The sequence below is a fragment of the Anabrus simplex genome, chromosome 2 (genome assembly GCF_040414725.1).
Source record: "Anabrus simplex isolate iqAnaSimp1 chromosome 2, ASM4041472v1, whole genome shotgun sequence".
NCBI lineage: Eukaryota > Metazoa > Arthropoda > Insecta > Orthoptera > Tettigoniidae > Anabrus > Anabrus simplex.
Genome location: NC_090266.1, coordinates 1083322178 through 1083466356, shown reverse-complemented (window position 1 = coordinate 1083466356; position 144179 = coordinate 1083322178).

Below are 144179 nucleotides of genomic sequence, written 5' to 3'. Positions count from 1 at the left end.
TTACTTATCGATTTTGCAAGCATCGACTCTCGTACTAAACTTCTTCCTCTAGATTGTGCTGCTATCTTAGCATAACCTATGTGCATGAACTTAAAGTACAAAGAATAACCATGTTTCAAAGCGTGTACACATCACCCTGAACTTCTTCCGCTAGATTGTACTCCTATCTTAGCATAGCCTATACGCACGAACTTAAAGCACAAAAAATAACGATGTTTAACAGCGTGTACACATCACCTATTGATTTTGCATGCATCGACTATTTTTTACCGCCAGAGTGTACAACGATCGCATATGTGTATTGCTAACGTATGTGTATAAAGTTAAAGCACAAAGAATAGCTATACTCCAAAGCGTGTACACATCACCTATCGATTTTGCATGCATCGACTATCGTACGAAACTTCTACCGCTAGAGTGTACAACGTTCGCAATTGTGTGCTGCTACCTATGTGCGTGAACTTAAAGCACAAAGAATAGCGTGTACACCACACCTGTCAATTTTGCACGCATTAACTCTTGTACTAAACTTCTTCCACAACAGCGTGCGATCATCGCTTGTGTGTGCTGCAATCTTAACATAACCTATGTGCACGAAGTTAAAGCACAAAGAATACCAAAGTTCAAAGCGTGTACACATCACCTATCGATTTTTCATGCATCGTCTTTCTTATTAAACTTTTTCCACTAGAGCGTGCAACAACCTTATAAGTATGCTGCTAACTTAGTATAACTTATACGTATGAACTTAAAGCATAAAGAATACTGATGTATTAAAAATCTTGTGAACATAGCAGCAGCAGCAGTAAGAATAGCAATGTTTTAAAAGCGTGTACGCATTGCCTATCGATTATACATGCATCAACTAGAGTACAAAACCTCTCCCGCAAGAGTGTGCTGCTATCTTAGCATAACCTATGTGCACGGATTTAAAGCACGAAGAATAGTTAAGTTTCAAAGTGTGTACACAACACCCATCGATTTTGCATGCATCAACTATCGTACTAAACACATCCCGCTAGAATGTACAACGTTCGCATGTGTTTGCTCTGCTACTTTAGCATGACCTATGCGAACGAATTTAAAGCACAAAGAATAGCGATCTTTGAAAATCTTGCGAACTTGGCAGCGGTAAGGATAGCAAGGTTTAAAAGCGTGTACATATCACCTTTTGATAATGCATGCATCTTCTAATAGAATACGTGACCATCGCTTGTACGTGTGCTGCTATCTTAACATAACATATGTGCACGAACTTAAAGCATAAAAAATAGTTATGAGTAAAAATTTTGTGAACATAGCAGAGTGTTTACTACGTAGGTGTAGACATTGAACTTTGCATGCTGAAGCAGCATACTACGTGACCGTGACGTCACGACCACGTGCTCTTGTTTGGTAAACATAGCCACGTGCTTTTCTGACAGCTGTCTTCTTGACGAACCCTAACCTCACTTTGAAGGACAATAGAGCGTCGCTAACCTCACTGCTGCCATCTTTACGGCAGTAAACCTCAAGGCTGCCACCTTATGCATGTTATAGCGCGGAATTTAAAATCCAACAGCAGAATGTCGCTAACCTCACTCTTGCCATCTTGATGTGCTTAATCCTTACTGTTGCTACCTTGGTAGTTTACTGTTAATCGCTAAGCTGTTCGCATCATCGAAGTAGAGAGTAACAAATGTCGAGTAGATTTAAAGAAGAATCTGTTAGCAGAAGATAAAAGTCCGTCATGGAAAAACCTATTTCTAGGTATATTTGCGAAGAGTGTGGAAAAGCATTTTCCCGAAGCTATCACAGGAGACGTCATGAGATATCATGCAGGACAATTTTTCAATGCAAACATTGTAGAAGAGAGTTCAAGAACGCATACAACGCTCAACGTCATGAAGCCGCGTGTAATGCAGCTTCATCGGGAACAAAATACAAAGAGCTCAACCATATTCCAGCGAACACTGATTTACGTTTAAAAAGTACACCTCTGCGAGAGATTTTTAATTCTCCCTTGTTGTCTAGACCTGCTGCGAGTTCTGTTACTAAGCACAAACTTCAAGATAAAGAGAGGCAAGATCATGATTATGATAATAAGGATAATGATGTTCATCAAAACAGTAGTAAAGGGAAAGTAGAAGAAGAAAATCTGAATGTTTCATTGCCATTACAGCTTGATGATTTTACTTCATTTCCTAAGCCTACTACACGTTCTGTCGCAGTGCAAACATCTCAAGAAGAGATGCAAGGTAAAGAAGAAGGAAATTTCAACGCTTCATCGCTATCGAAACAACTTAAGTTTGTACCTAGAAACGCTACTGCTGAAGCACGTATTACATCAAAACAAGTCCCTACACATCAACTGTCTGCATATAGACTCAAAGTTCACAACGAGCCTCTGTTACCCTATGTAGATATAAGCTACTGTAAAGACCCCAACGTACTGGTAAAACGTTTACAACTGCTAAGAGCCTATCATGATGCTGGTTACACACAGTACAAAGAAGATATTTTTAAAAATAGAGCATGAATTACGTCGTGTTGGTATTATTAAGTAAGCGCTTACCCTCACCTAAGTCATCCATCAGTAGTATATAGTCGATCGAGTAGCTATATTCGTATAGATTATTTCCCAACATTCTCCCTTCCTTAGGGTGTTAACTCCGCCTCTAGTTGTAGAGCCGGTCTCAAGCCCGGATAAAGAGAGGAGAGGTACCTTTGCCCTTTAGCCCATTAGCCCTTTAGCCCTTTTGCCCTTTTGCCCTTTTGCCCATTAGCCCTTTAGCATATTAGCCCTACAAGGAATGTGCGGTAATCTAATCTTCTTAGAACAAAGGTATCCCCTGACATGTTGTATCGAGTACAGTGTTCTGTTTTAGTCTTGATCACTTATTTAGTGTTCTAAACACTTCAATCAATGTTCCGATCACATGATGAAGTTAACAGCATAGAGTGCAGTGTTCGATTCTAGTCTTGTTATGTTTCTTTAGTGATTTGCAAGTCTAAACATGCATAATGACGTCATCACTGCAACACGTGCTTACTCTAGCTATCCCGATGCAGGTTCGATAGAGCTATGCCTTGACATAAGAGGAGGCCTTAACAGCTTATGTATAGCCGCAATTGTTTAAAGATAGCTGCTGTTAAGAAAAAGCACGTAGAATTTTTCAAATTACCCGCCACCACATTTCAAAGGTATGAGGTTTAGTGCTGTAAAGAAACCTGCACGATGCAAAGCTAGCTTTCTTCATCAGAGCAGCCACCATCTTGTGTGAGCACCTCTAGACCGTATCATAAGGAGCTGTGTATAGTCACCGTCTTGTCGCTGCTACCTTGCGTGAGCACCCCTAGGGCGTCTCATAAGAGCAGCAGCCATCTTGTGCAAGCGCTCTTAAGCTGCCTCATAAGAAGTTATGTATAGCCCCCATCTTTTAGAATTAGATAGCTGCCAATGCCAAAGGGCCTAAGTAGGGATCGAACCGTCGATCTCATCATTAGACTATGTTTTTCTTATGCTATCATGTTCCTGATACTGCAAACCTAGGTATCAGGTTTTGCTCTACGATGCACCGTTTTCGAGATATTTAACATTTTGCATTTAAGCCCCAAATTTAATGAATCGAACCTGCACGGCACGTTATACTCTCTACCATAGCTAAACCTGATCATGTTACGAAGACTTGCTTCAATACAAGCTAAAACAGAGCGAATGACAAAGGGCCTAAGTAGGAACCGAACCGTTGATCTCATCATTAGAGTATGTTTTACTTGTTCCTCGTACTGCGAACCGAGGTACTGGGCAGAAAATTTTTTGTCCGTTTTGCTCTACGATGCACCGCTTTCGAGATATTTAACATTTTGCATTTAAGCCCCAAATTTAATGAATCGAACTAGCACGACGCGTTAGCCTCTAAGCTAGCTTTCTTCATAAGAGCAGCAGCCATCTTGCGCAAGCACCCTTAAGGCGTCTCCTAAGGAGACGTGTATAGCCGCCATCTTGTGTCCGCCATCTTGCGCAAGCATCCTTAAGGCGTCTCTAGCCATCTTGTGCAAGGACCCTTAAGCCGCCTCATAAGAGCAACCGCCATCTTGCGCAAGCATCCCTAGGGCATCTCATAAGGAGCCATGTATAACCGCCATCTTACGCAAGCATCCCAAGGGCGTCTCATAAGAACCTATGTATAGCGGCCATCTTGCACAAGCACCTTTAAGGAGTCATGTATAGCCACCATCTTGTGCAATTAGTGTCGAGAGATGGCTGCTGTAGAATTTTTCTTTTTAAATTATCCACCACCATATTTCAAAGGTATGTACCTAAAGAGTGTAGCACTGAGGTTTGCGATGTAAGATGGCGGATGACAGCTGACAAAAAAGCGCGTGAGTTTGTTTACTAAACAGGAGCACGTGGAATTTTTCAATTTGCCGCCACCAAATTTCAAAGGTATCTAGCTAAAGATGGCAGCACGGTGCGCTCTTGATTAAAGATGGCGGATGACAGCTAACAGAACTTTTCAAATTGCCCGCTACTACGTGTCATAAAGAGGGCAGCACGGTGTTCTGTGGATTAAAGATGGCGGATGACAGCTGACGAAATTGCCCGCATGATAGCAGCACAGTGCTCTATTGATTAAAGATGGTGGATGACAGCTGTCAAAAAAGCACGTGGCTTTGTTTCCAAACAAGAGCACATTGAATTTTTCAAATTGCCGCCACCACATTTCAAAGGTATCTAGCTAAAGAGTGCAGCACCGTGCTCTGTTGATTAAAGATGGCGGATGACGGCTGTCAAAAAAGCGCGTGAGTTTGTTTCCAAACTAGAGCATGTAGAATTTGCCGCCACCACATAGAGGGCAGCACGGTGTTCTCTTGATTAAAGATGGCTGCTGTCATGTGGAATTGCCTGCCACCACATTTCAAAGGTATCTAGCTAAGGAGGGCAGCACGGTGCTCTCTTAAAGATGGCTGCTGTCAAAAGCATTTTTCAAATTATCCGCCACCACATTTCAAAGGTAAGTAGCTAAAGAGGGCAGCACTGTGCTCTATAGATTAAAGATGGCGGATGACAGCTGTCAAAAAAGCACGTGGATTTGTTTATCTCACGCTAGTGAGGTTAAGTTGGTAGCACTAAGGTTTAGGCCCGCCAAGATGGCAGCACTGCCGATGACAGTTGACGAATTTACATCTACTACGATAAAGAGGGCAGCACTGTGCTCTGTGGTTTAAAGATGGCGGATGACAGCTGTCAAAATAGCACGTGGCTGTCAAAAAAACACCTGGCTTTGTTTACCACGCACTAGTTAGGTTAAGTTGGTACTACTGAAGTTTAGGCCCGTCAAGATGGCAGTACTGAGGTTAGCGATGCGTTGTTGTCTGTCAAAAAGCACGTGGCTGTCAAAAACACGTGGCTTTGTTTACCTCGCGCTAGTTAGGTTAAGTTGGTACCACTGAGGTTTAGGCCCGTCAAGATGGCAGCAGTGAGGTTAACGATGCGTTGTTGTCGATGACAGCTGTCAAAAAGCACGTGGCTTTGTTTACAAATTCAAATCTGCCGCCAAAATTCAAATTTCCCGCCAAAATTCAAATTTCCCGCCAGAATTCAAATTTCCCGCGGGAGGAGGCGGCCGAACTGTCCAATTATACTACTAACGTTAGAAACTAACCATTAGCGTTATATCTGTCTTTAAATGATTCAAAGTACATTTGAACTCAGTGACTGACTGTGTTGGGCATACAGTACTTTAAGCACTCTCAGGTGTAGTTGCATTTCAGCCCATTTCTGGTGACGGTCGGTTTCTAAATGTTAACACTGCCTACTATAACCATCCTTAGTCAGTCAGCTAGCCAGTCAGATAGTATCAGTCAGGGCAAGACCAGACAAAGAATGTTTCGACCGAACTCAGTAGCTGCAATCGCTTAAGTGTGGCCAGTAGCCAGTATTATGGACATTGTGGGGTAGCCCTGAACATGTTTTACCATGGTTTCCCAGTTTTACGCCAGGCAAATGCTGGGGCTGCATCTTAATAAAGGCCACGGCTGCTTCTTTCCTATTCCTATCCTTTTCCTCCACCAGCGTCGCCATAAGACCTATCTGTGTCGGTGCGACGTAAAGCAACTCGTAGAAAAAAAAGAAAAAAAAGAAAAAAACGAACTTACGCAAAACTTAAGGAATAATGTCGAAATAACAAATATGAAATTCGGAAGTGGCTAAGACAGTTCTTATTTCATCTTATTTACCTCCCGAAGAAACATTTGATGCCTTAGTTAACTCACGATATGGGGCCTACCTGCACTAACTAATGCAGCTTTACCGATTACATGTTGTCAAATTACATTGATACATCAATCATTCCTCCGATTTTATGGACCCTGACACCGGAAATTCGTGATCTGTGGTCTACTGAGGCTGCTGGCACGTACCACAGCAAACTGGATTAATAATTTTATATTATATACTTTCAATTTTCACCGTAATGTACGTCAATGAACGGAGAGAGTTGGCCGTGCGGTTAAGGGAGCGCAGCTATGAGCTTGCAGTCGGGAGATAGTGGGTTCTAACCCCATTGTTGGCAGCCCAGAAGATGGTTTTCCGTTCTTTCTCATTGTCACAGCAGGCAAATGCTGGGGCTGTACCTTAATTACGGCGACAGCCGTTTCCTTCTCACTCCTAGGCCTTTCCTATTCCATCGTCGCTATATGAACAATCTGTGTCGGTGCGACGTAAAGCAACTTAAAATAAAGTTTAATAACACCATAACGTTACGGTGCTGACTGTAGTCAAATGGTCGAGCTACAAAGCGTAGTACAGAAATGAAGAAGAAAATTTTCAAACTTCGTCATTCAGCAATACACTAGTGGAGAGCTGACGCGTACCCAGTAGCGCGTATGCTTAGGCAAGTAGAACTATATTCCCTTCTGCATTTTACAAAATGTGCGAGTATCTGTGTGCCCGTTTGACAGAAATATTAAAAGTGTACCTAAATGACTCGTAAGGTGGCGAAATGACCGGTAGTTGAACGATGAGCGTTCTGGTAGTCTGACTACAAAGTGACTGGTTCGGTACTCCGGTCGAATCTTGGTATTTAATCCCGTGTGGTTAATTATTTTGGGTGTTGGTTCCATCCCTAACATTCCTGCGACTCGCACACTAGGCCTACCTTGTCTCGAAGTTTACTTCCTATGACAGACGGCTCCCACCTTCATCGCAGGTTCCACCTTACAAGGATCGCACCTGAGTGTAATGGATATATTCTTCTTCTTCTTCTTCTCCTTCTTCTTATTATTTTTTTTTGCTAGGGGCTTTACGTCGCGCCGACACAGATAGGTCTTATGGCGACGATGGGATAGGAAAGGCCTAGGAGTTGGAAGGAAGCGGCCGTGGCCTTAATTAAGGTACAGCCCCAGCATTTGCCTGGTGTGAAAATGGGAAACCACGGAAAACCATTTTCAAGGCTGCCGATAGTGGGATTCGAACCTACTATCTCCCGGATGCAAGCTTACAGCCGAACGCCTCTACGCGCACGGCCAACTCGCCCGGTATTATTATTATTATTATTATTATTATTATTATTATTATTATTATTATTATTATTATTATTATCCTGTTCAACTCCAAAAAGGCTCCCTAATATTAACACAAATACACACTGGCGGAAAGAAATTTAAACAAGTCCACTATTGGTAAATGAATCACAGTGATGAGTGTTACTCCTCGGGACCCTTTCTTTAGCTCTGATCTAATCTGCAGACGCCGTTTAGATAACCCTCCGTTTAGATAACCCTTTCTTCATTTACAATGCGCCCTCTATGGCAGTCATTTAAATTACTACGCAGTCGTCCTGAGCATGGTGAACCGAGCGAAATGGCTGCGCGTTATAGTCCATGTAGCTGTAAGCTTGCATCCGAGAGGTGGCGGTTTCAGTCCCAAACATCGGCAGCCTGTAAGGTGGCTTCCCATGTTTCCCAATATTTACGCTGGACAAATGCTGGGGCTGCACCGGAAACTGATCTGAGCTAGTGAGGTTAATTTACTATAATAATAATAATAATAATAATAATAATAATAATAATAATAATAATAATAATAATAATAATAATAATAATAATAATAATAAATGGCGTATGGCTTTTATTGCCTGGAGTTTCCGAGGACAATTTCGGCTCGCAGGATGCAGGTCTTTTGATTTGACTCCCGTAGGCAACCTGCGCGTCGTGATGGGGATGAAATGATGGAGACGACTCATATCCCACTCCCCGTGTCAGCGAAATTGACCAATTATGGTTAAAATTCCCGACCCCGCCGGGAACCTAACCCTGGACTCCTGTGACCAACGGCCAGCACACTAACCATTTAGCCATGGAGCCGGAAATAATAATAATAATAATAATAATAATAATAATAATAATAATAATAATAATAATAATAATAATAATAATCCTGGTGTATGGTGATGTTCATTAGACTACTGCTTTCTATCATCGACACATCATTGACTTGTCTATTAGAATACCTGAATTTGTACTCCGATGATGTCGGTCCGATAGTGTCGGGGCGTGGGAACCGAGTGGCATCGTTGCAGGATTCGAACAAAAGGGACCCACTTTTAGAATCCCGAACTAAGCATGCGGGATTTTTTAATACGAAATTCCATCTCTGTGGTGCGGATGACATGTAAAACTGCAGGTTCTGTGGCCTTGATAACTAATTGTGAGCAGTCATGAAAGAATACTCCATTTCGTTATCCGACGGCGTCATCCAGCCCTAAAGAAGACCAGAGTGCGACACTCCTCAAACGGGTCTTTTGTCCCCTGGCACAACAGCCTCCAACGGCCTTGGCTTACCAAGCGACCGCTGCTCGGCCCGAAGGCCTACAGATTACGAGGTGTTTTGGCCATTATTCTAGGCTTTCTAGACCGGGGACATTGTCTCACCGTCAGGTACTGTAGCTTCTCAATCTTAAAATTAAGAGGGCCGCCTATTTGTATATTTTCATGGCGTGTGCTGGATGAGTGTGCTCTACCCACTGGTTCTGTCACTAGCTAAACCTAGCCAATCTACATCAATGGTTCTGCCAGTAGCCGGATCTAAACAATCTAGACCAATGGTGGTGTAACTCCCCGGACTTAACAATCCAGCCCTGTGGTCTTGTCACTCCCCGGATTTAACATTCCAGACATTGACAAGCATACTATGTGTTAAATGACGTCGTCTGAGCCGCGCAATGTTGGATTTGTAACCTAATTTTCACCCGCCAAGTACGGAAGTTTTACCCTGAGTAAAACATTGGCCGGGTCATCACCGTTGTACTTGTTGGCGATTTCTTGAATTGTGGCCCCGCAGTCCCTCTGAGAAATACCTGACACCCTCAGCTGGCCTCTGGCGTCAATGAGATTCTCTCGACACACGGCTGGATGACGCGTCGTTATTTGCCCATCGTTGCAGAACTTTCGATATATGCTCACAACAGCGGCACGTGAGTAGCCCACAAGCTTCGCCGTTCCAGAGATGCTTGTACCAAGGCGCCGTACCATCACAATTTGCCATCTATCAAATTCGAAGAGACTGGTCGCTTTTCCCATTCTGATGCCGGAGACACTAGTAGCGGCAAGGCTATAGACCGCCTCTATATATACACCATGCCCCTATCATGTCACGTATTACTATCCCCGCTCCAGGCGCATCTCTGTACATGCTTAATCTTTACCGAACTAACAATAATTTGGGATATACAAAAATATGTTGTAAGCTAATTATCTTAATTGTTCAGTTTACGAAGATTCTCATTATGTTCATAAAATCCCAAGCCATATTTAAAATGGCAGCTATAAATGCACTGCGAATTGCACAATTTGTCATTTCTCTTGCATTCGGTTGAACTGTAGTATCCTGTTCAAAAATGCCTCTGACCTTTCGAAATGGAAGTTTTATGATTTTTATACAATCCTTAAGCGGCGCTGATTCCTTTGGTACATCATTTAATGGAATGAAGTGGCCCTCTATCCCATTATCAGTTTTCGACATCTGGTGATTATTCATAATACCTAGTAAATACGATTAAATGTGATATTTTCAAATATATTATATTCTACCTATTATTATGAATAACATAGTAAATATGATTAAATATGATATTTTCAAATACATTCTATTCTACTTATAATTATGAATAACACCTGTTAAGCGTAATGTTCAGGAATCAATTGTACCGTAACACATTCTCCTCCATATCTCCATGTAAGAATAACAGGTTTAAGCTGTGAAGAGAATTCTTCAGCTCCAGATGTAACTTTATCAATATTACTCGTTGCATGGTTAACTTAAATTAGTTCTCACTTCTTTCCTCCCTGATGGAAAGACGAGAGAAAAAAGTGCATTAAAGTCGTTGCGAAACTCAATTTGACGGGAGCTTCATCGGGTATTTTAATCATAATTTCGCACACGTAACGACTAAAGTTGGTCGCTTGTTACGTAGACAATGTAGGTTAAGACAGCTAGGGTGGGACTGAGAGATAGATGAATGTTATTATCCGCTTTACCGAACAATAACTTGTGAACTGGCTGAAATAACGAATGCAAGAATTATAGCTTAACGAATATGTTAAAGAAAGGTTAAAGGGTTACATTAGAGTAAAGGTACTTGACCATTTTATCCCAATCTTGTCAAAGTGCACAAGACCTCTATTACCTCTACCGGGCTTCATTTATAATACAGTAGGTCGGTCATCGTAACTTAAAAAATTGCAGTGGGCGGTAATGTTTTCGGGTATACCTTTGTTATAGGCCCTAGTGCTATTTCCGTCATCATTTCCCTTGAATAATTTTAGAAGTAGTGAGATGAACAGTGTTAAGTGAGAACGTATGAAAATAAGAGTAAGAATCAGGATATCGTTATTACCTCATGGTTTAGTATCAGGGCTACAAATACCGGTGCCAAAATTCAATTCCATTTCTGAACGCCAGTAAAAGTAGAATCAGTCGGAAATTCCACGTCCCTATTTCTAGGGAATGGTGTCGTTGTTTCTATTTCCCGGCGAAAATTGTTCACTTTTCTGTCATTCATATGTGTGAATGTATTTGAGAAAATTCAAGAAGGCGGTTTATAAGTATGGCTGCCGTGTACTTCCGGTTCTTTCGTTGGCAATGTTTATTTATATTTTGAAATGAAACCTATGAAATTTGCGAAGTAATGACATGGCGATTTTCTGGATTAGCATACCAAGTTCTAGCTATAAGATCTTGATGGAGGTTAAACTATAAGTTTTTTCTCAGTTTCGGGAGAGTAGTGCGTGTATTATTGTACGACGTATAGAAAAAGGCTGTGCTTCCAGTTGGAAAGCAACTGCTTTGACATTGTGAACTTATAGTAGCATTACAGTTGATAACTACAAAGTCTTCAGTCGGATTTAGGCTAATAATTTTAAGATTCTGTCAAAAGTTATTTATTCTGCTTGTGCATATTCTAACTGTGGTGGTGTTTGTTCCGTTAACCCTTCGGGGCTGAAAAACACATAAAAATGGGGTGAAACGATATCTGAAGTACTGTAGTGTAGAGGAGAGATCCTACCTTTAATCTTACCAGGGACTCACCAACACGCTGCTATAGTTAGTCTTCCTTATATGAGGGTATTAACACGGAAACTGTGTAATTCTGAGATGTGCGACCATTTTACGCGTTGCTGTAGGCCGGTTTGGTTCAGCTGTAATTAAGACAAGCTTCCTATTGTCTACAATAGAGATCGTATCATGAGTTTCCGCAAGTCTGCCACCTTCGTTGAAAGTAAGAAAACAGCGCAGTTTGAAATTGTTATGGCCACCGAAGAATTTTCTCTTCAAATAGCCATTAATATTGCCCGAATTTTTGTGCATTCAATGTTATTAATTTCATTCAATAGCTCAGCAAAGACCAACGTTGTATATACCAGTATGGTACGGTACGGCACCTATTTCATTTCACTCTGTAAAATAAAGTGGAGGATGAAAGTAGTGCATTTGTACTCTGTATTATCTGTGTGGGTTTTAATGTCTACTCTATTTGCATTTTTAACTACCGTAATTAAGATCAGAATTGGTATTAGGCTTTCGTCTGGTGATAAAGGAATAAGTTCTAGCTGACGAACTGTATGTTTCGAACGTTTCTTTATCAATTGTGTGTAAATTTCTTGGCCTCGCAGTTATCTCAATTGTATGGCAGAGTGGGAAAATGAACGCAGAATAAATGGGTGGAAAACTGTAGTGCCACCAACAATGATAAATCATTAATACAATGTAGGAAACTTAAAATGAATTTTGTCTCTTGTTACCCACTAATTACATGAAGTTACTATAATGGTACACAAGTCCCGGCATATTGTCATCAAACTATTGTGCAACATCATTAATTTGAAACATGGGGATACCTCGGAAATACGGTTTGAGGAGCAAAGAAATTCATATTCTTCCTCCCTTTGAATGGTAATCAAGTCTATGATTAATGGAGGCAGAATCTTACCTTCAAAGGGAGATGCTAATTTTCGCGAAAGAGATATTAACGGAGTCAGATGAGCAGTAGATTTCTTTCATAATATATGCCTGCTGATATGTGACAAATTGTAGCTAAATCAACTCCCTTCAATTTGCCTATTGGAGGTTTATGACCTTCTAGAATCTTAAAAATATTTTGGTGTCAATACCTGTTTGTTGCATTATAAAGTGCAGTTGACTGGATGTGGCATGTTCACGTTGTCACTGTAAAAAAGTTATTGAAAAACAGTAGGCCTTTTTAACCCATTCATTGGATAGGAAAAGCACTTGTTGGCTTTAGGTTCAAATCTATCCTCCACAAATTCTGATGGCAAACCTGTGCTCCCCCATACTCACATTTACATCAAATAATAAATAAATAAATAAATAAATAAATAAATAAATAAATAAATAAATAAATAAATAAATAAATAAATAAATAAATAAATAAATAAATAAATAAATAAATAAATAAATAAATAAAAAATAATAATAAATAATGGCATATGGACTCCGGAGAGGCCTGGTGCAGGTCTTTTTCTAGTAGACGGCCTGTTAGGCGACCTGCATGTCTGTGAAGATGAGGGCCCTACCTAGGATGATTTCTAATGTTGAACACGCCACACACACCCAGCCCCCGAGTCATTGGAATTAACCAATTAAGGTTAAAATCCCCGACCCGTCCGGAAATCAAACCCAGGACCTTCTGAACCGAAGGCCAGTACGCTGACCATTCAGCCAACGAGTCGGACGGCTATATTATGAACCGTATTATATACGGTCAAATCGTCAGAACGTCAGGTCGTTCTACAGAAGTTCAAGTGATCTTTTCCTCCCTATCTTTCTCAACAGCAACTGTGATATTTTTATATATATAACAATAAGACATGACAGGTTTTAGAAGGCATAAACAATACAAATAAGTAAATAAAATATTGCACACATACTGGTCAGGCATATATTAATTTTACTGTTAATGTTATACAGAATAATATATTACCAATCATTGCAAACTAAGGATGAGTCGAGTATCTCAAGGAATCAATGATATTGAAATTAATACTTCCACTCCCTTTAGAAGCATGTACTGTAATTAAAGCCTCATAGCGACGTAAGGGAAGCTTTACATATCTAGTAGGCTAAATATATATTGAAAGAAGGAAAAAGAAATTGAAGAAATACTGTATGGCCTACTGCAAAGTTTGTCTCCTAAGGTGAGTTTCACCGGGTAATATATTCTCTGCATTGACATTTCACTACGGATAAAACATTGCCCATGTTCACAACTAATGTGGGTATACATAGACCTATTTCTTTGTAAAAAAAAAAATACAACATATATTAGCATAGAGAACGTTCAGATTTATAGACACTTTGGGAACCGACTGCGTGTAAAGACTGTACTGCAGAAACTAAACTTATTTACAGAATCGAGCAGTGAAGAATATGTTTCGAGAGCTAGTCTAAGTGATTTCCAAAAAATCAACGTAAATTTATCAAAATATTTTGAACTTATTTAATTATATGCAGATCTGATTCCTTGATTGACTGTTATCCGAGAAGTGTGTTTATAACGTCAACAAGGGCAGGAAAGGGGAAGAAGTAGCAGGGCCTAGGTGCATGGACAGAAGACCACATATAAATTTACATGTTGAAGATATTTCCTAAATAATATTTTTTCCTTGTTTACTTTTCAATAATATTTTCAAAATATCAACTACAACACAAAAAGCAATAACCAAAGTAACAGTTGGTATGGAATTTACAAAAGTAAGCTCAGAGTTTAATCGTTAACAAGGGAGTAGCAGCTCCCATACAGCAATACAAGACTTGCTAACCATACAAATACATATGGCTTAATTAGTTACTAAGAAGCTAGACCTTCCTATAATAAAATTTCCCTTGAGAGTGAAATCTAACCTGTAACTTTGATTTATAATGGCCGCACGGGCCTAGGATGCACATTCAGGTATTTTCTTACATTTATAAGCTTATTAGCTTTACCCAATTTGACACTCGCTGCCCTTACATCAAGGGGAAGCAACAACACAAGACTGAGATCCGAAAGATCTATAAACACAGGAACAAAAGCTCATACTACACGGCCTAAAAGCACAGTAAAGGAAGGTAAATTAGAAAAGGCCGGAAACAAAACAGGCTGGGATGCTGAACTCACGCAAACAGTCCGGTGACATAACATGCAATAACATATAATGGGGCAGAGAGCCGGGTGACACAAAAGGTAAGCCATACTAGGTTGGAGACCAATGCATGAAAAGAAAATAAGGCAGAACAGTTTAGAATTTAGAGAAGCTCAGTCAATAGAAAGCAAAGTGAACAAAAGGAAACGATGGTCCTCTCTCGTACGTTCTTCATACATGATACGATACCTATCAGGGTGGTTATACTCCACCCGCAGAAAATTACATATTACAAAACCAACAGAATTTAATAAAGCATGCATTTAAAATCAAGATAACGCGGCACACACTAACCGTTACATCCTAGAGGGGATCATTGGTAAATTCCAGTCGCTACAGGGGAATAATTTCATATAATGTCCTGCCGCCTATGTTAGATACGGCCCTAGCTCGTCCGTAGCCTCGTGTGAGGAGATTCTCACTTGCCGTTGCACTCAGTAAGATCCAGATAGCTCCATAAGGTCCAAGGTACATAGGGGTGAGCTAGGCGATGATTGGTAGGTTTACTTTGAACTAACAGTAGTGGTAACTTAGAAACAGATACAGGTACGAGTTCTTCGTACCTGTACTCGTGTACGTGGTTCATTCGAGGTACCCGTACTTGGCACTCACTATTCCTGATGTCTTTGGAGGATTAAGCCTACACCTTTAGCCAGGTGTAGGAAAGGGTAACCGGTTAGGTTAACGCCTGTTCAGCGTAAGGCTAAGCCTGCACAATTAGCTAGGGTGTAATGTTATGCTCGAGCTGGTGTAAGGAAGGGCAATCGGTTAGGTTAACCCCTGGTCAGCGTGAGCTTAAGCCTGCACCTTTAAGCTGTTAGCCTCGGCATCGAACTTAGGTCTGTAATGTTAACGCCCTTAAGCTTAGGGTCGAGTCTGAGGTCTGTAAGCTTAAGCCTGGACACGTAGCCAGCGTAAGGTCATGTAAGGTTAAGAGCACGTTTTTAGCCAAATAAGGTTGAGGATACGCTCTTAGCTGGCAGCTCGCACCGCGCTCTGACGTCACTCACCGGATCAGGCCTCGTCAAGGGGGCCACTGGCACCGGATGCGGCCGAACCACCCACTTATACTACTACCCCGGTTTAGGGAGAGGGACCGTTGTATTTCAGAATTATAGTAAAAGCGGTGAGATGCATAAAACTAGATAGCAAGGGGCTGGTGTATCACCTGGTATAGCGAGTGCTTGGTATAACTTTTGAAAAAGCAGGGTAAGAGATAGCACTTATGATTCGAGAACTTCTGTCTCAGTGGCGACAGCGATTATAATAAAGTTATTGGCGTCACATCCCAGTACACACTTTACGTTTCTCAACAAGCTGACTTCTTATAATGTTTTCCCATTGTAGTTCATCTACGTCCCGCTAAACCTACTGACTCGAAGCTGGTACGTTTGAGCGCATTAAAATACCACGGGACTGAGCTGGTACAGAACCCGTCAACTGACGGCCATGCGACTCTAGCGTCTGAGCCATTCATCCTTGTTGATAACCGAGAAGTCAATTGTCTCAGAGCTGTGCTCTGGAGATAAAATACACTACATGTAATTTTACAGAAGAGTTGATATGATGCTTTCCAGTGTCTGTTTCCTTGCGGCGTTAAGTAAATTCTTCGTAAACTTCTTTTACATAATTACACAAACAATTTTCGACTTTATTTTTACACACACCCACTACTCAAATGTTGATTATTTCTTTCATTTGTTTTGTAAATATTCTGGAGTGGGTGCGCTTTACCTCAAACCGGGTAGCTCGCTTACTATGGTGGGTAGGAGATAATGTTTTGCAACGCAGAAGTTACATAAATATATCAATCGACTTCGTAAAAAGATAGGCATAGCGCTATTCACCTCCGGTGCACAGGTACCAACAAAATATCAATCAAAATATTCGACTCTTAAATTTATAAAGGAGAGATTCTACCATTATTTTAACAACGTACGTGTGCGTTCTACACAGTTTAACATCACATATCGAATTTACGTAAAAGTATGTATTTACTTCGAATATAATAATGCTTCAGAAAGTTTTTTCTGTTGTATCCCACTTATACATCAGGCAAATACTAGGTCCGTACTTCAACGAAGACCACGGCTATATTCTTCCCAGTTCTAGTCGTTTTATGTGGAAAAGAATCTATGATTTTGAATATTAATAATAATAATAATAATTTTAAGTTGCACTAATTACTTCTGCGGTTTTCTGAGACGTCTAGGTGCAAGAATGTTCTCCCATAGGAGTAGTTGTACGTGCCAGTAAATCTAACGACATGACGCTGGCGTATTTAAGCACCTGAAGATATCACCGGTCTGAGCCGGGGTCGAACAGCCAACTTGAACTCAGAAGGCCAGTGCTCAGAACTCTATGGTGGAAAAAAATGAAATGTCGTATGGCTTTTAGTGCCGAGATATCCCAGGACGGGTTCGGCTCGCCAGGTGCAGGTCTTTCTATTTGACTCCTGTAGGCGACCTGCGCGTCGTGATGAGGATGGAATGGTGATGAAGACAACACATACACCCAGCCCCCGGGCCATTGGAATTAACCAATTAAGGTTAAAATCCCCGACCCGGCCGGGAATCGAACCCGGGCCCTCTGAACCGAAGGCCAGTACGCTGACCGTTCAGCCAACGAGTCGGATTATGGTGGATCAAATACATAAAACGATCTCCTACGTTCACAAAAAAATCCCTGTAGTGGAATTTTCTATAGATAAAGTGTCTTGATTCTTCCTTTATTGCGCATAGGGCTCTGTAATAAATGGACGGTTGGATGCAGCACATCATTCTCTCCACCTCTCTTCATGTTCTGCTCCAATTTTCCAGCTTACCATAATTAGTAGAATATGTATTTTCAATAATCTTCTCTTCATCCTGGAAACTTTGTGTATGTTGAGCTGTTTCTCTCTAAACTACTTGCGATGGTGTTAAAGGTAATTTGAAATGTAAGCATTAAAAGGAACAGTTTGTCACAATTTAGTAATGCCTGCGATTCACATGTTGCATATTGCACTGAAGTAGATATCATGGACGGTAGGAATGAAATCAGTAACTTGTACATCACCAAAACTCGTACATCGGAGTAAGAGCATAGGTCAGTAATAATAATCTCGTGTTGATTGCAGCCGAGAAGAGTGCTCTTTCCGCAGCCATCCAATTATACCACTCACAAGCCTGTAATTAATTTCCCTAATATACTTAAGTGTTGGATAACCTAGCGGAGTGGTCGCGCGTGTTAACGCGGTATGGCTATGGAGCCAAGTTCTGCATTCGTGAGACGCTAACCTGAGAATTATTTTCCTTGGTTTCCCATATTCACTTCCAGGCAAATACCGGGATAGTTCATGTGCATAGGCCGCAACTGATTCTTTCTACCTCCTAACTCAGTTTTCTTCGACCATCATTAATTTTATCTTCGCTAGCTCCTCAACTGAGCTTGGCGTCAGGAAGGGCATCCGGCCATAAACATGATATTCACATTCATCTCGCTCCATGTTCGATAACCACCTGTGGGTGGGCGATGCAGAAGAAAAATACACCTACGGTATCCCCTGCCTGTCCTAGTAGGCGACCAAAAGGGGCGACCAAGTAATAATCAAATTAAAACCACGTGACTACTTGTAATTAGTACCATCACGCAGGGAACACCATGGGTCGCTTTTACTTGCGCGTAGTTCCACTATGTTAAGTACAAAATAGGTTTGTGATTAGCAGCGACAGTGTGCGTTTTAGAGTACCTGTTGAACCCATAAATCTACGATGAAAAATAATTCCAGATATTTATTTCAGCTACAAATAATGTTTTTGAGAGTAGCCATGTTTTTATTTCAAGAGTCTCGCTCTCTCGTGGGAACAGAACTCACCGTGACAAGCGAGCCTCCCTCTCGTGAAATGCCGGAAAACTTCGGTTGACATCGAGTACTGACTAATTTATCAATTTCGGAAATTCTTCATGACGAGAGATTTTGGCGACTTGGTAAATCCAGGAATAAAGAATATAAATTATTAATAAACCTTACGTGAAGATAGAATCCCCAGGGTGAATTTAAATGCAATTAAGCCTGGAGGAATGTTGGCGTCCTACTCGCGGATGTGCGACACGTGTCGAGGTCATTTCTGAAGAAAGACCACGAAACTACATGTCAGAAATAAATTCATTACGGCCTTTGCAAATATGGCAAAAGTATAAAATTAACACCATAATGAATTATAAGTCTGTCTGAATTTGTGGAATAAATTTCAAGAAAGTTGGTCCATCGGATGTGGAATTTGCAGATTGCACCACCAAGCTTCATGGTGAGGGTGGCGTCCTCTCAGAGGGTATAAAAGAAATCCCCTCCACCTACTTTTATTCATTCTATCTGAAGGTCTGGATTGTGAAACCCACGTCGCTTGTCTGCAAGAAAGTGTGGAGTTTAGCTCTCAAAATAACTTGATATATATTCGTGTCAATGGTTCAAGTATGATATGAAAGGTGATAGCTATTTTTCTGAGCTTTCGAGAACAAAAACTGTGAAGGCATAGATATCTGTTTAAAATACGTAGCTGAGTGTCTCTCCATATTACAATTGTGTGTGTTTGATATTGTCAGAGGGAAGTCTGGAGGCTAGCCACTGAGGTAAGAAACAGCTGGCGAACTAAAGCAGGGTCCTGGGAAAACAGTGGCAGTCGCCAGTAGAGAAGGATGCTCGTCGCATGTTAAAACGCGAAGAAAGTGCTTCATTTGCGGTGTTAATTGATAACGAGTGTAAAATCTGTGTATTTTAAACGATATACCATATATACAAGAAGATTATGCCTTTTGTAGCCATGAACGGCTACATAAGAGGGCAGCTGGCTAAATGTGGCCGGAATCTCCAGGATGACTACTATTACAGGTCTGTGTCTATAATTTGTATTAATGTTGTAGCATAGAATTTGTTTGTCCCAATAAAATTTTCCACTGCGTGTTTCGAATTAATAATTAATAATGATCAGGCGAATGTGTTATATTTCTGGTCGTCGTGCGAAACTCTTCCGGGCAGTAAAATTCACGTCGAGAAACTGTAAAAATGCGAAGTTTAAATTATTTGTTAACTTTCTTTGAGATATTGTTGAAGCTGAAATATTAGGAATGTGATAACGATCATGTAGTCGTGGTGAATGCAATAATTTCGAATATCCTATGAGTTCAGAAATTTTATTTTTGTCGAAATAATAATAATAATAATAATAATAATAATAATAACAGCCGGATAAAATTTCGATGTTAAATGTGTATTTAAGAGATATGTTGAGTAAGATTAGCGTTCGTTTCGAAATCCAGTGAAGTCTGATAAAGTTCTATTTATTCGTGGGAAGGTAACTTTTGTGACACCGTGTATGTCGGTGATAAAGGAAATCACGGTGTGCTATTGTATTACTGAGGTCCGAAAGTTGTAGTAAAAATGAATGAATAAATCCTTATAAAATTGTTCGTCACGGGAGTATTGAGGTGTGAAAAAGGTTTTGAAACAGGAAGAAATGGATTGTGCCGGAATGATATGTTGAGAGAATAGTTGTGTAGATGTTGAAGACATAAGAAGCCTGTATTTCATGAGTAATGCAGCCGTGATAGGCGATGGAGATGAATTTTTGAGACAGGCTCTATTTGTCAATGGCGAAGAATTTTTGAGACAGGCTGTATATTAAATGTGATATATCTGATGCAGGCTGTATTGAGATTCCGGTAACAGTCCGGAACAGCTGACCGGGTGAAGGTTGGTTCGAAATGAGAGCTTTATGACGCACATTATGATTTCAAGTCAAGATCTCCCAGTGAAAAACAATTTCTGTTGAAGATTGTAGCTCTTGGCAGTTAATTCCAAATGACGATTTATGTAAAGTCAGATAGTGAATATTATATATGCGACCTCAAGGATAGAAGATCATTCTGAATACACGGTTGGTATTATTTGACTGTTATAACAAATTTCCATTCAGTAAATTTCATATATTACGAGACGATAAATTATCATTAATTCGGAAACATAGTGGGATTATTATTATTATTATTATTATTATTATTATTATTATTATTATTATTATTATTATTATTATTATTATTATTATTATTATTATTATTCTCGTGTCAGATACATAAAAAAAGAAAACAGTTACAATAATTTCAAGTAACATTTAAATAATCTTGGACCAATACAACGCTACTTCGAGTCCTCTCTTCGTAGCTCAATGCAGGTCATCTTGCGTGCACAAAGATGGACACAGCGGACACTGAAGCATATGCTGGATGGTTTGACCTTCTCCGCAGTCACACTTGGTGTTGTCGCCATTGATGAAGCCCCATCTTGCCAAATTAACTTTGGACCTTCCCACTCCTGATCTCAACCTATTGAGAGATTTCCAGATTGTCCAGCTCTCATTGCAACCGGGTGGCAAACGTTCCTCAACCGCCATCTGCTCAGAGCCTTGGGGGATCTTCGTCTTCCATAGCTGTATCCTTGCCTTCTCAGCTGATACTATAAGTTCCTGAGATGTTCGTAGGAAGCTCTTCATAGATTTCAGTCTCTGTACTGGAAGCTCATGTACATGCAGTAGATGAGTACTTTCGTGCTTAACCTTTGTCCTTTCCTTATTTGCAGCTACTTCTCTTCGCACACCAGGTGGTGCTATCCCTGCAAGACGATAGAGTTTTTCAGTTGGAGTAGACTTTAGACAACCTGTAACAAGTCTGCAGATCTCATTAAGTGCTATGTCTACCTGTCTGGCATGAGATGAATTGTACCAAACAGGGCAGGCATATTCCGCTGCAGAATAACATAGTGCCATGGCGGAAGCACGAATAGTTTTTGGTTGACTGCCCCATTCTGATCCAGATAATTTACGTAGAAGATGATTCCTGGTGGAAACTTTAAGTTTAGTGTTCATGCAGTGTTTCTTGAATGTAAGAGCTCTATCAAGCGTCACTCCTAGGTATTTTGGAGTTTCACAGTATTGTAACTCAACACCTGACCACACTATATGCAGCTTACGATGAGCTTCCCTATTTTTCAGATGAAAGACACAAACTTGTGTTTTCATAGGGTTAGTCCTTAACTGGTTTGCCTTGTAATAGGATGACAAACTTTCGAGGGCGATGGTTAGATTCCTTTCCACTGTCTCAAAGTCTGTACATTATGTTGCCAGAGCAAGATCATCAGCATACAAGAAGCTTCTGCTATTTGGAGCTACCGGCTGGTCATTCGTGTATATATTAAAGAGGATTGGTACCAGCACACTTCCTTGAGGTAAACCGTTTCTTTGTATCCTCCACCGACTGCGCTGTCCTTGGATGTCCACAAAAAACCTACGGTTCCGATGAAGGGTTGCGATAAATCTGGTTATCTTAATATCCTTGGTCAGATTGTAGACTTTAACTAACAGAAGTTGATGGTTGACGGTGTCATACGCTGCAGTCAAATCTACAAAGACTACACCTGTCACCTTGTGTCTTTCAAAGCCATCCTCAATGAATTGTGTAAGATTCAGTAGTTGTTCAGTGCAGCTCTTACCCGGACGAAATCCAGCTTGTTGTGGTATGAGGAGAGGGTCAATCATGGGTTGAATGCGATTTAGGATCATCCTTTTCAGTAATTTATATAGATGACACAAAAGGGTAACAGGTCTGAAGTCTTTAGGGTGATTTCCTTCCATGCCAGGTTTGAGCAAAGCAATTACTCTACTTTTTCGCCATATCTTTAGTATCTGACCTCTGCTCACACATCTATTGAAGAGTTGCAGAACCCAGTCTTTGGTTTTAGGCCCAAATTTCTTTATCTATTCTACTCGAATGTCATCTAGACCCGCTGATTTTCCATTTTTACATTCTTTGATGACTTTTCCAACTCCAACATGGTGAAGGGGACAGTGAGGTCACTTCTTTCTTCTTGAATCTTCCTCTGTATTTTTGGCCTTCGGATTTTATTGGATGCTTTCCCATTTAAGAGCAGTTGGTGTGCTATCTGATTTGCAGTGACATTGAAATGTTGGGTAGTCTTCGTTGGATCATTGTTAAGGTGTTTCAATAATCTCCAGGCTATATGGCTATCTCTCGTAAGATCTATACTTTCAATAGTTTTCATCCACTGATTCCGTTTTGATGTTGTCAATGATGACATGAGATTGTTCCCAACTTCCACTGTCTTTTCTCCTAGGGGATTTTCTTCAAACTAAGTTGCATATTCCGTAAGCTGGGCAACAAGGTCTGAGGTGAGGCCAGGGACATACCACGTCCGACAGCCTCTAGGTATGGACTTTCTGGAGCATTTCTTTACGGCATGAACAAAAGTATCGTAACACTCTGGTGTTGGCTGGATGATGGACACTTCAGCATCTAACATCTCTGCAAACTTTGACCAGTTTGCCTTTTTGAAGTTATACCTCCTTCGGAATGGAACACTCTGTGGTCTGACTGCAGCATAAATCTGGCACATTATTGGTCTATGCTGCGTATTAGGTATTGGGTTGCAGACATACTTTACACATTGTTGGCTAATATTATTTCTGCTGAAAATCAGATCAGGGTTATATCATCGTCTCCATCTGCCACTGTTAAATGAAGCTGGTAGTTTAGCGTCATGAATGAGAGTTAGGTAGTTTGCTTCTGCCCAGTCTTGCACTGCTATACCACTCTCATCTTCGTATTCATAACCCCACACATTACTATGACAATTGAAATCCCCAATTACTATTTTCGTGTGTTGATTCTGAAAATTTGAAGGATTACTAACAGTAAATTCAACTCCAGGTGGCTTATACAGAGAGGAGATGGTGCAGCTACCTACTTCTATAGTGAGGACTTCAATATCATTTTCCTCCGTGAAGGCTGTGGACTGAAGCTGAATATCAGGTCGGACAAATATGGCACTTCCGTACTTTTGGTGTGGCCGTTCAACAGCTAGACGCAATCCATTAATTTTTGGTCTACGCATTTCACTACTTCTGTGTGTCTGCTGTATGCACAGTATGTGGCAATTGTGTTGACTGCATAGATTTTGTAACAGTTCCTCTTTTGTTGAAGATATACCTTCAATGTAAATAATTGTTAACTGTGGTCCTGAAAAGGACCGTGAAGATGATGTTTCTGGTGTGAAAGGATCAGCCGTCAGCACATTTCGTAATAATGTCTGACGTTGCCCAGGGTACACCCGATTGCTATTTAAATCTCTTTTTGCCATAATTGCAGTCCTCGTGGAGGTTCCTTTCGTGGGATGATATATTGGACGTTATTATAGTGATGGTTTGGCTGTGTAGATTCATTGAATTTCGCTTCACTGGATAGTTTATGGATATGAATGTTTGGAATAGTGAGATGGTAGGCGATTTTGGGCCTCACCCTAGAATTATAGTGTGGACTTTTGTGATGGTGATGATTACTGTTTTGGCGATATTCACGTAAAGGTAGTCCTGTGCTGAAATTCATTATTATTTTTCCAAACTTCATTGCGTATGTCGAGATCGTGTTTGAGACGTGGATTGTTTGGCACGCGTTATTTATTTTCAATTTCACGTTTTATTGGCAAGATAGGGACTTAGTTGCACTTCCAGACTTGCGTTCATTCAGTGGCAAGATTTGTTTCATTTTGTGCTATAGTTTCGACAAGTTTTCCAGCTAAATATCAAAGAGTGTGTTGGAAGTTAGATTTCGCCTGACATTCTAGAGGATGCATAGACAACCCAGTTTCCGCTCAACGATAGATTTAGGACGTTACATGTTATCATAGGAGTATACTGAAGAGCAGACATCTCCATTTACGCTCAACGATAGGTTTGGGAAGGTGTGTGTGTACATACATGTTAACGTTAGAGTGTGTAGATATTATGTAATCTTGACGATAGGATTAGGGTGTCGTCTGTATATATTCAAGTCCTAGGTTAGGTGTTTTGCGAAGTGACTTGTACGATGGTAGTGTCTGCAGTAGTGTATGCAATGCGAAGAGCGTTAGCTAAGTAATATTGAGGCCATGTTTCGAGAAAACCCTTACAAGCTGGAAGGAGCTTACATAAGATTATGGAACCACTAGTGGCCTGAACGTGAGGGTTGTCCAACATTGGGTACATAGCTAATGGAGATTGAGTATTACTGCTGTTTGGCACGCGTGTTTGAGTTCAGTGAACTTCAGTATTTTTATATATTTACAGACTTAATTATTTTGTCGTTCAGACGCCCGATTGGTTTGTTAGTGTGCGTGTTGACACTTAGCTTATTTATGTGAGACTTGAGTTAGGAATGCGAGTTCGATTCTTCAGCTGGGAATAGATTTTATTTCCAATTTTTCGTTCTTTCATATTTATCATTATTGATTGTGGTCAACCTATAACTTTGTAGTTAGTTTGTTGGGACAAACAATAAGTGGATGGATCTGTAATGGTAGTCGCAGTTGTAAAGGAATGAATTCCCTAGATTGTTTTTGTCTTTTTGATTTATTTTACCATGTGGACTTGTAATTTTATTAAACTTAACGTAACCGTTTATAACCCGAAATTTAGTTTTATAAGAATATTTTTCAAGTGATTTGCCACTTTTTCTTTAACTTCAGTGTTTGGCATTTCTTCTAAATGATTGATGAATAAGTGTTTCCTGCATTTCGCAGTTTTGTTCCTTCAGAACGACGTAACGTAAGATCCTCTCGGATCGAGTTGTTGTTGGTTCCCTCTGAATAGCTGATTGGGTGATGCACGTTTTAGCATCGGGATTTTTCTGTAACTTAAGGGTGTCACGAGATGACAATACATGGTGGAATTTTATTTTTAATTATGACTGCTGCTGTTAACTTATAGTGAACACCATGCTTTCCAGTAGTATTTCGCAACCTATCCAAAGCAACTGATCGTCAATTTGGTTCGATTAAGGGTCCATTCGGCGGGTGTTCCCGTATCCGACAGGGTATTTGACTGGTGGATAACCTTAATTACAGGTAAATCTGGAACTCTACTTGTTCAAGGTCAGATTTTCCACGGATCGTGTGGATTAATTCTCAGTTATTGTTTGGATCAATAGGTGCCCGATTTTGTTTTTTTCATTTTTCTAGTTTTCGCTGCCCACTAATCTGTGATATTTCTACTTTTCTCCGAAGAAAGTTCTTCTATAAATGTAACTAATAAAATTCACGCAATGCAATGTGACTGGGTTTGAAACATTAAATAATTAATGTTTTTGATGAATGATTTTATAAAAATAAAATTTTGCATTTAATTAATTCAATAAAATTTAGTAAGCACATATTTGCTCCGAAATCTTCAGAAGCAGTTAGACGGACGTAAAATGCAATAACATAATTTTATAAATAATGATAACAGAATTCCAAGAATTCGCCTGGTAGGAGACCCAAAGATTCTGACAAATGGGAGGGAAATGCGTCGTTGCCAACACCTGTAACATTAATATATTGGATTCGGCAAGAAAATTCAAATAGCCTCTTCGCTCTAAATACAACATGTAACCTACAAGCAGTACCCCTGTTAAGTTGAGCAACCCAGTGGAAGATCGCGTAACCAAACCCAGCTGGAATATGAGTCGACGAACTGGTCAGTGCCGAGAGACTCCTAGGCTTTTGCAACCTTAGTAGAATAGAGAAGCCAGTAAATATATCGAGGCAATCTCTAGTTGTAATACGGTTGCGAGCGCGTCTAAAACAAATTCAGTCAAGAAACATGACAGCACAACCTTTTTAGAAATTTACCGTAGGATGTAAGTCCTGAGACGAATCCCTCCTCGTAAAATCCGCGGTGCATGTGTCTCATTTGGATTCTGGGAGAGACTCAGCGTCATACGACACTCAAAACGGAGCGTCTCGGTGTATCCCTAACAGTCAAAAACTCAGAGTTAAACCAAAATACTTTCTAGCTATATTCAGTATAAAATCTCTTACACAAACTGTCAAGCTGAAAACTCTCCCAAAGCCCTAAACGATAAATCAGACATCCATAATTGCCCTACAGGAAACACGGTACGTGGACGAGGAAAACCTTGAATCCGAAGGTTACCGTTTCTTCAAGAGGAGACCTCAAAGAACGATCATCAATGGATAAGTGATGCTTGGAATCGTAATTGCAGTGAGAACCAGATACCTAAAATCGGTCGTAAACTTCAAATAGTGAATAATATGTTATTCATATTAGCAATCAATTGTACCAACAAGACGTGCGTCCTAGTTAACGCACATCCCCTACAGATTATAAAATCAGGTCTGACACAGACAGACTACCCAATATTATCAAATACCATGTGACAATTCGTGTAGGTGACTTCAACTCTCAACGCGGTTTGAGAACAAAATTACAAGAGAATTATTTGAAATTATCCTGTACATAAAAGGACCAAACAAAATGGCAAGAAATGTGTGTCTATTTGCGAAAAGCACAACCTGCAAGTCATGCCGACCCACCTTCGACACCTACCCATAAAGTAGACGACATGGAAACTTCCCATCCATACCATAGGAGAGTTTCAAACAGATCATGCCACGATCTCGGTGAAAAACCACCCTGAGATTATGAACGTAAAAGCAAATAAAAAGGCAAAATGTGGCCTTAGACCACTATGTGTCTACAACCAAATTCAAACCCGATCCCTGCGAACACCAGGAAGATCCCCAACAGGTCATACGCTGTGACAACGATAAACTTCGCCAACGGGTAATGGAGTTACAAGCGATTGTGATTTCAGCAACAGCAAAATTCTCCTGATTGAAGCCGCCAAAGAAGTTGCAGAAATCAAAAGAAGCAAAACACATGCTTTGGAGAATAATTCCTGCGATTGCGCCTTCAAGGAAAGGCTTGATGCTTGAAAACATCATTACTCGACGAAATCTGAAACCGAACAGGAATTCTACAAAATCCAAGGGGCCCAAAGAGTGAACAGGACTAAGAAACGCCAAGTACCTAAAATCATTTAATGAAAATATAGACCAAAACATTTAGAGGAACGGAACCGGAGATTACTATAGCACACTCACATGGAAACTAACGGACTATAAACCACCGTCGCCAAGCTTTCAGCGGAAGGACGGTACATTGGTGAATTCAAATGAAGATAACTAACATTTTAGCAGACTACCTGAAGATGCTACTAAAATGCGATAAAACCCAAAGCCCCATCAAGACCAAGCAGCCCTTACTCAGGTGCCCAGAATCCAGACCACCCGATAAAGTTGAAATCAAACAGCACACTGCCTGTCTCAGAAACAAAGTGCCTGGAGAATACTCAGTAGTTTCACAATTGTGGAAATATGACACATGAATCAGTAGAAATTTTGCAAAAGTTAGTAGAAAAAAATGGATTTAAATACTCCTACCCGAAGAACTACTGAGGAATATTCCTGTGAACGGTATCCTACAAAATTTTCTCACTTGCCATCCTGAAGCGCTTATAAGCCCAAGTCGAGCATCACATAGGTGAATATCAAGGAAAAGTCACTCAACAGCCAAACAGATCCATAACCTCTAAACGATTACCAGGTAGTGTACTCTAAGATCCAAACCGTACGTGTCAGTCATTGTGGACTTCAAGGCAGCGTGCGACTGGAGAGACTGGGAGGTCTTGATTAAACATCCTTAATGAATTCAGAGTTGAACAGAAACATTAATTAGAGCCAACCTGACGGATATAAAATTGAAGAAAAATTTCCAAGGATGTCTCTTAGATTCCTTCAAAACAGGAGTCAGACTAGGCGATGAGCCTTCTCTGATGCTTTTCAACTACGTTCTTGAGAAGTTCATCAGCACCTGCTGAACGAGATTGATGGAAACCTGAGAATGGGAACCAATTCCAAGGGAATCCGAAAGGGATCATTGTAGACTGTCCAGCTTTTGATGGTGGTTTCGCCGCTCTGTCGGACGACGTAGCAACCGCTAGGATTTAGATCGAACTGTTAAAGGAAATCGCCGGACAAACTGGCCTGAGATATTGTTTGAAAAACAGAAGTAGTGACTAACACCAAAGAAGCTGCACCAAAACTCCGGATGAAATACAGGGACATCAGCCAAGTACAGAAATGTAAGAACCCGGCTGAGATTATCATGAAAAATTCACTGGACGAGGAAGCACTTAGGGCTCGAATACACAAACTTGAATTAGCCTACCAAACGTCGCTCACGATCTACAAAATAAGTGACTTTCATGAAACACTAAGATACGTCACCATAAAAACTTACTGAAGCGAGTATTTATGCATACAGCCCAAACCTTATCCCTAAATGCCAATGAAGCACTCCTCGAGGAAATGGAGGAAAATGAGTGCAGAATCATTAGAGAAATCATGGGATCCAATTATAAGAATGGCATTCACCAAAAGGGAAGGTCTAATAGGGAATTCTATAGCAAAATAGAGAAAATTTCCGACACAATCAACCATTTTACCATTTTAGGGACGGAAACAGTTTGATTAAAAGGATCTTTCACTTTTCTATTCAAAACCTAAAATTACGAAGGCCAGCGCTCTTCCATCTGAGCTACTGAGCCTGGTAGCAAAAGAGAACTGTGCTTGAAAATGTTATTCGATCTCTAATCCTTGTTGGACTGAAATGTTTGAGATGGGTTTCCTTTGTGAGCTGCAGGTATCCACTTCTGTTAATGATAGAGGTTTACCATTCCAGCAACACAATTGGACTTTTATACTGTTGTTGTATTTTTATGTTCCAGTGGATTACGTTTCTTTTACTTAAAATCGTATGTGTAATATCGTTAATTTATTAGAAGATTGACGAATAACTTTCAAGAATGGAAGATTTTTTAAAAATAAAGTTAACAGCACAAGGCTAAACATTAGTTCCAGTGATAGGAGAAGCAACGCTATGCAAGATATAAGCATTTAGGAAAACGGCCAGCACTCGGTCCTCGCCTTTAAGTACTGTTAATTAATACTCACGACAATAATGCGGTATTTGATCCTTATAAGAATAAAAAATGTGAATGGTCACGGAATCGTCATTTGTAAACTAAAGGTCATGAACATGAAAACAGCAAGATTGTTGAATGTACAAGGTAGCTTAAAAACATGCGGTAGCAAGAGCTCGCAAGGATAAACCTTATTTTTTAGGCAGATGTCTGTAGGCACAGTAACAGGGCATTGATACGCAGTACCATACAACATAGTCACGATTCCTGTCCATGTACTTGTCCGTGCGGTGCACTAAGGCGTCGATGCAGGCGTGGTAGAAATCTACGTCCAGTCCATGAAGTCACGGCTGGTTCAACCCTATCGTCGGTAAATCGCTTACCACACAGGCGCTTCCTTAGCGGTCTGAAGAGATGGAAATCAGTGGGTGCAATGTCGGAGCTGTACCTTACATTTCGAAGCAGTACAATCATAATTTCTATGTAACTTTGAACAAGTTCATCAACAATGAATGCACTTGACGGTACAGCTGGTTAGTTACTGTCGGAAAATCAAGTCATCCTACTCCCATGTAATCCAACCCAGAACAAACGACGCTCTTATGAGAATATATACGGATATTTATAACATATGTAATAAGAGCAACTTTGAAACGTCATCCCACTATGAAGTGTATTCCAGTTTCGATACACAAGAATCAATCCACAAACTGCGAATTCATCTTCTTCTTCTTATCTATTTACCTTCCAGGGTCAGTTTTCCCTCGGAATCAGCGAGGGATCCACCGTCTACCGCCTCAAGGGCAGTGTCCTGGAGCTTCAGACTCTGGGTCGGGGGATACAATTGGGGAGAGTGACCAGTACCTCGCTCAGGCGGCCTCACCTGCTATGCTGAACAGAGGGTATGGAGAGAGTTAAAGAGATAGGCAAGGAAGGGGGAAGGAAGCGGCCGTGGCATTAAGTTAGGTACCATTCCAGCATTTGTCTGGAGCAGAAGTGGGAAAACCATGGAAAACCACTTCCAAGATGGCTGAGGTGGAAATCGAACCCACCTCTACTAAGTTGACCTCCCGAGGCTGAGTGGACCCCGTTCTAGCCCTCATACCACTTTTCAAATTTCGTGGCACAGCCGGGAATCGAACCCCGGCCTCCGGGGTGACAGCTAATCACACTAACCACTACACCACAGAGGCCGACACTGCGAATTCATTCGGAACGTTAACCAGAAATCTGATGATCACTAAAGATCGATGATTGTAGAAGGTAAGAAGTTTTGAGACTATGTCCACTATGCACACGAGTTGTAAGGTTTTCGCTGCGGCATATATAAGGACTGCCAGAACTCCATAAGATGCCGAACTGGATATTCTAGACGCTGCTAGTACAGATCAACTGACAGCAATATCCATATATGTCTAATATTCCACTGCCGTTTCCGAAACGTAGGGGTAGCATGCCTGCATCTCACTCAAAGGCGCAGTGTTCGATTCCCGGCCAAGCCAAGAAATTTTACCTGCGTAGTTCCAGGTCCACTCAGCCTGCACGATTACAATTGAGGTGCTATCTGACGGTGAGATGGCGACTGCGGCCTAGAACTCCAAGGATAACGTCCGAGAGGATTCGTCGCTTTCACCATGGGTCACCCCGTCATTTATGTTGGCCTTCGGGTTGAGGAGCTGTCGCTTGGTAGTTCAAAGCCAATAGGGGCTGTAGCGCTATGGGGTTTGTTTGACTAATATCCCACTAAATATCCTACATTGAACTCCCATATGACTCCAGAAATCGAAGCTGATTTTTACGTACAACTTCAACAAATGCCTTCATATCGAATTTTTTTTTTCATCAGTTCATTTTGAAACAATCCTGCTGCTGTTTTCATCTGAGGATGTCAGCAGCCATTCACGAAACTTTCATGTCTGTGGACTGTACTTTACGAATTATGATCCTCCCGTAAATGGACAAAGTCAAGGCCTGCAGTTCATAGGATTCTGGGTACGATTTCCAGCGGTGTCCGGGTTTTCAACCACGTCCTGTTAGCGTCTCTGGCTCGCGGACTGGGTGTTTATGTTTATCTCAACACACAACACACTACCAACCACCACATTAATACAGAATAATGAGTACGTTTCTCCAAATATGATTCGAGTATGCAAGAGTATTCGGCAGTAAAACCGGGCTACGGTTCGCACCCCGCTAGGATGTGGGACAAAGCGACATAAGGATAACAACTTAAGAAATCCCGATAAAAGAAGGATAATTTTTCACCTAAAATCACCTCCTTCTTAAAATACAATTGATTGTAACTGCAACTCGCAGCATAAACTTCGCTAAAATTTAAATTAATTTCTCTCAAAAAATGAAAGTAGCAAGAATGATTGCTGGTACAAACAGGTGGGAACAATGGCAGGAGGAAACCCGGAATTAGGAGATAAAGGATAATTTAGGAATGGACTCGATGGATGAAGCTGTACACATAAACCGGCTTCGGTGGTGGGGTCATGTGAGGCGAATGGAGGAGGATAGGTTACCTAGGAGGATAATGGACTCTGCTATGGAGGGTGAGAGAAGTAGAGGTAGACCAAGACGGCGATGGTTAGACTCGGTTTCTAACGATTTAAATATAAGAGGTATAAAACTAAACGAGGCCACAACACTAGTTACAAATAGAGGATTGTGGCGACCTTTAGTAAATTCACAGAGGCTTGCAGACTGAATGCTGAAAGGCATAACAGTCTATAATGATGATGTATGTATGTATGTATATTACAATCCTGAGGGAGTATAAGTGCAAAGTACTTTAAAATGGTTCACTTGCTCCGCGAAGAATTCTAGATTTCTTTCAGAAAGTCTACGAAAAATTCGAAAATGTTATGGAGTCTCCTGAAGTGCTCGTTTGATAAAATATTACAAGCCAATTCATCGATTCCTCCGGATATTTTACACAAACTACCGTTCATGAATTTTGAAATTCTACTGTTACTTTAGTCTGAATTGTATACCATTACAAACGGAATATATTGAAGTTACTAATAGAAGTCATTGTAATTTAGAGAATAACATTTAAGTATTATAAACCAAAACTGAAGTATGTTTTTCCTGGCCTTCCTGCTACTTCATTGGGTTCCGCACTTGACGAAGATTTCTCCCAATCTTATGACTGGATGCTCTTCCTAACGCCAACCCTATGTGGAGGGGTGTAATAATAATAATAATAATAATAATAATAATAATAATAATAATAATAATAATAATAATAATAATATGGATTTCACATCCCTCTAACTACTGTTGACTGTTTTTGGAGACACCGAGATGCCGGAAGTTTGCCCCGCAGGAGTTCATTAACGTGTCAGTAAATCTACCGACACGAGGCTGACGTATTTGAGCGCCTTCGTATACTGCCGGACTGAGCCAGGTTTGAACCTGCCAAGTTGGGATCAGAAGGCCAGCGCCTCAACCGTCTGAGCCACTCAGCTGGCGTAGAGGGATGTATTCACTAATGCGTGCTTGAATGGTGGTTAGTAGTGTGACAAGTTGTATGTAGATGAAGAGACGTGTGTTACGACGAACACAAACACCCAGTCCTACGACAGAGAAATGAACTACTCGCAGTTAAAATTCCCGACGCTTTCAGGGATCGAACACGGGACACTGTGACCCGAAGGGCGTTACGCTGACCATTCAACCAAAGAAGGCCTGACGTTATCCAACAGTAAAGTGTATATCTACCCCTTGGCCCCGTGTATTGATACAGTGTCGAAGTTAATGATGATGATGATGATGATGATGATGATGATGATGATGATGATGATGCTTGTTGCTTAAAGGGGCCTAACATCTTGGTCTTCGGCCCCTAATGGTGCGAAATGAGACGAAATGTTATGACATTTTAAAAATCCATAATCCTCCACTGACCAGAATTCGAAAACGTGAGGAAGGAGAATGAATGGATGGATATGAAGTTAAAACAGTGGATCCGACCCGCTATGCCTCAAATTCCCAGAGACTAGCGTTAAACAATAGTATTACTGACCAAGGGACTGCCTCTAAAGCACAATACTGAATCGATGATATTGTAGTCGAAACGGGTCCAAAATCCAGGTCATCGGAACCTCATAATGGTACTTATCGCTAGGAAAAAAGAACCATGCCATTTGTCATGTTGCGGTACTAATCAAAAGTAGCGTAGACTCGCGGTATTCCACATATCATAGTACTACTCACAGGTAATGAAATTCGCACATGTAACACACACCTAGGGTGTTTCGCACACTGCGGCGCTATTGACAGGCAACAAAAACCTATACAGACAAAGCAAACCTATGGCGTTCCCCACATACGTGGACTAACCACAGGGACCCGCACTGTCCTGTGGTCTTCTTCACATAGTGGGTACTAAGCACAGGGAAGGCAAGGCAGAACCATGGTGTCGCTCATCCCATGCTGTTGCTCATATAGGGGTATGAATCACAGTGAACCCTTGAACATACCATTCCATCGTTGGTCAGCCACAGCTGCTGCAGTAGAGCAATATCGAACTCTTCAATCTTGGGGTCGTAGCGGGAATATTTCGGTCACATTGTTTTTCCTATTTGCTTTACGTCGCACCGACACAGATAAGTTTTATGGCGACGATGGGATAACAAAGGCCTAGGAATGGGAAGGAAGCGGCCGTGGCCTTTTATTAAGGTACAGCCCCAGCATTTGCCTGGTGTGAAAATGGGAAACCACGGAAAACCATCTTCAGGGCTGCCAACAGTTGGGTTCGAATCCACTATCTCCCGATTACTGGATACTGGCTGCACTTAAGCGACTGCAGCTATCGTGCTCGGTCATTTACAATTAAAAACCCCTGACCCGGCCGGTAATCGAACCCGGGGCCGCCGGGTGACAATCGGACACGTCGCCCCCTACACCACGGGGCCGAACTTTTGTGGGCATAAAAGCAATTATTGGCAACCATGGTGAAATTTCGATATCAGATGGCACTCTGGTTGACTATCACTTACGTTTAGAAATGACCTTTCCCTACGTGACCCAAGTGTATTCTTAATAATGTGTATGTTATTGGTTTTACGTCCCATTAACTAATAAATTTATTCTTATTTCGAGTGTAATCCATGCGTCACGAAAACAGGTTCAGAGACATAGAAAATGGACCACTTTCTAAATAAGTTGCATCAAATTCACCGCGACATTGCACATTTCAACATACCTAATGTTCTTGCAATGTGTAGTATTTATTCCTCGTGCCTTAGCGTAGACATAGCATCTGGTGTTTGCTCGCTTTATGTGTAGCTTATCAAGTTATCGGGTTTCGCTTTTTCTATACGCATACTTCCTTATCGTAGCAAATAATCCGGCGTACGATTTTGTAGTTTTCGTGACAAGCCCTCTCCTGTGCAGGTATCGAACGCTCACTCTGCGTAATACACTACATGGAATTATTAAAATGCCACCGGTTTTGAGTTAAAATAAGCACCTAGTGGAGCCAGAAAACTGGTTTAAAACTTCACATCAAGTGGTAAAAGTGCATTTAACGTCCTACATTGAATATTAGAAGCTTTATTCGACAGATATAGCGATAAAATAACTGATATATAAAATTCATGTTCCCGGCGTGGATATTTATGAAGAATGTTCACTGTACAAAATAAATTATTGACACATAAATAGTAAGGGCAACGCAGAACGGTCAACACACGCACGGAAATTAACAGACTCAGTGTGCTCAGCAGAGAACCACGTTAGCCAAAGCCCGTCTGTGTACAATACATCCAAATGAAAGGAGTATATTTGTCTATCTACACAATGAAACAGGAGACTGATTTCACCGGATTGAACTATTTTACTGACAAGGAAAAATCTATAAACTCATTGTTTTGATGGTAGCTAAAACTGATCCATGCACCTACTTCGATTCTTTGCGTGACCTTAGATATTAATGAACATTGGATGAAACACAGCTTCCACAAGCACTGTCTTACCCATCGTATACCTCTACGGGCCTATATCATTTCCATTAGTGGCTGCTGACCGAGTTCGATAGCTGCAGTCGCTTAAGTGCGGCCAGTATCCAGTAATCGGGAGATAGTGGGTTCGAGTCCCACTGTCGGCAGCCTTGAAGATGATTTTCCGTTGTTTCCCATTTTCACACCAGACAACTGCCGGGGCTGTACCATAATTAAGGCCACGGCCGCTTCCTCCCAACTCCTAGGCCTTTCCTATCCCATCGTCGCCATAAAACCTATCTGTGTCAGTGCGACGTAAAGCAAATAGCAAAAGTGGCTGCTGAGGGGCACTATTTTTCACAAATTTGCTATCTTACTAAACACACACAAGTAAACATATGTATACCTTATTTTTAATAACCCGATCTTTGTTTGTTAATGGATTGGCGATAAGCAGAATCGAGATGAGACACTATATTGCATGCATGAATCAATATGTTACGAAGAAAGTTTCATGTCTTCAAAGTTCTTCGTTCAAGTGTTTGAGATGTTCTTAAAGCATATCTGTCTCGGTGCGACGAAAAGCAACTTGTAAAAAGATAAAGAAAAACGACACCATACTAAATATTCTATAATAGGATATTGACTAATTTCATAAGCCGGCACAACAATGTCTCAGGCGACAGACTAACAGCACTTGGATTCGAAACTGACGTTGGACATGGCGCGATAACCCTTCACGTATTTCTGTTCGCAACGGGCTGGCTTAGCCAATGACCAAATCTCCCGTTCTGTGCTTGTTACAAAATAGTAGGTTCTAAGCAGGCGTGAACGAAACTTCACCAAGGAAGAGTCAGCAAAGAAGGGCAGGGGCCCAGATTGACCGTCCAGCAACCCAGAGGAAGCTAATTACACATCACACGAAAACATTGCCCCATTAGCTGGATGCTGCGCTTAGTACCAAAACTAACTGCATCACCATTAGAAGTGTTAGTACTTTTAAAACCATACAGTAATTATTAATTACCTGGTGGGAACGTGCCCCTTTGTCCGTTAGAGCCAGCCACTATTGATCGTTTCTCCGATATGCTGATTTATGGAAACCTTTTTCCATTCCAAATGCCTCTTCCTGAGTCAATAATTATTATTTCTTATTTACGAATTTTCTAAATTACAATAGTTTTCCTTCAACTCCTATATTTACATTAATTCTTCTTATACAATTCTCTATCTTGTGCATCCTCCTCACTTAAACCTCTTCTTTCCGTGCTCCTCCGGACACCATTCATCCGCTTTTCCTTTCGTTTTCGCGTTTCCTGTTTCGCTCAGCTTCTCACTTGAATAATAATAATAATAATAATAATAATAATAATAATAATAATAATAATAATAATAATGGGATTAATCCTAAGTTAGGAATGATAGCGATGGAATAAGCCGTCCATATGAACCGCTTGTCGAGGTGGACATGTGAGGTGAATTACCGAAAAGAATCATAGAGGATAAGAAAATCACGAGGGGATGCAGGTGTCAGAGGTTGGGTTCAGTTTTCAATGATTTTATGTAATGAGGTCTAGAATTAGACGAGGCCATAGTACTCGTTGCGAATAAAAGCACCTCCTTCATTCAGAGAGGCGTTCAGACTGAAAATCCATGACCACGTAATTCCCTTCCCCATTCCACCTTATCGGAAAGCTAACGAGTGAGTTGCTCAGATAGTAGAACACTGGCCTTCTGAGGTCAAGTTCAAAGTGCTAAAATATATCACCCTCGTGTAAGTAGATTTAGTGGCACGTGAAGGTACTCTTGGAGGACAAAATTCTGGCCCATCGTTTCCGAAAAACCGTAAATGTACTTTGCGTCACGTAGTATTAAATAGCACCATTATTATTTTAAACAAGAAAAAGCAAAAATCATCTAAGTACATGCCACGAAGTCCCTTGGAGTGGCGGAAAGTAAAGGCTTCCACTATCTTTACCGTTGGCACTTGGAGTAGATTGGTTAGCTATATGTCCGGCTACCTTTGCTCCCAAGAATTAACCAGGTGCTTATTTTCGGTGTAGGGTGAGTGAACCTCAGGACCAAGTGCGCTTCCGGAAGTGGAAATACTATCGCAGACTCTCAGACAGATTACACGCCCAAAAGGGTTTTCATTCTCTTGTTGTCTGTTTGACGTCTAACCAATGCACGTAGAATGTTTGTGACCCAGCGAAATGAAAAGGGTTTGGTTAAAATACGATTTTATCTAGTGTGAAAAATGAAAAATCGCAGAAAACCATCTTTTGACTGGTGGCACTAGGGCTCGAACCCACAATTTTCCGAATGCACGTTTACTGCTACAGGAGCTGTAGTACGATGCAATTTGCTTGGTAGTCAAAGTGTACACTCAGGATTGATGAAGTCAACATCCAAGAAAAACAACAGCTAGACTATTATATTTCTGAGTTCCCCATTGCTTCACATGGAGAGCATTGCACTAGAATTACACCTTGCTCACACACACACACACACACACACACACACACACACACACACACACACACACACACACACACACCCCTCACATAGAGAAGGATAATATTGTTTTATATATCATTGAACATCTACACTGCTATATAAGCTCGCTACATGTGTGAATATAGACGATGCATACCGCACAGATGTTATTCAGTATTGAAACCGGATTGAAACAGGAAAGACTGGATATGTGTGTCAAGGATGTTGGGGAAGGTTTAGTGCAGTTCCTAGTAAAGAGGTATACAATTTTATTCTTTCAAAACATGTTGTTTAAAGTACAGTAAATAAATAGTTTACGCACGTCACTTCGTGGAATATTTCCTTCTTTTAAAACCAACATTTGCAAATAATTTCCAATATGGGCTGGACTGAGTAGCTCGGATGGTAGAACGCTGGCCTTCTGAGCTCAAGATGGCCGGTTCGATCCCGGGTCAGTCCGGTGGTATTTGAAGGTGCTCAAATACGTCAGTCTCCTTTCAGTAGATATAATGCTACGTATAAAAATTTCTGCGGGACAAAATTCCGGTACCTCGGCGTCTCTAAAAGCCGTAGAAGTGGTTATTATGACGTAAAATCAATTAAACTATAATTTAGTGGATTAGTGGTGAAAATTAATACAGGGGAAATTTGCCAGCTAGCGGGAATAACATTACGGAGAATGCGCGGAGTTTTCTTTGACGGCAGTGCAGACATGACCTTCAAGTAAGGTTGTTGCCTGCTTTTCCTTGGCATGCTTGCTTTCCGAGGGATGTTGTGAATTATGATTTAAAATACGTAAGAAGATTACGAACTGAATTTGCCTCAAGCAATACCAAATAGCGTAAAGGGAAAAAATAAACCTGTTCGCAGTTTTGACTAACTGAAGTTAATGTTAACCGATAATATAAGAAATAATGTACCCTTGCCGGGAACTTTTTTTCTTCTTGTTAACCGGATGTTCACATTAGGCGAGTTCATACTATTGAGATTTACTTTATTTCTGTAGAGAAATTAAGTATCATTTTAAATTGTAAGGAACAGAATTGTCTTTTTGCTAGATCTGTGTTTCTGCTTATTTCTAATGGAAGAAAATTTACTGAATGGAAGATAGTCAGGGACCCATAGCGGAGTTACGTGATAACCAGGATAGGAACCACTGACTTACATGTCTATCAATATTTTGTGAACATCGAAAGACAAGTGCTGCCATTACCCAATATTTATGTGAAAAGAAGGCCATAAAAATTGGGTATCTGTCTAGAAAGCCACTGTTGGCAAACGAAACGATAAGTTATTGGTAAAGCGATCTGTGCGCTGCCGAGCGCCATAATAAAACTATCGATTGCCCCTGCTGTCAACTGTGGGTAGGGAAAATTGGTGGTGAATGTAATGGAAAATTAACATCAGCCTCAAACCTAAACCAAACTCAGGCGGCCTTTTGTCCACTAATGTTCCACCGTGAGGTCGTAATCTCGGTGCCTGCTGCGGTGCATTATGTTCACCTCGGAAACAAGTTTGTTTCGTGTTTAAGCCCTGAATTTAAACTAAATGCTCCATTCTAACCACAAACCAGTGTTGGTAGAGTTTATTGATTATCCAGGGTTTACTGGTGAAGTGTGCGTTGTCATATTCACTGTTCTCCCGTTCCTATTCCCAAATAAACACAACGTTTCATTAAGGGGCCGCAATGCTATTACAAAATATACCAAATAATAACATCAATTTTATATCGCAATAGGATGACAGTGTTTCCATTGTGAATTTAAAATAACTGTTACGAATCTTAATTGTCAACAGTCGGGTACTCCCGTGTTTGAAAAACAATATTTATTTTGTACTGGTTACAACTGATTTAGTAACACGTAAATTGCCAGTTAATGTTAGTGTCTTTGTGTTGAAATTCTCAAGTTCTTCACTCTAAATAAACAAACTCTTAATTGCTACTTTGGTGTCTGAGAAGGCTGATTACCCTGAATCGAGTGGGAATATTTCAGCCACCTTGATAATGAATCGTACTATGTATTTGTAGTTTCGGCAATTCGTACGTGACCTACTATATATAAAACTTCGGAAAGGTCCAAATCGGATGTAGAGAGCGTATTTTGAACATAATTATTCAATTTCTTACACATGTGGTGATTCGAAAATAGCATCCTTCTCCAACCATCTAAAAAGATTCGCATGATTCCTTAAGGAATTTTTCCTTCGGTGGACATCCGGAATAGGACGTGTGTGAGAACAAGGAAGCTCTTGATGATGTTAATGATATTGACATCGACAAGTAACTGACATTAATGACTCTGTGAATTTCCACAATGTTCCCGGTAATGTTTTGTCTTTCAGAGATTTGATGGTCCAGAGGTAGTCATTTCGTAAAATTCATTCTATATTTCGATCACCATTAATAACGTTTCCCCTTCTTTTGGATAGGATACATCGAAAATTTAGTGAATACATATGCAACAAATTCCAGGATTATATATCTTAATCCACCTCTTTCCTCGCTTCCTTTACCTGGGATTGTTACTATGATGGTCATGAACTTCTGCAAGCTGTTAGGTGTATTGTATATGATTTCTATAAATGTACTTTCGTTGATAAGAGAAGACGAATCATGGAATAATTGAACTCGTCGCTAGCTGGTAAAACTTTCTTCAGGCAAACACCCAATGGACGTGAGATGCATGTACTTATTTAACCACATACCAGCCCTCCTACCAAACTTAAATTTCTGGCAGTACCTGTTCCCCCGAAACCGGTTGCTGACCCATTACTGCTGTGGTGAGACATGAAAGACTGATCAGATTTCTATCGTGATGGCAAGCTATAGCCTGTGATATTGATTTAGTAGCTATAGAGATAACCTATTTCTTTAAAAATAATTATTCACACAACTTTCAGAAGAATTTTACCTTAATTGTTCGAAATTCAGCAGTTCTTACTGCTGATTGTGTAAGAAAAATATCTGAAATCCATATATACTCGTAGGTTAATCTCACATATTTTGTTTCCGTCATTAATAAATGCACTTCATTTACTAAGGAAATGGCGCAACATGAATGAATCACGAGGGTACTACTTTTTTTGTCAACATAGGTTGACGTGTATCCCATGTACGTTTAATGATTATCGATTGCGTGGAAGTGCTAATAGGAGGCATACATATCCCTCCTTCATAGACGCAAGGCAACAAATAACGCCGTACCAGCAGCAATGTGAGTCGTGTGTGCTGCGGAGCTAAGTTTGGTGAAGACGCACAATCCCCGACGGCACATTCGACGAGCCTTTGACTATCTAGACGTGTCTGAGACAGAACGCATCGTCGGATAAGATAGACAGGATGGACGTTTCAGCCCGTTGCTCGCTACTTGAACCGTTCTGACTCCACTGTGCGCTGGTGTTGGACGCGGAGTGTTCGTGAGGCTACACACACAAGCGTCGAAAAGGCTCGGGACAACCACGGTGCCCCACTAGCAGGGAGGATAGTCATATTAAAGTTTCGTCGTGTAAAAGGCGTGTGACGGGCGTCGTTGTACACTATCCAGTACCATACCACGGCAGCTGGGGATAGGCCGTGTCTATCAGTACCATATCCGGGCGGCTAGCAGAGCAGGATCTGTCGTCGCGGAGTCCCTTACGAATAGAACTGGGAGGTAATCGAGTAAAAGCAATAACATTACTTGCAACGAGTACTTTCAGTAACCTTTAATTGTAACATTTACCTTTTACATTTTTTAAAATTTTAGTGTACTTCCTGAAATATAATTTTAATCGATACATTCTAGTAATCATTACATTCTAGTAATGTGCATAGCATGGAACCAGGAAAGATAAAAATAAAATAAAATGAAGTGACGATTATGATGACCTTTTCGGTTCTACTACAGCAAAGCCAGTAGCTTCATCAATGCTGGATGAGGTACTGTCTTACCTCTCCAGTACTAACAAAGACACCAAACTTATCCTACTATATCCAACTTTGCTTAGAATGTTATTCAAACGAAATATAGGTTTTGTTCCACTATAGAGTGTCTTTCCAGCACTTGCAAAGATGTATGTTGATTTAGCGATGAAACTTCTAGGCTAAGAATCAATTATTTCGTAAAACAAATAGCAAATTAATTATCTGAAGTGGGAGAAGCCGTTGACTAAAACAAAACTGTTGGGAATAAAATGTTTTGAAAATTGCAAGGTGTAATGCTTACTCTCATTTAATGATGAAAGCAACTTACTATCCCTCATGTACCGAGCATGCGGCGGTGCAGTTGCTGTAGCGCAGCTGTGAGCTTGCATTCGGGAGATAGTGGATTCGAACCCTACTGTCAGCAACCCTGAAGATGGTTTCCGTGTCTTCCCATTGTCACACCAGGCAAATGCTCTGGCTGTGCCTTAATTAAGGCCACGGCCGCTTCCTTCCCACTTCTAGCTCTTCCCTATCAAATCGTCGCCATAAGATCTATCTGTGTCGGTGCGACGTAAAGCAAATTGTATAATAAAATATCTCTTATGCTATAAGATAAACCCACAACGAATGAAATACCATTTATTTTGCAGGCTTTGGTATCATTCTTGCCTATGCGGAAAAAAGCTGTGATTAAGGTACTATTGGCATTCTGCGAAGTAAATTTGAAGTTTAGTGATTACTTGTTGAAAAAGTAATTTTTTTACTGTTTAGATTTTGCTTTACGTCGCACCGACACAGATAGATATCACTGCGACGCGGATGATGGGATAGGGAAAGGATAAGAGTGAGAAGGAAATGACCGTGGGCTTAATCAAGGTACAGCCCCAGCACTTGCCTGTGTGAAAATAGGAAATAACGGAGAACCGTATCCAGGGCTGCCGACAATTGGATTCGAACTCGCTACGTCACGAAAGCAAGCTGATAGGTAGGTGACATAAACCGCGCGACTATTTGCTCGGCATTTGTAATTGCAACCCATTCAAATATTTCTCAGGCAATTGTCAGTAATTTAGCCCCTTTTTGTATTCTTCCCATCACTGCTAACGACGTCCATCATTAGACCCGAACGTCGCAGAGTACGTTTGAAATTCTTTCAGGACTGCTAGTTTGCGGTTTGGTTTAGTAGTGTTCAGCGACGAAACACGCCTGGATACAGATGACCGCCGCAGTCAAGTCTGGAGGCGTCCTGGCCAGTGCAGTGATCCCTGAGCTGCACACCGCCCCAGGTAGTGGTGTCATGGTGGTCTGTGCCATTTCCTAAAGATCCCACTTGCCACTAGCAGTGATTGAGGGAACCCTGACGACGCGGCGATACGTCCAAGAAATTCTGTTTCCCTTCCTGGTGCAGTTCGACAACTCTATTTTTCTGCAGAGTAATGCTCGGTCTCGCACTGAGCGGGCATTGCTAATCTGCCTTCTTAATATCAACATGTTTCCTTAGACAGCAATATTATTGAGAACATTATGGACGATACTGGACGGTAACTTCGGCCAGCGCCAACTACGACAAATTTAAGTCAATTGCGCCAGCTGTGTCAGGATCTTCCTCAGAAGAAGGCAAGACGCCTGTATGTCTCATCGTCACCGGTAACTGTGTTACATGTGGCCGAATACCGTATAAATTGAATCCTGCAATTTTTCTTTTTCACCCTGCAATAAATGCTTGGTGTGGTTTTGATGTTTTCTTTATACTACCACCTCTTGTGCCTGCACCCCCTTAAGTGCCCTTCCGGTGGCTCGTTCATAGCGCACGCTTTATTTGAGTGAGTGCATTTCAACAATGGTAGTTTAATAATTAATTACGCATGATGATGATGATGACGATGATGATGATGATGATGATGATGATGATGATGAAAGTGATGGAATTGATGATGATCGTTGTTGCTACAGGGACGAATACTGAGGCATAATGTATGTGCTCGTAAAAGAAACGCATACAACTATTCATACAAAATTACATTAGGAAAATAGCACATGCAAAGCAGTACAGATCCAAGTATTTTAATTGTTTTGAAATGTAAAGCGACAATAAACGGTATTCCAAATGTCCGAGTTAACGGAGATTGAGAACTGAATTCGATTCATATTATATCTATTAATTAATACCAGATAGTATATTACGAATTCAAAACAGGCTTACCTTGTGAGATGTGAAGTAAATGTCAAATTATCGCGGGTCAGTTGTCCCCTGCGTTTCATAGTACACATGTATTATGTAGTTATGAAGGAGTGACTAAAATTATTTGCAAAATAAATCAAAAGGTGAGATTTCACCCTCATTTGCAAAATCTGGGTATTCATCTGATTGTATTTTCTTCTTCGTGGTTTAACATCGCACTAACATATCGAAGGCCTTCGGTGACACCAAGAAGAGGAAGGGATAGGATTGGCAGGTTGTTGCAGTGGCTTACATCAATGTGCAGCCTCAGCATAACAACAGATTAGCCAAACTTTGAATTCGCAATGTGCACAAGGTCCAACCCTTTAAAAGATCAACACACGAAAATATTTTGCGTGGAAGAAACGATCTAGTTTGCACATGAGGGCATGTATTTTTAAAGTCAGGAAAATTTGTAATTAAAATTGGAATGAATAGAAACATTCACAACAAACTGAAGAGAAGGTGTAATTAGATTAGTTTAGGTGCAGTCATAATTGGTGGTGAAATTAGTGCTCTAGGCCCTCTCATACACTTTACCAGTTATTACAATAACAAGACTAAAATCCTGTAAACATTTAACAATGCAAAACTGAAATAATCCAGTAATAATAATATCAATAAAAATAATAATTATAAAACTAACCCCTATACGTAATTATTGTCCAGCAGCAAAGATATTTGGCCATTCAGTCATACATTCATTTCTCGGATATCTCGCAAATCAGTTTAATGAATCAAGCAAGTACTTTTGACAATTAACCTTTAATTTTTTAAGGGAGGTCATTTCCCAGATGTTGGCAGGGAGGGACTTCCACCACCTTGCAGCAGAGATCGCGAAAGAGTGGTCGTAGCTGTAGTAAGAAGTACGGAGTAAAGGCATAATGACAGAAGAACTGGATCCCATACTGTGATGATGATTTGATGAGAGGAATTTCAAACGATAAGAAAGGCAATTCGGTTTATCTAAATTGAGTATTCTGTGGGGAAGAAATGGTGGTAATAATAAGAGCAATTTATGATGGTCTTGTACTCGGAGCCAGTACAGTTTCCCACAATATGGTGTTATATGACTCATGACGTAGATTAAAATTAAATTTAATGCAGCTATTTGAAGGAGGGCCTAGTTTCATATTACCGTCCAGAGTCATGTTCATTAATACTACATCACAGTAGCTAAGGCAAGGTAAGATGAGGTAGCGAACGAGCTGCAATACAAGGCGTATTGGGAAACTAGTTGAGTAGTGTTTCAATGGAGAGAGGAATTTGTGAATTTTATTATAGATACTTGTTACATGTTCAATCTAATTTAATGCGTCGTCCTTTACAACGCCTATGTTAGTCACCGAAGTGTTGTACTGTATGACGTCATTAATTAGCGTAATTTGAGGCACATAATTACGTTTCCGAAAATTCAAATTTATTTTGATACCAATAATTCTAGCTCGAGATTTATTAGGATTGATTAATAGCTTGTTTTAATCGCACAGTTATTGAGTTCCTAAAGGTCAGATTTAATATGTATATTGTTCGTGATTCAGGTACATTGTTGGCCATCAGCTGCATATAGTTCTGGGTGTGGAAACCGTCTAACCACCAATGATATTGTGAAACCAATTAAAGTGTGCATTGCTATCAATATTTTGGCCAAAGCAAAGCAAGATCATCTCCGTTCAGACCATGAAGGCCCTTGGAGGGGTGAAATGTTAAGACTTCCACTATCCGTAACCTCGGCACTTGGTAGCATTGTGATTAGTTCTCAGTCCGGCTACCTTTGCCCACAGAAATTTAACAGGTACTCGTATTTTTGGCTTTAGCTGAGTGAACTCGAGGAAAATTTGAACATCCTGAAGTGGAAATATCGTTTAGTAAATGTTTCGACTTTCTGAGGGGGAACAGAACCCACGTTATTCCGGGTGAACCGAGCGCACCTTTACTGCCTCGGTGAGGCAGCCCCTAATATTGTTGCCAATGATTATTAGCCTATATGTGCTTAAGTATCTCAATTAAATATCATTCTAATACTTACCTAGAATTAACGCGATAACAATAAATTCAAAACTTGAATTCAACTAGAGCGGCGACGAATGCAGAACGATTCAACAGAATTATAAATGATTTATAAAAGTGAGTTGGTGCGTGGTTATGACCGTGTAGCTCTTAGCTTGCATTTGAGCGCTGGTGGATTCAGATCTCGCAACCGGCTGTCTTGATTAACGCTACGGTCGTTTCCTTCTCAATCATAGCTCTTCCATATCCCATTTTCACAAAAAAAGGGTCCAAGTTGGTGTCATGTTAAACCACTATCCAGAAAAACATGTTTTTTTTTTGCTAGGGGCTTTACGTCGCGCCGACACAAATAGGTCTTACGGCGACGATGGGATAGGAAAGGCCTAGGAGTTGGAAGGAAACGGCCGTGGCCTTAAGTAAGGTACAGCCCCAGCATTTGCCTGGTGTGAAAATGGGAAACCACGGAAAACCATTTTCAGGGCACCGATAGTGGGATTCGAACCTACTATCTCCCGGATGCAAGCTCACAACCGCGCGCCTCTACGCGCACGGCCAACTCGCCCGGTAAAACATGGTTTTGGGGAAAATGACGTATGAAGAGAATTCCCTATTGAACATAACTTAGGGGCAAGTTATCTCATGAAGATGTTTGAGACACCACAGTATATTAAATATTCCTTTCGCAAAAACAACTTACCGTTTAAATTAAACAAATCCCGACGGATATTACCTATTTATTTATTTATTTATTTATTTATTTATTTATTTATTTATTTATTTATTTATTTATTTATTTATTTATTTATTTATTTATTTATTTATTTATTTATTTATTTGCCAGTGGTTTAACGTCGAATTAACTCAGGTAGGTTTTCGGCTACGATGTTTCAGGAAAGAGTAGTACTGCAAAGAAATGACCATGATATTAACTAAGGTAGATGAAAACCCTAGCCAAGTGTGAAAATGGAAATCATGGACAGCGATCTTCAGGGCTGTTGTTGTCGAGGTTAGAAAAAACATGTTCCGAATGGAAGCTTACCTCTGCATAACCAACTCGTTTGGCAAGTATTTGTTAAGGATTGATATTTATGTAAATTTTGTATTGTTATATTCATGCCTAATAAAAAGGATTTTCAGCCAATCTTCGGTATTCCTTTTTTCCTTTGAGCCACCTCTCCTATGGTGGGTTTATGTCCGTATGCCCAATCTGGCATCACATAAAATTTTTCGGTAAATATTCCACCTCACAGTTTCCTGGGTACAAAGCTTATCTGTCTTGTTTAGAGCAAGTAGGTAAGCTACTGTACTGATCATGTACCCACATCATTCTATTTCCAATAATGGTAGTAAAGTTATTCCATGAATAATACATTTAAAGAAGCATAATTCACATTAAGATAGCCATTATTAAGTTTCCCTGTGTTAAACGAAGTATTTCTGACAGGTATGAGAGATCTTGAGATATTAAATACACTATAATTGGCCGTATAGGAGAACTGATAGAGGATTTGTACAGAACTAACCAGAGATAACATTTGAATGGCTCATGGGTAATTTTCTTGAGTTGTCAGCTAAATGCACGCGCTTGGAAGCTGAAACATAATTTCGTACAAGTTTTCAGATGGCTTATCAAAATAACATAGTCATAATTGTACTTATGAAAGCCTTTTGTTAAATCTGGTTCAGATATTCATAAAGATAGGCTCCAGTAACAAGAGAGGGTTGAATTAACGTTTCTAAAATTACATATCTGCTTTCATTTTTTTTTGTGGAGCTTGTGTGTGCGAAGTCAATTACTCTAGTGAATGTGTAACTGGTATCTATGAAAGTAAAAGTAAGTGCGCACACTCCTGGAACTAATTCGCTTGTGCGATGCTAAACAGTATGATTAGGGAATAACAATTATTCGTCTGCCGTACAATGCTTCAGCTAAAATGTGTCTTGTGGTAAGATCTAAATAATACGAGGGTAATTCAGAAATTACGAGTCCCTGTTTTATTGTTCAGAAACAGAGAAACGGACTTACGTAACAGATAGTTTGTAGTTATGTCGATAGACTGCACACAAGTGTAAAAGCCGCTAAACCGGAACTATGACAAAACGGCATTCGCAGAATGGCGAAGTGGTTACAGGTGAAATTCCGTATACTGATCCGTTTAATGCAATCAAGAACATGGATCCTGTGATCATTCAAAGGAGGATTATGTCTACATTCAAACAGAAATGATGGACGTCTAACAACTGCAGAAGCGGTGTCGTGAATTTGCAGAGGATCAAACCACTTTGAAACACGTGAGTTGAGCTTCATCGATTAACATCAGACGAATTTGTTAATGCGGTTGATGAAATGGTGCATGAGAACAGACAGATATATAACACCGAATCACTTAGAGGTGTTCGAGGTAGAGGATGCCATTTTCTATCGTTAAGGAAAAGAGACACCTAATTTCAGCGCTAACTTTGAAGATTATATAGAAGTAAAGTCGTGTTCTTTAGCCTATCATGAAATGTTAACCTACAAACATTAGGGAAACGGACTTTTTGACTGGCCATGTGCACTATATCGTACTAAATTATTTGAAGGAACTTCTATAAATTAGGTTCTGGAGACGATTATTACCAATAATATCTCATTTCGACTGAAAAAAATTACGTTGATGTGAACGATTTCCAGATAAACTCACGATTAATACTTCGGTTCATTATAAATAAATAAATAAATATATTTATAACCATTTATATTCACGTCCTCAGTATAGGCGTTTATGGTAAACGATATAATCGTTTGGAGCAGTTTCAATTGATTTTATCCCCCTATCTTCAGCAAATGACTTCCAGAACAAGACGCTTCATATGGTATACCCATTACAAGTAGTACAGTGACAAATATAGTTTTGCATGTTTGTGGTCATGCAATGGTGTGATTTCCTTTCTGGATTCATCCTAAAAGCACCAGGGAACGCTCAGATTCGAGGATTTATACTGCCTCGAATTCTGTATCTGTTGCTATGGAGATTTTAAAGCGAAAATCTAACGATGTTATCTTTAATCTGCTTCAAAATCTCTCACGATTTTCACATGACTCCAATAACCTCCTAGGGGAAGTCAATTCGACTGCATTCGCATCTATCTTCCCAGCTATAACGCAAGATGTGTTTGCGTAGATGTCAGGTCCTTGAGCATGTTACAGAAGCCGGCCAATATATTTAATTTTACGTTGAGTAAAGTATAAATTATTAAATACTTCATAATGCTTGGGTCTGCAGAACTGTACATTTGTGGGATGATTCGATTAGAAACGAAATGCCGATATCACTTAGCTAAAAATCATTTTAAATATGACACTACAAAGAGGTCACTAATTGGCAACTGTACCTTAGAGAAAAGCAAGCAAATATTTCTTCTATTATGTGAGAAAGACATAACGACTGAAACTTCAAAACTGTTTCTGATACAAGTGATCTATGTTCCTCATTACATAATAATAATAATAATAATAGAAACAATAATGACGTATGCCCTCCGGAAAGGCTTAGTGCATGTTTTTCAACTGACTCCTATAGGCGACCTGCATGTCTGTGAGAATGGGACCCCACCGTTGATGAATTTTAATGCTGAAGACTGCACACACACACACACACACACACACACACACACACACACACACAGTCCATGGAGCCATAGGAATTAACCAATTAAGGTTAAAATCCTCGACCCGGCCGGGAATCTAACTCGGGATCCCATGAACCAAATGCCAGCACGCTAACAATCTAGCCGTGGAGCCGGACCTTCATTATTTAACAAATATCCACTTATATGATATAGTCCCATAAATAATTTTATGAGAATAATTTCAGTTAGCACTACACCTGTATGTGTACTGTGTTGTGTGTTTTGAAGCACTCCTATGCAATAGTGTCGTACACTTCTGTTCTCTAAAATCAGAATAGCTAACTGAACCTATAGTAAGATGTTTATTTACCCTGCATGTGTTTGTGTAGATGTGTGAGTAGCACTGAATACATCATTAACATTGAAGTGATCTTCACTTCCTAGTGCATTGTGATTATCCGTCGTGTGACCGTATTTGGCATATTTTACCTGCTGCCCGCGCCAAGGCATTCAATTCAGCAATGTTCGATTGGTGGCCTTGTGATACAACCAGCCAACCTACCTACCAACCAAACTCTGTTCACCCTGGCATTTTCCTGTCGGGAATAAATTGGACGACCTTAAACCCTGCAAGTAGTGGCACTTCACTTTAACGGAAAAAGGCGCAAGTTGGCACAGCAGTCTGCGATCTGGTGATATCCTGCTGAATGCCTTGAAGGTACCGAAGGATTGTTGGTTTCATAATGGTGTTGAAAAAAGTGCTGACTCACAAAATAGGTGATAAAATGTCGTATCTGATGACACACGAGACCAGAACTCCATGTATCAGTGCAGTATGCCAGATGCGAATACACACACCTTAGAGCCCCTCCTCCTATCATCCATGGACACAGAACCTACTATCACATTTATGTGAACAGAAACACGATTTTTACTGCAAAGGTGAAATTTGTGTCATTCCCCACGCCACATAAATCGTACTTTGCACCGCTGTAGCCTATTAGCCATGTGCTCGTGTGTCAGTGGTAGCCTGCGGAGTGACCGACTTGCACGTAGTCCAGACTATAATAAATGTTTATGCACTGCAATAGCTGGCATGGAGGAAATGTGTAGCAGTATGCCTCTGCTACGCTAACGTAGTTCATGGAGTTGTTCAATCGACCAAAGTTCATCCTCCTCACACGATCTATCCGCGTGATCTTCTACTGAGGAACAGATGCTTTTCTACGTGTGTTACCTCATTCCTTGTGCCACTGTCTACATATTCTGGCTAAAGTGGACGTTTTCACCCCTGTACATCGGACAATGTGTTAGTAGGGCACGCTCTCGTCTCCTCTGGCGATAACGCGACCTCTGTCAAAATTGCTGATGTGACTGTCCGGCTGCCTTCCACGAATGCGTGGCATTCTCATTATCTGTAGACCATCAACTGACCTTAATGAACCAAGTGGCCGTTTCCCATAATGATAGCGGTGTCTAATCGACTTCGACTCGATACACACCCTATGAAAGGATACATAGCGCAATTTCTGTTCAGTGATCTGCTGTCAGTAAAGAGTAGTATACACTGAGTGGCCAAAAGTTATGTGAAGACATTTAATGTAATGTTAATAACGAGGTGCTCCTCCGCGAGGCCCCAAAACGACACCAATGTGGCGAGGCATCGACTCTATAAGGTGATGGAATCGTTCTGGAGGGTTCTGGACCCAGGCATCTTGCACTGCTACCAACAATTGGCCTGTGTAGTTGGTGCGGCGTTCATGGAGGGTACACCAGCCTAGGTAGAATCCCAGAAATGCTCGATTTGATTAAGATCGGGGATCTAGAGTGCCAATCCATGGTCGTAACTTCACTGGAGTGCTCCTCCAGTCACCTGTGTGCCACCACAGAGCGCTGACATGCCGCATTGTCCTGTTGAAACACGGTATCTCCATCAGGGTACTCTACCACCAGAAAGGGATGCAGATGGTCTGAAGCAACGTCCACATAACGTGCACCTGTCAGCGGTCCTTGCAGCCGGACAATGGGGCCTAGTTGCAACCCTGAGAACGCCGCCCTGACCAGAACTCAGCCACCTTCCGCCTGTACACAACTTGGTTGTATCGCATTATCCATAACTTCATGGGGCATTCGCCACACTCTCACACGCCCATCAGCTCGATACAACTGGAACCGGGATTCACAGGACCTTGCCACACGCCGCCACTGTTCCATGGTCCATTGCCGATGTTCGCTGACCAATGCACGTCATTGAGCTCTGTGTCCAGGTGTCAGCAAAGGGACACGAGTTGGTCATCAACTGGTGAAGCCTATGCGGTGCAGTTGCCTCCTTATAGTCCTGGTAGAAAAGGGTTCCTGAATCCCAATATTCAAGTGGGCGGTGATCTGACTCACAGTAGCCCATCGGGTGCCCACTATGGTTCTGCGAAGGTGACGTGATATCCGTTCGTCAAATACCTGTGGTCTTCCCGTGCGGCGGTGTACGTGGGTGGTAACATTCTCTCTGCGATGTTGAAGATCCACCCTCAACACTGTTGACCTCGGAAATCGGAATTCATGTGTAATCTCTGCAATGCCATGCCACATGAGCCGATGATCATCCTACGTTCAAAGACGGTTGACTTGCGACGTGTTGCCTTCTTCACGACACTGGAGTCTGTGGCAGACTGCTCAGCTACGCTGCAGCTAGCCGCTACGCCCCGGAGTCATACACGGCACATTTTCTAATGGGACACCCCTTCCCGTGACTTTTGGCCACTCAGTGTATAATGCGTTTGGAAATTATAGCACAATGCTATGTGTTTCACGTACTCTTCAATGATACCGGTTTTTTTTCATGAAGACGGAATGCCAGAATTCCACGCATAAAGAAGGGCACCCATCATGTGAGTCAATTGTCTTGGCAAACGTCTGTCACGAGTAAACACTTGTAAACCCCGACAGATTGTGTCAAGATTGAATTTTGAATTACTAAGCATCGAAAGTAATTCTATACATATGCGAAACCCAGCCGGCCCTTCATGGCGTCACTGCAAGACTATATTGTTCTATCACTCTAGTTCACATTATTCATTGAAATTTGGGTACCTACCTCCCTCGCTCAGTGGAGCGGGGATAACACGAGGGGACCCGTCGCGGCTTCAGACCGGCGGGCAGGTTTTAAATGAAGGCAACGCCCATGCTCCCTCTTTTCAAAGAAATTCCATTGTGTGTTCTGTGATCGCATTCTTGAAGCAAATTTCGAAATTGTATTCTGTGCATCCTGTTTACTCCGAACTCAATTAATTTAATTGTTTAAATAAATAAGTTCACTGTTCATTAATTTGTACAGTTTACATGTTTCAAATTCTGTAGAAGTATTTAGCTGACATCAAAGGCGTGTGAAAAGTTATACCGATATAAACAGCCTTTTCTTCGATTTTTCATAGAATACAATCCAGGCAGTCAGACAGCCAATTAATTAAGAGTGGCCCTGCATATTGAGAGGGGATTCACCGTATTTCCTTTGACTGATTTAAGAAATTTAAATTTAATGCTCCGTAACTTAGTGCAACCGGTCACACGGGGATTGGATTGTACCACACATTACACATTACAATGTCCAATAACGGACCATTTATATTGGCATTACAATTACTCCAATGACTGCATCAAACAGAACTGATGTCATATTAATAGACTTCCTGATTGACGTTGACATGTTGTACACTTACCTTATGGACAAGTACACAGCGTTTGCCTATTGGTCTGCGTTCAGGAAGCAATTAATCGTTGTGTTGAGGTATTTTGACATACGTGACAATTTACGCTTACCGCTGATATCTGTCCATTGTGAAAGTGTAACCGTCCCGAGATAGAACACTGCAGTTTCATTTCTCAGTTAAAAGAAAATATAGGAAAATATAATTAGATTTTGATCACTGTGAACGTTGATCATTTCGTATGACCGGCTTGATTTTAGACACATTTATCTCAGGAAATACAACTGAATAATTTTTACCCTATGCACATCGTAGGCCATACATTTTGCCTTCCAGCTAGAAACATCAGTCACATCTTATATATTGTACGTGAAAAAATTATCGTACAAATTGTGTTATTATAATGAATATAGTTCGTGTATTGATATAATTATCCAGTGCGTAATGGATGACACCATAGTGACAGTTTCTTTGAATGAACGTACCAGACTCCACGGAAAACTTCAGTTTAGTGTGATTGATGTCAACGCGGAACTTTCGGCTCTGATCTTCACAACTACTACAGATAATGGTATCTCACGCTTTCGCCATCACAGTGAGTGGCTTAGATGGTTGAGGTGCTGGCCTTCTGACCCTAAAGTGGCAGTTTCAATCCTGGCGCAGTCTCGTGGTATTCCAAGGTGCTCAAAAATGTCAGCCTAGTGTCGGTAGATTTACTGGAACTTAAAAGAACTCCTGCAGGACTAAATTTAAGCAGTTCGGTGTCCCCGAAAACCGCAACAGTAGTTAGTGGGACGTAAAGCCATTATTATTATTATTATTATTATTATTATTATTATTATTATTATTATTATGTCCGACTCGTTGGTTGAACGGTTAGCGTACTGGCCTTCGGTTCAGAGGGTCCCGGGTTCGATTCCCGGCCGGGTCGGGGATTTTAACCTTAATTGGTTAATTCCAATGGCACGGGGGCTGGGTGTATGTATTGTCTTCATCATCATTTCATCCTCATCACGACGCGTAGGTCACCTACGGGTGTCAAATAGAAAGACCTGCACCTGGCGAGCCGAACCCGTCCTGGGATATCCCGGCACTAAAAGCCATACGACATTTCATTTCATTATTATTATTATTATTATTATTATTATTATTATTATTATTATTATTATTATTATTATTATAGATTTGCACCATCACGAGCACTACATTTTCAACATTCTAAGGCAGGGATTCCCAACACGTTTACTTTTGTGGACAACGTCCATAAAATAATATGTATGCGAGTACCATGAAATTGAACAGCTTTAAAAATTACATTTCAAGACACTTGCCAGGTTAATGGGAACCCTGAGCTTGGAAGTAGCTCTGTATATCAGCGATGTTGTAACTACATGTAAACAGACCTGCGCCACTTCATTAGTGAGAAAGTTTTCCCGCAAACGTAGGTCATACCAAACATTGCCAAGTATGTGAGTGAAACACTCCGCAGTATTTGAAACCTCTCGGCATCTTCTGCTCCCTAAAATTTTCGCTTTCCGCCGAACAAATATTTCAGTACTAAGGTGTGCTGTATACCATCAGTTCTAAGTCCGGCTCGATGAGTCTCATAGTCTCAAATCTCAAATATTTCAAACTGTAGAGAGGTGGTAAAGATCAGACCGCTGTTACCATAAGCAACTTTGCACCGTTTGAGACCCAAACTATTAGGAATTTTATAACGGATGGTTCGTTCAGCAAAGTTTGAATTTAAAACGCGACCTCTTGCACGTTTGCCTTTCTCATGACCTTCGTTACTTACATGTGCCAAATATAATCTTAAGAGCACCAAATTGAGAACGCTTCTGCTAAAACCAAGAATACAAGTGGAATTACTGAATATTCCAGTGTTACCGTTTCATGTGAATTGTACAAGTTATGATAATATAAGTGTGCGACGCATCTAGTTTTGTAAAATGGTTAACGCGCGCGATTACTAATAAAAGGTCTACGATTCTAGTTCAGTATTGGGGTTTATTTGTACTTTCGCTAATATAATTACATTTGAAATCAAGTATTGTATTTACTGTAATTTTGTTATTTGTGTGGCGCCATATCTCTAGTGTATATATATATATATATTAACAAGGTGACCGTATACGCTTCTAGGTGAGGTCCGCACAGCATTCTGTAGGTGTCTGGTTAACTTATTCCTGCGCCGTATTTCACAAATGTCAGATTATTCGAGACTACATTATTGCACATCTGGAAAAGGAACCTTTGACGAATTCATAGACAAGGATATATTTTGCAAGTTGCTTTACGTCGCACCGACACATACAGGTCTTTTGGCGACGATGGGACAGGAAACGGCTAGGAGGGGGAAGGAAGCGGCTGTGGCCTTAATTTGCCTGGTGTGAAAATGGGAAACCACGGAAAACCATCTTCCGGGCTGCCGACAGTGGGGTTCGAACCTATTATTTCCCGAATACTGGATACTGGTCGGACTTAAGCGACTGCAGCTATCGAGCTCGGTGATATGATTTGGAGTTTACTAGCTCCCTGCTTATCGCTAGATCAAACGGTATCAAGGAACGGGGGAACCCAGTAGGAGTTTGTGACCTCGACTTTCGCGTGTCTGACACCAGCCTTGGAGAATGCAGTGCTGAATACATCGCAGTAAAACCATTACTAAAAGCTGTATAGATTTATTTTTAAGTGTGTACTATTTGAAGACATCTGCGCGACACTGGACTATGCAGAAATGCTGCCATGTGGGAGAAGCTTGTGATGAACGTCATGGTCACTATCGATGTAAAATGGAATAGTTACAGATTCCCCGAAACATCGGTGCTTTTCATCGGCAGTTGATGGTTGAGTACGAATGTGGAGGTCAGCGGGTGTCAGTTTGGGCTGATGACGGGACTCGAGAAACTGAATACTCGGGTAACCCTGTAGTCATCCGAAGTGGAAGTTCCCAACTCTCGGTGAGATCCAAGCACAATTGCGTAGGCTCGGTACCCATTATGGCGGTCATCCGAAGCTGAAATACTCGGGTACCCTTTACATCGGGCACGGATCCGAAAATCCACAGAACCCGTTATACATAGAATCAGTGCTTGCGAATTTTGGTGGTTAAATATTCGATTCCAGTACACACCCCATTCCCCCTCGCCCTGCAAGAGAGCTTTTGTGACCATTGAGTCCAAATTGGTGGGTTCGATTTTGACTCAGTTTGGGGGTATATCCTACTCCTCCTTCTTCTTCTTCTTCTTTTTCCTGACTCCTTTCTACAGTTTCCTGGGATCGGCATAACTATGGATTCAATCCGGTCTCTCACCTTTATCTCGCTGAGCGTAGCTCCCTCTGTCGAGAAAACATTAATGTATGTGTTTTTTAACAAAGAAATCAGTATTTTCTAAAAGCCTAAATTGAGTGTTTTCTTCTTTCCCGTTTGTTTCTTAAAGATGTTTTTCTCAACAAATTCCACTGGTTGTAATGTATAAGATTTTGGTTAGTATGCCTAACATTTGTCATTAACAATATTAACACCGGGCGAGTTGGCCGTGCGGTTAGGAGCGCGCAGCTGTGAGCTTGCATCCGGGAGATAGTGGGTTTGAATCCCACTGTCGGCAGCCCTGAAGTTGGTATTCCGTGGTTTCCCATTTTCACACCAGGCAAATGCTGGGGCTGTACCTGAATTAAGGCCACAGCCGCTTCCTTCCCATTCCTAGGCTTTTCCTATCCCATCGTCGCCATAAGACCTATCTGTGTCAGTGTGACGTAAAGCCAGTAGCAAAATATATATATATATATATATATGTGTGTGTGTGTGTGTGTGTGTGTGTGTGTGTGTGTGTGTGTGTGTGTCTAAAATCAAGCCAGTCATATATATATATTCGATGGTGTACAGGCCAACAGGTGTAAGCCAGAGAAAGCACATTTTTCAGGAGAGAAAAAACCAGTTTGCACCTCACTACAGGCATTGATCTTTCTTAATTGTTGTTTATTTGTATTGTATAATGTATCAAAAGTTGTAATATAGTGGAATATGTTGTGTGGGATCATACAATTTCTTGAAATTAAACATCTTTAAGGTGAAATTTTGGGGTTACGCCATTTGACTGAGACTAATACATCTTCAATATTGGTTACAAAAATGTATATTTTAGGCCACACTGATTGGAATACATAATAATAACAGCTGTAATTTTTTATTACGTAAAGGAATTATAATCAATAGTAAGTAAACTACTATAAAACAAATTTTCTATCCTGACTTCTATCAGTATCAATGACATAGCTGAGACATTAACATCTAACAAGTACAGTATCACCTTTATGCAGATTTCTTTTCCAAGTGACATATACAACCGTCGACCAAATTAATTCTCACCTCCAAGAACTCGGTGACTACGCTACAAAAGACTGCTTATTAATCAATCATAATAAATTTGATCTATAATGATGGGTACCAGAAGACATTTGAATTTTCTAAAATGTGGTTATGTGCCACCAGTTATGCTAAATAACGACCTTATACCTTACTGCACGACAGTGAATAAGTCAGGTGTTCCAATGAACGAGAATTTAAATTGGACTAGGCATATAACAAGTACCTGCAAAAATCTGCACAAATTCCCCTATCCATTGAAACGTTCAACTATTATTTTCCCAATATGTCTTAAGATACAACTTGTGTCAATAGATATAACTCAAAACAGTAATAAGACTAGACTTTAAATATATGCATTTGTCTTATTTTTAATCTGGGTTATGATAGTCATATAATATCTTATTTTAGAAAACTGTCATTGCTTCGAGTGCAAGACCGTCGTAAACTGCAATCCTACTCCACAGAACACTCAATTCTGACAAATGAAATTAGTGTTATCCACGGTGCCGTCTCAATTGCGATAATTTCCAATTCGTGATCGGTCCCATTTGAGAACAATCAAGTAGAATGCAGGACTAATTTTTTTGACGTGTAAAGCATTATTCCACTTGCGATCACTCTTATTAGTGTGATGACTGTGAGAATATAATGACTGACCAACACTCAGGTTACTGTGAGGGAATTTATCTGTTTATATCTGAAGTTACTGGTACAGGCAGACATCCCTCAAATAACTAGCGATAGGATTGTGATGTCGAAACTCATTGTGAATTCTGTTTACCGTTTGTGTCTGATGTGCTAATATCGGCACAGGCAAAGAGAAACTTAATAGGACCCATGTGTGCCTTTCATTCAGGGATGCTGGATGGTCATGGGTGTAAAAGCGGAAAAATGAGTTTTAAAAAGCGCGTCAAAGTAGGACATATAAAAACCGCTGAATTTTACACTTTTTAAAATTTTAAACAAGGATTTGTACTGTAACGCTCTGCGTTGTACGTCAGTGCGACCCATTCTGAAGCATTTGTATTTCATCTCCAACGGAAGTAATAAACAAACACATTCATTTCCTCATTATTGTGATAGGAAAACCTACTTTAATCTATATAATAATACTGTTATTGGCTTTACGTCCCACTAACTACTTTTACGGTTTTCGGGTACGCCGAGGTGCTGGAATTTAGTCCCGCAGGAGTTCTTTGATGTGCCAGTAAATCTACCGACACGAGTCCCACGTATTTGAGCACCTTAAAATACCACCGGACTGAGCCAGGATCAAACCTGCCAAGTTGGGATCAGAAGGCCAGCGCCTCAACCGTCTGATCCACTCAGCCCGGCTGACTTTCATCTATTTAAGTAAAATTGTAATTCTATCTGTACTCTAGGATTATATGTTAAAATAATCGAAAGCTGTCAAGAACATCTTTAGAATTGAAATACATTTACGACATAATAGTTTCATAATGATGCGGAAAGGTCAATTGTTAGCGTCAGCCGGAACTGCGAGCCTCTTTATAAACAAACACCTAAACTGTGAGCCTGTCTTGTCGCCTCGCTTCCGCTGCAAAGTAAGAACTAGGTCTTCAGTTGAAGACAGAGTACGGTTGCCCGTGCAGGTCCATGGCGTCCGTAGGTTACTGCATATTTTCCGTACTTCATCCTTATTTTCTTATTACACGTTTTTGACGTTTAATCATTAGTCAAGTTACAAAACATACATCGTCGTAAGGAGCTTCACAACATCAGAATATTCTTATTACAAGTAATGACCCTCAATGTTTTGTTTTAAATTGTCTCAGTTATCAATACTTCATTCATGATTTTTCTCTCAAATGTGTTTATGTGCCATTAATCATGTTTTTTTTGTTAGTTGTTTTACGTCGCACCGACACAGATAGGTCTTATGGCGACGATGGGACAGGGAAGGGCTAGGAGTGGGACGGAAGCGGCCGTGGCCTTAATTAAGGTACAGTCCCAGCATTTGCCTGGTGTGAAAATGGGAAACCACGGAAAACCATTTTCAGGGCTGCCGACAGTGGGGTTCGAAACTACTATCTCCCGAATACCGGACACTGGCCGCACTTAAGCGACTGCAGCTATCGAGCTCAGTCCATTAATCATTAGTCAAGTTACAAAACATAGGAGCTTCCCAACATCAGAATATTCTTGTGTGCTGGTGATGGATCCAAGAGACTAAACATGTCCACTATTTTTGATAAATAGTCCTTTTAGATTATTATATTTTATATCGATGAGGTTGTTGATCTTTATTTATGTATGTATATATATTCTCAAATCAGAATGTTCTTCGTGCATGCTAGTAATCCTTGCCGTTCCTCTATCCAACTTCTTATCGTCTTTCTTTCTCTACTTCTAAATTCATGTCCGTCCTCAGAATTGTATGATTAGACTTCTCACAGGGAAGGGTACCCAAATGTTTTCGCGCACATTTTGAATTATGTAGTGTGTGTTGAATAGACAGTATCAAAGTATGCATACCATGCAAATTACAGCTGCTATAGGCAAGAAACGTAACATCTGCGAGCTACCAAATGTAGACTCTGAGTACACATATAAAGACAGGAATCCTCGTGCAGATTAGTCCACACGCGGCTGAATATTGTAGTTGGGCGAGCAAATGCATTCAGTAACGTTTATATACTGGAAATAAAATACATTACGTGCTCATGGCAGTTCAAGTGCAGTAGACAGGAAGGTCGATTAGTAATCCGTTGTCTAGTCGTGAAAATCCTTCACAGTGACCACATCGAATATGATGATCGTGCATAATTCCATGTTGTTTTCGCATTGCAGTGAACTGAACGCAGTCATCTTTGAAACATTCTTCTTCCAAACCACTCCCGGAGCAGTATTCGGAAGGTGTCTGAAATGATTCTGAATATTCACCGGTGTAACCACATTTGAAGAAAGCAAATCGGATCAGCTGTTCGAATCTTTTTGCCAAAAATTGGAAGTGCACAAACTATTGAATGCGAAGAAATTTTTCTCTTTGCCACACTAACTGTGGACAATAACACTACCGCATATGTGATGAACCGTACCATCCTCTTGAATGGACAGGAAAAGAAGACGTCCGCTGGTTGTACCAATCCCGTGCATTTTGCAGGGATCAGCTTATTATGAAATTCGACATCTTGTGGAACTGTCTCGTTATATAAAGCATCATCCTTATTTGTTGTCCAAGAATCAACCAAAATAAAAATTATATCTCTGCCATGCAATTCCGACCATTGCACCTGTTCAAGGAACACTTTCAAATCCCGTATTGTCATATTTGGTGATTTTCTAGCATATGCTTTCACATTGGGTAATTTAAGTGTCATGCTTGCTGGAAATTTTCCACTGAGTTCCGACACAAGAACATACATGTGTGGAAGAAGGGTGCAATCCATTACAATAACAGGCATTATCGTGTATGAATGGGTGGTTGTTGCAACTGAACCCACGGTACCATAAATCGTCTTTGCTCGCTTAATGGCAAGTGTTCTCCCAGAACGTAACTCTTTACAAAATCTTCACTGATTTGCATTAATTATCTGCTCTGATATAAAATTATACACTTCAATGAAACGCATCACAAACTTATCAGCTTTTTCTTCTATATCAGTGACATCACCAACAAATCTTCTGTCAACTTAATGCGTAATCCTGCGAGAAACGATCTTGCTTTTTCTCTTGAACCGCTGCAGCCTTGATTTGGAAGCTTTGAATGTTAGGTGTTGTTTGGATCAATTTGTGCTTCAAAATACATCGCCCGGATTCGTGGCATTCGATCGTGCATAATTCCATGTTGTTTTCGCATTGCAATGAACTGATCACGTACCTAGTTATTTATTCTTTCTTGTGAGCGTTTTCCTGTTACAGCCATGTCGTTTCAGCATCTTTTCGAAGTTTTGCAACAGTGTCCTTTTTGTCTTTTGTTTGCCATTACGGCAGTGAATGTGACTGTAGGGGACATGTCCAGGGCTACTCCAGGTGGGCAATATTATGGAGGAAAATTTCTTCTTGGCCGTTTCGTACAGAGTTTGTAAGCATCAGCCAAGTAATCTTCAGGATTTTTTTTTCATTTCTTCTTTGGTGGTGATGGATAATGCGAGGAACCACTGCTCTTGTCACTGCCATATAATGCTGGATAGCTTTCTGAAGTCATCTCAGTTTCTAGCTGCATCGCTGGATCACTTTCAGTATCATATTCATCGGTGACTTCTTCATCTACCATAAGAGTTCTATACCATTCAATAAGAATGTCATCATCAAATAGCTGTTTCCTCATCTGCTCGAAAAGTATGTGATCTACCCTAGTTGGCTTTTTCTCCAAAATACCGAAGAAATCCACTAACAACTTAACGACCACAGCTGGTTTCATTTCGTAACAGTCTATGCATACAACAGGTCACATTCACCTCTATTACGTAACTAGAACTCCGGTTACGCGTCTACTCCTTCCTTTGCGCTTTATACTCCCCTCCCTCTCCTTCCAATTCCAGCGGTCCATAGCATGTCAGGTTGCACAAAATGTCGTTTCTGATGTTCTGAAACATAAATAAACTGGTCTAATTCAAAAGTCAAAGACAACAGTAGGGTACCCTTCCTTATCAGCTTCAGATTGTGAGCACTTGATGAGGTTATTAACTCTGGAGTGTGGTTTTCACTCTCACTGTTCAGTTTATGATTCCATCCGTCTATCGAACTACTCATCCTATAACATCAGCGATAGCAGTTCAATAATTCAGGTAGCACTTGGCCACTGGCCCTCGAAGTAGTCAAGGAATTCGACGAGCTTTTCTTCACCTAGTTCTCGCTTGTTGATATTTAGCCAGCCTTCTTCGATATTTTCAGGCTTGGAAATAGCAAGTGCAGCACACATTGTCCCAATGAGACTTTTTTATAATTTTCTCACGAAGGATAGTCTCCTTTGCTCATTTTTGTATTCCGTAGCTACGGTTTCTGTTTCAGTACAGAGAAATATTTAAGTTGTAGAACTACTGCGTCCTTGTAAGAAATGGATTCGTAAAATATCTGACGAATTGTCGCACTGTGTCCCCGTGGGCTCACCCCTTCATTGTAAATATAACTTCCGGGCGAGTTGGCAGTGCGGTTACGAGCGCGCAGCTGTGAGCTCGCATCTGGGAGATAGTGGGTTCGAACCCCACTGTCGGCAGCACTGAAGATGGTTTTCCGTGGTTTCCCATATTCACACCAGGCAAATGCTGGGGCTGTACCTTAAATTAAGGCCACTGCCGCTTCCTTCCTAATCCTATGCCTCTCCCATCGTCGCCACAAGACTTATCTGTGTCGGTGCGACGTAAAGCAACTAGCAAAAAAAATATATTTAAATATAGCTTTCTGTATGCCCAAGTTCACCTTCTCAGATCGCATTGATGATCGATCATTCGCACCACTATATTATTCTGACACACTATTCTTCTTTTTCACTGCGATTTCCTCGGTCTTAAACACTCCCATATCACCAAACATCCTTAACATTCCCGTAGATTTCTGTATGAGCATCCATGATATAGAGCACAAGGCTTGCGTTTATTTGTCTCAGTAAACTCCGTGCTGTAAGCAAGAATGCAGATAACAACAAAAGCTACATCAGCGATGATGTCTACAGCGGGAATGATCATGTTCAAACCTATTGGTTATTACCTCAATAATAGTTAAAATGAGAGGGGACTGGTTAGGAAACAACCACAATTAGTGTGTGCCCTAAGTAGCATTACCCTGATGCATGCAAAGTAGAAAACCCAGATAGGCTACTGATAATTTTACAGTAGTGGCAAGTAGGACACACAGTAGTCTTTCCTCTCATTTCTTATTCTTCTTTTATGGGACTGTTCGCAAGTAAGACAAATTTTGCTGTGATCGTAAATGGGACACAACCCTACCTACAATCGCTGAATCAATGCCACAATTCTGGATCGATCAAGCTGGGAAAAACATACTGCACATGATATGTACATACTAGATGAAGCTCGTACTGCATTATATACACTACTACCAGTCTTAGCATGAAACGGCGTTGTTCACCCTAGGCCCAGCACAGACTGTAGACAGCGACACCTGCTATATTGTGAACAAGTAATTGAATGACTTGTGTATAAAGAGTATTCTCCACCACGTACAATGGGACTACACATGCCCTACCACATAACATGCCTAATCATACAATATTTCAAATATTAACCTATATAGATCGATAGACGGATATACAGATTGATTGATTGATTGATTGATTGATTGATTGATTGATTGATTGATTGATTGATTGATTGATTGATTGATTGATTGATTGATTGATTGATTGATTTATCCACGCAGTCAGATGTTTCTAGAAGGAGGTGCATGGGGTAAAGAGTAGCAGGCCCTTCAGGGACCGAGCGAGTTTGCTGCAAGATACGGGCCGTTTTGCTATAAGCTTACCTTCAGGAGATGGTAGTTTCGAACATCGCCATCAGCAGACCTTTTCGTGATAACCCATTTGCGCAACTTTAAGGCCGCGACCGCTTCCTTCGCAGGTGTAGGGCTGATAACCCAAATAATAACACATTAAATTGTGGAATTCTATTGAAGGATAAGGGACGTCGTTGCTGCTAACTTCAGGTGGAAGTAAACGTCCACACCTAACTACTTCTAACTACCATAACAATAAACATATTTCAACATATTTTTTTGCAAGTTGCTTTATGTAGCGCCGACACAGATAAGTCTTTCGGTGCGACGTACAATCAGTTTCAAATAAATAAATAAATATATCTGGACCATGAAAATGAAATGGCATATGGCTTTTAGTGCCGGGAGTGTCCAAGGACATGTTCGGCTCGCTAGGTGCAGGTCTTTTTGATTCGACTCCCGTAGGCGACCTGCGCGTCGTGATGAAGATGAAATGATGATGAAGACGACACATACACCCAGTCCTCGTGCCAGCGAAATTAACCAATGATGGTTAAAATTCCTGACCCCACCGGGAATCGAACCCGGGACCCCTGCGACCAAAGGCCAGCACGCTAACCATTTAGCCATGGAGCCGGACATCTGGACCATTATTCATCGCAATATAAAAACCATATCCGACACAATTTCGAAAAATATGTTATACATAAATTTTGTTATGTGTAGGTACAGTGTTGCGATGCAGATAATATTAAGGGAGAAATTCTGCATTATCCTCATTTTACTAGGCCACTGCATACTAATCTAATATTATACAGCTCAGTGAGCAAAAAATTATCCTTAAAATTAAATAACGTGTTCCTATAAATTCTTTTTAACCGTGATATCATAACAAACACACACACACACACAAACAAAAAAAAGACAGACAGAAAGAACTGAACTAAACCTCCTCTCTTTAATTTTGTTTACCTAATTCAAGATAAAACTAAGTTTGAGGAAAAAATTGATGTATAGAGATAAAATTAGAGTTTAATAATGTTTACATTTTCCTTAATATAATAATAACTTTCACATTTAATTAGAAGCGATCACGGTCATTGAAGCTGTTCTTTATTGTCACTTCTAATATTCTGGAACAATACTATCTTGCACGACAGTATTTCTTCCAGGCTGTCAGGGCAACCCGTAAGACCTTCAGTAAAATATATGCATGGTGGATAAGTTACGAGAGCACAGTTGCTTGTGGCACTCAACGGATAGTATTAAGATTGATTGTTGTATATGACGGGTGTAAACAGCGTGAAGACTGAGATAAAATGAAAAATGATCTAGTGTTTAAAGAAAGAATAAGAGGATTAATTTGAACGCAAGAAGGTCTTTTAGGAATAAAGTGTGTTTGGAAGTATCTCTTGCATATCTTCAGAATATTTAATTCATAGCCTGTACATTTGCAACACTTTAAACCCAATGAAAATGTACATGTAAACTGTTTAACTATCTTATTAACGTTATGGGTATTTACGACGTGAAGAAACAGACATTTTCCAGTTTTACGTGGCTCTCAGCATGACATTGTGGTTGTAGTCATATGAGCTCCAGTTTTACGGAGAATCCAGTAATCATGTCCTTACTTGGTTGTTGAAAGCAGTTCGCTGAAAACGATCCTCAACTTGTATCATACGTTTGAGGGACGGCTCCCGAACTTTCCCACGGAATTGCCTCTCCTTCCGGGGGTCCTAAAGGTTTTTAGTTATTTACATGAAAATGTAGTATTGTATCCCGTGTTAAGGAAATGTGTGCATTCTAAACGACATTGACATTGGACATCAGAATTTAAAATTATGTTTTGAGTTTTCTAGTATTATTTACCAATTCCAGGTTCTTCATAATGGACTTGGATATGATCTTCCTTTTCTAGATTCTTGAAAGATTTCGTAGGGTCAGATTTTTTAAAGCTTGATTTTACTACTTTTCTCGGTTTGTATGTTTAAGTTTTGTTGTGAAGTGAGTGAAAGTATTCTTCGGTGATCCTGTGCATGAATCGAAAAGATTTAGTCAATCAACTACTTAAAGGAGAACGCAGGCTACTATGGAAGATCGTAGACAACAGATTGGTTGACGGGCAGGTTCTACTGATATTCAATAAGGATATATACAGGAAGGTAGAACTGATAACAACAGCAATTAGAAAGAGAAGATTGCTGTTGTTTGGTCACATCTTCAATATGAATATTGACCGGGTCACAAAGAAAACCTGGAATTTTCTACACCAAAGGCATCTAACGTGAGATGGTTCCAAGAGCGTTGGAATGATCTGAGAGAGGTGGGCATTACGGAGGATGAACTAAATGAAGGCTTTTATCAGAAGGATGGTGAAAAACTATCAGAGTTTTGTGGTTGAGACAAGACCTGGAAGACGGAGAGGCCCTTTACTACAGGAGCAGAAGAAGGCACTGATCGACGGGCTCAAGAAATACTGGCAGGATATCAAAGCCGGCAGACGAACAAGACACAGATACTGAATATGATATTGGTTCTTAACACGCAGTTCACAGAGGATCAATTTGAAAAACAAAATAAAAATATTTGAAGAGTAATTAAGTTAAATAAACAAGCGACTATTAAAGTATTGTTTAATTTAAAAGCAAATAACTGGAGTACGACAGAAACCATGATTACCGTAACGTTACAAGGCTTAAGGACTTTCGCAATGTAACAGCGCCCTTAAATGATACAGAGGGCCAATTACATTTATTGAGATAAACATTTTCAGACAAAGATGATTATTCTTTTAAAGGGCCGAATGTTGAGGCCGTCGGCCTCTTTTAAAGTAGGCCTATCTTGGACGACACAACACTTTCGTTAAATGTAGAACGTACATCAGTAAGTACATCCCGTTATCATTTTTAAAAATCTCATACGATCATTGTCATGAAGTGGTAGAAATTATCATCTTTATTTAAGGTATTTCAAGTGCCCCACGTCATGCACAAAACAACATTCTTCCCATGATTATGATAACTGCGAATAGTTTATATGGGGAATTTTACCAGTAAAATATTTGAGTCTCTTCTGCTATACTGCAGCCAATTTATCTTCCACCGGACACTAATTATAAAGTATAAATTATAATTATAAAGTATCAATATATAAAATTCGTTTAAATTGGAAATAGAGTACACATTTGAGAATAATATCTCTGCGCTGTCATCGTTAGCAACGGTGTGATTCAATGTCTGATAATTTAAACATGAAGTGGTGATCCTTCTATTCAGTTTCCACTTATAACTGTAAGTATAAGGGTCCATAATCAAACAAAAATTACACGCTTACTTTTCAAAGGTTAAAGTCGATATTGAGGGTATTGTATGTAGTTTAACTTCCCTTTCATTGCTACATATGTTAAGGGACACAGGTTTGTAGGAATTGTACCGGGGCGAAGTTAATGACATCGAATTTTCACATTTAAACGTCATCAAAAACCACCGACCTCAGTCGTGATCGGGTCCATTATCATTGAAATAGGACAACGACGATGCGACTGTACAACAGACGTCGCCGGCTATAGATAAAATCACCTAGCACTAACGTTGGAGTTACAGTTATACTAAACATTCTAAAGACACTGACTTACTCTATTAGAAAAGATACTACAACCCAAAGTCCCATGGCGCAACAGCACATGGCCAAGGGGCCATGGCTTACCATGTGCCCGCTGCTCAGCCCGAAGGCCTGCAGATTACGAGTGTAGTGTGATCATCGGCACGACGAATAATCTCGGCCGTTATACTTGGCCACTCTCTCACAGTCAGATAGCTCATCAATTGTAATCATGTAGACTGAGAGGACCTCGAACCAGCCCTCGATCCAGTTAAAATCCCTGATGTGGCCAGGTATCGAACCCTCGGCCTCCGGGTAAGTGGCAGGCATGCTACCTATACACCGCAGGACCGATCAGCAAATATGCTAACTACGCATTTTCAGAGAAGAAATTTCTGCACGGGTGATATCATACTTTCCACTGAAACGTATGCATTATAATTATAAAGTTGTCTGATGGATTGAAATATTAATCTTCGCAGCATCTACCTTGAATTAATACTCATTCGCAGAAAGCCACGGCAAAATTAGCGAAATATGGCATTTAAAGTTCCTGAAAAATAGACAGTGTGTCCATCACAAATATGCTACGTCTTTTCTGGCAGATTAAGAAAATGCTTTTACAATCCGATATGTAATTTTTTTAAGGGTGAGGAATCGTAGGGCCTATGCCTAGGTGCAAAACATTTCCTTATTTAAAGACTCCGTTCGATCCTCATTGTCGGTAGCCCTGCAGAAGATTTTCCGTGGTTCCCACGTTCACACCATGTAAATGCCGAGGCTGTACCTTAATTGAGGCCACGGCCGCTTCCTTCAAACCACTAGCCTTTTCCTATCCCATCGTCGCCAAGACCTACCTGTGTCAGGGCGACGTAAATCAGATTGTAAAAAAGAAATATTTAAAGAAATCTTCCTGAAGGAGCCATATTACATCCTGCTACAGAAGACGCGATGAGTTTGAAACCTTGCCTCATGTATTAGATTTCAGTCGTAAGGGATAGTTGATGAGAATCATTTGGCACAATACAATTCGCTCATTGATTGCTGGAAGCCTCCGTAAACAACACCACTTGATATAGAGGTCTATGAAGAAGTTGGATGTCTTTCCACAAGGCGAGCTGACATTATTATTATTATTATTATTATTATTATTATTATTATTATTATTATTATTATTATTATTATTATTATTATTATTATTATTTTCATCGACCGGGCAAATTATACGGGTGCCGTGACTAATCCCATAACAAATTTCGGGGAAAGTGAACAGCAGCCCTGACTAGTGTGGGAGAAGGCAATATATGAAACTTTCGCTGATGAAATCCGAAAAATGAATGTGATTAGAAAGTAGAAAGTCATTAGCATTGTGACTGACGTTAGGGGGGGCAAGTCCTTTTATTACAATTGGTTATACGTCGTACCGTCACAGATCTTATGGCGACGATGGGACAGGAAAGGGCTGGGAGTGGAAAAGAAGCGGCCGTGGTCTTAATTGCTGTACAAACCCAGCATTTGTCTGGTGTGAAAATGGGAAACCACGGAAAACCATCTTCAGGGCTGCCGACGGTGGGGGTCGAATCCACTATCTCCCGGATACAAGCTCGCAGCTGCGCGCCCCTAACCATACGGCCAGCTCGCCCGGTAGGGTTAAGTCTTAAGTAGACGCTGGACTTCTCTAAGAGTAAAAGAGACGGACATCATTATCGAGACCAAAGCGGTCTCTGTGCTAGAAATTTCGCTAGGGATCGATAGACACCATTTGTACTCCCAGACCTGAAATGCCATGCATTGGAATTTCTTTTTCAATAAGATCAGAAGGAGAAAATCCACGTGGTGCTTGGCAATTTAAGTTTAAATTAGTTACTGAAACCCCGCTTGCATTTCATTAAAATAACGGATAAAAGTAATTAAATATTGTTCATATGGACTGATTAGGAGCCCGATCATTTCAATTCGCAAAAAGGTGTGGCTATCAGATGATAATCTCTCTTAAAAAGTAATCGTTACGAAACAAATCACATTAATGTGTCAAATTACACCCACCACTTTGAGGAAATAGTAAAAGAAAATGAGATCAGCGTCATGGGTGGCGCCAATTATAGCGCACCGTAAGTAATTTTTGCAACCCGTCAGGAGAGTTTCTATTAACGAATGACATTTCTGAGGTGTAACTTTACAAATTAGCCTACCAGTGTTCCATAAATACGTGGTAACTTTCAATGCAAGTCCATTCTAACATTCCAGAGACATTGTTTCCTCCAGCAACTTCAAAATTTTGGTGTGTGTGGTTAATGCCCAACCAAAGGCTGAATGCCGTTCATGTTACAACTTGCCTAGTTCTAGAGAAAATGCCACGTGAATTCCTCGGGTTCGTATCCAACACACTGTAGTTGAGAGTTGATAAGTTAACCTTTCCCCACCCGCTCTTCATGCTTATTTTTAAACAAAACAATATTTCGAAAAATTATCCTGTGTCTTTAATATCCCATCCTCATGGTGAAATTTGCTGTGTAGTTGTCCGGGGTGAAGTAGTTTCAGCCGAGAGAAGTGGGAAATCCGCCTGGCTGTAGTGTGCGTTTCTCATCATTAGCGTGCTTGTAATCTGATCCGTGTTAACAACCTCAGCGACGATGACTTCCGATTCCTGGCGCTAGGGATTTTACCCAACTCAACACCATTATAAAACGTTTAAGTCTTGAGGCTTGCCGATATCCCACGCTCCATTACAAACTAGATAATCGAATAGTGTGTCCATCATTTCTGGCATAGCTCGAACGACAAGCAGTTAAGAACCTTTAACTGAAGTCATCATACAGGATGACGTAAATTTTGAATTTATATTTCAGTATACTCACCACACGAATGCTTGGATATTGCCTTTACTCTACTATACAAGTAATATTCAGGCGTACATATTAAAATAAAGGTATTCACAAAAGTGTCACAGGCTATCAAATTCACTAAAATAATACACAAACCAAGAGCGTTTGCCACGCGATTAGGGTCACGCAGCTGTGAGCTTGCATTCAGGAGATAGTGGGTTCAAACCCCACTGAAGATGGTTTTCAATAGTTTCCTATTTGCACACTATGCAAATGCTGGGGGCTGTACATTAATTACGGCCATGGATACTTCCTGCACACTCCCAGCCCTGGCCAATCCCATCGTCGCCAGAAGACCTATCTATGTCGATGCGACGTAAAGCAACTTGTAAAAGAAACTAAATAATAATAATAATAATAATAATAATAATAATAATAATAATAATATATGCAATCAGAAAAATATCACGTAGGCCCTACAGTTTAATGTATAGATTCGAAAGCCTTGTTGTGTGCAGTCCGTATATAAGCTACAACAACGACATCATAATCATTATCATCAACACATGGGATTTCCTTAACGTGCCAGTAAATTTACCGACACGAGACTGATGTATTTATGCGCCTTCAAATATCACCCTGTGAGCTTGCATACGGGAGATAGTGGGTTCGAATCCTACTGTCGGCAGCCGTAAAGATGGTTTTCCGTGGTTTCCCATTTTCACACCAGGCAAATACTGGAGCTGTACCTTATTTAAGGCCACGGCCGCTTTTCCAACTCCTAGGCCTTTCCTATCCCATCGTCGCCATAAGACCTATCTGTGTCGTTGCGACGTAAAGCCGCTACCAAAAAAAATATCACCGGACTAAGCCAGGATCGAACACACCAACTTCAGCTCAGAAAGCCAGCGCTATCTCCTCTAAGATACTCATTCAGGCAGCGACAGAACATTCTAAGTAACTTCTTTTGAAATAATGAATCTCTATGAACATATACAATGGCCAGGGTTCTTTTCCAAGCTAGTCCAATAAATTTCATATTGCAGTGTGGACTGATGTGGCATTCACTCAACATTAGGAGACAAACTTGGGTAAGGAGAAGACATGCAATTCTGCTTATTGTGTCGTTACTCTGACCATATGGTACTCTAGTATCTTCTGGTCATTTGGCGGTGTAGCAGTCGTTTTTTGCAGCCCTAATTTAGCATTAATTGCCGCTGGTTTGGTTTGATGTTTCATGTATATTTCAACAAAGCTCCTTATATTCGTTATTCATCGCCCTAACTCGCACTCCAGGATAGATCTCAGAAGTTGATGAGGAAAGTTGGAATGCTGGTGTCGACAGCGGCTATTTTCAGTATGCTCTTTCCCCAAAGTTTTCATATTGCAGGGATAATATCTCATTTCACGTAACGAGATGCCTGTTTGAATCCCTGGGCTAAAATACTAGATGTGCGTAAATGCTATCTAATGCCTCCAAAACAGCACAATTTAATAGATCCTTACTCTCACAGGTGCAGTGTACACGTTATAAATGACCAATGTCATTTTACAATAACTTACTTCAGTTCATGCTGAGGAGCAAAGAGAATATTTCTATGCCCTTTATGATCAATGAAACTTAAACTTGAAGTCGTCGTACTCCAAGAAGTATGTCTACTGCTTTTTATCGTTGTTCTTGTTGTTTTTCTGCCATTTTTCCCAAGTCCTGATGGGTTCACGGATACAAACTGCGTCCAGCTTGTTGACTGGTCCAGTTCTACAGCCGCAAGCCCTTCCTGACACCAACCTTACGTAGTGGGGATGTATTCGAGTACTGCGCGTTTCTGTGCTCTTGGGCACTGTTGTGTGTAATTGAAGGGCTGTATATAAAACTATCACAAACAACTAACCTTTTATTCCGAATAATTGACCAGTCATGGCTAAAATCCTACGAGTGGCTGAAAATTGAAATTGAATTGGACCCTCTGAACCGTAAGTTGACAATTGACCGAAGGAGCTAGACAACTTGATACGAGAATATTCATATGGGGTGTTCAGAGCACAAGGGATTTAAGTCTATATTTGGTCAATTTGGAGATACAATATGTCTAATTACTATATATGAATCTGTTTGTAGAGCATAAAAGATTCATGTCCAGATAATATAAATAACTCTTATAGGATTGACAATACTGTTAAGCAATGAAGGAAACAGTGTTTTGTTCAGAGCACAACGGGAACAAGTCCGATGTTACAATTGCATGGTTCGTCTTGTCGGTATGTCAGCTTTAAGTAAAAAGGATGGGTGATTGTGAGTGACTCATCTGATTATATTGGTGATAGCTCATCGGAATATCAGCCTTCTAGCTGAGGTAATCTAATAATTAATTTGGTCTAGTGGAGAAAGTCAGTAGAAAAATATCATACATTTACACACAAAATGATTGGATCGATATCGTTAGACAAGCAAAGAAAACATCTACGATATTTGAAGTCATTGAAATGAAATTCCCAAATTTATTATCCACCGTAAGCTTGGAGAATTCAGTAACGGACAGAAAGAAACCACTTGATGGTTATGACTTCAACTGGCTAGTTATAAGATGGTTATATAATGCAAGAGAATCTCTTTTTACCCTGATGTTTCAGCAGACTCTGAACTCTGATGTGCAATTTGGTGAAGTTGACTTAAGGAAGAAATCGCCCAGCCATCCTATGACACACTTTCATAACATCCTACAGGACCCTATTTATACCCAACGTAAACCAGAAAAAAAAGCGAAGGAAAAGGACATGGAGGGTTCACTGCCATACATTCCACCTGAGCATCACCATTTCTTCAAGATCTACCGTGCGACTCTCCCACAAGAGCTTCCTCGAAATAAAAACAGAACTTATTTTCTTTGGATCCGATGTATGAGAAGTTTCCTCTTTGGAAATATTTGTTATAAGCAGAGATCATCATCATCATCATCTGTTTACCCTCCAGGTTCGGTTTTTCCCTCGGACTTAGCGAGGGATCCCACCTCTACCGCCTCAAGGGCAGTGTCCTGGAGCTTCAGACTCTTGGTCGGGGGATACAACTGGGGAATATGACCAGTACCTCGCCCAGGCGGCCTCACCTGCTATGCTGAACAGGGGCCTTGGGGAGGGATGGGAAGATTGGATGGGATAGGCAAGGAAGAGGGAAGGAAGCGGCCGTGGCCTTAAGTTAGGTACCATCCCGGCATTCGCCTGGAGGAGAAGTGGGAAACCACGGAAAACCACTTCCAGGATGGCTGAGGTGGGAATCGAACCTACCTCTACTCAGTTGACCTCCCGAGGCTGAGTGGACCCCGTTCCAGCCCTCGTACCACTTTTCAAATTTCGTGGCAGAGCCGGGAATCGAACCCGGACCTCCGGGGGTGGCAGCTAATCACGCTAACCACTACACCACAGAGGCGGCCTATAAGCAGAGATACGGAACAAAATTATGATTATATATTCAGGAAAGATGTTTTCTTTACCTTTTCTTTATTAAAACCAAGAAAACAAGAATAAATAGAAAAATTAAGTAGGATGTATTCAGAACACAAAAGAATCAGGACCATAATTTTACAATTCCGCTCGATGTGCAATGTAAAAAGCACTGAAATTTACCCTTCCTTAATATGAGAATATATTGCATAATGTACTTACTATTTTTCGCCCTGTAATTAACTATTTGGAAAAATGTTTGTCTCTTTTCCTCTGAACTGTATTATTGTGAGTTGATTCCCTGGTAATCTGAACACCCCATGTAAATATAATTATACTGCGATTTTGATCACAACTCCTGTTTTTTCAAGGAGATAATCATAAAGACAATCATTACATTGTCTTCATGGAGAATACGGCCAGCCTTGAAGAGCTCGCTCTTTATATAAAGAAGAATAAAATACCAGTGCCGAATACCCCTTCATTTAATGCTCAAGAATTATTACTCAAGGATGTCAAGCAGATTGGCGACCGTACACTAGCACTCCCTTTGTCCTGTCTAAATAGATGATGTTTTAAAGGAGGGACTAGAAATGAATTAATGCTCAAACTACCAGATCTCCAATTCCTAAACACTGAATTTCATTTTTGTATGGTTAATATTTTGGTGAAATTTTAGTGTTAAAGGAAGTTGTGTTTCTCCTATGCCAACCATTATTTGGTGAAATATTTATTTTCACTGAGGCACGTCCGAGTTCCTATAGTACACGTGATAACATGTCTCTTAGAGCCTGTCTAGTGGAGCGGCGAGTGCATGAACACTGGTTAACGCGGATTACATCATAAGGATCTCCCCTTGCCTGGAACGCATACAGTTCACCATTCCATACCTGCAGATTCTACTTGTGTATTCTCTCTCTATTCAACTTGGTTTACTTCCATTCTGTTTTAGAATGAGAGATGTTTTATTAAGTAAAGATGGGAGAGACTCCTTGTTGAAATTAACATTCTGCAGGTTAATTGGGTATACTCTTCATGTACGGCAGCTGACAAGGCGAACGAGTTAATAGGCGTTCTTTAGGTCATCCTGTAAGTGTTCCTCTGCGACTTCATCCTTAAACTGTAGTAATATGCTGAGATGGTACCTAGCACACTAGTATACTGGTGTAGTAGATTCCTTCTTAATACTGTCCGTTGCTTTTTTGCTACTCCTCAATCCTGTTCCTTGATGTGAGGTGTGAAGAATTTATATGGCATGTTTATACGGCTGGATGCTCTTTCTGGCGCCAACCAGAGTTGAAGAGCTAATGCAGATAAAATTAATGATTGTGAATGAAATTTTGCAAGGAGGCGGAAGGAATCGACTGAGGGCTATGGAATAGAACTGTCCCGGCATTTGTCTGGAAGTGAAAGTGGGAAACCTCTGAAAACAATTCTCAAAACAGCCGATGGTTGGGTTCCAATCCACGCCTCTGCCGAATGCTGAACTTCCAGCTACATAGACGTAGCACCTAACACGCGCGGCCACTACTAGATTCCTTCTTATTCTTAATCCTAATTAATCCTTACAAATTTATGGAAACCGAAGTATAATCAGTTATCAGTTTTTTCTTCTATATCAGTGGCATCAACAACAAATCATTCACAGGACAGCCGACGGTAGGGACTTAGCCCTCAGCCTCTCGAATGCAAAGCTACAAGTATAGCAAAACCATCCGCTGTTGAGCCGAAGACCACACTGCTCGGTCATGTATGCTGTTTTTTGTTCTTGTTTTTCAAGTTTCCATTCCGCCATGATGGGAACAGCGGGCGTATAGGACGATGACGCCCTCTCTCAGTCCAGGGAGATTTGAATCGGTGATGTGATTTGCGAAGTTGAGCTGGATGTGGTCGTAACCTACTAATACGAACTGTCCTGGCATTCGCCTTAGTGGAGAAGAAAGGGAAGCCACGGAAAACCGTTCTCAGGACAGCCGATGGTGGGAACCTGTCTCTCCGCTTCCTGGATGTAGAGCTGTAAGGCTAGCCAAGACTACTAGGTCATATGTTCATAATAAAAGAATAAAGCCGTATTTCTCTTAGCACTGTTTGACTAGAAGAGCGAACAAGCTTGGCAAAATTTTCCACTGTGTTTTAGGCAGACTCAGTTAACTTATTTAACCATCATTGACGCTTAGTTTTCATACGATAATACCTAAATAGTACATCCCATCGTCCTTTATCCTTGAAATTGCTCTCTATGGTTACGTATTTGAAATAGAGGCAAATGGTTTTCTGGTGTAATCTTTCAACGCCACGACCACCTTGCTTACATTATGAATCTCGGTTTCTCACGATTACAAACTCTATTATTGATTGTTTATCACACACTATATCGATTGAGGTTTTTGTTCCGACAACATGGCTGTGAAATCCGTTTTTCATATTTGTCAGTGAGCTTCACCTGACAGTTATAAACACCACTGTCAAGAATATCGTTCACATAATCAATCAAGCCCACCTTTGCATTAATCATTGTTCAAATATACTCTTGTAGCGTAAGAGTAGCTAGCAACTCCCTTGCTGTTATTCACTAGAGTCCAGAAATTGATCAGTTCGTACTTTCTTTCTTGCAGGGATAAAACCGTCATTTGTACCTATTCACATACTCCATGAATACGAGCGAGTTGGCCGTGTGGTTATGGTCGCGCAGCATTTGGGAGATAGTGCGGTCGAACCCCAACATCGGCAACCCTAAAGATGGTTTTCCTTGGTTTCCCATTTTTACACCAGGCAAATGCTGGGGTTGTGCTGTAATTATGGCCACGGTCACTTCCTACTCTTAGCCCTTTCCTATCCCATCCTCGTCATAAGACCTATCTGTGTAGGTGCGACGTTAGAACAACTGTGGAGCTGTCTGATATGAGAGGCATAGGATCCGGTCAAGAAAGCCAATTAATAGCCTGGCAGCCCAAAGGCCTAGAGGACTCTTCCGCCACGAGTGTTTTGTTACTACCATAACCCTTTTCTGTACTTGAAGACTGATATTTTAGTTTACATAACTACCGGTAGTGTATGAGGTGTCGTTAAAATCTTAAGATAAATTAAGAGACAGAAAGCTCTTCAGAACCTTATAGCAAAGTTCATTCTATAAACTATGTTAAATGCTCGTTCGAAGCGAGAAATTACGGGGGTCATCTTATGTTATATACAAAACATGGAATGTCAGCGTACATAGCCTGGGATAACAGGACAGACTGGTCAATTCTGCACTGCAAAATAGTGCTTACTTTTAGTTTAACATTACAGTAAATTATTTTCTTTTTGTCTGATTTTAACTTGCATTTCTTTCTCTCGCGTCTTCGCGTATGATCACGTGTTTGTGGTGTTAACAGTGCAATCAATGATATTGTCATATCTCATTAGTACACAGTCATGTTTTCGCAATGAGCGTTCTTCTGTGTAATGAGGAATTATAAATTGTATCTACAATGAGTTTCGTATAAACTCACGAACGAAAATCCGCAATTTTCAATGACTGCTCACTCATTTCGACCTGAATCACAATTTTCCGAACAGTGAAGCTCCCCAGTCTATCATGTGCAATAGAAAATTGTTATCCCGATAAATTTAAGAAGATGCTTTCGCTATTCTGGGAGGTCATCCGTAGCCAACAGTATATTTATAATACGTTAATATCCGACATCCATGACTATTTTTCGTGTTATCTCGTGGTATATTCAGCATCGTAGGAGACTTGCCTCGCCGGGACTACTGTACTATCAGCCAGATGGCCAGTGGATATTTGAAATCCACATGGTCAGCTTTATAACGTCCGGCTACATGGCTAAATGGATAGCTTGCAGGCCTTTGGTCCAAAGGGTCCCGGGTTCGATTCCTGGACGATTTGGAAATTTCGAAGGCTCGGTGTCCATTTTACAACTTGCTTTTACGTCCCATCGACACAGATAAGTATTATGGCGACGATGGGGCAGGAAAGGACTAGGATTGGGAAGCAATCGACCGTGGCCTTGATTAAGGTACACTCCAAGCATTTGCCTAGTGTAAAAATGGGAAACCACGTAAAAATATCTTCAGGACTGCCGACAGTGGGGTTCGAACCCACTATCTCCCGAATTCAAGCTGACAACTACGTGACCCCAACCGGTCTGATTGATAGTGCCGCATTGAGCATTAGAAAACATCATAAGTAGGGCCCCATCCTCACAGACGTGCAGGTCACCTATAAGACGTAAACTCGAAAAACTTGCACTTAGCCTCTCCGGAGGTCACACGCCAAATAAAAGTACTATACAGGGTGTACCGTGATAATGTTAGGAACTTTCAGGGATGATGGAGGACGGCAAATGGGTTCATTTAAGATAAGGAACCGTAGTCCGGAAACGTTCGAGTCAAAGATATTAATAATCCAAGTTGTTTAACGCCCGCCCGTTCTTAACAGACGCCGGGATGTCAGAATTTCGTCCCACAGTAGTTCCTTAACGTGCCAGAATCCAACGACATAGGATTGTGTATGAGACACCTGTCGAGACAGAAGTGAATCTCCTGACAAGAATTCTCGCTCTTACGACGCTGTTCAAACGACACCGGTTATATTCGAACGGGAATGACAGAACGTTGTGCGACGACGCCATGCCTGCATTGATGCCATTTGAAACATTTGTAGTAAATGGAACAGCTTGTGAAACTTGTGCAGATAAACGGACTTAAATGAGTAGAGTTTTGCTTAAAATCTTAGAGAAATATGGTTCAAATACATCTCATTCACTGTGGTGAATTATATCTACAAAAAGTGACACGTAACAACCACGAATGGCCGTGGCCTACCAAGCGACCACTGCTCAGCCTGAGGATCTACAGATTACGAGGTGTCGTGCGATCGGCACGACGAATTCTCTCAGATATTACTGTTGGCTTCCTTACCCTCAGGTAGCTCCTCAATTGTTATCACGTGGGCTGAGTGAACCTCGAACCAGCTTAGGTAAATTCTCTGACCTGGCAGGTAAAAATCTCTGACCTGGCCGGAAATTGAATACGGAGCCTCCGGATAAGAGGCGAGCACAACAGGTCCGGCGAAATATGTACACAGAACTTCCAAATATTCTACGTATGGAATTAGTGCAGTTTCATTTGCACAAGTGGGAGCTAATTTAGTAGTAGCACATTACAAACTATATCATTTTATAAGAACATTTTTTTTATGAAATGTGTGCTGGCTAGGTTCATGCGCCGTGGTGATATTGCGTTATTAGTTGTTCAGTCGTCTATCACTGCGAGCGTCCATACAGCAGTATTATTGTATGAGATGAACGAAACCGCGAGGTAGTTCCGAAGTTTCAATAGCCAGCCATTCTATTCAGTGCTGGATTTTGACGAACAGATCTGTCTTTTCCGGCTTTTCTTGCGTTTCCTTTTGTCATTTATCCCCGGGTTCGCGCGATTGTGATTGCAGGCATCATTCATCTTGTAGACCATATCTTGTGGCGCTGTAGCTGTGCTTCCTGTCCCTCATTCCCTACGCAGAGAGTTTGAAACAACAGGCTTGCTCTTTACTCATCCCCTGCAATTTAAACACTGATAATGGTTTCAGAATTACAAAGCAGAACATCTATTAGTTGATATGATATATTTTTCGGTTCATATAACATGAAACGAGATAAAATTCTCTAAAAAATATGACGTCTCTTTAAAAGTTCCTTTCTAGCGTCGGTCTCGAAGATCTTTTCTTTCATCCCCACCTAGTTATACCTGCTCCCTTCAAAAAGTTACAAGTCCTCCTTATTGGGTCTTCTCGGCAATCCCAGGCAATCCCAGTGTGGAGATTCTAATTCTTCTCAGCGCCTCACATTCAGAGAGTATGTGTTCAGCTGATTCTTCCGCATCTTTGCATTTCCTACATACATTCTATCTTACTACTCCAATTCTATGCAGGTGCTTTTTAAGATGGCAGTGTCCAGACAGCAGTCCTACTACCCATATTATATTTTCTCTGCTGAGTTCCAGCAGTTCCTCAGTATGCTTCTTGTTTGGGCTTCTCTTGATTCGTGTCATCGTTGACAAGGAAAACTTACCTCTCTCCCTTACGCCGATTTCTGGACGTTCAGCATGGATATTCCATCCCTCCTCTCCCGTTCCTCCCTGCCATGGCAAACAGACGTTCAGGGTGAGGAACGCACCATAACGATGGCCTAGATTGAATACCTCGTATCTCAAAAAGTTCTTCTTATCCAATATTTCCCTTAAGACTGGTCACGCCTCCCAACCACATTTGGATATGCAGTCCATCAGAACAATGATCGTTGGGTTTATTTTCCTATGCTAACGCGTAAAGGAAAATGAACCTTATAAAAATTATACTCTAGGAGTTAGTAAATACTTCACGTAAACATACTTTCCTATAGCACGGTACGGTAAGGTTCATTTTCCTTCACACGCCCGCATAGGAAAAAAGAACACAACGAACATTGTTCTGATGGACTGCATATCCATGTGTGGCTGGGAGGCGTAACCAGTCTTAAGGGAAGTAATAGATAGGATGAACATTGTGAGATACGAGGTTTTCATTCTAGGCCATCGATAAGCTTCAAGCGAGGCCATAATGCTAATATTTTGTCCACATTTTACAGATATTTTATTATAAGTGAAACACGTATTTCGGCTCTGATCACTGCCATATGCTAATCTAAAGTCGGAGATATTTAATAAATAAATAAAACTTCATATGAGCGAATAAAATATTTCGGCAGGGATGATTGTCATTTACTAATCAAATGCAGGCGATTTTTCTTTTCACTTGTGAACAGAAGGTTGTATGAGAGAAAATTTCATTTTGACAATTACCGTTATCTCATGATTTTTTCATAAAGCGATGAAAAGTTCTTAATTGTCAGTATAAAACTGCATGTTTTCATGTCTTCGTGGAATGTGCTATTTTTATCTGGAAAAAAACATTTATTCGTAAGGAATTATCATTATGTTATTTTACAACTTGCATTACGTCGCACCGACACACAAAAGTCTTACGGTGACAATGGGACAGGAAAGGGCTAGGAGTGGGTAGGAAGCGGCCGTGGCGTTAATTAAAGTACAGCCCCTACATTTGCCTGGTGTGAAAATGGGAAACCACGGAGAACCATCTTCAGGGCTGGATACTGGCCACACTTAAGTGACTGCAGCTGTGGAGATCAGTCATAAGGAATTAATACTCTTGTCTGTTTCGTTTCCTTTTCTTACACAACTAGCATTTGTACCCGATCTTCTCACGGGAATTTGCAGTCGATTGCATGTTACCTTCAGGAATTTATGCGAAGTAGCATAGCTCTGTTTACACGTTTTATGCGACATGTTAAAATTATATTTTCGTACGAAAGCGCGTGGCAGTAACGTGAAATATATTGAAGCTGAACAAAGTCGAGAGGGAATGATGAGAGTTTCCAAACTTATTGTACGGTACAGTTCCTGGTCCGAAATTGTGGGAAATTCTCCATGGTCTCAGGTTGAACATTGGATCACTGACTAATGGCGTGGCGCTCTGACACTGATGATACCTCTCTTAATGTCTGCCTTATGGAACAGAGTAAAATGGTCCTTTTAGTTTTCCCATTGCCCACCTTGAAGAGACATGCACGACACGTCTTACGGGACTTGGACTAAAAATCCAAATTTTCGTAATTATCTGCATTATTATCCGCCGTACGATAAATACATTCATGGCATAAAGGAACGGAAATAACATATTCTTAAATGTTTGTTGTAAACAGTCTTTTGATAGACTTATTGTTAACGAAAATATTAGAGAATAATCTTCCTATAAATACCTACTCCATGTGATTACCATGCCATGATATGCACCTGATAACACAATCATGAGTGAACAGAATCCATATACGTAGTTTGGTTGAAATAAGTCCAGCATTTTTCCACTCTGAGTAATATTCAAACAGATAGACACATAGACAAACTGACACCGAAGGGGAAAGTTTTACCTTATGTTACCTCAGTGTTCAGATACAGTAGGTGGCGGTAATTTTGAAGCCGGGAGAAATGTGATCCATCCTCTGATTTTATCCTGTTATGGATACTGCAAATAACTGTAGGTCTGCGAGGGTGTCCGTAACTGGCTGCAAAGCATAAAAGCCGAAAAAAATAAAAGTAATTGTCTCCGTCATTTGAAGGATAAGCGAAATTATGTACATAGCAGATAATATTTAAAATGAAGAAGCGTTTCACATGTAGTCTACAGATTGTACATATAACGAATAGTGGAAGAGAAAATTGAAGAAACACTTAATATCTTCGTATAAACTCCCAGTCTGTTCAGTGGTTTTTAAATGATTTGCATATAATAAACCTGCGCTTGGATCAGTACTCTAAAAATGAAATTTGGCCGATATATAACCAACAGTGTAAGAAAAAAACTTAAAATACTCTTCTAGTCTCCGTGCAAGCCCGCAGTCTTTTAAGTGACTTTATATGCACACAGGAACTCGTACCTGGATAAGTAGACTCTAAATATGAAGTTTGGTCGAGATATAATCAATAGTGTAAGAAAAAATTGAAAAAAAGGTCTTCTAATCTTCCTACAAACCCCCAGTCTATTCTGTGATTTTAAATTAAATGCATATCAAAATCTTCTCCTGGATGAGAAGACTGTAAATATGAAGTTTGGCCGAGGTATATTCAATAGTGTAAGAGAAAATTGAGAAAAACTCTTTTGGTCTTCCTATAAACCCCCAGTCCATTCAAAGATTTTTAAATGGTATGCGTAGTGAAACCGGCTCCTGGATGGAGATCTATTTAGCCGTTTACCCGTGACAGTGGTTCAGACAAACAAACAAGCAAGCAAACAAACAAATAAAACAAACAGACACGAAAGCTATGAACTATTGATAGGATCTTCTATTGACCTGAAACGGATAAATATAACAAAATTTGGCAAAATAAGTGGCATTACAGACAACGGACTGCCTAGAATTTCATTTATAAGATAAAAGAAATGGTGAAGGATATGCATACAGATAATATAAACGCAAGATACGCAAACATATGATTTCGGAACAACTGTTAATATTTTCCATACAGTACATGTCCCAATCCTACTCTTGATGTGTAACAGTGCGTGTGCCTGTCTGGGTGAAATCCACATGGGATGCCTACCAGAGTCACATTTACACGAGGAAAGATGGAAATATTATCTCTTTTCTTGACTGTACATCACTGTAAAATGCATAAAATGACCGACGTTATATCAAGCATTTCATGTAATAGACAAAAGTCTAGCACGATGATTGGAAATGTTCGTTTACAAAAATGTTTAACATAGAGGCCTAAACGATAATTTGTTTGGAAAAGTCTACTCACTTACTTACGCCTCTTACATATTGAGAGGCTGATAGAACAGGACCAGGCAAATTGTTTGGTCAACACGGCCCCTTCACAGTTGGGGAGGTAAGTGGGCAAGGGAGTTCTGAAGCGTGAGTTTGCGTGCCGAGTCAGCGCTCTCATTTAGTGCCGCCTCCCAGCGTCTAGTTTCTAGGAGGCTCGCCGCGTGTATTGTTAGCTTGAACTCCCTTAAGTGGGATTACCTCACCATTCAGTGACATCTGGTTTTCTGTCTACCTATCTATCTATCCATCTCTCGAGTGAGCGAGTTGGTGGCGTAGTTCGCATCAGGCTCCTGTTAGTTTGCATTCCGAAGATGATGGGTTCGACCTCCACTATTCGCAGCACTGACGATTGTTTTTCAGTGGATCCCATCTTCAGACCCTGCAACTGCTGGGGTCACACCTTCATTACGCCCACGGGTCCCTCGTTCCCAGCCTTGTCCTATTACATTGGCAACAAAAAACCTTGCTTAGTTGGTGCGACCTTAAATAACCCAGCAAAAAGATATATCTACTTACCTATTTATTTGTCTGTCTGTTGCCAGCTGGTGAGGAATACTATTCGTAGTGTTCTACCCCTTCACGATTCGTCAGCACAAACTGAGTTCTATATTTGATTTGTTAATCTGCTTGACATTAGGGGAGGTGGGATTCGCTCAGTGGTTTACCTCCTGGCTTCCCGACCGAAGGTTGCGGTCCGAATCCCGGTCTATCCGGGGTTGAGATTTTCATCTCAAAAATCACGTGGCGTCAGGAAGGGCATCCAGTATGAAATCCCTGGCCAGCGAACCTGGAAAATAACTGAGACAAGCAGAAGAACACACAATCTCCTTGACATTACAGGTGACTACAAGGACTAGAATACTACAAAAAAGTAATAAATTAATAGTTCACAACAGTTTATGAACAAAGGAAATCAATAATAAAAATATCAAAATGACAGACCTGTGATTTGCGGCGTATTGAGTGCTTTCAGGTGAGGACGAATGTACAATAAAATGACGGATCCTTTCAATACTGAGAGATTAATGGCACTGATGACAGCTTCGCTCATTCTGAGTCATTGCAGAAGTAGACATAGGAAGACGTAATCGTGCTTCTGGCTCGAACCGGAAGTCCCACAACTTTAAATGTTCTTGAGCTTATATTTATTAAGATAATGGGAGGTACATGGGTTCAGTACCTCTTCATTTTCGCTTTGTCGACTTATACTGGCTGTATCCAATCAATTTCGAATCTGACGCTTGGAACTGAATCGATTATGTACCCGTTTTCTTTACTATTTCTTATCAGTTTATCCCTGAACTCAAAAGGTCGGTCTGCTATAGTACTTAGTACTGTCTTCTCCTCTCAGTTATCCGCGTCTTGATCTTTCATCTGATAATTTAATCTGTCATTCTGATCTCAAAGCTGTATAGCATTGCTGGAGGCATTTGTGGTTTTTAAACGCTAGGCTTAACAATCTCACAGACAGCAGTGCCGTATTGCGTAGTATTTTATCGATGATAACATTTCTGTAGGTATGTTTTAAGTTTAACTTCTCTTAGCTCATTGGTATTCACTAAACTGGACACTTATTGAAAATTCTCCTCGCAGTTTTGCCAATACTATGAGAACAACCGATACCGATTTTCGTGCCAGATTGGACGATTAGTTGGAGGAAAACAACGGTAACGTAGCTTCAGGTTTGCGAATCTTCATACTTTCTAGATGTCCGAGATCCAGGGTATATCATCCCTAATAAAATCAAATGTGTGATACCTGATTCAAACACATGTAACGAGTTGACATAATGATTCCATTTTTAGCCACTCACGAGAACGAGAGAGAAACAACAGTAGCCTCACGGAATTCAAATTTTTGTAAATCGAGTGTTTACTGATTAAACAATACTGTTATACACTCAACGTGGATTAATTAGGCGTGTAGACAATAGTAAAATAAACCTAGCCTTTGTGGCCGATATTACTCTAAGCGTAATTTGTAGTGGTCTTACTAGTTCAGGATTGATATAGGCATATTAAACTATGTCAGAAAAGGAATATAAAGTTCACTGCTAGAAGTTAGCAGATGAATACACGCCAAACAACTTATTTTGGTACAGTACAAACAAGTGAGTCCGCCTCTGTGGTGTAGTGGTTAGCGTGATTAGCTGCCACCCCCGGAGGTCCAGGTTCGATTCCCGGCTCTGCCACGAAATATTTTGAAAAGTGGTACGAGGGCTGGGACGGGGTCCACTCAGCCTCGGGAGGTCAATTGAGTAGAGGTGGGTTCGATTCCCACCTCAGCCATCCTGGAAGTGGTTTTCCGTGGTTTCCCACTTCTCCTCCAGGCAAATGCCGAGATGGTACCTAACTTAAGGCCACGGCCGCTTCCTTCCCTCTTCCTTGTCTATCCCTTCCAATCTTCCCCATCCCCCGCAAGGCCCCTGTTCAGCATAGCAGGTGAGGCCGCCTGGGCGAGGTACTGGTCATTCTCCCCAGTTGTATCCCCCGACCAAGAGTCTGAAGCTCCAGGACACTGCCCTTGAGGCGGTAGAGGTGGTATCCCTCGCTGAGTCCGAGGGAAAAACCGAACCTGGAGGGTAAACAGATGATGATGATGATGATGATGACAAACAAGTGAACCTAAGCTATAAAATTATTCAATCTGTAATTGAAGAGTTGCGCCCAACAAATGTTTAGAAAGTGAGTTTCTGGTGGAATGAGAATGTATCAGAACTATGTTGCGAAAAGCTTCAGTCCGTAGAACAAGGACATAACGTCGGTCAAGATGGCGGACTACGATTCTGTGTGATGGGTGTGAGATAATGCTAAATAAATAAAGAGGTGAGCATTAGAATATTGTGAAAAAGGAATATTTGACAGGAAAAGGACGGGCATAGCTAAGCCAACAAAGCAACCTCCAAATGAGGTAAGTAGATTAAGGATAAAATCTTCAGTATGAGTTAATTTGTAGTTCATAACATAAGTTCTTCGTGAATAGTGCCTCAAATTAATGATAATGTATCGATACTAATTGTGCTTGTGTATTTACTGTACAAACGAAACTTTCGTTTGCTTAAAAAACTGTAATTTCTGCTACTGGACTTACTTTGAAATGAAAATATGATGATAAATCCTTAGTCCCCTGACCCATTTAAAAAGGTGCGATGCTCCTAAATTAGGAACTTGTTGTTTGGGTCGTCAGTCCATAGAATGGTTTGCTGCAGTTCTCCATGCCGCTCTATCCTGCAGTAGCCGTTTCATTTTTACTTAACCACTACATTCTACATCTACGCTAATCTGCTTGTGCCGTTTTCACCGCCTACACTTCCCTCAAAACTAACTGAACGAGACCTGGTTGTGCTCTGTCTTTCTGTCTCGTCTTCTTCGCCAAATCGTACTCCTCTTACAAATTCGATTCATTGTCCCTTAATTTGTAATTCGATATTCTTACCTCATCTTCAGTATTCTGCTGTAATACCAGGTTCCAAAACCTTCTATCCTCTTTCTTTCTGAGCTAGTTATCGTCCACGTTTCACTTCCATACAATGCCACGCTCTAGGCGAAAGTCTTCGAAAACTTCTTTCTAATTACTATATCAATATCCGAAGGGAGCAAATTTCATTTCTTAAGATAGGCCTTCCTTGCTTGTGCTAGTCTGCATTTTATACCCTCCTTACTTCTGCAATCATTACTTGCCCTCAAAACTTAATTTCGTAATCTATCACCTGACTTCATTCGAGTGCACGCCATCACCTTTGTTTTGGATTTATTTATTTTCCTATTACACATTTTCTCCAAGACTGTGTCTATACCATTCTGCAGTTTCTCCATATCTTCTGCATACTCAGACAGAGTAACAATATAATCATCAAATCTCAGAGTTTTGATTTCCTCTCCTTGGATTTTTATTCCTTACACAAATTTATCTTTGATTTCCTTTATCGCCAGTTGTACGTAAACACTGAAAAGGAGACGGGTCAAACTGCAGCCTTGCCTCATTTCTTTCTGGATAGCTATTGCTTTCCATAGCCTTCGATTCTTATCACTGCAGACTAATTTCTATATAGATTATAGATAATTCTTCCTCAATATCTCATCACGATCACCTTCAGAATCTCAAATTACTTGGTCCAATCATCATTATCGAATGCCTTTTCTATATCTACGAATGCCATGTACATAGGCTCATTTGTCTTAATTCGATCCTGTAAGATCAGATGTAAAGTCAGGATAATTTCACGAGCTCCTATACCTTTCCTGAAGCCAAACTGGTCTTCTCCCAACGCAACATCAATTTGTCCTTTTTTCTTTTGTAAATAATATATGTTAAATTTTGCAAGCTTGAAATACTAAAGTAACGGTGCGGTAGTCTTCACACTTGTCAGCAGCTAATTTCTTGGGAATAGGTATAATAACATTTTTCCGAAAATCGGATGGCACTTCTCTTGCATCATAAATCTTACACACCAAATGGAATAACCTCTCCACGCTGGTTTCTCTTAAGGCAGTCAGAAATAATGAGGGGATGTCATCAATTTTAGGTGCCTTGCTCCTATTTATGTCTCTCAAGGTTCCGTCGAATTCTGACCTAAAATAGGGTCTCCCATTTCATCAGCGTTAATAGTTCCTTCTTGTTCCAGAATCCTATCATCTACTTATTTTCCTGGATACAATTGTTTATATGTTCCTGCCACCTTTGACAAGAAAGCAGTGTTTTGCTCTGAAACCACGTATAATTCAACTTCAGCCAAAAGTGCTCTTAGTGACTTTTACCTCTAAACCAACGATTTATTGAATCAAAACATTTGGAAAAAGACATGTTTTGCATTCGGACATAGCCAACGTTAACCGTGCCTTCTGCCTGCTTTCTCCCTACTCCCAGAACCTGGCGTTGTTGCGTCGTCTTCCTTGAACTTTTACGCTTGTACTCTGTGCATTCTGGAGGTGGACCGATTCCCTTAGATGTTAGGTCCCTAAGAAATGCATCAACAAGCATCATTCTGGAGGCATTTGAGCTTGATATAACTGCTCTATATATCAATATTCACCAAAATCTGTAGATTACACGTTGGAACTTTTCCCTATAAACTGAACACTGCTCAACCCGACACTCCCTTCCTCATAGCACAAGTTCTTAACCTCAGTGGCACAAGCTGCATATGACTGTATTTAGTTCTTTTATGAACTACATTGTCTGTTATCCTTGCCATTAGTTACGTAAAATCAAGGTCGAGAGTAAATTAGGAGCATTTAACAAAGGCGTTTGGGATTAAAAAGGATGTAACAAAATTACGTATAAAGGTACTGACACATCCTCTAGGTTCTCTTGCAGATAGAAATCTCATTTGGCGATGAATTCACAGTGTTGACTCAGGCGACAAGGAACAACTGTTAGCATTGCCTCAGAGAGACAAACTGACTGGAGGCAATACACACTGTCACGGGTTAAACCAATAAAAGAGGAGTACAAATGTCAGTAGTGGGATCTTTCATCAGCATCAAAAGCTCATATAAACCTTTATAAAGCATTCCCTTGCATTCTATACTCACACTAATGACCACCCAGAGGGAAAATTCGCATCTCCTACACTCACAATGAATTCGAACGCTTCCTGAAGCGTACGTAACTTGTACAGTGACGTAGTCATCGTTGTGTGGATCAGTGGTAGAGTGTTTGCCTCTGGATCCGAGGAACGCGTTTCCAAACCCGGCAGGGCTATTCGTGCTTTTGAAGGGCGTAAATGAGCCCATTCGTCACTCCATGTCGCACCATACCGGCATGAAAACTACCGGTATCTCTGATGACACAGTTTGTGTTTACCCAACTCAATGAATTAAAATTTGCTATAGATCGTCCGACAGAGTCCTGGTTTCTCTGCCATCTGGTAGAGCAGAACGGAACGTTGAAATTGACATGAAGGCACCCTAAATGGCGTTAAATTAAAATGTCTGCAGCATGATAGTTGAGTAAATGTGATTAAACTGGTCTATAAAACAACTTTTGTCCAAAAGACAAAGCACGCTGTATCTGGAAGGTATTCGCCCCTGAATCCATATCTAATTTCAGAATTTCCGTATCGGCCTGAATTTGCAAGTTATGCCCGGCTCCATGGCTAAATGGTTAGCGTGCTGGCCTTTGGTCACAGGGGTCCCTGGTTCGATTCCCGGCAGGGTCGGGAATTTTAACCATCATTGGTTTATTTCGCTGGCACGGGGGCTGGGGGTATGTTCTGTCTTCATCATCATTTCATCCTCATCACGACGCGCAGGTCGCCTACGGGTGTCAAATCGAAAGACCTGCACCTGGCGAGCCAAACATGTCCTCGGACACTCCCGGCACTAGAAGCCATACGCCATCTAATTTTACAAGTGATAATCGTCTTTATAAATGCTTACGCTAGTCTATGTTTATATTTATCTGGCAAAATGACGCCCACTTCCAACAAGGATTCCAAATGTAAAGACCAAAAAAGTCAAACATAAGGGTAAGGAAAAGTGAGCTAACCTAACTAAGAATATTTCCTTCCCGTTTCCTGCGATTCTGTGCCTCAGTAACGTCTCTTCATAAGGTCTAGCTGTAGTCTGACAACGTTGTGGCACTCCAGAAGCCTTGATAATACTTTTCCATTTGAGAAATATCCTGGTGGAACCGTTCGCCATGTTCGTCACTAACGGCGCCTAGGCCACCCGGGAAGAACTCCAAATGATCGTTCAAGAAATGTAGTTTGTGTCATGTATCCCATACAGTGGTATGTTTTCAGTAGTTCATGTACAATGTCACGATAGTTCTCTGCCCTGTGGTTGCCTAAAGAGTTCTTGCAAACACTTTTGAAGTACAGCTGTGCCATTTTCTCAACATCTCTCAATTTCTTTGCCTTATTATTATTATTATTATTATTATTGTTATTATTATTATTATTATACCACTTCTTTTCCCACACCTGTGAGGTCGTGGGTGTGAACTGTATCGCAAGTGTATTTGTCCCTGTTTTACGGCAGGATGCCATTCCTGATGCCAGCCGTATGTGGAGAGATGTAATCACTGCATTGTGTTTTTTGTGGTGGTTGCTAATGTGGTGTGTTGTCTCACCATGAAGAGGAGAGTGTTATGACAATCACAACAGCCAGTCCCGTAGCCAGAGGAATTAATCAGATTGGAATAAAATCCCCGACACGGCCGCGAATCGAAGACGGAACCCTCAGAAACAAGGGCTTCAATGCTGACCATTCAGCCAAGGAGTGGGATTTTTAACGTTATTTAACAAATCAGAGAAATGTTCATCAGCTATCACTTCCCTAATTTCCGGTCCTACAAATATTCGTTTCTTAATTTTTCCGTCACTTATACCTGGGAACTTCTCTCGCAAGTACATAAATCCATGTGATGTTTTGACCATGGCTTTCACAAAGTTTTGGCACGACACATTAAGTTCTGCTGCGGAGGTAGATACACATTTTTGGGGTCAAAAAGAGGAGTGGTCACCACATTCATCTCTCTATCTCTCTCTCTCTCATCCCTCCAGGCCATCATTTTTTCCACAATGGTGGTTTAATTTTTCTGTCCCTGCTGTCCAACTCTCATAGAAAACAACAGTCCTTAGTGTATCCGAGCTGCATACGGAGCAGAATAGTAATTACCAGAGATCTCCATATATACGCCATTTGTATTTCTCATATTGGATGGACAAGTTTACTGTAAGTATCAGTTTAAAGTTCCCAGACATCTTCTTTAGGTGAATTTCGTGAACAATCACTACAGACGGAATTGTGTTTCCAATGCGGAGGGGTACTGCTTTACGATTAACTTTGCTAGGATCTATGAACACCACACAATTATATACTGACATCATGACCCAGAGTCTCCTTACAGGATTCGGTATCATTACAAAAAACAAATCACCTTCCTTGGATAAATACTCAGAAGAAAACAGCATGGCGGTCATAAGAACACCCATTTTCGTATCGCGAAAACAGAAGATTCCGTCGTTTTAATCGTGGATCTTGAAACACAGATATATTTAAATAATGAAAAATATTTTTGAAATCACTTTGAGACAAAAAGTGTGATGACCTATTTGATTCACAGGGGACATGAAATGTTTGGTTGTCATTCATATCTCATTCTTTGTGTTCTGCGTTTTCGTGGATGTATTCATCTTCATTCACTGCTGCATTTTCAGGAGGAACTGGCATCGGGTATTCTTTACTGGGACATACAGTCCTCATAGGAGAACGTAAGTTAGGATAATGCATAGTTTCCAGCGATTTTTGTCGGGCAGAAATAAGAGTTTTTTGTATGATCCGAGGTTTCCCTCCAAATCATGAGAAAAACAAAGCTCGTGCGACGAGATCCTTTTGACTAGCCTGTCAGGAGTATGTTGAGGGCCCATTTCTTGTCCTTGTTGCCAAACTTACATTCGATATAAATTTCGTAGCACTTCTATACAACAGGATTAAGTTCTCGTTTTGCCGATTTCACTGTTAACTCTCCACACATGTAATAAACAGTATTTGGGATTTTCGTGCCGGTATGAGGCATTTCTTCTACTGAATTAACACGAAACACAAACCATCACGAACCTAGGACAAAAATCAGTCACTTCAAAGTCATTTCCCACGCTGTCAAAACACTAGTTTGTGAGACACAACTAGCGACAAACACAATGCGATTCTACCTGTTCGATCACGAGCCATCTGAACTGAGTTCCTTGTATGGGAATTATTCCTTGTACATATGTTGACTGTTTTCCAGCAATTACATCTGCAAAATTATTTAATTAAGCCACAGCAGAATAACCAATGTTCAGCGTTTCTTGTGTAATCCGAGGGATCACTCGGAATCATGGGAAAAGCAAAAAAAATGTGACGGTATCCTTTTAACTGACATATCAGAAATTATAGATACAGGGGAACGTGTCACAAGAGTTCACATAAAGAACTGAGCCCGATAGGAGAAAACTGATTTCATTTTCATAATTTGCACCTATCACTTAGCTAAGAACACCAAACGCATTCCTCGCGCCAAATACTCTGTTCATCAGTACACTATTATATTTTTCGTCTTGGCTCTTTTTCAATTACCTGAGGTCGGCACTTGGTACGGATTTAGGCTAGTTTTACATCTGAATGGCTTCCCTGGCGCTGGCCTTATATGGAGGGATCTATTTACTATTGTGTGATTCTGTGGTGATCTGAAGTGTGATGTGCTGTGTGTAAACGAAGATTTGTATTAAGACGAACACGAAAACCCATTATTTTATCTTTTTATTGGGATACTTGTCAAAAGGGAATAACAACAACATAGGTTCAACAACAGGAAATTAGCATACAAGCTTAGAATCTTATAACTTTACAACCGAGGAGGAAGCGCTCCCATTTTACACAAGGCTTTCACTCAAAATCAGACCAATATGTCTTATAAATTTACAAATCTTTGGTATTGATAGAGGAGGCACTAGCCTTTACAAAGGCGTTCCTAAGCAGAAGGAATACAGAACAATACTGTTTCCTAATGGAAATAAGCAGACACTTTCAGAATAAATTACACGAGGTAAATCGAACCGTCAACTTGAGAGTTACATTATAAGGGTCTCGAACCCAGGACGACAGTGCTACAATTTATATTCTACAGTGGCCTAATAGGCCTTGAATTCAAATTAGGTTAATGAATATACATTAATGACTTCACGTCGAAACATCCCTAGTTACGTCTCGCAGAATTCCACTTCCTTCATTCATAAACTTAAACAGCTTTCACACTCGCTATCCTTATTTCATAGGGGAGCCACAACCGAAAAGCGGATCGAAATATCCGTAAAATCCAGAAGCCGAAACCCGTAATAAATGGCCAAGAAATGAAAAAAGGTTGATTTTTAGGCTGGGAACAAAATTAAAATGGAGGCTCAACCCACTAAAGCACTCCTCCAAGTGCGAGACTTATGATAAAACCTAGTAGCAATACCTCTTGGTGACTAAGGAAGATATATTTAATTCCGAAAACGGAGTAGAAAATTTTAGGAAACTTAGCCACCAGAAAACAAAGTGAATAAGGGAAAAGAGAGTAAACACTCGTGCGTGATATTTTACAAAGTCGCCGTGAGGTTTTTTTTACATTAAGTCCGTACACTGCCTATAAGACCTACATACTAAGTCCTAACAAAAACAAAAAAAAAGAAAACCACACATTTAATTTAGAGGAAACGCAGATCGACTCAATCGTTACATGGTAAGGGGAACGCTGGAATCTCCCCTTTGTCACATGTCACCAATATCATAATTTCTTCTAATAATCCATTTCTATGTCTCGTACTGTATTATGTGTGTTAACGTAAACCCAAAGGGGGAGATGCATTGTATCCATTATGTACTGTAGTTGGAAATATTTCTAATATTCATTTCTAGGTCTTGTTTTGGTTACAGATCATCTGTGTAAAAGTAAAGGGTGTGCTGTCCAGTCGACATTATAAGGTTAATGCAGGTTTCTATTATGTAGTCGAATTTCGCTCTGTGTTAACTTTAAATAAAATTCAACTCTCAGCCGAGAAGTCGACAACTCCTCCACCACTCCCTTCCTCTTAATTTCATCCCCTACCCATCCTCCCGATCTTTCACTCCCACTAACCCGTCCGCATTTCCTGGCCAGAAAGAAGCCTTTACCTTCTAGGTGGGAGCGGTGAGCTATATATAGGAAATGCCTAGGAGTGGGAATGAAGCGGCCGTAGCCTTAGTTAAGGTACAAACCCAGCATTTACCTGGAGTGAAAATGGGGAAACTACGGAAAACCACCTTCAGGACTGTCGACAATGGGGTTCGAACACACAATATCCCGAATACCGGATACTGGCCGCACTTAAAGCGACTGCAGCTATCGAGCTCGGTGTCCTAGATGTTAGGCCCATTAAAGACAACTAGCAGGCCTTATAGGTGACCCGCCACCCTTTCAGGGTGGGGACTGATAATTTTTATGATGATGAGGTAGCATTCGACCCAGCTGAGTAGCTAGGGCTTCACAGCTCTGGATTTTGCGAGGCAATGGATTTAAAACACAACCGTCCCCTGTCCTGAGAAGGCTTTTCTACGGTTTTCTCATTCTCACTCAAGGTAAATGCTAGGACAATATTCCTATTTATAGTCCACGGACGATCCCTTCTTCTTCCTTTACTGCACAACAAATCACCACACATCTCTTGGCTAGAAAGAGGGCGTCATTCTACGAGTGGCCCGTCGTATCCCAAGAAATGAGATGTAATTCAGTTAAGGAACAGGGCCAGATGTATTGTAAAAACTCAAAATTTAGATTTTTAATTATGGTCGAACATAAACAGTCGTATGTATCTGGCCTATAATGGTTATTAAGACGCTCGTTCCCCAAACATACTCGCGTCTTCATAAATGTCACTATAGGCTCTTATTATTATTATTATTATTATTATTATTATTATTATTATTATTATTATTATTATTATTATTATTATTATTATTATTATATGAACAATTTCGGATAAAATTACAGTTCTTAAATAATGTGGGTCGGAGACCAAACACGAAACTTTTCTTTACACGATGAACTCTGGGCTAAAGTGCATAAGATGGTTTCCTGAAGGGCTTATAGTTGGTAAGTAGCGTAAATTGGTTCCGCTCTATGTACTTACTAGGAAATTCCGTGATTAGTTTACGCTATTGTGTATCGATGACCAAGATGCGTCTAACCACTAAGCTCTTTAGGAACACAAACTCCTCAATACCTAGCATCTTAATTCACCAAATTCTCAGTAAATCATCCACTAAATGCCTGTTCTCACAACAGGAGCACCCTTACCATCCCTGTAAATAGCACCTAACTCTGCTCGCAATTCTTTACGGCAGGTACAGCACCTGTCTGCAACACAATACCAGAAGAGTTATGGAACTTGATGCCAAATTTTAAAATCGATTAAAATAAATATGTTTCTATTTGAAAAACTACAGTGTCAACTAATCGCACTATTCAAATTATTATTTGTATTACTATTTTACCTATTATTGTTATAGGCCGCTTATTTATATGAGTTCTTGTTCAGTAGATATTTCTGCCCACTTAGAGAACATTTCCGTTAGTCATTTCCAATGATACTTATAAAAATCAAAAATACTCTACGGTATTCTAAAAATTACTTATGAATTGATCATTACTTTACTAGTCACATTCCTATTAACTCCTAACCACTATATGTACAATAACCTTGGTTTGGTGAAAGAGGAAGTCTCATAACATTGACTACGCCAAGAAAAAGGGAAGCCAAATAAATAAATAAATAAATAAATAAATAAATAAATAAATAGGCTTTAATAATTCGTGACCAATTATATTGTGATCATAGCCATGGAACTTACAGTGTCAGGTGGGAAAGCCGAGTGGCACAGTGTCTGGGTTCTCTTCGAGGTGACTGGTTTTAAATCCGGCCAGTACGTATGGGATTTTTGAAACGAAAAATCATGGCTCTTGTCTCGGATTCCACATCAAACTGGATGTCCTGCAGGTATAATCATGGTATCAACAGTCACGTTAAACTGCAGGTTTATTGCTTTTTCTTTTAAACTCTGGTTTTGCATAGAATCCGAACCACAAGAATGCAGCATTTCAAAAATCCCTCATTCATTGGCCGGAATTGGAATCGCAGCCTCTTTTAATGAGAAGCTAGTGACAACGCAACTCAGTTATCATACTACAGGAATAAATTGCATAAACATATATATATACAGGGTGTTAGGTGTATACGTGCAGATATTAAGCTAGTCGGCTAAGAAAAATACATCTCATAATATATGCTATGTACTTTTTACCTTGTCCTATTAGTTTGCCCATAACTGAGCCAAATATTTCAGGACCTAATGTGTTTTGAACGGCCGTAGCATGATACGCCGGTGATGTCATTCTGTCCACGCGTAGCGGAAGTACAGTAGCCGAGTATAGGGCTTGTTGAACCTGTTTCTTATCGCAGGCCAACACATGTTGTTGTGCACTTCCCCTAAAGGCTTGGCAAGTAGAAGAGGATGACTCATGTGCCAGGTCACTTGCTGTACTCGAAAACCGGTGTAGGGTACTCTGTGTGAAAAGTACACAGAATCCTTACAGTGACGTCGAAGATCCGTACAGGCACATACGTGCGAATCAAGTGTTGTGTATTTGTGTGCGATTTTTAAGACGTCAATGGCATTACTCATTGATCCAAGCTGACAAAATGAAAGGAAATGGTTAATAAGTAAATGAAATATGGGCGCAACATTTCTGTGCTGTTATTGCGACAGTCTACGATGAATTTCTGACAATAGACAATGCGGGTTGTCTATGCTTATTCATAAACTTTTTAGGTCATTGAAAGGACGGTGGACACTGAAAGAAAAGGCTATAAGTATTCAGTGAAATTGTTATTAATGAGACAAATTTCAAAAACCGTAGTTGCATCCATCGTGAACATTGCTCGAAGGAAAAAGACCTACTGTGGAATTGCCGCCGGGCATTTCTAATAGAAGGCTTATTCTTCTTTTTCCTAATCTGTTTACCCTCCAGGGTTGTTTTTTTCATGGGACTCAGCAAGGGATCCCACCTCTACCGCCTCAAGGGTAGTGTCCTGGAGCGTGAGACTTTGGATCGGGGATACAACTGGGGAGAATGACCAGTACCTCACCCAGGCGGCCTCACCTGCTATGCTGAACAGGGGCCTTGCGGGGGTATGGGAAGATTGGAAAGGATAGACAAGGAAGAGGGAAGGAAGCGGCCGTGGCCTTAAGTTAGGTACCATCCCGGCATTTGCCTGGAGAAGGGGGGAACTACGGGAAACAACTTTCAGGATGGCTGAGGTGGGAATCGGAACACCTCTACTCATTTGACCTCCCGAGGCTAAGTGGACCCCGTTCCAGCCCTCGTACCACTTTTCAAATTTCTTGTCAGAGCTGGAAATCAAACCCGAGCTTCGGGGGTGGCAGCTAATCACACTAACCACTGCACCACAGAGGCGGACGGAAGGCTTATTACTACCGATAGGTAAAATGATGACTGTAATGGACCCGTTTAATTAGAACTTCCGTAAAAATAATATTACTACTACTACTACTACTACTACTAATAATAATAATAATAATAATAATAATATCTTTACGTTCCACTAACTAATTTTCACGGTTTTCGTAGACGCTGAAATGCCAGAATTTTTTTATCATCATCTTACCTGCACAGTTCATAGGGGTATCTTACCTGGAGTTCCTCATAGGTACGTTATTAGAGCTTTCAGAGGACGCTCCGTTTCGATTACGCCGAAACATGTGGTTTTTACACGATGTTCCACCACCTGATATAAGCCGCTTACTGCGTGATCATTTGGATCAGTCCTTTGGTCTATGGCGAATAGGACGACATGGACCCATCAATTGGCCCGCCAGATCTCCAATGGATATTACGGAAGACTGGATTCGGAGAAGTGATTTTCTTTTGTTAGTTGCTTTACGTCGCACCAACACAGAGAGGTCTTATGGCGACAATCGGACAAGAAAGGCCTAGGAATGGTAAGAAAGTGGTCGTGGCCTTAATTAAGGTTCAACCTCCGCAATGCCTGGTGTGAACTTGGGAAACCACGGAAAACCATCTTCAGGGCTGCCGACATTGGGGTTCGAAGCCCCAATCTCCCGGATGCGAGCTCACAGCTGTGCGCTCCTAACCGCATGGCCAACTCGCCGGGTACGGAGAAGTGAAGCCTGCAGAGTAGTCCAGGGAGGTCACTTGAACAATTGCTACGTGTTTCACATTGGTATGTCAGATGTTACACCATTTCTGCAGCGTATTGAGTTGGGAGTTCAGTTCTCAATCGATGTAGTATTTTGAGTCTCGATAGTTCGATATTCTCATAAATCCGAGCAGAAAAATTGAAGTACCGGTAACAAAAATTATAAATCTAGAGTTTCAGTTCGCGATTGCCTTGTACGTGGCGCAAGCTGAACACAACACACGGAAGACGTGCTTGTTAAAACGCTAGATATTGACCTTGAACACAGCATGGCAGTTCTTCATTCTACACTGTACTGGTTAGGGTACATTGTGTGTGTGTGTCTGTTGATGTGCATGTTTGATGTTTATACACAAAACCTGTTTGTCACACTTTGTCCTCTAGTGCTAACCACAATACGAAGATACACCTGACTCATCGCAAAGAGACCTGGTTCTGGTCTTACGCATACTATCCTGTAGTAAACTACTGCGAGCGATGTTGGCACGGGTGAAGTAGATTTCATCTTGTTTCCTCCTACACCACGCATATGTTACTATTTTCTTCCCTGCCTTTCAGCTCCTAATGACTTGTTAATAATAATACCGGTGATGTTATTTGCTTTACGTCCCACTAACTACTCTTACTGTTTCTGGAGGCGCTGAGGTGCTGTAATTTAGTCCCGCAGGAGTTCTTTTTACGCGCCAGTAAATCTACCGACACGAGGCTGACTTATTTGAGCATCTTCGAATACCATCGGACTGAGCCAAGATCGAGCCTGCCAAGTTGGGGTCAGAAGGCCAGCGCCTCAACCGTCTGAGCCACTCTGCCTGGCAGCAAAGAATATTATTATTATTATTATTATTATTATTATTATTATTATTATTATTATTATTATTAATACCGGGCGAGTTGGCCGTGCGGTTAGAGACGCATGGCTGAGAGCTTGCATCCCGGAGATAATGGGTTCGAATCCCACTGTCGGCAGCCCAGAAGATGGTTTTCCGTGGTTTCCCATTTTCACACCAGGCAAATGCTAGGGCTGTACCTTAATTAAGGCCACGGCCGCCTCCTCCCAACTCCTAGGCCTTTGCTATCCTATCGTCCTATAAGACCTATCTGTATCGGTGCGTCGCACCGACACAGATAGGTTTTATGGCGACAGATATAACTAAGGACTAGGATCGGGAAGGAAGCAACCGTGGTCTTAATTAAGGTACAGCCCTAGCATTTGCCTGGTGTGAACATGAAAAACCACGGAAAATCATCTTTAAAGCTGCCGACAGAGGGATTCGAAGCCAGTACATCCCGAATATTGGATACTGTTCGAACTTTAGCAACTGCTACTATCAAGCTCGGTGATGATTTAAGAGTGGATTTCTGCCGCTGGTTAATTGATCAAGCACTCAATCCAGAATTTCTGTCAAGTGTATTAGTGACACATGAGGCAATTTTTATAGAAGGAGTGTTTAATATTTAGTATTCCAAGGCAACCTCTAGCACCGGCTCTCAATTAATATCTGGATGGATGCAGTGGGAAGTCTGTCTCTTTGACCAATCGTCTTTTTATTAGCGTTATTTTGCTTTACGTCCCACATACTATTTATACCGTTTTCTGAGACGCTGAGGTGACGAAATTTCATATCGCAGGAGTTCATTTACGTGCCAGTATTTCTACGACACGAGACTGACGTATGTGTGCCCCATCAAATATCATCAGACTGAGCCAAGATTGAACCTGCCAAGTTGGAGGTCGTGAGATAAGGACCTCAACGGTCTCAGACACTGAGACCGGTACCAATCACCTTACTTGCATAAATTTGATCGGTGTAGCTTTCCTTATGGTGACGATGGGACGGGAAAGGGCTAGTATCGGAAAGGAAGCGATCGTGGCATTCATGACGTTAGAGCCCCAGCATTTGCCTGGTGTGAACATGGAAAACCACGGTAAACCACCTTTAGGGCTGCCGACAGAGGGGTTGGAACCCACTATATCCCACTCATGAGCTGTGGAATATCCCCATTCAATAGGACAAGGCAGTTTCCAGCACCGGTTCTAATTAATATCAGGATGGGTGTAGTTGGAGGTCGGTTACATCTTTTTATTAATGTTATCTTGCTCCTGTACAGTAGATACAGTACGTTACTGGAGCTTTCAGAGGACGTGTCGCTTCGACTACGCCGAACCACGTGGATTTTACACGATGGTGCAGACATTTCCTCAACGGTAGACAGGACGATGTGGAACTATCAATTGGCCAGCCCTTATTCCAGTGGATTGTTATGCCTGGGGGGACATGAGAAACAAAGTATACCGAACTGAGGTAACCACTTCAGATGACCTCCGTGAACGTATTTTTAAGCACCAGAGGATATTCTGAACCACAGTGGTGTCTTGGCTCGAATGACAAGTTGCTTTACGTCGCACCGACACAGATAGGTATTATAGCGATGACGGGGCAGGTACGGGTTAGGAGTGGGAAGGAAGCAACCATGGCCTTAATTAAGGTACAGCCCCAGCATTTGCCTCGTGTGAAAATGAGAAACCACGGAAAACCATCTTCAGGGCTACCGACAGTGGGGTACGAACCCACTATCTCCCGAATACTGGATACTGGTAGCACTTAAGCGACTGCAGCTATCGAGCTCGGTGTACCAGTAAATATACCGACACGAGGCTGACGTATTTGAGCACCTTCAAATACCACTGTACGGGGCCAGGTTCGAACATGCGAAGTTGGAGTCAAAAGGCTGGCACCTCAACCGTTTTAGCCACTCAACCAGGCAGGAAGCACGAAATGTAGGTACGTTTAATTTACTTAGTTGTATAATATGTCCATTTTTCGTTTCAAACAAAACGTTCGATGTGCTTCGACAATTCAATTCTACTCATATGGATATCCTATGCCATGCATTTGTTCGTTGGCGCAAGGAACTGTCTTCCTTCTTCTACCTTTACGCAATGCACAACGGGGATCGTACCGCATTTCACGTCCCGGCGTGCGTATCCCAACCAATAATTATATCACACGCTCGTACAGGTCGCGCACCGACACAAGTTTTCAGGTCATTTCCATACTCACTAGACCACAGGGCTGACGACCACAGATATCCCTATCCCCTAAAGGACGTAACAGCAAATGAACCAGTATTAACGCTGAGAATTCAATACATCTCCAGGGTCCGAAACCGATAACTAGTGTTGTCTGAAACCCCTAAGACGGAAACTAAATACTAACAACTACAAACCAGTCTGGCGATAATGTAACGTAACATGTTGTAGAATGGTAGCCTTCAGCTGTTACCGTAGGTCAGTTGCTCGTAAACATAAAACCAGTTTGGCAAGTATATTACGTAACATCTCGTGGCATTGAATAGGGAGCGCTCAGCTGTCACAGTAGTACATTTGCTCTTAAACAGAAACCAGTTTGGCAGGGATGGCGCGTGACTTGCCTTTTATCAAAGGAAAGCTATTCATTCACAAGAACAAGGCATACTACCTATTCTAAAAACATCGTACCCCTTTGCTCTCGAAAATAACTTCCGAGGATTACTAAAAGTTTGATATATAGTGGTTCGTCACATCGTTCTCTATTGCTACAATAAATATCTGCACGTATACACCTAACACTCTGTATATATATGATTCTATATCAGCAACCACCACCAAATTTCTTAATTACTGGTTCACGTAGGGTGAATGTACTAGTGAATGACCGCAGCCAGTAAGTGACCATATATAAATCTAAACATTTTGACCAAGATCATCAAACTCTTATCCTATCACGGAGCTCGTGTACAGGTAGTTCAAGTTTCATTTTCTACTAGTTTAGGATTTGATGTAACTTAAAGACTGGTCCATTATGAATACTCGTTATTAATACTTCCATATCAGTAAAAACATACTCATATCTTGATGTATGCTAGTGATGCCCCTCATATTTTTCCAGAATACTGTAAAAATATTTTTAAAATACGGAATTAAGAAACTGAACTTCTAACAACATGGTATTATTTCTGGGTATTTACCGGTGCTGGAGATGTCGGTGTTCAAGAAAATAGAAAGTTTTCCAACATATTTCTTATACCTGCTGTTTTATTTCGTGTATAACCCCATGGAACAGCAGCCCCGAAAGGCCTTGGCCTAGCAAGCGACCGCTGCTCAGTCTGAAGGCCTGCAGATTATGACGTGTCATGTGGTCAGCACGAATAATCTTCTCGGCCGTTATTCTTGGCTTTCTAGACCAGTTATTTCGGGTAACCAAACCAAGTGATTAAAGTACCCGTATAAACCGAGGAGAACATTTCATTGATTAAATATAAACGTGCAATTTTATGGCCTTTAAATGGTCATTTTATGTTAATTTAGAATTTGTTAACATTCTGTTTAGTTTCTAGACTGTATTCTTCAGGTCTTTTGTCAGGTTCCAATTTGCTGTTTATTCTATTGTAGTTAGATATTCATGTAGTTTCAGACATACTGTTAGATCTTACTCCATACTCTCCAGTTTCTACGTTAAATACCAGGGCTGTGAGGCACCTACCTTTTGATAAGCTACGTGGACCCGTGATCACTTTATGAGTGAGCCTGCGGGACAGTTTGAAACCCTATAACCCCCACCATGACTTCAAACACGGGCAGGTATTCTTCTTGATCGTTAGATCACAGTTCAGACTAAGAACAAAAGAAAAACACTAGTGTTCTCCCGACAAGAACATTTACGCTCTCGTAGCATTTGTTTCACAACTAAGCTGAACACTTCCCTGTTCGTAAGGCAGAGGTATGCAGAATATCAACAGTAGAAAATGGTGAAAGAACACTCGGGAATATTCTCTATCAAATAATAATTCGTTTTGCTCAGCTGGTTTGATCCTGCCCTTTGGTGTCTTAGTTTACAGGGATAAATGTGATATACATGGTTAGCATTGCAAGATATAAAAACGTGAGCAACCCATCAGAAGAAATTTACAGGAATGTTGAAGTTCCATCGTAAAATGTTGCATCCGGGGTCTTTTATAACTGTTCATATTTACTAAGAATATTAGTGGGTTGAGAGCTGTCTGTATGAGGCAGCTAAGGCATACTCATTTTACCTAAAATGATGTGGGTTCGACTCCCGGTTAGGAAGTCGAAAAGCATAGGAACGACACTTCCAATTCTGGAAAGGTTCATGGCCCAGGGGTTACCTCATCGTACACTGGAATTGATCAGCAGGTTCATTATTCAGGCAAAGATGGACGACCATGGGCTAAACAATCTATCCTATTACGAGGGCCTTGCTTACCTGTAGAGAGATTACTTTGCCTAATACTATTTAGTCTACTTTAGACGCCCTACAATTTTTCATCTACCTTTTTGTATACACGACTAGTCTCGGAGGACCGCGACTGCGCGCAACATAAACTGTTACCAGTTTTAAAACGCCCGACTGCATACGACGGTCAGTTATGGGTGTAGGTCTAGGTCAACTGCGCGCAGCGGTCAGTTGTGGGTATAGTTCTAGGTCAGCTGCGCACTACGAGCAGTTATGGGTTCAGGCCTAAGTCAACTGCATACGACGGTCAGTTATGGGTGTAGGTCTTGGTCAACTGCGCGCAGCGGTCAGTTGTGGGTATAGGTCTAGGTCAACTGCGCACTACGAGCAGTTATGGGTTCAGGCCTAAGTCAACTGCGTGCGACGGTCAGTTATGGGTATAGGCCCAGGTCAACGGCGCGCGACGGTCAGTTATGGGTATAGGCCCAGGTCAACTGCGCCCGACGGTCAGTTATGGGTATAGGCCTAAGTCAACTGCGCGCGACGGTCAGTGTGGGTATAGGTCTAGGTAAACTGCGCACTACGAGCAGTTATGGGTATAGGCCTAAGTCAACTGCGCGCGACGGTCAGTTATGGGTATAGGCCCAGGTCAACTGCGCCCGACGGTCAGTTATGGGTATAGGCCTAAGTCAACTGCGCGCGACGGTCAGTGTGGGTATAGGTCTAGGTCAACTGCGCACTACGAGCAGTTATGGGTATAGGCCCAGGTCAACTGCGCCCGACGGTCAGTTATGGGTTCAGGCCTAAGTCAACTGCGTGCGACGGTCAGTTATGGGTATAGGTCCAGGTCAATTGCGCCCGACGGTCAGTTATGGGTATAGGCCTAAGTCAACTGCGCGCGACGGTCAGTTATGGGTATAGGCCCAGGTCAACTGCGCGCGACGGTCAGTTATGGTTAAAGGCCTAGGTCACTGCGCGCAGGAATTATTCATCAACTTTCCCTTCCCATTTTGTAGACTTAGGACTGCACTGGATGTGCACTGTTGAATTTCAGTCCGAAACACCTGTCCATTGCCTCGCCAGCATTGGTTGTTCCTTCTGGTGCAATAGTGCCAGAGGCCCAAATTTCTGGAGTAAACGCAAACAGAAAATATATGAAAGTCATTGTATTTTCAGCACGCCATTGTATACACTCGGAACAATTGACAGTCGTTAAGAGTGCTACTATTCCTATAGCCACAACTATTTCCGAAAAAGTCACTAACCTTATTTATTTCCAGTGCAGCCACACTTCTATTACTCGCATGAGAAAGACTCGCAAGCAACTGTGTTTGTGGTACAGCCGTTCGCACGCAGTTGGTATGTTTACAGTCCAGTCAGTCGCGCGCAGTTAACATGTTTGCAGTTCGGAATAAGAAGGCAGTATGATGTTAGTGACTAGACAATACAGGAATATGCTAGTGTTTTTTTTTTTTTTTTTTTTTTTTTTGCAAGTTGCTTTACGTCGCACCGACACAGATAGGTCTTATGGCAACGATGGGAAAGCAAAGTGCTAGGAATGGGAAGGAAGCGTCCGTGGCCTTAATTGGGAAACCACGGAAAACCGTCTTCAGGGCTGCCGACAGTGAGGTTCGAACCCACTATCTCCCGAATACTGGATACTGGCCGCACTAAATCGACTGCAGCTATCCAGCTCGGTAGTAGTAATTTAGTACCTATTTAATATGATAATAATCTGTAGTTGCTAGTTTCACTTCTTCAGACCTTGAATATTTAGCGAGTAATTCAAACGGACTACTCTGTTCATTCTGATGAAAAATCTGCCAATTTTGATGCATTTTACTGCTATGGTTGCGTGCACACCTCCCCTTCTCGGTGACTTCTAATCGTATGTCTTTCACTCTGCTAAGCTAGGCTGAGTGAATCAGACAGTTGAGGCGCTAGCCTCTTAACCCAACTCGTCAGTTTCGATCCTTGCTCATTTCAGTGGTATTTGAAGGTGCTCAAATACGTCAGCCTTGTGTCGGTAGACCTGCTGGCACGTAAACGAACTTCTCCGGGACTAAACTCCGGCACCCTGGTGTCTCCGAAAAATATAAAAATGTTGTTAGAGGGAAGTAAAGCCAATAACATTATTATTATTATTATTATTATTATTATTATTATTATTATTATTATTATTATCACTCTGCTAAAAGTGTATCTATTCATTTAGGATAGAATACCGTAGTACTTTATTCACCGAGCGAATTGGCCGTGGGGTTAGGTTCGTTCATCGGTGTGTTTGTATTTGTGAGATAATGGGTTCGAACCACAATGTTGGCAGCCCTGAAGATGGTTTTCCCTGGTTTCCCATTTTTGCTAATTGCTTCACGTCGCACCGACACAGATAGGTCTTATGACGACGATGGGACAGGAAAGGCCTAGGAGAGGGAAGGAAGCGGCCGTGGCCTTAATTAAGGTACAGCCCCAGCATTTGCCTGGTATGAAAATGGGAAACCACGGGAAACCATCTTCAGGACTGCCGACAGTGGGGTTCGAACTCACTACCTCCCGGATGCAAACTCACAGCTGCGCGACCCTAACCGCACGGCCAACCCGCCCGGATTTCCCATTTTTACCACAGGCAAATGCTGGGGCTGTACCTTAGTTGAAGCCACGGTCACTTAATTCCCACTCCTAGCCCTTTCCGGTTCCATCGTCGCCATAACAGCTATCTTTGTTGGTGCGACTTGAAAGCCGATTGTACGAAAGAAAAACTACATTCTCCCAGTTTCGGGTCGCCAGAAACTGAGGAAAGAGTGCTAGTTTGTCGTAACTAACATTGATACGATACATGCTTTTCAAATACGCCTAATTACTATTATGTATCTATTACTAAGTCAAATATTGTAATTAGATCTAAGTAGTGATTTTTTTACCCATTTTATTTATTACAGGATTCTTTTAATTCCCAGGTGTAGAAAGGAGTTACAGTAAGTCAAACTCATACACCACCATAATAAGTATGTGTTTATTTATGAGTCGAATTATATGTTCGAACTTTATGTGTGGAACAACATAAATATGTTTCGAATTATTATGTGACCGCAGGCTAGTTAACGTATCCCTGAACGCACAAAGATGCAACATATTCTTTGTTGATTCTTTGTTGCTGCACTGAAAATGAAACCCATCCAGTTCTAGATGGACGGGTTAGAGGGCAGTATAAATACTGTATGATTGAGTTTCCACCCACATTCAGTTTGTTGTGGAGAGTTACAGACAAGTTCCAGTACTATCGTGGGCGTCAAAAGGACAACCTTCGAAAGAAGAAACGGAAATTATTATTACTTTTTCATTATAAGCGAAGAAAATCACTCCTAGAAATTGGTAACATTATAAACACCATGCAACTCTAAAGTCAATTGTAAATACAGTAGGTATGAACGTACAAGCAACATTAATAATAATTAAGACAAAGTGAGGAAGAGGGGAATTTTCAACCCAGGGAGGAACAGTGGAGATTAAGACAATTGAAGAAAAATCCAGTGATTAGTGTTGCGAAACTTGCTGTGATGGATGAAAAACATACCGAAAAGGATGCACATCCACAAACTATTCGACTTATCCTAAGGAAAAGTAACAGGCGTGGAAGAAAACGCTTAGGAACACACCAATTGTTAACAACATTGAGACAGAAAACTTACAACCTGTTTTCCAGTCATTGACCGGATCAGGTATGGAATGAATGAAGCCCCATCTTGCGGCGAGGATAGGAATTGTGCTGGCTGCCGAGGCCTGTCTCATTCCTCTGGGGGCAATGATTAATGACTGACAGATGAACTGAAATGATATTGGAGAGTGATGCTGGAATGAAGACAGGGAAAACCGGAGTGCCCGGAGAAAAACCTGTGCCGCCTCCGCTTTGTCCAGCACAACTCTCACATGGAGTGACCGGGATTTGAACCACGGAACCCAGCGGTGAAAGGCCGATGCGCTGCCGCCTGAGCTACGGAGGCTTCTGTTAACAACATTAACGGAGAGAAAAGATTCAGTTTCCTTAAAAGGCATGTAGAAAAATATTGAATTGTGAAAGACCGTTATTTTTGTATCTGAAATCCAGTACAATCTCTTTGGATCAGATGGGAAGGTTACTGTCTGGAAGAAACGAAGTGAGGAGATGAAATATAGCTATTTACATCCAAGTGTCAATTATATGTCTGGTGGCGCATATCGGCTAGTGGACAAGGTGAGTTGATTATCAATGGGACAGGGGATCAACATGTGTATTCTGAAAGGATATTTACGATCTGGTGTTCAAAAACTTGGTATACTTGATCGATTTAACTATTTCAAACTTAATGACCGGAAGCACGAAGCTCGCAAAGTAAGTAGGTAGCTGCTGTATAATTTCCCGAAAGTACTCGCGTCACTTCATAGTCACCAGACGTAAATGTGATAGAGAATCTGTAGCTTTACTTGGAAGTAGCCAAAAGAAAACACCAGATTGCGAAGAAATATGATCTGGAAATGGCTTTTTGTCAATAATGGGAGAAAATAGATCCATTTTATTGTGAAACTTTGGTAGAATGTAACTGTTTAAGAGTCGTGAAAAGTGCTAATGGGTATCCTACAAAGTACAGACTGTTAAATACAATGTCTTATTATATATTACAAAGGAACCACCTAAAGGTTTATGAATTTTACTTTGACCTCTTTCGTACATTTTTAAGAATAATGTATTAATGTTCTTTGTAAGTAGGTATAAGAAATAGGAGTTAATTATTTTGTTCTTACGAGGTAAATGCGTATTAGTTAAACCAAAACCAAGACCAAAATCAAGTAACAATTGTGTTTTTATCTTTGGCAATTAGGAAGCGTACTATAGCATTAATGCTGTCACATCGTGTACCGTGAGGTGTAAGTTTTCACTACTAATTAATTATAGTTAAACTAGATCCGCAGAATGTCCACGTCAAATGTAATTGAGTTAACAAGCAAATGGAAATAGATGCTGTTTCATGAACATTCCTCTTGTAATTGTGTTTGAAATTCCATTTGAAAAAATCTGCTGCTGCCGTACAACCATTGACTACAACGTGACGTAACAAAGAGAATAGATCGCTCGTTTTATTTCGAACTTGAAATATGAAATGAAGTATTGTACTGACAGCAGAAGATTGATATTTGTTCACGTCACATTGTTAAGATGATTTATTTTTATGATCTATTACCGTATTTTCAGTGAGCTAACCACATCTGCTCTTGTTTGCTCGGGCGCGTCTCATGGTCATTATTCAGGCTGGTTTAGCACTAGCATATTTCAGTGATGAAGGAATTGTGGAATGTTTCCTTGCTGTCTGCATGCATTCTTGCCTAACAACGTACATTCACTATTATACTATTCTTTGAAATGTTGTATGGCATATTTCATGCTTCTCGTTGACAGATGAAGTTTAGTTTTCGTACCTTACGATAAATGTTATATGTCGTATTCTACAGTGTTTCTAATGTATATTCATCATGGTTGCTGTTAAACGTACCATTAACTGTGGTAGGGTTTTCGGCAACGCCTTTTTTTAGCGTATGGCCTCCGGAGAGGCCTCGTGCAGGTATTTTTCTAGTAGACGGCCTATTAGGTGAACTGCATGTCTGTGAAGATGAGGGCCCTACCTAGGATGATTTCTAATGTTGAATACGCCACACACACCCAGCCCCCGAGGCATTGGAATTAACCAATTAGGATTAAAATCGTCCGCCTCTGTGGTGTAGTGGTTAGTGTGATTAGCTGCCACCCCCGGAGGCCCGATTCCTGGCTCTACCACGAAAATTTGAAAAGTGGTACGAGGGCTGGAACAGGGTCCACTCAGCCTTGGGAGGTCAAGTAAGAGTGGGTTCGATTCCATCTCAGCCATCCTGGAAGTTTTTTTTTTCCGTGGTCTCCCACTTCTCCTCCAGGCAAATGCCGGGATGATACATAACTTAAGGCCACGGCCGCTTCCTTCCCTCTTCCCTTTCTATCCCTCCCAATCTTCCCATCCCCCACCAAGGCTCCTGTTCAGCATAGCAGGTGAGGCCGCCTGGGCGAGGTACTAGTCATCCTCCCTAGTTGTATACCCCGACCCAAAGTCTCACGCTCCAGGACACTGCCCTTGAGGCGGTAGAGGTGGGATCCCTCGTGAAGTCCGAGGGAAAAGCCAACCCTGGAGGGTATACAGATTAAGTAGGTAAGTAAGTTGTTAGTTTTTTTGCAACAGTTACGTTAGCTATAAGTAATGATTCAACAACGAATATAAACTGATAATGAGGTATGTATTAGAGTAGCATTTATTAAAATGATGCAAAAGTGAATATAATCTGACTGCGAATTTGTTCTAGATGCAGTAGAATTCACTTGTGTGTGGTTACTCAACATATCGTAGATATTTACTTGAAGTTGTAACTCCTAACTGAGGTCTAAAAGCTTCTTTAAGACGACTCTCATTACAGTAGAGAGACAGCACCAAACTATGTAAGGTCTGCAAGAAAATGGTCTGCATGTGGAAAATGCACGAATAATGTGCAGTATATTTCTTCAAGCGCGTATAATCAACCCACATTATGCAGCTTTGTTGCTTTGCATAATTTTTATGTTCGGTTCCGTAGCTGAACATCAGCGTCGATTCAGTGATTCCGAGGGTTCGAATTCTGGCGGTGTCGGTGATTTTACCTATAAGGTGTCAGGTATCTGGTTGATTAATCTGACACGGGGACTGGGTGCTCCGTCTCCTCTTCATGTATATACTGTACATCACACACTCTACGTCTAGCTCACGATGTTCATAGAGTGGCTGAAGTGATTTAGCCTTCATTTTCTGGTGTAGACACTTTCATAGCCAATGCCTAAAATATTTCTAAAATTCCTGAACAGAATTCACATATATAAAGAAGTAGAACCACACCTTTCACTTTTCCTCAACCCGTGTTGTCTCGGTGGAGGAGCGGTTGTTGTAAGCGGTGATATATTACGCTGAATATTACGCTAAAATTGTAATAATTATCAGTTGTTTTAATGACGAGGAAGAGCAATTAAAATTGCAAAATGTATAATTTATACAAATTCACCAACAAATTTAAATTTCACTAAAATTAATTTCAGAAGATTACCAAAAACTATTAACATCTGGGAAAAATGTATATAATTAAGAAATGCCGGAAGAAGTAGAAATTTTGGAAAATCTGCCGCACGCCACTGATTATGCAGAACCCGGACCGATTATTTGAATAGTTGAAAAGTAGTTTAATAGTGTTATCCAGTACATAAGTGTGTATTAATTACATGTACTGAAAATATGTAATTGCAGGTGTTAAATTTCTTTTAAATACGACTGCTAAACAGGTTATAAAGCATCACTAAGTAAATGCATGTCGCTTTTCGATTTACCAGCTCCTAGCTAACACAAACTCTACCAAAATTCAAAATGTCTCATCCAGAATTATCCAGACACGTTGCAAACAACGTAAGTCTGTGCGTACCTAATTGCACTTCTGGAGGCTTATTTCCAACTCTCTACTATGATTTCCTCTTCTAATGTAGATCACGGGGCTACTAAGAAGAGCATAAGATCTGAAAGCCGCCATTATTGCCGTGTGATGGGCTTGCAGCTACACTGAACCGAGTCATCTTTATTTAATATATATCGGGTGTGAAGTATACTGGAAGCGCTGCTGTGTCATTTCCACAGTAAATCAAGACATTAGTTCATTTGCTTTTCAACAATTAGCATACTTATAATGAACAAGTGAAGGAAGTAGTTGTTTCCATCACAGCCATACTGAACCAAGTGGTATGTTACAGTAATTACAAACAATCAAATAGCTAACGAAATTATTTCTGATTACAAATCTTCTCGCGCGACATATGTGCCTCCTTCATCATTTGAATTCTCAGCTTAAATTAACCATTGTAAATTATATAATTTAATTATTATACTAGCACTTTGTCATCAAACAACGCTTGCCATTTACCTGCTATCTAGTCGTCTATTTCTCATCTGATTCCAGGTTTGAACTCCATTTAAAAATCTAAATCAAGGGAAATCATAACACTGTAGTTTACTTGTACCTCTTCAATATTAGATGCATTCCAAGCAATGTCCTGTTTTGTGGAAGCTTGTTTCAGCCAGCCTCATATAAATTTCCTCTCGTCGTACACTCACACTTGGCGGAGTTATTTTCTCATTGGAATAACTAAAACGAGTGTAAACATTTAGACGTTCTTGATCAGGAGGAGTAAGGATGAATTATCATGAAAATTACGAGAACCCAGAAAGTTTTTTTTTTTTTTTTTTTGCATTTAGGACGGTAAGTTTTCTCTATGTACAAAATCACGGGTTTTTAAATGTTATTCCCGTTGCATGTCAGAGGAGTGCAAATGTTGATGCACACTCGCAGGTCTGTGCGCAAGCTATACCCAACAACGCAACTAGTATAGGAAAATAATGTTTTTGGTGTACATCGGACTCCCAATAGAAAATCTTTAGGAATACTTAATTTGTACATTTCAAATACAGTAAAGTCAGAAATTAATACATTTCACTGTATGTTGCTGCATACTTATACTACCACTTCAGTGGAATGAATTACGCGTTAAAGATGTCTAGGCTTCATATATTCAAATATTGTCTTGGTTCATTATGATTCCGAACACCTCGTATGTCATATAAACGTAGCCTACTGCTCCTCTGGTACACCACTATTGCCATACTTCGTCACAGATGTAGGAGCCATCAAATACATTGAAACTGCCAAACTCGGATTTCGGTGTACTTCGGAAACTTCAAATCCAACTGGACTTGTGGCCTACAAGGCTGGAAGTCTTCTGTCACGAAGCCTCACGGTATGTTGAATAGTGTTCTAATAACAACAGCGTTGCTTAATTACTGTATGACATTTATTTCAGTTTTTTACACAATTATCTTCTATCTATGGTGTTTTAATTATTTGTTTCCAAATATTGACTATTGATTATTTTATAAGTACATGAAAACGTTCTTGATGCTGATGTTTGAATTTGAACGTCAATATCCAGGGGCTTAATTCGAAACCATAGATGTAACGAATAGTGGAGGCGAAATAAAACATAGACCTAACACAGACCGTTCGTTAATTCTAGATTTAGAAACCACAAAAACATGTCTGCTTGCAGATTCCTTTTACTATGTGTTTTACGTCGCACCAACACAGACAGGTCTTATGGTGACGATGGGATTGTAAAGGGCTAGGACTGGGAAGGAAGCGACGGTGGCCTTACTTAATGTACAAACCCAACATTTGTCTGGTGGAAAAATCGAAAACCAGGAAAGAAATACCTTCAGGGCTGCGAGAGTGGGGATCGAACGCGCTGTGAAAGCTGACAGCTACGTGACCCAAACCACACAACCACTCTTTCGGTCACGTGGAATTTAATTTTCATTACATTGCGTCTCACTTAACAGGCAAATTATTCCGATGAAAAATAATATTTTCTTTTCTTTCATATACACTGCCGGAAAAGAAAACTTGCAACATCCTCACTGACTGTGTTCAGTGGCACCAGCATGTAATATGTGCATACTGAGGGGTTGTTGTGTTAGCGATACAATTGTCAAGGATATCGGCGATCAGATGGCGCTCAGGAGGCCTGTCTGTGCATACTCAGTTTTGACTCTGCAGGCAGTAACTATGCTGAGGTTAGAGGTGAACAGTGTTTGCAACATCCATTCTAGAGCACAGGTATGCCTTGCTAACGAGTACGTGCTCGTGTTGAAGAAATGAAGCCATTTGAATAGGGTCGTATTATTGGCCTGCGGGAAGCTGGATGGACATATCGACTTATTGCTGCACATGTTGAGCACAATGTTTCGGCGGTGTATTGCTGCTTTCGTTAGTGGTCTGTAGAACATTCCCACACCCGCAGACCAGGCTCCAGACGTCCACGTAGTACAGAGGCACGTCAAGACCGACGCATAGTGCGAGCAGCGATGGCCGACCGAACATCATCCAGGAACGACATCCAGTCACATGTTGCACCTGTTGTCACCAAGGACCATTGCGAATCGGCTGCTTGCAGCAGGATTACGATCACTTGTGCCTCTGGCCAGGCTACCTCCGACACCACGACACCGCCATTTGAACAAATGCAGGTTACTTACATCAGTATGTCTAGAGACGGCAACCAGAGGACGGCCACTTGCTGCATGTTCTCAGCGCTACCCGACAAATACGTCCCGTTGCGTGCGACGTAAAGCAACTTTTAACAACAACAATCTGTTCACGAGATAGCGATTCCGATCAAGACTGAGATCCGTAGCATATGAGGATGTTTAAATGCGAAGATGTTGCATGACACGGAACGGGAATAACATGCAAAAACCCGTGATTTTGTATATAGAGCCAACTTACCGTCCTAAATGCGAAAGACTTTCCGGGTTCTCGTAATTTTCATAACATTTCATCCTTACTTCTCCTGATGAAGAACGTCTAAAAGTTTATCCTCGTTTTAGTTATTTCAGTGAGAAAATAATACCGCAAAGTGTGAGTGTACGGCGAGAAGAAATTTAAAGGAGGCTGGCTGAAGCAAGCTTCCACAAACCTGGAAGGACTTCACTCTGGGCATTGTTTGGAATGTATCTTGACGTGTGCCTCTGCCCAGGCTACCACTGCTACCACGACACCGCCAAGCACGGCTACTTTGGTGTCATGAAAGTGTTGACAGGAGAGTGGAATTGTGCACTCTTTTGTTTACTGAGGAGAGTAGGTTCTGCCTGTATGCAAGTGATGGTCGTACACGCGTACGGCGTAGATCTGGTAAGTGGCCTATTCCAGAGCGCATTCGCCCACTACACCAAGGTACCTCCCCAGGTTTTATGGTGTGGGGGGTCTTCAGAGTAGGTGTTCCTGCAAGGCAACATAATCAGTGCTCGCTACATTGCACAGGTTGTTGTCCCAGTGCTACTATTATTTCATCGAAAGAAATGTGATGTGACTTTTCAACAGGACAATGCACGTCTACATACAGATGTTGCGACGCAACGTTCTCTATGTGGTGTACTGCCCTGGCCAGCAAGGTCACCGGATCTCTCCCCAGTTGAACACTTATAGGAGATGATGAAGCAAGACCTTACTCGTTGTCCAGAGTCTGCAACAACCATTGACGAATTTCATCAAAAGGTGCAAAATGCTTGGGACAATTTATCGCAGGATAACTCTCAGCACTTTTAATATAATTTGCATGCGTAACGCATTGCCGTCAGAGGGGGTTACACTATGTATTAATGCGACTGTTTGGGCACACTTCACTGCGATATGCGTGTTGATCTCAATTTGTGATCATATACTCCTGCAATGATGAACTACCTGCCACATCCCTTGTGAATAAAATGACCTTGTCTTTGAAGATGTTGCATGTCTTTATTTTACACCAGTGTATGTATGCGTAGCTGCTAGTAAATCTAGGTAGATGTGATCATCAAATGATTAAAATTGCTTATTATAGAGTTGGTAGCACTCGTGGCTACACCTCTGAGCATAATAAAATAGCGCAGTACACCCTTCACCCACGATCAATTTGATGGAAATATGTTTAAGAGTAAGAGAGTTACATTCAATGAAATGTGGTCGTGTCTAGAGTAAAGCTGATATCTGCGTGTTCTGTCCAAATTTGCTTCCCTAGCGACCAAACATTAGCTCCTAATTCTCTCTCATGCGTTAATGCAGGGACGCGATCTGGCCACATTCCTAGTTTTATTTTAATAAGGAATAAGTAAGCAATATTAATATAAATAGGGACTGTATTTTTGTATGCTCGAATCGCCTTCTCAGCAGTCGTTGTTTACTTCCTTCCCTTATTCCCCAATTTACTTGGTTCAGCACGCGTTGATATGGTCTAGTTTTACAGCTGGATGCCCTTCCTGGTACCAAGTCTATGTGAAGGGATGTATTCGCTATTGCGTGTTTCTGAGGTGATTGGTAGCTTGGAGTGCTGTTTGTAGATGAAGACAAGTGTGTGGAGACTAGCACAAAATTCCCAAGCTAAAGAAATGAACCATACGGCTTTAAAAATTCCAGCCCTGCCGAAAATCGAACCTGGGGCACTCTTAACCGAGTGCCAGTACGCTGAATATTCTGCCAAAAGTCGGACAGTTGCCTACTATATATTCTGTAATGAGATTAGATTTACAAATGGGAATTACCTCAGTGGTGTAGTAGGTTAGTCAATGGCATTCTATTCTCGACCGAATGAGCTGGCCATGCGGTTAGGAGCGCACAGCTGTGGGCTTGAATTCAGTAGATAGTGGGTTCGAAACCCACTGTCGGCAGCCCTGAAGATGGTTTTCCAAGTTTTCCCATTTTCACACCAGGCAAGTGCTGGGACTGTGCCTTAATTAAAACTACGGCCGCTTCCTTCCCATTCACAGCCTTTTCCGATCCCATTGTCATCATAAGACCTATCTGCGTCGGTGCGACGTAAACCAAGCTTTAACATCAACAATCTGTTCGCGAGATTGCGGTTCTGATCGAGACTGAGATCAGTAGCGTTTGAGGATGTTTAAATCCGACAGCTCAAAGTTGTAGACATTCGCCACATAAAAGAACACCTGCAGAAGGAATGCTTCACATTTTAGTGCGGATTAAGACCAAGCATTAAGCAAATAATATTTTTACTCCGGAAAATATCTGTAGATCAGTGGTTCTCTAGCAATTCACCTCTGTGCAACACGCACCCTTACCTCCACCACCACCACCACCACCACCAGCAGTGGAAGTTCTGTCAGACACCCCTCCCCAGCGTAATTTCCAAATAGTAGTAAGAGTTTCACTTTTTATTCAATACCTTTTATGTTCCCCTTACAACAATTATCAGATACTTTCTATCACAATATTAACCCTACAGTAAGGGGTAGCTTTAACACTTCTCGTTGACCAAAATAAATGTACATTTTACAAATGAAACAACGCAACATGTAACTTACTTTTCTATACAACGAAAATGGCATATTTGTAAGCCTAATTTCAAAGTTACTCATTAAATACGATTCTATTTGTATATGTTTACCTCTTGGTATTTCTAATCTGATTTATTTAGACCAGGTATAATATGTTTTTGTAAAAAGGCATATTGCGCCCCCATTCAGCATTTCGCGTTACCCTTGTGCAACGCATGCATAGCTAGAGCCAACGCCTCTCTTAGACGCGAACGTAATCTCAGGCGAAAAGGTTGTAGATGACGTTGTCCTCGGCACTCGAACCCGGGACCAACGATCTCCAGACGGAGCGTTAATCATTTTTGTTCCTACATTAAAAACACAAGGAGAAAGGGTTTATAACTGGTGATATATAAGTCCTCTTACACAAAGTAAAGAAACATTGCCAGGCTGAGTGGCTCAGACGGTTGAGGCGCTTGCCTTCTGACCCCAACATGGCAGGTGCGATCCTGGCTCAGTCCGGTGGCATTTGAAAGTGCTCAAATAGGTCAACCTCGTGCCGGTAAATTTACTGGCACGTAAAAGAACTCCTGCGGGACTATATTCCGGTACCTCGGCATCTCCGAAAACCGTAAAAGTAGTTTGTGGGACGTAAAGCCAATAACATTATTATTACTAAGAAACTTTAATTTGTTTTCGTGAATAATTCTGCGAAGTTTCACCGAATAACTTAATCGTTTTCCAGGCAGTTATCAACCAAAACACTCTTCCATAAATTCCATTAACATTTTGGTATATTTCATTTACTAAAATACTATACATCAATCAAATGTTACATTCAATGTATGGTAGAGGAGTGAACCGGTAACTAATCATTCAAAACTTTGCTAAACATCAGTACAAAGCCGTACTTAGAAAGCAATTTACTAGTATGCAACTACCAGACTATTGATGCAGTATGCAGCTGCTGTTGAAATTGGGTAACAAAGGAAATTAAGTGGTGTAATGTAGTTCCACTGCTTTAGCATCGGGAATTCATTTAGCTATCAACTGTTTACACAATCACAGATGAAGTGCATCCATACATTTACGACCGTAGGAGTCACATAGGACTCAAACATGGTTAAACATTCGTGGTTCTGCTAATAAATGTAAATTTAATAAATGTAAATTTTCTTTACATTTGCGTCTCCCATATTAAAGTTAAAGTATACGAGCAAAATATTGTTTATTATTACATCATTTGCAGAATGGTGTGGTTTTTCATTCATATCGAAGGGGCTGATTGTGGATTTGTGGACTGTAGGCGAAGCAGAGGCAGCACTGGACGGCGCAAAAGACTTTAATTTCAAAATGGTGAACCGTTAAATTTACAGGTCCCAGATTATAATTTGATAAAGTAAAACTCCACGTTTTTCTTCTTCTTCTTCTTCTTCTTCTTCTTACTATTAGTATTACAGCCAATAGCCATTCACCCCAGAATGTAGGCTTCTTCCAATTTTCTCAGTGCAGCTCAGGCTGTTGCTATCTGGAGCAACTTCTTCCTTCCACATTTCGAATATCGTCAGCTGCTGTCTTCCGATACAGCGCCTTGTTCTGGTTTACCATTTCAACAGCCTGTTCGTCGATCGGATTCCATCCTGTCTCATGACATGTCCTGCCCATTTCCACTTGGCTATGCGCTGGAACACGTCAATGGTCCTTGTTCGTCTTAGGTATTATGTCTCGAAATGTGATCCAAAGTATGCTCCCTTCCGATGGCCACCGCACAACTCGTAGTCTGTTGACGTTACGTCCAGTCAGCGCGATTGTTTCCAGACCATGGGTAGTAACGGCGAGGTAACATGCATTGAATATTCTTCTCTTGGGATTGATTGTGATGCCTCTGACTTTGAGGGTGAAACCAAGCTTTCCAAAATAACTCCAACACATACTCACGCTCCTGTTCATTAATACTCCTTACCACTTTTCCAAAGTTTGACCCTGTGTTCAAGATACACGTACTCGCCAAACTGCTCCAAGGTGTGGCCTTCTGTGATGGCATTGACATCATCTGGGCTCATCACCTTGGTCTCTCAAATATTCATTTTCAAACCTGCCCTTTGTCGTGATTCATAAAGCTGCTATAGTATCTCCTGTAGTTGCAGATGGTCACTTGTAAACGGAATGATGTCTTCTGTGAAACATATATATTTTAGGAAGCATCCGTTTACGTTGATCACTTTTCGCTCTCACGTCAGCTATTTGAATAAATCTTCTAAAGGGAGAATAAATAGCTTTGACAAAATAGTGTCCCTCTGATGGACGCCTCTGTTGATTGGTATCTTCTCAGTCATCCGATTATCATCCACTTTCGCGTGGAGGCTATCATTCTCATTGATGCTTCTTCATAGTTATGTATATCGGCTGTCAATTCCGGCATTTTGTAATGACGTATAATAGCCCAGGTTTCAGTGGAGTCAGAAGGTTTGTGGTAGAAAGTAAAGGCGAGATGAAGTGGGATTCCGTATTCCATGGTCTTCTCCATGAGAGTGTGAAGAACATGAAGGAAGTCGATAGTACGATAACCCATCGGAACTAGGCATGCTCAACATGTTGTTAGGAATCAGGTTTGTTTGTTAAGCGACTAGTAAAACTTCTGGTCAAAAGTTTGTAGAGACAAGAGAGTAAGCTGTTAGGTCTATAGTTCTCTATGTCAGTACTGTCTTCTTCTTTTAATAATAGAATGACCTCGACATCCTGCCAAGCTTGTGGTATTGCTTCATGTAAGCAATTGTTTGCCTTCTAGGGATTCGATCCAAGCTTTAGTATTTCGCTCATTCCTCTGTCATCCCCAGGTGCTTTCCCGATCTTATTATCTGGAGTGAAGCACGAAGTTCTGTTCCATAAATTTATGGCATCTCTGGGTTAACAATCAAATTTATTTTTCATTCAGCCCCTTATGTGTCTCTGGGTTAAAAAAGCTGATGAACGGTGAAATTTTCGTAGAATATCCGGCAAATTTTTATAATTTTGTACCTGTTAATAGTGATCTCTCCCTTCCCATTTCTTATTTTCGATATCATTCTTCCCGCATTGATGTACTTCCTCTCAGAATTGGCAGGATCTTCTTATTCTCAAGGTGTGAATAGCCAGCTCTTTTTTGTAAGTCCTTAAATCTTTCTGGGCATTTTAAATAATTTTCTTGAGCTACTGGTAAGCGGCAGAGTCACTTTCAGTGCGACGTATTTCCTCGGTTGATTAGGTTGTACTATTAACAATCTAGCTGGTTTTTATGGTCACGGCAGGGTACATATGGCTTTTTTCCATGTGGATGTCATCATTGATCTTGGAATATAAGTTATAAAGTTTCGGCCTAGACAGATGCACAGCTGGCTCCACTTTTCTGCTAATGATTTCCTGGTATTGATCTATTTCCTGATTTAGCTGTTCTATGGTCAGGGACTTGTTGTGCATGAGCTTCCCTTCTTTCATTTTCGTGTCGATAGTGACTCTAGCTCGTGCTAGTCTCTTGTCACTGCCTATGACAAACTTGTTTAGGGTGGACACATCTGCACATATCTTTCCCTGTAGTAAGCACATTGTTGATGTTTTGATGCTACTGCCAGGGCTTCTCCACGTACATTTTCTCTGTGTGTTATTAAGACAGTGTTCTTGCAGTAGAGGTTTTCACCACGGAGGCAGCTGGCCGTCATTTGGCTCCTCACATTTCTCTCACATAGGCCCAAATTTCCATGCTGGTCTCCATGTTAGTGTGGACAATGGTGGAATGACTGGATACCAATCAACATCCTAACTTGGCCTCAACAGTTCCAATCACCACTTTGAATTTGGTATTCTTGGTGTGGATACCTGCTGCAAGATTTTTATAAAACTCGTTTGTGCCACTGCTTCGAAGCTACTCACAGATGCATATGCTTGAATAACCTGCAGGCTATATCTATGGTTCAGATTAACTATGGCGTAATTGACTCGATCTGAAGTAGACTGAGTCTTCGTAACCTTCCGTAGCTCAGGCGGCAGCGTGCCGGCCTCTCACCGCTGGATACCGTGGTTGAAATCCCGGTCACTCAATATGAGATTTGTGCTGGACAAAGCGGAGGCAGGACAGGTTTTTCTCCGGGTACTCCGGTTTTCCATTGACATCTTTCATTCCAGCAATACTCTCCACTAACATATCTTTTTGTCTGTCATTCATTAATCGTTGCCTCAGAGGAGTGCGACAGGCCTCGGCAGCCGGCACAATACCTATCCTCGCCGCAAGTTGGGGGCTTCATTCATCCCATCCCTGACCCGGTCATTGACTGGAAAACAGGCTGTAGGTTTTCATTTTCATATATAAGAGTTTTGTCTGTACATTGCTCAGAATTTTAAAAAGAATGGTATTCCTGTACCAGTCGTGTCGACACTAACATAGAAATGGATTTTAAAACATTTTCCATCATTTCCGTAATTTCTGTCTGCCTCTCTGCCTGTCTGTATATTTGTACCGGTACACACATAGCCTATGTATGTATGTATGTATGTATGTATGTATGTATGTATGTATGTATGTATGTATGTATGTATCTATAAGCATCACGAGAAAATGGATGAACAGTTTAATGAAAATCTATATGTAAAGTCCAGGAATAAGGTGCTATAGTCTAGGTTATAAATAATTTTATTTGCGCTGGATGAAATGGTAGTTTCGGGAAAGGTGCCTAAAATTAATTTTTTTACACCTATATTACTGGTCCTATCGAAAAATATTGGCCTATATACCGTAACAAAATTTGTAGAGAATACAAGTTCCAAGCATCAACGTCTTATATAGTTTCATCGTGCCGACTATGATAATATAATTCATGAATTTAGACTTTGGTTGCTTAGTCCGTATCAACGCCAAGCATCGCTAACATGGATACATTGTTTAAGTCATGTTAACTGGCCATAGTTTTTATCATGATTGTCTTAAGGTGTAAAACCGGGTGTCATGGATCCGTATCGACAAAGAAAACTGTGAAGATGATTATAAAAAATGAGAAAAATCTTGAAGCAAAGATCTCTGAGGAATAAGACTAAATGTGAAGGTTTACAATATCGAAAGCTCATAAAACTGATCAAAAAATAACATTACATTGACCACTGTTGTGATGTGAAAAGTCTCTTCTACTGCCACTCACCTCCGATAGATGGAATTACTGCAGCGTGTTTGTTGATGAAGTTGATGCAACATAGAACCTTAAATGACAAAACCTTTCTGGTTAGAGTTCTAAGCTGAAATATCAGCACATAGCAGATTTTCTAGGCGCAACGATGATATAGAAAGCGGGCTCCTCTACCTACAATGTTAAGATAAGATATTGGAACAGGCCACCTTCTATTGCTTTTGCATTCACCACTGTTGCACAAAGCAGAGACTGAATGCGCGGCCCGGAAGGTGTAACGTATCGCGGAGCATACAGTAGAATTGTGTTTATGTACGGTCGTAAATCTGCTCCTCAGAAGTCAGACATGAAATCTGTCACCTCATAACTCTAATAATATCCATAATGCATAGACTGTTATCATGTGTTGAGAGTCAAGTGGGAGTTATGCGTTATTCGCAGTCGCACTTATGACAATGGCTTAACATACGGATGCCATATCGTCGGAAACTGTAATTCCTCCGAATATCCTGAAGGCACTTGATATTCGTCAGGATACGCGTGTTGAGTGTATTACTTACAACCTATTCCGTTAGCATTGATATTACCTACGTTACGGTGCACAGAAAGTCTGAATTAATACACGTCGACTGTTGTCATTATTATATGCATTGTACTACTTGTTATTTGTTTGTTTTTTGTTTTGTTTTTTGCTATTTGCTTTACACCGCACCGACTCAGATACGTCATATGGCGACGATAGGATAGGAACGGCCTAGGAATGGGAAGGAAGCGGCCGTGGCCTTAATGTACATTCCTAGCGTTTGCCTAGTGTGAACATGGGAAACCACGGAAAACCATCTGCAGAGCTGCTGACAGTGGGGGTTGAACCCACTATCCCCCGATTACGGAATACTGGCCGCACTTAAGCGACTGCAGCTATCGAGATCGGTGATTGTATTATTTATTGGGAAACTGTAATCACTGTGGACCAAACTGATCAACTTAAATGTTAGTCTACGCTGGACAGCACTTTTAATAATCCAAGGCCCTCAATAAACAGAATGTGCTACGGGGACTTTTTTCAGTCCCAGCACATAGCAGAACTGGCTAAATAATAAAGATAGACTTCTTCCTCTTCTTCTTCTTCTTCTTCTTCTTCTTCTGCTTCTTCTTCTCCTCCTTTATCTGTTTACCCTCCAGGGTCGGTTTTTCCCTCGAACTCGGCGAGCCATTCCATCTCTACCACCTCAAGGGCAGTGTCCTGGAGCTTCGGACTCTGGGTCGGGGGATACAACTGGGGAGGATGACCAGTACCTCGAGCAGGCCACCTCACCTGCTATGTTGAACAGGGGCCTTGCAAGGGGGATGGGAAGATTGGAAGGAATAGGCAAGGAAGGGGGAAGGAAGCGGCCGTGGCCTTAAGTTAGGTACTATTCCGGCATTTGCCTGGAGGAGAAGTGGGGAAACCACGGAAAACCACTCCCAGGAGGGCTGAGGTGGGAATAGAACACATCCCTACTCAGTTGACCTCCCAAGGCTGAGTTGACCCCGTTCCAGCCCTCGTACCACTTTTCAAATTTCGTGGCAGAACCGGAAATCGAACCCGGGCCTTCGGGCGTGGCAGCTAATCACACTGACCACTACACCACAGAGGGGGACATGAAGATAGACACTGAACTATAATAATAATAATAATAATAATAATAATAATAATAATAATAATAATAATAATAATAATAATAATAATAATAATAATAATAATAATAATTCGCCGGGCTGGGTAGCGCAGGTGGTAGAGCGCTGGCCTTCTGAGCTTAGACTGGCGGGTTCTATCCCAGCTCAGAGCGGCGTTATTTGAAGATGGTCATAAACGTTAGCCTCTTGTCAGTAGGTTTACTGGCAAAGAAAAGAACTCGTGTGGGAAAAATTTCGGCACCTTGGGATCACTGAAAGCCGTAAAAGTTTTTAGCGGGACGCAAACCCAATAGCATTACTATTCCTCACATCGAGAAAATGTTACCCATCACCTCTGAATGCCATAAACACATTCCTCCTCAACCTACGTTGACATGTTGTAAAGCACATTTTCCTTTTTTAACTGTAGCATATAAACAAACTTTCGTACTGTTCCGTCCATCGCAAGCATACCCGTGTCGTCGAATGTCGGTGAGGCAGTTACATGTGTACCTTCGTTTAGACAACAGTGTAGAACTGTTTTAATCAGTGTATGGAACTTCAGCGAAGACAAGGTGACTGATATCAAAGTTTGATCGTACACGCTTTTGCTTTTCGTCAACAAGGACTTAATATTATATTTAATGATATGCAGTCGTGTCAGAACAATACATTTCCTTTCAATTTAAATTTAATGTGCTGGTACGACTGTATATGATTAAATATATTAATAAGTACTACCATCAGCACTGTTAATAAGATGGCTTTTATATTTTATAATTATTATAATTCAACAAGGACTGTCAGCAAAAACGTTGTGAGGCGAATAGCAGTGAGCCTGAGTGATGTGGTACGGTCCTGGAATCGATTTCAAAACAAAGATGGTGTTCATGAATTGCCTTGTACTGGTCGCCCTAGGGAAAGACTGCGGTAGATGACCGGTATCTGCGACTGGTAGCCCGCATAAAACCCGACCACACTACCACCATGATTAAGAATGACTTTGAGGCCATCGGAAGGCACATGTCCAACCAGACTGTACCGTACGGAAGAGACTCCTCAACGCCTCACTGTATTCTAGACGGCCATGCAAGGGGCCCGGTCCTTAAATCCAGACACCATGCTGAACGATGTTGGTGGGCGCAAAATCACCAAGAATGGACTATGGAAAATTGGCGCAAAGTTCACTTCACAGATGAATGCCGCAAATGTCTGATATCAGATGACCGTCGACAACGTGCGTGAAGGGCACCTGATAATGAAGAGACATCCTGTTCATCGAGTACAGCAAGGTGGCGGATCGGTAGTGTTCTGGGATGGCAACATGTGGGTGCGTTGGTCGCCATTGTTGTCCATCCAGAGCACATTCAACGCTTCCCAATACGGGGATAACATTCTCCACCCCCATCCTTGAACCATTTCGTCAGCGTTTCGGGGAAGATTGCAAGTGTATGGGTGATAGCCCCCGCGAAAACGTGCAGGCTTCGTCAATGATTTCATCAATCACACCGTTATTGCCCGAATGGATTGGCCTACATGTTCCCCGATATGAATCCCATGGAACATGCCTGGAATCGATTTAAAGGTCCTGTGCGAACACGTTCTGTCCCTCACGAAATCTACGGGTGTTTCACAGGATTGCCTCTGAACAAAAGTATAAATGAGACCAGCAGTGGTTAAATGAACTCGTGGGCAGCATGCCACGTAGGATGCAGGCTTGCATTCATACAAGGGACATGTTACTCTGTATTGGATTATGTTGCTACACAATGGGCTTACCTCAATAAAATTGATTTGTGTTTCTGTTAGCCTAGAGTCGAAGAGATTTGTTGGGTTTTGGTAATCAATAAACTGGAAGATGAATTGCATTTGAACTATCACTTCAGCATTATACAGAATGGCTTAGAACTTTCGTTTGGTGAGTGGTGCATAACCGTTTTGATGTGTGTATGATTCAATGTAAATCAACAAATTACGGTTACTTATTAACGGTATTGGTAAAGGACAGCTCTCATTTAGAGGCAGCATCCTATTTTGTACTCCTAACGCATCTCCTTCAAATTTCACCGCTCGAGTCAGCGTGTGCAATTCCAGACCCTATATTAGTAATTAGAGCAGTGCAAAACGACGTGCAGACTCGCTCAAAATCTTTTACAAGAAATGAGCCCCGCTCAGTCTATATTCCTTCAGAGCTTCCTGACCCAATACCCGTTCGATTAGTGATTGGAAGGACCAAACACGAAAAGCCGCTCAACATCAATGAAAAATGGAATACGTGAGTCAAAACTGGCCGATCGGTCCCAACTCGTCAGCTGACTATTTTTTACGAGAAATGTATTGTACTGCTGTCTAGTAACAAGCTCAGAAACCTGATGTCTAGATGGAACGTATCGTTTTAGTCCGTAACGTTTAGAATGGCGAACGTTATTGATGTCGAGCAAAATGAAGTTGTTTGCAGGTAAAACGAAAAAGAAGATCACGAAAGCCTCAAAAGTGGGTGAAGAATATGCGAACTTTTTTAGAAATAGAGTATGTAAGAGGATCGCGTAAGCAAGCGTTGGAGAAGAGCACCGTGAACTTGGCCTCCTGGGTTGGCAGATGCCGAGTAGACGTCGGCCTACAAATGGCCACGGCTTGTCCCGGTCCGAAATCCCTGCACTTCAAAAAACCAACCGCTTAGGGGAAGGGTGGCCACGGCTCAACCCCGGTCTACGCCTCTGCATTCGGGAGACACAGAGGGGCTGATCCCCACCGTTGGCTTTCCTGAGAATGGTTTCCCGTGGTTTTTCACTTTGCGGCACTAAGGCGAATGCTGGGACAGTTCCGAGTATAGGCCACAGTCGCAGACGCTCTAACCTTCGCTGCAAATCTCCTGGCCCGAGGGATGGCGTCATCGTCCAAGAGGCCCGCCTCCCCCTCCAGCGGAGGAACGAAAACATTGAGTAGTAGTAGTTGGTCTCCTGACCGGGCGAGTTGGCCGTGGGATTAGAGTCGCACAGCTGTGAGCTTGCATACGGGAGATAGTGGGTTCGAATCCCACTGTCGGCAGCCCTGAATATGGTTTTTCGTGGTTTCCTATTTTCACACCAGGCAAATACTGGGGCTGTACCTTAATTAAGGCTACGGCCGCTTCCTTGCTACTCCTAGGCCTTCCCTATCCCATCGTCGCAATAAGAAATATCAGTGTCGGTGCGACGTAAAACAACTAGGAAAAAAAGAGTTTCTCTCCTCTTACCGATTGTACTAGTCGGTACGTCAACTCAGCAGTCCCGTGATAATATACAATCCCAGCTACCTCAGCGGCTATAGCATCAAGCTGTCCATGAACAATAACCTACTGATACTCTTGCCACTGATTTCTCCGCTTTACCACGATGCTTACAAGAACCTTAAGACTTTGAAAGACACCAGTGAGGGTGAAAATATTTAATATATTGGTTATGAAACAGAGTATGAGAAATCATATACGGGCCAGTAATGCTGTGTGGAGTACACAAGTTATAGCACATTCTTTGTAACACTTCATTGAGACGCTACCGATTTGCAGTAGTACTTTTACATATCCTCTCTTTCCTGTAAATCAGTCTAGACGTATGCAGGTGCTATACATCTTTAATAAATTTACAATAAATTTCGCTGAACATGTTGTTGTTGTTTGAGTCATCAGTCCATAGACTGGTTTGATGCAGCTTTCCATGCCACCCTATCCTAGGCCAACCTTTTTATTTCTACATAACTATTGCATCTTACATCTGCTCCAATCTGCTTGTCATATTCATTCCTTGGTCTACCCTTACCGTTCTTACTACCTACACGTCCTTCAAAAACCAACTGAAGAAGTCCTGGGTGTCTTAAGATGTGTCCTATCATTCTATGTCTTCTTCTCGTCAAATTTAGCCAAATCGATCTCCTCTCACCAATTCGATTCAGTATCTCGTCATTCGTGATTCGATCTATCCATCTCACCTTCAGCATTCTTCTGTAACACCACATTTCAAGAGCTTCTATTCTCGTTCTTTCTGAGCTACTTATCGTCCATGTTTCACTCCCATACAATGCCACGCTCCACACGAAAGTCTTCAAAAACATCTTTCTAATTCCTATATCAATGTTTGAAGTGAGCAAATTTCTTCTCTTAAGAAAGCTCTTCCTTGCTTGTGCTAGTCTGCATTTTATGTCCTCCTTACTTCTGCCATCGTTAGTTATTTTACTACCCAAGTAACAAAATTTATCCACTTCCTTTAAAACTTCATTTCCTATCTAATATTTCCTGCATCACCTGCTTTCGTTCGACTGCACTCCATTACTTTTGTTTTGGACTTATTTATTTTCATCTTGTACTCCTTATCCCAGACCGTCCATACCATTCAGCAGCTTCTCTAGATCTTCTGCCTTCTCAGATAAAATAACAATATCATCAGCAAATCTCACGGTTTTGATTTCATCTCCTTGTATTGTGATTCCCATTCCAAATTCCTCTTTGATTTCCTTTACTGCCTGTTCTATGTAAACATTGAAAAGGAGGGGGGAACAACTGCAGCCTTTCCTCACTCCTTTCTGGATTGCTAGTTCTTTTTCAAAGTCCTCGATTCTTATCACTGCAGGCTGATTTTTATACAGATTGGAGATAATTCTTCGTTCTCGGTGTCTGATCACAATCATCTTCAGAATCTCAAATAGCTTGATCCAATCAACATTATCAAATGCCTTTTCTAGATCTACGAATGCCATGTACGTGGGCTTGTCCTCCTTGATTCGATCCGCTAAGATCAGACGTAAAGTCAGGATTGCTTCACGTGTTCCCATATTTTTCTGGAGCCAAATTGATCTTCTCCCAACTCAGCTTCTGTTTTTCCCATTCTTCTGTAAATAATACGTGTTAAAATTTTGCAGGCATGAGATACTAAACTAATGGTGCGGTAATTTTCACACCTGTCAGCACCGGCTTTCTTGGGAATAGGTATAACAACATTCTGCCGAAAATCGGATGGGACTTCTCCTGTCTCATACACCTTACACACTAATGGAATAACCTTGCCATGCTGGTTTCTCCTAAGGCAGTCAGTAATTCAGAGGGAATGTCATCAATTCCAGGTGCCTTGTTCTTATTTAGGTCACTCACAGCGCTGTCAAACTCTCATCTCAAAATTGGGTCTCCCATTTCATCAGCATCAACAGCCTCTTCATTTTCCAGAACCAAATTATCTACATCTTTACCTTGATACAACTGTTGGATATGTTCCTGCCATATTTCTGCTTTGTTTTCTTTCCCTAGAAGTGGCTTTCCATCTGAGCTCTTAATATTCATAATACTTAGATTTCCTTTCTCTAAAGGTTTCCTTGATTTTCCTGTATGCAGCATCTACCTTTCCCAGGACCATACAACCTTCGACAGCCTTGCACTTCTCCTTCAGCCATTCTTCCTTAGCTACCTTGCACTATCTATCCACTTTATTTTTAATCGCCTGCATTCTTTTCTGCCCTCTTCATTTCTAGCATTCTTGTATTTTCGTCGTTCATCAATCAGGTCTAGTATCTCCTGAGTTATCCACTGATTCTTAGTTGATCTTCTCTTCCTTCCTAACATTTCTTCAGCAGCCCTATTGACTTCATTTTTCATGACCATCCACTCTTCCTCTATTGTCTTTTCTTCAGCCTTTTCATTTAGCCCTTGTGTAACATGTTCCTTGAAACAATCCCTCACACTCATTTCTTTCAACTTGTCTAGATCCCATAGTTTTGCATTCTGTCCTGTCTTCAATTTCTTCAACTTCAGGTGGCATTTCATGACCAACATGTTGTGGTGAGAGTCCACGTCAGCTCCTGGGAAAGTTTTGCAATCCAACGGCGGGTTTCTGAATCTCTGCCTAATCATAATGAAGTCTATTTGATACCTTCCAGTGTCTCCAGGTCTCGTCCACGTATACAGCCGTCGTTTGTAGTGTTGGAACCAAATATTAGCAAGGACTAAATTATGATCACTGCAGAATTCAACCAGCCGACTTCCTCTTTCGTTCCTTTGTACCAATCCAAATTCTCCTACTGTATTACCTTCTCTTCCTTGGCCTACCACTGCATTCCAGTAGATTCTCGTCACCTTTTACATATTGTATTAAATCTTCTATATCTTCATATATTCTTTCGATGTCCTCATCATCCGCTGAACTAGTAGGCATGTAGACCTGCACTATTGTGGTGGGCATTGGTATGGTGTCTATATTGACGACTATAATTATTTCACTATGCTGGTCGTAGTAGCTTACCCGCTGCCCTATTTTCTTATTCATTATTAAACATACTCCTACATTTCCCCTGTTTGATTTTGTGTTAATAATTCAGTAGTTGCCTGACCAAAAATCCTGTTCTTCCTGCCAACGTACTTCACTTATACCAACTACATCTAACTTTAGTCTATCCATCTCCCTTTTCAGATTCTCTAACCTACCACAACGATTCAATCTTCTAACATTCCACGCTCCAACTCGCAAAATGTTAGTATCCATCTTCCTGATGATCGCCCCCTCTCGTGTAGTTCCCACCCGGAGATCCGAATGGGGGACTAGTTTACCTCCGGAATATTTTACCCGGGAGGAAGCCATCATCAGTACATCATGCATACAGAGAGAGCTGCATATCCTAGGGAGTTAGCTACGGCTGTAGTTTCCCGTTGCTTTGTGATATCTGAAGCCCTATCTTTTTAGTTTCAACTCAGTTATCTTATATATGTTATATCCTTAAGTCTGGCGAAACCAATTTTGAATACATTTGTCTTTTGCTAGGGGCTTTACGTCGCACCGACACAGATAGGTCTTATGGCGACGATGGGATAGGAAAGGCCTAGGAGTTGGAAGGAAGCGGCCGTGGCCTTAATTAAGGTACAGCCCCAGCATTTGCCTGGTGTGAAAATGGGAAACCACTGTAAACCATCTTCAGGGCTGCCGATAGTGGGATTCGAACCTACTATCTCCCGGATGCAAGCTCACAGCCGCGCGCCTCTACGCGCACGGCCAACTCGCCCGGTGAATACATTTTAAACAAACTGAAAAAAGAGAGCTGTTTCCTTACAATCTACTTTGAGTTGCAGCGACACACATAGGTTTTATGGCGACTATGGAATAGGAAAGGGCTAGGAGTGGGGAGGAAGCGACCGTAACATTAATTAAGGTAGAGAACCAGCATTTGCTTGGTGTGAAAATAGGCAACCACGGAAAACCATCTTGAGATTTTCCAACAGTGGGGTTGGAACCAACTATCTCCCGGATGCAAGCTGATAGCTACGAGATCCAAACCACGTTGTCACTTAAGCTTTGCCCACTCACTTTTAGGCAGCCCTTCGAAGTTACGGTTTTTAACGTATAGATAAGCGCATAATAAATTCACCCTGCACGCAGCTCGCCGGACCTTGAGATGCCTGCTGTAGAGCGATCAACTACTGAGTTTGAATTAATATTTTCGTTTGAACACAAAGTGTGTCATCAGAGATTATTTACATACCTTTGCCGAGTTTGAACCCACCATCTTGGGATTGGGAAGCCCTACAGTGTACCACCTCACCGCAGAGGAAGCTACTGAACCGCAGTAATCATTGATTACAGTAATTCGTACTTATATGTTATGTCTTCAGCCCTTAGGCTGGTTAGATCTTGAAACTTCACCACCAAAGTTTATGAGGTTATGAAGAATCCCCAATAACTAATGGCGGCACCATAATGAGGCATTAGGCAGAATAGGCAGTGTGGTAGTTTGCCATTGATTTCCTCACAGGGTCAGAACGTGCTATTGCTGCAGAACTAACCCATGAGTAGCGCCGTTCATAACATCTCGATATACTCTTGTGCTCCCAAAGTCATTACTCACCACCACCCATACCTAACAAGCCTCCATTCCGTAACAGCCATAAATGAGCCTGAAACTTCGGTGAGAGTTACATTTTGCTCTCGTCTGTGCCGAAAGACAGAGACAAAAGTACTGTATCCACCAAGAAATAGTAACAGGATGAACACCTTTCTTTATATATAAATATATTCAGAGATCTCAAAACGATCCATCTTAGCGAGTTGTATTGTATAGCCTAGATGTACTTCTGAATTCGACAAATAATGTTTCTCCGTGCTTTTCCTTTCCATGTCACACAAATGTCCGCGCTGTACTTGCTTCCTGTTCGTTTTGAGTCATTTTCTATTTAATCATCGCCGAAAGCCCGTATGAGCTAATGGCACGTTAAATACCTGAGGTAGAACAAGTATGATAAGAAAGAAGCACTGATTAAAAGACAAACTTTAAACACAGAAGATTATAACACGTAAGTGGTGATCATAATGTCCAATTTGTTAAAATGTAAACAGGACGTAACAAACCATCGACATTATCAACAAAGCGACCGCTGTTCGAATGCCGGCTAACGTATATAAGCGTTTTGGTGTGAAAATTCAGATTTCCCATGAAACTGCAGGTCCCATGATTGTAATCACGGTATCAATAAGTACGGATTGATACAAACTTACTCTTTACTTTTATTACAAATGAATCTGACTGATTAGGTTGCAGAGGTGAAGTGTTATCTTCGTCATGATAGTACTTTTCATGTTTGGCTTCATGTTGACGTCATAATGTGCAATTAATGTGAACAGTAATACATTGCTTGTGTTCATACTGTATGATTGTGTACACAGAGTCACAAGGATACTTCACTCTCTCACTAAATTCAAAGCAAAGTTGGTTATTTACATTTAACTGGTATTATTGATTGAGTGAGGCTGAAGGTACCGATAGCAGAAAACAGCTTTATGTTGATTCGCTAAACAGAGTTGGTGCAACTGGTCATTATCATTATTTACATCCACCGTCACTACAAGCAGGTGCTGGGTGGGGGTTGGTTGTTGGCGGTGTGCATCGAGGGAAATGAGGTAATATTGTATACAAGGGTAGACAGGGCAACGGTGGGGTGACTTTGTGGCAAGGAACGCGCCGGGAAATGACACTGGCGATAGCTTCAAGGGAGATTCTTATAGGGTGCGCTTTTTCATTGTTCGCGAGAAAATTAAATATCAACATTCCTGTCTTCCACGTGCATTTTATATTAACGATATTTCTGTAACAAGAAAACACGGCCAGTTTTCATCGAAATAAGTTTGTTATTTAACGTTCCTTCATATACTATGCCGTACACACAGTATAATTGTCATAAATTTAAATTACAGTGAACTAACACTTTCTCCTCTGTTTCTGTTTAGGCTATGAACACCACCACTGTGGGTGATGATGATAATAATAATAATATTAAATATAACTATAATTGCATTGATAATAGTATATTATTAATATTATTATTATTATTATTAGCTTCCGTGGCTCAGAAGGCATTGAACCAGCCTCTCACCGCTAGATTCCGTGGTTCAAATCCCGGCCACTCCATGTGAAATTTGTGCTGGAGAAAGCGGAGCCGGGGCAGGTTTTTCTCCGGATACTCCGGTTTTCCCTCTTATATTTCATTCCAGTAACACTCTCCACTATCATTGCATTTCACCTGCAAGTCATTAATCATTGCCCCAGAGGGGTGCGGCGGGCTTCGGCAGCCAGCACGATTAGTATCCTCCCCCATACACGGGGGTTTCATTCAATTCATTTCAGACCAGGTCGAATGACTGGAAACAGGCTGTGAATTTTCCTTTATTATTATTATTATTATTATTATTATTATTATTATTATTATTATTATTATTCATTTCGATTTTGAACACGACAGATCACGGAACAACATCAGGATATTGGATTTATATTCACCTTTCTCCAGTGGCTTTCGCATTTCGCCAGTATTATTTCCTTCGTTATAATAAAACACATTTGGAGGTTTTTTCCAAATTCCTCTCGGAAACTCTTCTAATCTGATAATCTGATATCATTTTTCTGAAATTGGTTTGTTGCTGAACATCTTCCAGCCAGACGTGCATTTTCTCCATACATTTACGGATTTCGGTTAACCTTCCGAAATCAACTTCTTCCTCCTTAAATTTGGTCAGGGTCTTCAACGTGAGTCATTCATGACTTATTCTGAGTATATATACACCATGTCACTACAGCCTTTGAAGGGCCTTGGCCTACCAAGCGACCGCTGCTCAGCCCAAAATCCTGCAGATTACGAGGTGTGGTGTGGTCAGCACGAGGAATCCTCACGGCCGTTATTCTTGGCTTTCTAGACCGGGGCCGCTACCTCACCGTCAGATAGCTCCTCAATTCTAATCACGTAGGTTGAGCGGACCTCCAATCAGCCCTCAGGTCCAGGTACAGATTCCCGATCTGGCCGGGAATCGAACCCGGGGCCTCCGGGTAAGAGGCAGGCACGCTACCCGTACACCACGGGGCCGGCCTGAGAATATATCCATGAATCTGGGTTAATCTCTTTCTCATAGATTCCACAATTTCTTCCGTTTCCTTGTTTAACTCATTGTTCAGTCCCAATCTTTGCCATATGTGGGTCATAAAATCTTCCTCACACGCTTTCCTCTCCAGTTCTTCTAGCAATTATTATTATTATTGTTATTATTATTATTATTATTATTATTATTATTATTATTATTATTATTATACATACATACATACATTATCATTATAGACTGTTATGCCTTTTAGCGTTCAGTCTGCAAGCCTCTGAGAATTTACTAAACGTCGCCACAATCCTCGATTTGCGACTAGTGTTGTGGCCTCATTTAGTTCTGTACCTCTTATCTTTAAATCGTTAGAAACCGAGTCTAACCATCGTCGTCTTGGTCTCCCTCTACTTCTCTTACCCTCCATAACAGAGTCCATTATTCTCCTAGGTAACCTATCCTCCTCCATTCGCCCCACATGACCCCACCACCGATTATTATTATTATTATTATTATTATTATTATTATTATTATTATTATTATTATTATTATTATTATTATTATTATTATTATTATTATTATTATTATTATTGCTGCACCGAGTGGAGTGATCGTGCGTGTTAACGCACAATGGCTATGGAGTCAAGTTCTATATTCGGAAGACGTGTGGGTTCGAGAATGTTTTCCTGTGGTTTGAAAATTTCACTTTCAAGCAAATGGCGGGACAGTTCCTATTCATAGGTCACAGCTGATTCCTTTAACCTCCTTACCCAATTTCATTCACCATCAGTCATTTCATCTTCATTAGTTACTCAGCTCAGGTTGGCGGCAGTAAGGTCATCCAGCCGTAAAAACATGCCATATAAATTAATGTACCTCATCCCCGACCCCGTATCAAGAAACTGGACTAAGGGGCAGACATACATGTATGTATGTAATAATAGTGGCTTACAATCTTACCATCGGCAGCCCTGAAGATGCTTTTCCGTGGTTTCCCACCTTCACACCAGGCAAATACTGGGGATGAACCTTAATTATGTCAACGGCCACTACCTTCCTAGTTTTACCCTTTACCATCCTTCTGGTGCCGATAACCTTCGATGTGTTAGTGTGACGTTAAACCACTATCAAGAAACCAAAAATATATTGGACTCTAATAATTTAAAATAAGGTGATCTGTTGAAAACTTGAACAATTACATGTTTCCAGTTTCTGTTGCTATAATTGCCGTGATAAATTTGAATTTACTATGTTATTTTTATGGAACAACCAACTGTTATTTTTGAAAAAAAAAATAAAGAAAAAAAGGCTAGCGCTCGCTCGTGTTCGAGAGCTGGTAAAAGATTAAATAATGTTTACTCCACTATAGCCCAATATTTTGCTTCCAACGTACGTGGAACAAGGGCTTGTTAATCAAATGTTTGATTATATTTTAACTAAAAGTGAAAGTTTAGGCTCATCTACATCGAATTCGTTTCATAAATTGTGTTGAGCAAAGCACAAAATAATTGAGTTCTATTGTTAAAGCTAAGGTTGCCGTGCGCTAGGTGTATATTATGTTTACTGAAAAAGCTCTCTAAATTGCTTCAATCTGCTTTATTGTGTGGCAAAGAAGAAGACTAACAAAATAATAGTTCAAATTTTTAAGAACTGAGAAAGAGTTGAAAAGCTTCTTTTGCTCGTTCACGTGAAATTGCTTTTTCCTTTAGGGACACCACGGCAGACGAGATATCTTCGATTGAGACATGGACAGCGTTGCGTGCTTTCGGGCAGTACCTATTAAATATTAACAATTGTATATGATTGTGACATTCTCGGAGTAACCACAACTGTCAAAGTGGGTCCCCATTTTGACTGTTTAATACACTAGGTAGCCTTGATGGCTGCTGCCTGGATCTCCAGTCTACCATAATTAAAATATTTTTAGGCAAGTAGCTGTCAGCATGCATCCGGGCGATAGTGGGTTCACACTCCACTGTCGGCATCCTTGAATGACATCGTCCGTGCTTTCCACTGGGGCTGTACCCGAATTAAGGTCACGGTCGTTTCCTTCCCACTCCTAGCCCTTTCTTGTCCCACCATCGCAGTAAGACCTATCCGTGTCAGTGCGACGTACAGAAAATAGTAAAGAAAATCAGGTTGAATGGCAGGTGTTTATGCTCCTCGTAATGCCTGACTGCTATAACTGCGATCAAGAAAATAGTAAAGAAAATCAGGCTGAATGACAGATGTTTATGCTCCTCGTCATGCCTGACTGCTATAACTGCGAACAAGGAAATAGTAAAAATAAACTGGTTGAATGGCAGGTGTTTATGCTCCTCGTAATGCCTGACTGCTATAACTGCGATCAAGAAAATAGTAAAGAAAATCAGGCTGAATGACAGGTGTTTATGCTCCTCGTCATGCCTGACTGCTATAACTGCGAACAAGGAAATAGTAAAAAGAATCTGGTGAATGGCAGGTGTTAATGCTCCTCGTCATGCCTGACTGTTATAACTGCGAACAAGAAAGTAGTAAAAAAAATCAGGTTGAATGGCAGATGTTAATGCTCCTCGTCATGCCTGACTGTTATAACTGCGAACAAGAAAGTAGTAAAAAAATCAGGTTGAATGGCAGATGTTAATGCTCCTCGTCATGCCTGACTGCTATAACTGCGAACAATCTCTGTCTGCTGAGTTGGGACCTTACGTGAGGCATACGGCGGGAATATAATAGTAAGAAATATAAACTCGTCTGTTACACTGTTCACTCTGCACTGCCACTTCGCCCAGGTAAAGGCCGTTTGAAGTCATGTTTCTTATGATACTGATTCGAAAATACTTCTCATTTCATTCATAAGTAAGTCACGCATGCCTGTGTGCTTGTTTACGTATTTTATATTACTGCTAAGAAGTGAAATGGAAATGGCGCAACCTTTCGGTACAATCACAATCCCTTATCCAGATTTCAGAGTGTGTAGGTTACTCTTCTAGTTCTACGCCTATGGCCATCAACATTAAGGTTTTCCTTTGCTTTCCCTTTTCTCTGTTCAATCTAAATACTACCCTATTGTATTAATCACCTGACGTGCTTGCTTCTAACCGTCATAATTCTGGTAATCGAATAACTATTTTGATCGTAGTTCATTAAGATGACAAATAAATCTTTGGAATTTTTCATTGATTTTCCTCACGTGTTTACAGTACAATTTATTTTTTTTCAACGGCCTTCAAAATGGTTCTTTTTAATATTTCGCAGTCTACATTGGGTTTGTAAATTGCTTCGATAAGCGTTTTTCTTGCTAGTGGCTTTACATCGCACCGACAAGGATAGGTCTTAAGGCGACGATGGGAAAGGAAAGGACTAAGAGTTAGAAATATGCGGCATTGGCCTTAATTAAGGTACAGCCCCAGCATTTGCCTACTGCAAAAATGGGAAACCACGGAAATCCACCTTCAGGGCTGCCGACAGTGGGATTCGAACCCACTATCTCCCGGATGCAAGCTCACAGCTGCGTGTCCATTACCACATGGCCAACTCGCCCGGTCCGATAAGCGTTTGTTTCTCGTGAAAATGACAACCCTCTTGATTTATATCCTCTTGTCTCCACATCCAACTTACCATTATCTACTAGAAAAATTCTATAATCAACTCTTACACGATTTCTAGACTTCCTTCCCATTTCCACTTTGATTATTTGTTCTTAGTGTTTTACTGAAGAATTCTGACTTTTATAATAATTTATATTCTGCAATTTCTAGTATTCAAGGAAACAGGATGATCACGATGGTCATGAAAATCGTGTGGTCTTAGCTGTCAGTTTGGGGACCTTCTGAAGTGCTACATTGTCAGTCCGCCCATCCAGTTTCAACGTTCCGATTGAGACACAGTCTAGATGTAGCAATAGAATTCTTCTGGACTGAACTACACACTAGTTGAGACTGTGTGTACTCCATAACTTGTGATTCCACGATCGCATTACTCCTTGCTTTCCGTCCTCAGTTTTCTCGTAAAAACCCTTTGAAGTACGCAATCCAATCTTTGCTGCTCACTGTTATTTCATTGCTCGCTCAGTGAAGGGCAGGCCGAGTATTTGAGGCGTTAGTACGCTGGCCTTCTGAGCTGAAGTTAGCGGTTTTAATCCAGGTTCAATCTGGTGGTATTTGAAGGCACTCAATTATACCAGCCTTGTATAAGTAGATTTACTGGTACGTACAGGAACTCCTACGAGGGAAATACCCGGCATTTCCGCGTCATCGAAAACCAAGAATAATAATGTTATTTTTATACCTTCTACTGTTACGGTTTTGGAGACGCCGAGGTGTCTGAATTTAGTCCCGCAGAAGTTCTTTTGCGTGCCAGTAATTCTAAAAACACGAGGCTGACGTATTTTAGCACAATCAAATACCACCGGGCTGAGCCAGGATCGAACGTGCAAACTTGAGGTCAGAAGGTCAGGGCCACAACCGTCCCCGCCACTCAGCCATGCTCTTCGAAAACCATAAAAGTAGTTAGTGGGACAGAGAACCTATAACATAGTTATTATAATTTATGTCATTTATATTGTTGTTATTCAGTGAAGTACGTGTTAAGAATGATATTTCTCAACTCCTCCTTAACGGATTGAAAGAAAACAAAGTTCACGGAAACTCTGGATGTCTTCATTTTAATATTGGAATGTTTCATGAGAAGTAGCTTAGCACTATGCGCGTGTATTCAGTCCAACACCAATCACTGACTGACTGACTGACTGACTGACTGACTGACCTGACCTGACCTGACCTGACCTGACTGACTGACTGACTGACTGACACACGAAATTTCTAAAATTGATGGATGTCGTTTGTTTATAGTGTATGCAATCAACCGTCTCAAAATAGCGGCAGAGAATCGATTGTACGGACAGACAGTATATTCTTTTTATGATTAGTAGATAGTATCACAGTGTGCATGTTGAATCCTCAGTCCGAAGGCTAGTTCGATCCCTATTAGATCCACCATGAGATGTTATAGGAAGCTTAGGTGTAACTCAGGAGGCATAATAGGGAAATAAGGAGTGAAATATTTCTCCATTGATTTCCTCGCCCAGAGTCACCCAAAAATCAGTCTGGCCAACCCAATGAAATGCGCACACTAACCGACCCCATGAGTGATACTTTCACATAATTCACAACAGAGTGTGGCTATGAAAGGAATGACATTACTAGCATTTCCCTTCCCTCACTTACATTAACGAGTGAATTGGCCCTGCGGTTAGGGTCGCGTAGCCATGAGCTTGTATTCTGGATATAGTGAGTTCCAATCCAACCGTCTGCTGCCCTTTAGGTGGTTTCCCTGGTTTGCCATTTTCACACCGGGCAAATGCTGGGGCTGTACCTTAAAATTAAGCCGACGGTCAATTATTTCCCAATCCTAGCCCTTTCGCATCCTTGCGTCACCGAAAACTTTCTATGTGTTAATTCGATGTTAAACCACCAGCGAATAATAATAATAATAATAATAATAATAATAATAATAATAATAATAATAATAATAATAATAATAATAAGAAGAAGAAGAAGAAGAAGAAGAAGAAGAAGAAGAAGAAGAAGAAGAAGAAGAAGAAGAATCAGTTATATTCATGCTGTCAATGCTAAGAATGATACGTAGGAGAGACAATCTCCTTCTTATTCCTCCTGGCCTTCTTCCAGTTACTTGGGGTCGGCATTTTGTATGGATTTAGGCCAGTTTTTTCGTCGCGTGCCTTTCCTAGTACCTACTCTACGTAAAAATACCTACGAGGACTGGTTCATGATTAGTGGCAATTATTACAACCGATACAAAAGAAATAAGTCTAGGAAACGTCTACGGCCCCTCCGTGAAGTTCCAGCAAAGTGTGGACGCCGTAGTATCCCTATAACATTGCCTGTTTTCTGGTTGGTGCGAATAGAGTGGTGTTATGAAGTATCACCTGCAGAACTTTGGGTAGGCTACAGCTCGAAAGTGTATGTCACGAAGTGGTTCCTTCATTTTCGGTATCAAATCAAAATCACAGAGGCTTAAGTCAGGACATTACTGAGGATGATAATAGTACTTCCCCTCCCCATCAAGCGTATAATTCAGCAATCGCTTGCGCGAAATGCCCCACAGCGTTGTACTGGAAGATGATGGGAGGCGTCTGTAGAAAGTAACGTCGCTTCTTGAACAACACTGGTCACAGGTAATGTTAAAGAATGACAGTGTTGCTGCGGATACCCGGCTGAGGCATGTCGACCATACGCTGTCGTCAGTCACTGAAGGCTTGCACCCACCGTTCTGTAAAGCCAAGCTGAATCCCCGCACGCCTCATGAAGACCTTCATGGCACTGTCGTACTGCACGGCCACGGGCACATGTAATATTAATCTAGCTGCGCTGTTATTGCTTTGAGAACATCTTCGATACTAACTGTTCGACCGTTCTCTCACAGACGACGCTATTCTTTGCAGCGAGCGCAGAGCGTTGGATGGACGAGTCCATGTACTGTGAGGTTGGCTGTGTACGACCCTAACATGTGTATACGTGAGACACTGGATCCTTTTCTTGATGTACATACAATGGTGTTGCCATTTATAAAAACATAATAAAGTTATTATTTTCACGTCGTATTAACCAGTTCTTGACGGTTTCCGCAGACGCCGAGGTGCCGAAATTTTGTCCCGCAGGAGTTGTTTTGCGTGCTTATAAATCTACCGACACGAGGCTGACGTATTTGAGCATCTTCAAATACCATCGGACTGAGCCAGGATCGAACCTGCCATGTTGGGGTCAGAAGGCCAGCTCCTCAATCGTCTGAGCCACTCAGCCCGGCTAATATATATACCCTCGTATAAGGAAACAGCCGTCGTATTTACAATTGCGTGATGGTTTGCAGTGTGATATGTTGTATGAAAATGAAGATGTGTATTCATACGAACAAAAGCATCCAGCCCCAAGCTATAGGAATTACCCAGATGTCTTTGAAAACCCGGCCTGGCCCGGCTGGGGATGAAAACCAGGGCTCTCTGAACCGAAAGCCACTACGCTGACCATTCAGCCGAGAAGCTTGACAGATTGAGACAGGTAACAACGAAAGTTATGAATTTCTTCTTGTCCATACCAGATGGCATAGAGCACTGGAAAATTATGTCTCATTAGAAATAGAATATGACCTGGTTGTATCTTTGCATTCGTACATTTAGTTGCAAAGTTATATGAGTAACTATTTTATTATACTTTCCTATAATGCCTTGAAACCTCGTTAGAAAAGATTCCTTGGTTCAGTATTCACCACGATAGCAAACCTTCTGGTTATTATCTTCTGTGCATGACCATTTTACTTTTGTTTATATATCTAGTACGACAACTCCATCACAGTTCCCCTTGCATGAGTCAAATACGATGTCGATCATCGTGAATTAAGCTCACGTAACTCTGGAACAATATGTTCTCTCCTGCTTTCATAGAGCGGACATCAGAGTGCATCGCTGCCGGCTCCTCTGCGAACACACCCCATTTGTAGATAGATCTTGTAAGACTTCCTGTTACTTCCTCTGCTCTTCTCATCTTGTTATTGCAAAGACGGCTTGTAGTTCTGAATCTGTACACAATAGGCACTTTACGTAGGCCAGCATGTTAAACCTTTCCTTTTCACTAAAGCAATCCGCTTGAAAACCCTCCCATACAACTGGATGCTGAGAGATTCTTTTCTTGAAATTTCTTTTCTGATCTTTATCCTACCCTTTTCATAGAATGATCATACAAATCTGAGATACAGAAGAATACGTGCTCCTTGCTTTTGAAGTTCTTGTCGGTTTATTAAAAAAACTGCAGGAAACATCCAAGAGAACATTTACTAGATCCCTGCGTAGAACCGTGAAACTTGTAAACAGACAAACCTCCTTATCGTGTTTAGTCAGGCACTAGATTACGGATAAAAATACATAAAAAATTGCTGTGTTTGTTGTTTGTTTAACGTCGCACCGACACGTCGAAACTTTTCAGTGACAGAAGGATGGGAAAGGGCTAGGATTGGAAAGGTAGCAGCCGTAGCTTTAAATTAGGTCTTGTGTGAAAATTGGAAACCACGGAAAACTATTTCGGGACTGCCGACGGTGGGATTCGAACAGACCATCTATAGAATGCAAGCATACTGCTAAGCGATTCTATCCGTACGACCAACTCACTAGGTGAAATATATCTCTGCATGTTTTGATAAATACGTTCATTTTCATTATAGACTCTTACTCCTTTCGGCGTTCAGTCTGCAAATATCTGTGATTTTAATAAACGCTTCAACAATCCTGTATTTGTAACTGGTTCTGTGGTCTCTTTGATTTCAATACCTCATATCTTTAAATCATTAGAAAATGGTCTCTCTTTTTAATTCTCCTCCATTCGCTTCATATGACCCCACTACCGAAGCCAGTTAATGCGTACGTCTTTATCAATAGGGTTCATACCTAACATTGCTTTTGTCTCCTCATTCCGAGAACCCTCTTCCATTGCTCCCACGTATTTCTATCAGCAATCATTCTCACTACTTTCCTGTCTGTGAATAGCAAATCCTGAGATCACCGAACAGCGAAATTCTTCCGAAAAGAGACTGGTATAAAGACAGTTTAGTCCGGGAGTTAACTTCCTTCTTACAGAATGCTGTAAATTGCAACTGCGAGATCAATTCATTAGCATTGCTGACCCTTGATTCAGTATCACTAACAATACTACCAAACTGAAAGAACGCACATCCTATATATTTGAATTGATCCACTCCTTCTAATTATATATTCCCAACTTGACATTCAGTTCTCTTAGGTTTCTACCTTATCAACATCAATTTAGTCCTGGAAAGACCAATTTTCATATCATAATCACTGCATCCATTTTCATGTTCCAAGATTTTCTATTGCAGACTTTCAGCGCAGTCTGCCATTAAGACCAAGTCGTCGGCATAGGCCAAATTACTTACTATATTTCAATCTAAGGGAATCCTTCCCTGCAACTTTATACCTTTCAATAGATGAATAATGAAAATTATGAATAACAAAGGTGAAATACTACAGATTGTCTCACCTTTTCAAGTACCCTGAACCATGAACTCATCAGTTCTCACTGCAGCTCAGTTGTCAACATAAATGCCTTTCATTGCTTTTAATAATCTACACTTTATCCCAAAATCCTCCAGTACGGCCAACATCTTTTCGCTGGATACTTTGTCATATGCCCCCTGCAGGTGTGCGAAACATAAGAATAACTGTCTATTCCTCTTGTTGCATTTTTCAATTACTGGCACAAACTGAAATTTTGATGCTGACAGCCCTTATGTGGTCTAAAACCACACTGGTTTTCATTCAACTCACTTTCAACCTTTGATCGCACCCTCCCTTCCCTTGCCTGCTACACTCATCAATGTAATACCCCGATACTTGTTAAAATCCTTCCTGTCCCCTTGCTTGTTGATACTCGTACGTGCAATTGCTGCATTTGTCCAATTACAAGGTAAGCTAAGCTTAATACCTTGTGAATCCATTTCATCCCTGTCTTCCCACTATATTTCACTCTGATTTCGTGTGTTACTGCTGATTTAAGAAAATGGAGTTTCAATACCACTGATGTCATTGTCCTTCTTCCCGTGAGCTCGGTTGTTCGTGACGGCAGCAGATCGATTGCCTTTCAGTTAAGATTTCCAAAAATGTTTCTTCCACCTGTCCGATGATTCCCTGGGATCTAGTATGAATTCAACTGCTTTACCCAGAACACTATTCATTTCATTTTGTTATTGTTTATTACTGTCCAGAAAGGTTTCCCTGCCGCATGTCCAAGCTATTCCAGGATATTACCGAACTCTTCCCATTACTTCTTCCAGGATTTAAGAATCATTTGTTCCGCTCTGTTTCTCTCATGTACATACAATTTCCTGCCTGCATCAGTCTTCGTTTTCAGCCATTTATGATACGCATTCCTCTTACATTTACAAGCTGCCTTCACTTCATAATTCCAATAAGATGTTCGCTTTTCCCATCTTTACACACAATTGTTCCTAGTCATTCCCTTTCTGTTTCTAGTACAGCATCCCTGTATGCTCACCATTCTCTTTCTTTATCCTGAAGCTTCTTGCTGTCCGCTGTTTGGAACTTTGCTCTAAGCATATCCATATACTGTGGCTACTCCGACCACTACTCTTATACCTTCATATCTTCCACATAATATAAATAACATTTGTTTGAGCGCCAGTTGCTTTTTTAAGAAAAACAACAAAATTCGGTAGAGCATACCTCTTATATCAATTATCTCAAGGCGTGAGGTGATAAACTCACATATCTGGCAATATACAGGGATATGGATCAGGACAATATTAAATTACTGTTGCATTTCCACAATTGAGGATTGTACATGGAACTGGAATCACTTATTATAATTAAAAATAAAACTGAGTTTATGACTAAATTTACGTCACAATGAACAATCATTTACGTCTTTTAATTTAACAAAAGAAATATATCGTGAGATTTGCGGTACAAAGAAAAGGAAAATTTAATCTAAACAAAAAAAGCTATTGGCATGAACTTGAAGTGAGATGTGATATCGCCGCTGATTACACTCTTCTTCATGTTATGAATGCATAACATGTCTGATGCTTTAATTACCTGTTGTCTGCATACAC